Below are 144,179 nucleotides of genomic sequence, written 5' to 3' on the forward strand. Positions count from 1 at the left end.
AGATGGAAAAACATTTTTCAAAATCAAAAGAACTAAGCCAGTTACACTCTAATACACACTCTCGCTTATAGAGTTGTGAAAATATTGCCATTCTCATTTTTTATGAGGAAACGGAGGTCTAGAGGAGGTAAATAACCTTCCTAAGTTTTTACTGCTGGAGTAGTATATACAAACCTCATTTATAAACCCAAGTCTGTTAATTTTTCCCTATCTTATGCTGCTGAACCGGGGATTTCAGCCTGGCCTTGGTCGACAGGATTTTTATGGGCATACAGGAGGAGTATAAGATAACTGCCCACCTCTTAAGATAGAGAGATACAGGACCCATCATCCAGCTCTTAAAATGATTAGAGAAATGCGACTCTAAACCAGGCCAACCCTCCTTGGAGGGCTTTGTTCATAATAGGTATTTAATACCCGTTAGTTGAATGAGTACATAGCTTCATACCTTGACCCAAATTCTTTTTTTTAATTAAAGTTTATTGGGGTGACAATGGATAGTAAAGTTACATAGGTTTCAAGTGTACAGTTCTGTAATACATCATCTATATATCACATTGTGTGTTCTCCTTCCATCATCATGTATTTGATCCCCTTTACCCTCATCTCCCACCCACCTCCCCCCTTACCCTCTGGTAACCACTAAACTATTGTCTGTGTCTATGAGTTTTTGTTTGTCTTGTTTCTTTGTTGCTTTCAGTTTTATATCCTACATATTAGTAAAATCATATGATTCTTGAGTTTTTCTGTCTGAGTCATACTTAAATGAGCCTGTAAAAGGCTTTCATGAACCAAAAATATTTGTCTTCTAAGGGAACCCAGTGTATTAGCCCAGTGTTCTTTTGACAAATGCTTGATGATCACTAATTTTAAAACTGCTAGAGGGGAAGAAGACAATCTCAATTGGAGCCCACACTAGAGTGCTCAATGCATGTGGGAACAGGTGACCTTATCCCATCTGCTTCAGGAGGACATAGGAGCCATAGGCCAGCAGTAAGTATCTTCACATTACTAGCTCCTTCATCATTTATCAGGGCTCACTGGTGTTCACCAGATGGGCTTTTATGATACAGTAAAGTTATTTCCCTTTTTAGATAGCTTATCTACATCCTTTTTTATTGTAATTCAACTCTGAAGTACTAGGAAAATGAGCTGCTTGCCATAATCATTAGTTTGAAAAGTTTAAATATCACCCATTCTCTGCATGTTGTAGTTCAAAATTAAAACAAAGTTCATCTAAAAGATGAAAAAAGTAGCGACAGTAGTCTTTTCCAAGAAACATCAGGTTTTTCATTGTTAATTAGTTAATACAGTACTTGTAAAGTGCTTAGAAGATGAAAAGCACTGTGTAATTAAGTATAGTCTTTCTTATCAGCACCAATGGACTTTAATCACATTATAAGGTCATAGTCTATTTTGCTACACTGGAGAGTTTTATCCCTTATATTATAGTTATTTCTTTAGAAGAAAATATGGAAAGAAATTATTCTCATTTCTTTCAACGTTTCCTGCCCTTAAACCAATTGATATTTTTGTAGTTAATGTGGGTTTTGTAATCTAGTTATAGGTTCATAAAGCCACATGGCAGGCGTACATGGCAGGTGGACTGGCATGGCAATAAAATGTAAATGTACCTCTCTAATCCTGACCCCTCCATCTTATTCTCAGGAGTCTACTACTTACTGTCTATAGGGCAGCTGTCCTCAGATGTCTACTGACTCCCTAAACAAAACATAATTTGAACCAAACTTTCCACTTAGATTGTTGCCCCTAATTTTATTCTGATTTCAGTACTGCCATCATTTTTACTCTCAGGATTGTAATTTTATAGTAACCATTTACCACTCCTCTCCTTAATCTCAGTTGTCCAATCTGTTATTAAGTCCCAGACTTATTGGATTCATCTCTTTAACAAGGCCCCGGTGACAGCTTTGATTTAGATCTGGCCACTTGTTACTTTCTGTTTCTATTTATTTATATGAGCACATTCTTACAATTTGAAAGGGTACTTAAACATCCCAGATGAAAGTTTTTATTTTCTTTAAACAAGGAATTCCATTTTAAATTACAAACAACAGCCTCATTCACTGTGAATAACATTTGTTATCATTATCTTGTAGTAGTAATACCTTAAAAGTCTACCATAAGTGGAAGTCCTACCTAAGAAAATCCCAATGGTTTGTTGTGGGAGACAACTAAAGAGATTTCTTTTTTTTCATTAGTGAATTATTTATTTTGTAATTAATCAAGATTGACATACTCTTTAAACTTTTATATTGAAAACTCATAATTTAAAAATTCATAAAATTCTGAGCAATTATTTATTTATAATACCAACACGCAAGAACCCAGGGGGAAAAACAGCAATGAATTCATATTCACATAGAATTATTTATGTAGGGGAGGAAAAATTCTCCTCTATGCTCTTTGGGTCTCTGGCTGGGTTTAAGAATTAAACTGCCATAAGACAAATTAACTGAAGAAAAATATACACATTTTATTGAATTTTTATATATGCATGGGAGTCTTCACAAGAGAAGGAATACCTGAAGAAGTAACCATAGCAGGAAGCTTTTATACCTTTTAGACAAAGAAACAATAAATTTGTGAAAATTTGACAAGACAAAGGGGTTTGGGCTATGTGTGGTAAATTGTGAAGAAGGAACTAGAAAGATAAGGGTTAGTTTAACAAAGTTTGTTTATACAGCCTTCTTGGTCCTAAATTCACTCTCTGGTGATAAGGATGGTTTCTACCCTCCTTGTATAGGAGGGCAACTTTACACTTGTAGCCTAATTCCTATGGCTCTTTTAGAGTTTAGTCTGTATTTACTGAAATAATTTCATTTTCCCACTAATCATTATTTTGCCATAGATTCTTCCTTTTAGAGTTCTTCATTTTGATTCATCTTGTCTTTGATGGGAATTATCATTCAGTAGTTTTTTATTTTATTTTTATTAGTTTCAGGTGCACAAAACAATGTAATAGTTAGACATTTATCATTTATATCCCTCACACGGTGTCAACCCCCCTCCCCCATCCACTGTCCCTCTGACATCACACACAGCCGTTACATTTCCACTGCCTCTATTCCTAATGCTGTACTCTGCTTCTTGTAACTATATACATTACATATATATATATATATATACACAATGTAATGTATGTATATATATACAATGTAATATATATATATAAACTTGTAGTTGACATTCATTATTGTTCAGCTTCAGCTTCAGGTGTACAGTGCAGTGATCAGGCATCTACATCATCCCTGAGGTGGTCTCCCTAATGAGACAAGTGTCCATTGGATACCCTACAAAATCTTTACAACATTATTGATTACATTCCCCAAATTGACTTTCGTATCCCCGTGGCAATCTTGTGGTTACCGACTGTGCTTTCTAATCCCCTCACCTTCCCCCTTATTCCCATCGCCCCGCCCATCTAGCAACCCTCAGTTTTTCCTCTATGTCTCTGAGACTGTTTCTGATTAGTTCATTCATTTATTCTTTTCTTTAGAGTCCACATGTAAGTGAGATCATGTGGTATTTGTCTTTCTCTGTCTGACTTACTTCACTTGACATAATGTTCTCTAGGTCCATCCATGTAGTTGCAAATGGTAAGATTTCTTTCTTCTTTATGGCTGCATAATAACCCATTGTGTAAATGTACCGCAGTTTCTTAATCCAGTCATCTACCCGTGGTCATTTCGGTTGTTTCCATGTCTTGACTATTGTGTATAGTGCTACAATAAACATAGGGGTGCATAAATTTTTTTGAATTAGAGTTTTGGATTTCTCCGGATAGATACCTAGGAGTGGAATTGCTGGATCACTAATCTGCAATCCCACCAACAGTGCACAAGGGTTCCCTTTTCTCCACATCCTCGCCAGCACTTCTTGTTTGTTGATTTATTGATGTTAGCCATTTTGACTGGGATGAGGTGGTATCTCATTGTGGTTTTTATTTGCATTTCTCTAATGGTTAGTGAGATCGAGCATTTTTCCATATGTCTGTTTGCCATCTCTATGTCCTTTTTAGAAAAATGTCTCTTCATGTCCTCTGCCCATTTTTTAATTGGGTTGTTTCGTTTTTTGGAGTTGAGTTGAGTGAGTTTTTTATAAATTTGTGATATTAACCCCTTATTAGATATATCATGGCAAATATATTTTTCCATTCAGTAGGATTGCTTTTTGTTTTATTGATGGTTTCCTTTGCTGTGAAAAAACATTTTAGTTTGATGTAATCCCACATGTTTATTTTTTCTCTTACTTCCCTTGCCCGAGGGGATATATCAGTAAAAATCTTACTCCGGGAACTTACTCTGTAAAGAAACTTACCATGCTGTTTTGATTACTGTAGACTTGTAGTATAATTTGATGTCAGGTATCATTATACTTCCCATTTTGTTCTCAAGATTGCTGAGGCTATCAGGACCTTTTATGGTTCCATATAAATTTTAGATTTATATGTTCTATTTCTGTGAAAACGTCCTTAGTAGTTTAATAGGAATTGCATTGAATCTATATATTGCCTTAGGCAGTATGGACATTTTAACTATATTAATTCTTCCTATCCATGAGCGTGGTATGTCTTTCCATCTATTTGTATCTTCTTTAATTTCTCTCTTCAGTGTCTTATAATTTTCTGTGTACAGATCTTTTACTTCTTTGGTTAAATTTATTCCCAGGTATTTTATAGTCTTTGAAGCAATTATAAATGGGATTGTTTTCTTAATTTCTCCTTCTGATATTTTACTGTTGATATATACAAATGCAACTGATTCTGAATATTAATTTTGTATCCTGCTATTTTACTGAATTCATTTATCAGCTCTAATAGTTTCTTGGTGGAGTCTTTAGGGTTTTCTCTATATATGGTATCTATATATACTATGGTATCTATATATACTCTCTATATAGTATCATGATATCTGTATATAATGACAATTTTACTTCCTCCTTACCAATTTGGATGCCTTTTATTTCTTTTTCTTGTCTGACTGCTGTGGCTAGAACTTCCAGCACTATGTTGAATAGAAGTGGAGAAAGCGGGTAACCTTGCCTTGTTCCTGATCTTAAGGGGAATGGTTTTAGCTTTTCCCCATTTAGTATGATGTTAGCTGTGGGTTTATCACATATGGCCTTTATTATATTGAGATATGATCCCTCTATTCCCACTTTCTTAAGGGTTTTTATCATAAATGGCTCCTGGATTTTATCAAACGCTTTTTCTGCATCTATTGATATGAACATATGATTTTTATTTTTCGTTTTGTTAATGTGGTGTATTACATTAATTGATTTGTGGATATTGAACGACACTTGCATACCAGGAATGAATCCCACTGGATCATGGTGTATGATCTTTTTAATGTATTGCTGAATTCTTTTCGCCAATATTTTGTTGAGGATTTTTGCATCTATGTTCATTAGAGATATCGGCCTGTAGTTTTTCGTAGTGTCTTTTTTTGTAGTGTCTTTGTCTGATTTGGGGATCAGGATGATAGTGGCCTCATAAAAAGTGTTTGGGAGCCTTCCCTCCTTCTGGATTTTTTTGAAAGAGCTTGTGGATAATAGGTGATAATTCTTTTTTGAATGTTTTGTAAAATTCACCTGTAAAGCCATCTGGTCCAGGGCTTTTGTTTGTTGGGAGATTGTTGATTACTGATTCAATTTCCCTGGTGGTAATCAGTCTATTCAGGTTTTCCCTTTCTTGTTGAGTTAGCCTTGGAAGCTTGTATGTTTCTAGAAAATTGTCCATTTCTTCCAGATTGTCAAATTTGTTGACATATAGTTGCTCATAGTAATTTCTTAAAATTTTTTGTATTTCTGTGGTGTCTGTTGTCACTTCTCTTTTATTTCTGATTTTATTAATTTGGGTCCTCTCTTTTTTTTGATGAGTCTGGCTAAACATTTCTCAATTTTGTTTATCTTCTCTAAAAACCAACTCTTGGATTTGTTGATCTTTTGTATTGTTTTTCTGGTTTGTATTTCATTTATTTCCACTCTGATCTTTATTATCTCCTTCCTTGTACTCCCTTTGGGCTTATTTTGCTGTTCTTTTTCCAGATCCCTTAAGTGTGAAGATAAACTGTTGATTAGTGATTTTTCTTGTTTCTTTATGTAGGCCTGCATTGCTATGAATTTCCCTCTTAGGACTGCTTTCACTGCATCCCATAGATTTTGGGTTGTTGTGTTTTCATTTTCGTTAGTCTCGAGGTTTCTTTTGATTTCTTATATGATCTCATGGTTGACCCATTCATTATTTAGTAACATGTTATTCAGCCTCCATGAATTGATGTGTCTTCCAGCTTTTTTTCCTGTAGTTAATTTCTAATTTCATAAAACTGTGGTCAGAGAAGACAATTGGTATGATTTCAATTTTCTTAAATTTATCAAGAATTGTTTTGTGGCCTAACATGTGGTCTATCTTGGAAAATGTTCCATGGGCGCTTGAGAAGATCATGTATTCTGCAGCTTTGGGGTGAAATGCTCTGAAAATATCGATTAAATCCAAGTGGTCCAATGTGTCATTTAAGGCCTTTGTTTCCATATTGATTTTCTGTCTGGAAGACCTGTCCCTTGTTGTTAGAGGTTTGTTGAAGTCTCCTACTATGATAGTGTTACTGTTGATTTCTGTCTTTATGTCAATCAATATCTGTTTTATGTACTTAGGTGCTCCTATGTTGGGTGCATAGATATTTACTAGGGTTATGTCCTCTTGTTGGATCGATCCCTTTATTATTATATGGTGCCCATCTTTGTCTTTTAATATATTCTTCATTTTAAAATCTATTTTGTCAGATATAAGTATTGCAGCTCCAGCTTTTTTCTCATTTCCATTTGCATGAAATATCTTACTCCAATCCTTCACTTTCAGCCTGTGTGTGTCTTTTGATCTGAGGCAAGTCTCTTGTATACAGCATATACAAGGGTCTTGCTTTCTTATCCACTCAGCCACCCTATGTCTTTTGATTGGAGCATTTAATCCATTTACATTTAAAGTGATTATTGATAGGTACATAGTTATTGCCATTTTTTAAATTTGTAGTTAGGTTGTTTTCATCTTTCTTCTATTTACAGAATTTGTAGTTAGGTTGTTTTCATCTTTCTTCTATTTACAGAAGCCCTTTTAATATTTCCTGCAATGCTGGCTTGGTGGTAACAAATTCCTTTAGCTTATTCTTTTCTGGGAAGCTCTTTATCTCTTCTTCAATTTTAAATGATAGCCTTGCTGGATAAAGCAATCTAGGTCGTAGGCCTTTGTTTTCCATCACTTTGAGTGTCTCCTGCCACTCGCATCCTGGCCTGCAATGTTTCTGTAGAAAAGTCATTTGATAGTCTTATAGGAGTTCCCTTGTATGTAACACACTGTCTTTCTCTTGCTGCTTTTAGGATTCTCTCTTTGTTTCTAACCTTTGCCATTTTAATTATAATGTGCCTTGGTGTGGACCTGTTTGGGTTTATCCTGCTTGGAATTCTCTGCACTTCCTGGGCTTATATGTTGGTTTCCTTCACCAAGTTAGGAAAGTTTTCAGACATTATTACTTCAAATATGTTCTCGATCCCTTGCTTTCTCTCTTCACCTTCTGTTATTCCTATCATGCTCATGTTGTTGCGCTTGATGTTATCCCAGAGGTCTCTTAAACCATCTTCATTCTTTTTTATTCTTTTTTCTTTTTGTTGTTCTGTTTGGGTGATCTCTGCTAACTTGTCTTCTAAGTCCCTGGGAGTGTCTCTGCAGTTATAATTGCCCTGTCCTAGGCAGGCCAGAAAGGGTGGGGTTTGGGGATGGAGGGGTCTTCTCTCTCCCAGCCCAGCAGTGTTGCACTCTTCCCGCAGGCCAGAAAAGGTGGGGGTTGGGGGTGGAGGAGTCTTTTCTCTCCCAGCCCAGTAGCATCATACTCTTCCCAGCCTCTTCCCTGGGTCAGAGCTGCACGCAGGGTCTTCCCAGATCCTGAGCACTACGGCTCCTCTGTAATCTGACACTACTCCTTATTTCAGGGGCTAGTTTAAGTCTCTGGAAGGGCGGGGGTATGATTGGGAGAGTTGGGGAAGGGGCCCAGGTATGGAGTTTACGTGCTTTGTCTGACCTAGGGCCCAGCTGGTGGTCTCAGCTGAGGTTACTGCCTCAAATGCTGCATATGCTGCCCTCTTGGCAGGAGACATCAGCTGTGGGATGCAGGGAAAGACCCCACCTCTAGCTTTTGTGGTCTCTTTTCCATCCTGGGATCCCTTGTGTCTTCGCAGCTGTGGATGTGGGCCATGTCTCTACTTTGCTCCCTTCCCTCTTCCCCTGCTCTCCCAATTTTCCCACCTTCAAGTAATCCTCATGCGAGTCTCTTAGCTGTTCTGTGTGAATAGCAGAGAGTCCTTGGATGGGTTATAGGTGTTCAATTTGTGGTAAGCTCCGGAGGAGAATTCAAGAAGTCCGCCTTGCTGCCGCCATTCCTATGATGTCACTGCAAACTCTGCTTTATCTGCCTTTTGAAGAAAACCCAGAATGTTTCATAAATTTATCATCCTTTCTCAAGGCCCATGTTCATACCACCTCAATCTTATAATCAAAATTATAGACAATGTACTGCAGCATACTCACTATATAACATTACTATCATTGAACTCATCAGTGATAGTCATTTTGGGTAAAGCAGTTGTAAACCTATGGAGCAAAATCTCAATATTTTCCCTTTGACAATTTTCCCATTTAAAAATGTTTTGTTGTGCTTCATCATCAGCGTAAATCACAGACCTTTAAATGTTGGAAATTCCTTAGAGATCCTCTAGTCAACCTTGAACCCTGTGAATTTTATTTCTTCTTACAATATCATTGAAAGATGACCCAACTCCTGCTTGAACTCTTCCACTGACTTGGAACTTGCTATTTTGGCTCCAGTTCTCTCATTGTTAAAAATTCTTCTTAATTGAATAGAAAACACTATCATTGTCATTCCTGCTCATTAGTTCATATAATGAAAGTATGCCTATTACTTCTTCCTGAGCATCTTAACAATTTGAAGAGGTATTTCTAACCTAATGCTCCACTCACATTTTACTGCTTTGTAATCTCTATTTTGAAGAAAGGTTTTGAGGGAAATTTTAACGTATAATCTCCACTTCTTTTTAATAAATTCAATTCATTTTTAAATTATTTTCTTCCTCTTTGAGAATGCTATCCAAGTACAGTTTATGAGAAAACGTATGTGGGAGTAAAATTATGTAGTAGAAAGTAAAAGTATGAAGAATGTATATTAAGAATATACATGATATCTATGTAGTGGAAGTGCAAGTTCATATCTACTGTGGATAGAAAAGGGGCCACATATTAAACCTGACAAGCTCAGGAAACTGAAAAAAGCCACATAGGATGGTGTGAACATAAAAATTCCTAACTAAGGTGGGCCATAGAGGGAAGTCACATCTTTGGCCTGTAGTTTCCTTGACAAAGGTCAATCTTTACTTTAAATGAGCCTGTCTGTCATCTTTTTGCATCTAAGATAACATACCCTTGGAATGTCAGAGTAATCCCTTTTTCTGGACCCCTCAGGGAGCACAACCTACCACATCAGAGCAGAAAACTACAAAATCCCCAAACACCATCTCTATGTGCTTTAAAATGCTATTAACTATCCTGTACTTACCAATGTAAAAGAAACATGTGTCTCTCCATTTTGCTTTTTATCCAATCCCAGAGATTTTCCTGCTTTGTTTTCTCCCACCCCCTTAATGTATAACCAATGGATTTCATGTAACCTTCCCTTTTGATTCTAATGTATAAAATAAGTTGTAAAATGGCCATTTTTCGGAGCATTTTCTAATCCATTGAGACTTTCCTTCTCGGCAATTGTCGTCAGTCTCAAATAAAGTCTTATAAGCTTTCTCTTAGGCTGGATGTTTTTTCATTGACACTACTAAGAGGATGACATCAATGATTGTTAAAGAAATATATATGTTAAGGATAGATATTGTGTGCCCAAAACAAAAGAAAACCTGTGATACTACATAAAAACCATCCATTTCGGCAGGGGGACCAGAGTACCAAGACAAATGGGTAATATATATTCCCTCCACATTGGGTGGGGGGAAAACATTACAGGTGCTCACTCCAACCAATGTAAGAGATACAATCCTCTAAAAAGCTATTCCAAAATGGAACAGCTTTGAAGATGGTTTTCATCTCCAATTTTTGTGGACGTCTCTGACCTTTAATTTTGCTAAGTAAGTTAAGTACAAGAGGAAACATCGGTACCCCTCTTTTCTCCTCTACCCATTTCTTTCTTTCTTTCTTTTTTTTCAGAATAAATAGAAGATGGAGGAGAAATTGTTGGTTTCTAAGCAGCACTGGGGAAAAACTGTCTATGGCAGAGTAAATGATAAAGAACCTTAGTTTTGTTTTTGAAATGTATATCCAAATACTCTTGGTGGTTGGTATTTCTCTTAGTGATCTATGTTAATTATCCAAATGGAACCCAAACTACAACACCATGAGCACACGATGTTCTCAAATTCTTGATCTGGACCAGTTTTTTTGACTAATGAAGCTCAAGTTTTCATTATCCTCTTTAGGCAGGTTTGTACTGTTGCCTCATACTGGTTTGATCCTTAAACAAACTAGCAGATAATTTTCATAAGAAATGTAGTTAAAGTAGGTCTCCTATATTTGTATAATTTTTTTAAAAATCCCAAAATTTAAATTCAGGATTTTACATTTATTCTTGTTTAATTTTTTCAATGTTGCTTCAAACTATCAAGCTAATTTTGAGTATTGGGCCTATCAATCACTACACCAACACTTTATTTGGCTTTCTATTTTGGAAGTGTTGGGCCCATCAATCATTACACCAACATTTTATTTGGCTTTCTATGAGAATCTGATAAAGATATCTTCATGTGTCTTTATTTGAATAAAAAAATTACAAATTGTTGAATGAGACAGGAACAAGGTCAAAGCCCTCTGACATGGCACAAATCCTTTTCTTTAGGTGGATATTTAGCCATTAGTTAATATTATGGGTACTTCATGCTGATCAGCTAGTCATAAATCCATGCAACTCTACTCTCATCTAGCCCAAATCACAGTGTATTAGCTACATGAACCAATAAGCTTACAGTTTAATGGAGAAGATGTCAAAAAATCAAGATGCATGATACAGACAGCATTTTCCCAGTATAATATTCCATTCTTAAGTATTAGAGTATTTTTTCCAATTTTGTCTTTATTATTTTCATTTATGTTTTTTAAGAGAAGATAGAGTATGTTTATTTATGTACTTTTACATAAAGTAAATTCTGTCATCTCTCCAGTTAATTTTCTAATATTACAGTACTCTTCTTGGCCTTTTTCCATGCCACGAATTAAATATGATAGTATGAATTCAAGTGTCAGAGACTTGCACTGCAGCCATTGACTTCCTTGCAGTAGACTTTTCATGATATAGAACTAGATATGTGTTTTTAAAGTGCTTAGTAATATTTTTTATTAAATTTATTGGGGTGACATTGGTTAGTAAAATTATATAGTGTACAATTTTTAGTGTACAATTCTATAATACATCATTTATTTACTGCATTGTGTATTCATCACCCAAAGTTAATTCTCCTTCCATCACCTATATTTGAACTCTTTTACCCTCTTCTCCCCACTTCCCCTTACCCTCTGGTAACTACTAACCTGTTGTCTGTGTCTATGAGTTTTTGCTTGTTTGCTTGTCTTGTTCATTTGTTGCTTTCAGTTTTATATCCCACATTTGAGTGAAATGATATGGGTCTCAACTTTTTCTGTCCGATTAAACTATTTTGTCATTTCTCCCCTAAACTATTTCTTTATCTATTCTCATTACTCTCTGTTCTATAATTGCTTTAAGGCATTCTGAATGGAATACATAATTGCAGATGTGCTGATACATAGACATAGACATACACCAAAGGAAACTATTAATTATTATTTGTATGAGAATTAAAAATCATGTCTCTTCAGCATTAAGATTGAATGGTTCTTAACATTTGAATGTTAGCTTTCTAAATAAACCAAAACAAAACATTTTTATCTTCAAAATATTGATCTATAGAAATGGAGAAATTGTTTGATTTAATTTTCTCCCATCCAGATGTGATTTGTGGCATGTAGTCTATGGGTGAAATAATAAGAAAAGATCAGAGGCAAAGAGATGGCAAGACACTAGAAATTCTAAATGGTTTTAATAAAATCTTAGGAGCTGTCACATCAAGTGCTGTGAACCAGTTCCAGACAGAAAAAAAAAAAATGAGTAAAAGGCAAACACAGAGAGGTATTGCTTAATAATAGAGGATGAGTTTGGCAGATGGTAGACTGCATTCTCTGTTCCCAAGCAGGGCGAGGATAAAGTGGACTGTCTTTTGTAGAAAAGAGTAAAAAGCTCTATATCACATTAATAGATGACTGCAGATCTGGGTATATCCTTAATCTTTGTCCTGTATCTCAGCTCTATGTTTCTGAAATAGAGCCTGTCTGGGACGTATTGGCAGAGATTCCTTCTTCTTATACATTAAATAACAATACTGAAAAATCAGTTTTGAATCATTACATTAGAATTCTTACATAATCACTTGCAATGAGTTATCAGCATCAGAGAAATTAAGGGAATGTATAAGGTTGTCACACCAATTAGGTTACACAGAATTCTTTTATGTGGCAAGAGGCCAGTTATATAATTATAACATTTCTGAGTTGGAGGAGACCTTTAGACCCCCTTATTTTTGGAGCACAATGACATGTTTACTTTTGGGGAAGGATTTTCAATTTAAAGATAATTTGGATAACATTAAAGCCTTTTGTGCCAAGACAAAACAATAAGTAGTATTTACTAGTTCCATTATAATGATTAAAGTGAACATTTATTGAGTCCCAGGTACTCTTCTAAACACTTTGCATATATTAACACATTTAATCCTTTCAGTCACCATAGATGGGTGTAATTTTTATATCCCTTTTTTCTGATGGAGAAGCAGAAGTAATTTGCTTAAGAACTGAGATGTGGTGGAGCCCTTGAACCGAAGAAATCTAGTTCTAGAGCTTATAGCGTTTAACCACAATGCTATCCTGCCTGTCAGGATTGTAGAGAGATAAAACAACTACAAATCTGAAGTATAAACTATTTGCTGGAAGTCAGTTAATCAGTGGAATAGATCATCTAAGGATGCTTAGACTGTTCTAAAGCATGACTGTTCTAAAGTGCTAACATAAAAATGCTGGATTTGTCACATTTAAGTACTGTTCCTAATAGGTTTAGAGTTGTAGTGTAATAGTTTGTCTGGTCTTTGTCTCAGGTTCCCACATAGAGCTTATAAAACCCTTGGAGCTTCCTAAGTGATAGAAGTGTCTTCGTTATTCATGAGCCCCTTGGATCCTATGTGAGTTTAGGTTAACAAGGGGACACATGGCGGGTCCCTAGATAGCTTCAGTGCGGTTACCAAAAAGACCAACCATGTGATTAGAGGATTGAGGCTTTGAGTTAAATCACATGACAATGGTTTAATCAATCATGCTTAAATAATGAAATGCCAATAAAAACTCTGGACACCAAAGCTTAGTGATGTTTCCTGGTTAATGAACATAACGATGTACCAGGAGGGTGCCTCGTTTCCACAAACACGGCACAGAAGCTCTGCCTTTGGGACCCTCCAGACCTCACCCTGTGTGTCTCTTTATTTGGTTGATCTTGAGTTGTATTGTTTATAGTAAAACTGTAATGATAAGTATAGTGCTTTTCTGAGTTCTGTGAGTCATCCTAGTGAATTATTAAACATTAAGGGGCTTGTGGGAACCCCCCAAGTTTGTAGTCAGTTGGTGTGAGTGAGGGAAGTCTTGGCCCTTTAACTTTCGGGGTCTGTGTTAACTCCAGGTGGTTCACAGCAGAAATGAATTGAAATACATCAGTTAAGGTTGAAACAGAATAGGGGTGAATAGATAAACATTAATCATTACTTTGTCACATTTGGTAACAAAGCTAAGACTTCATTTCTTTAAATACTGCAGTCAAGAATGTAGAGGGGTGCAGAAGGTGACCTTGGTCTTGATGTGAGTCTATAGGTTTATCCTCTAAGGAAGAGGTTGTGCATATGTTAAACACATATATTTGTACTCTATGTAAATTGGCAAGTAATATATAATTGCATTCTTCTTCTTATTATTATTATTTGGGGAAGGGGAACAGGACTTTATTGGGGAACAGTGTGTACTTCCAGGACTTTTTCCAAGACAAGTTGTTGTCCTTTCAATCTTAGTTGTGGAGGGCGCAGCTCAGCTCCAAGTCCAGTTGCCATTGTTAGTTGCAGGGGACTCAGCCCATCACCCCTTGCGGGACTCGAATTGACAACCTTGTGGTTGAGAGGATGCGCTCCAACCAACTGCGCCATGTGGGAGCTCAGCAGCAGCTCAGCTCAAGGTGCTGTGTTCAATTTTAGTTGCAGGGGGCGCAGCCCACCATCCCTTGTGGGAGTCGAGGAGTCGAACCAGCAACCTTGTGGTTGAGAGCACAGGCTCCAACCAACTGAGTCATCTGGCACTGGTCCATGTGGGAATCGAACCCACAGCCTTCGGAGTTAGGAGCACGGAGTTCCAACTGCCTGAGCTGCCGGGCCGGCCACTATAATTGCATTGTTTTTGAAAATTTCAAAACAGATATACCTAGAATAAATACCAAAGTTCCTTTTTTTCCCCCCCATATCAATCACAGTTCTCTCCCTGAGGAAGCCATTTTTATAGTTTGGTGTACTTTCTTCCAAACATTCCCCCATGTGTTTACATACACATAGTGATACATTGGTTTGGTTAAAAGTGCTTTTCCATAAAAGTGTTCATGGATACATATTGCTCTTCAGTTTCCTTTTCACACTTAATGATAGATATTAGGTATATTTCTATGCCAGCATTATAGCTCTAATCCATTCTTTTAACTCCTGTATTGATTGTACATATTCAATTGTGTATAAAAAAATAAAAAGGAAGATAACATTCACATCATCTGGCTGACAGAAAACTAAAGGAGTTTCACTTTTACTTTGTGTATTTCCAGTACTTTCTTTTTATTGTTGTTTGCTTTCTGTCTTGTACCTGTTCCCTGAAATTAAACTGTTTTCTCTAAATGTCTTTCATCTCTTTCTCTTTCCTTAAAGAAATGTACTTAGTACAATAGTTGTCTTTTGCAGCGTTTTCTAACTTTAGTTTATTTCAATATTTTATCATGTGATAAACTGTAAATCTAATTTTTTAGGTACTCTGATGAGAAGGGGATATGTCATCATCAGGATAAAAATTATTCATAAGTTGCAAATAAAAGAAACCGAGGAAAATGGTGTATGCTTCACTTACGCATAATCACTTAAAATGTTTTTTATGAGCTGGCATAGCATCAGATCTTTACTGCATTATTTTCAAATGCTATCAGTACAAATTTACAATATTAAGTGATTGTTCTCCCTAGAAAATATTAGAAATTAAGCGTAGGCTCAATGACTGAAACATTCACAGTTTCTTCTTGTTTTAATCCACTTAATTTTATTTGATTGGTGTGTCCCCTAATTCTCATTTCCCATGCATGTTCAGTTCTGATGAAGACTGCCTAGAACTCAGGTTAAAAATGGAAACTTGTTTCTGTATCGATTGTGATATGTACCTTATTGCATAAATTATGTCTTCCAAAGTTCTTCTAGTAGATTGCATTAGTTCTTTGTTTAGAGTTGAAAGACAAGCAAGTTTCAGATGGTTTGTCAACAGGTCCAAAATGGAAACGTATTTCCAGTATATAAGTTTGATATATAAGTTATATAAGCAGAGCATAATAGCCGACATATGCAAATACATATGTTTTCTAATTAGAATAATTTTAATGTATATGTTCCCATTATATGGGCCCTTGCTGTTAGTCAGTTTGCCAGTGATTAAATAAATGAGACTCATGTTATTGAAGAAAAGTTTTTGATGTATATAATCATCACCACTTTTCTTTCATTCTTCATCATAGCCTATTTAAATAAACATAATGCTAAGTTCACCACAGCCCTTGTGTGAAATGGTTTGTCATGCCTGACAAGAACATAAAACAAAGGATAACAACAAAATTAATCAAATTAACTAATAAGGTAATACAAATTTCTCCTTCTAAAAATCTCAAGTTAATATTTTTGGAATTAATAATTTATGGCAGCAAATAATGAAAAAAGATGTAGCTTATTTGGGATATTACTTGATTTGGGACACAGATGAGCATATACAAAAAAGAGGAGGTGATTTTTTGAAGAGTGACAATATCAAAGAGTCTTCCAGGTTTTGCTCATTTATCATTTTACATAAGATTATTTTGTTTTATACCCAACACAGTGTGATATAATCGATCGACATTCAAATTCTTGATTTTGCTGTAGTCAAATATATTGAGTGAGTAATGCCCTAAAAGATTTTTTTAAAAGGGAGGCAGCTTGTCATTGTAGTGAAGAACTGGGACTTTGTACTCACATATAATAGATCCGAATTTAAAATCTAACTCTATCTATACTAGCTCTGTGACTTTAGTCTATATACCGCGTTTCCTTGAAAATAGGAACTATCCGGAAAATAAGCCCCAGTTAAAATCGTCAGCCAGATGGATGCATTTAGTATGTTATGACGATGTTCCAGAAGAATATGAAATGACTGTATTTGAATAAATGTAGATTATTGTACATGAAAAAATAAGACATCTCCTGAAAATACACCCTAATGTGTATTTTGGAGCAAAAATTGATATAAGACCTGGTCTTATTTTCGGGGAAACACAGTAGTTAAGCTCTCTAAGCTCTCTAAGCTTTAGTTTTCTCATATATAAAATTTGATAATGATACTTACCTATAGATTGTTGTAAGGATTATATTGGCGTGAAAGAAGTGCTTAGCACCAGAATATCATCTCTATACAGTCATACATGTATGGGAGTTATTATGATTTGGGAGTTTATGTGGGGGCATTTGTTACCTAGCAAATGTCATGGCTCTCTGCAAGCAGAGAATATTTCTTCAGATATGAAAGTGATTCTTCTCTGCATGCATTCAGCAAATATTTATTGTGTACTTTGAGCCACATACTGTTTCAATTCGAATGGTGAACAATTTAAAATTAGTGTCTTCATGGAGCTTATGTAGATAAAGAACAAACAAACTTTGAAATGAGACACATGAATAAAATAAAAATTATGTTAGTTGGTGACAAATGCTAAAGAGGAAATAAGAGAAGAAGGATAGGTAATATTGGGGGGACTTGCAATTTTAGATAGCATGGCCAGAGAAATCTTCACTAAAGAAGTAACACTTGAGCAAAGATCTAAAAGAAATGGTGGAGAGAGTCATAAGGATATTTGGGGACTAATTCCTGCAAGGCTCTGAGGTGATAGTAAAGTTGGTGTGTTCAGGGAACAAGAAGTAGATCACTGTGGCTGGAGTAAGTTGAGGCTGAGTCCAGAGATATGGGGGCAGATTGTACAGAAACTTGCAGGCCATTATAAGGACTTTGACTTTATTTGAAATGATATAGGAAGCTGTGGAATGATTTTTGAGCAGAGGAGTGACATGATATGACTTAAATTTTAAAAGGATCACTGTTGAGTATACTGCAGAGAAACAAGAGAGGAAGCAGGAAGAACACTTAGGAAACTTTTGTAATAATCTAGGAATGAAAGTTGGTAGTCAAAACCAAAGTGATAGGAGCAGAGAAGATAAGAAGTGGTTGGATTTTGGACAGAGTTCGAAGGTAGAATAAACTGGGTTTGCCAGTGGATTAGATGTAGGGTGTGAGATAAAGAGATAAAGAGTCAAGGATGACCCCAAGGAATTTGACCTACGTAATTGGAAGGATAGAATTGCTATTTCATGAGATGGGGAAACCTATGGGGAACATGTTTGGAAGGAAAAATCAGGAGATGCAGGAATGAAGTAAAGAAACTATTTCAAGGATCAGTTGTGTCAAATCCTGATAGTACATGTAAGATGAGGCTTGAGAAGTAACCACTGGATTCAACAACTGATCATTGGATTTCTTCCCTCATTTAGTCATAGCAATCAGTAGAAATGATGATTCAGTACCGGGAACACAGACATTCTGGTTAGAAAGACAACACAAAACTGCAGCAATATAGATTCCTTGCAGAATTTGTAGAGAAATTGGAATGAGGCAAAACTTTCTGAGCAACTAGCCAGTAGAGACTCAGTAATTAAAGATCAGACTTTGAATAAACGCATTGATAAGGGTCAGTACTTAGTTATGAGCAAGGAGCTGACCCTCCAGCGCAGACCAGGTGAACATGACAATGCCAGCATGGTACATCTCATTTGGACCTGAACTATTCACTCACTCACATGGATTAAGGAAATCTTGATCAGCAAGGACATGGGAACTTGAAGATCGGCACTGGAATCCTAGCTCTCCTACATTTTTAGCCGTGTGACCTTGGGAAAGCTGATTACTTTCCATGATCTCCAGTGTGCTTGTCTGTAAAATTGGTCTACTAGTGTTGTAAAATTAAATGGAAAAAATGCCCATCTTAAAGTAAATGTTCAATAAATAATACTATTATTATTAGAAGTATTTAAAATATAAAGGAAAGTTTATTACTTATGCTACAGTTTATTGTTTTGGACTATTTAACATCTGGTTAATTTGATAACTGAGAAAGATTGTTTCACATTCCTTTTTATACATCAAACCAATGTCTCAAAAATACAAAAAATAAAATATAGCTCATGGATGTTTATTAGTAGCTCTCCAAACACTGAGAAGTCACGTAACTGAGTGTATCAAATTGTGCTCTATAATTAATGGAGGAGCAAAACAATAGGTGACCTACTAACTTCCTTTAAAGTGCTCATGGCTGGAGTAAAACCATGATCTGAAAATAATTATTGAAGTGTAACACTATAGGACTGGACTATATCTATATCTTTCAAAATATGTGGGCTGATAATTAGATATTATTTCTAAAAGGATTTGGTAGTCAAGCAAATTGAGAGCTTATTTATTTGGTCATTCTCCATGTACATATAATGTAATTATTGATATGGTCAGGTTTATATCTACCATCTAGCTATTTTTTCCCCATTTGTTCTTTTTTCCTGCCTTTTAATCAATTATTTAAATCAATTATTTAAAAATTTTAAACCATTTTGCAAACAATACAAGAAACTTACAAAGGTATATTCCATTCAATGTACTCTCATCTTTTGTTGTATTATTGTCATATATTTTTCTTCTATGTATGTTATAAATCACACAATACACTGTTGACTTTTTTCTTTAAAAACTGAATTTTCTATAAAGATGTTAAATATAGTCTTCTATAATTATGCACATAGTTACCACTTCTGCAAACTTGGAATTTTATTTGAGATAATTTATTCAGCTTGGAGAACTTCCCTTAGTAATTTTTGAGGTGTAGCTACATTGGTGATGAATTCTCTCAGATTTGGTTTCTCTGAAAAATCTTTATTTCATCTTAATTTTTGTACAGTATAGGATTCTAGATTGACTTTTTTTTTCCTTTTCAGCATTTAGAAAATATCATCTGCCTTCCATTGTTTATGAATAGTTTTTTTTACTCTCAAATTACTGTTGAGTGTCTCAATATGTGTGTTTTTTCTCTGGCTACTTTTAAGATTCTCACTTTATATTTTGTTTTCAGCAGCTTATTTGTGATTTCCGTGGTATAGTATTCTTTAGATTTCTTTTGATTAATATTTGCTAAGGATGGTGTTGATGATTTTCATAAATCTTGAAATAATTTAGGCCATTATCTTTTATATTTCTTCTCTCAGTCTATCTTTTTATAGGATTCCAATTCCATGTATGTTATTGTCTTAGAAGTATTGTTTGGTTTTAATTATTTGGTGCTTCAGTGTTATTTGGTTTCAATTACTTTATCTCTATATTCTTCAGATTGGTTAATTCTCTTCATTTGTCTTCAAGTTCACTGATCCTCTATTCTACTATTGTCTATTTTTAAGTCTATCATGTGAATTATTTGTTTCAATTTAAAATTTTTAATTTCTAAGATTTTCAGTTTTTTTACAGCTTCCTTTCTTTCTGACATCTCTATCTAATTACCTATCTGATTACCTATTTTGTCCATACTTTTCTCTAGTCTCCAACTAATTACAATAGTTATTTAAAAATACAAATATATTAATGACAACATCCTGATAAACTGTGAACCTGCTTCTTTTGATTTTTTTCCTTCCTTGATTATATGTCACATTCTCAAACTTCAGCCAATGTTTCAAAATTTTTGAGTGTATACCAGATATTGTATGTAAGAAACAGTAAAGCTTGAACTAGATTTTTTTTCATAGAGAACATGCATTTTCTTTTGTGAGAAAGGTAGGGTGAAGAATTGAAAATTTTAATTCTGTGATAGGTTGAAGCTTTAATTAATTTCAGATTGTTTCTGTTTTTAAATATCTCATGGGTGAGTTTAGTCCCACTCCTTGAGCAGAACTTTGCTCAGGAAATAGAAGTCTATGATATTTCTCTCTGCTTCTGAGCCCTGCCCTTAGCTGCTTCTTACTCAGTAATATTAGGGAAGAATTGTTGGATCAGGAAGATTAGTATTACATTTGCAGCATTTCTAGATTTTACACATCTCTCAAGTTCACACAGTCATACAATTTTGTTTGATTTTGTCCTTGTCCAAACAAATAAATGTTATGGCAGACCAGCTCTTTCTTTCTTTTTTTTTTTAATTAAAGTTTATTGGGGTGACAATTGTTAGTAAAGTTACATAGGTTTCAGATACACATTGTGTGTTCACCACCCAGAGTCAGTTCTCCTTCCAATCACCATATATTTGATCCCTTTTACTCTCATCTACGCCCCTCCTTTACCGTCCAGTAACCACTAAAATATTGTCTGCGTCTATGAGTTTTTGTTTCTTCAATTGTTTGTCTTGTTCATTTGTTGTTTTCAGTTTTATATACCACATATCAGTGAAACCATATGGTTCTCTGCTTTTTCTGTCTGACTTATTTTGCTTAGCATAAAATCTCAAGATCCACTCATGTTGTTGCAAATGGCATGATTTCATCTTTTCTTATGGTAGAATAGTATTCCATTGTGTATATATACCACATCTTCTTTATAAAATCATCCATTGAAGGACCTTTGGTTGTTTCCATGTCTTGACCACCATAAATAAAGCTGCAGTGAACATCGGAGCACATATATCTTTATGGATAAATGTTTTCAGATTTTTTGGGTAGATACCAAGAGAAGGATAATAGCCAAAGCAATCCTCAGAAAAAAGAAGAATGTTGGAGTTATCACACTCCCTGACTTCAGCTTGTGCTACAGGGCAATAATAATCAAAACAGTATGGTAATGGCAGAAAACAGACACATAGACCAATGGAATAGAATTGAGAACCCAGAAATAAACCCATGTAAATATGGACATATAAGTTTTGACAAAGAAACCAAAAACATACAATGGAGAAAAGACAGCTTCTTCAATAAATGATGCTCGGAGAATTGGAAAGCCACGTGCAAAAAAATGAAACTAGGCTGCTATCTGTTGCTATGTACCAAAATTAACTCAAAATGGATCAAAGACCTGAATGTAAGATCTGAAACAGTAAACTGCATAGACGAAAACATAGGACGATTTTATGAAATTGACTTCAAAGGCAAAGGAAGTAAAAGCTAAAATAAATGAATGGGACCATATCAAACTAAAAAGCTTCTGCAGCCAACCAAATGAGAGAAGATTTTTGCAAACAATGCCTCTGTTAAGGGGCTAATATCCAAAATATACAAGGAACTCATACAACTCAACAACAACAAAATAAACAATCCAGTTAAAAATGGTCAGAGAACCTGAATAGACATTTCTCCAAAGAAGACATACAGGTGGCCAATAGACATAAGAAAAAATCCTCAACATCATTAATCATCAGAGAAATGCAAAGAAAAACCACAATGAGATATCACCTACACCAGTTAGAATGGCTATCATCAATAAGACAAATAATAACAAGGGTTGGAAAGGCTGTGGAGAAAAAGGTACCTTCAAGTGGGAATGCAAATTCGTGCAGCCGCTATGGAGGGCAGTGTGGAGGTTCCTCAAAAAATGAAGACTAGAATTACCATATGACCCAGCAATCCCATACCAGCTCTTCTACGTGTGATATCTCCAGATAAGATAAACTGTCCAGACAGAAAATCAATAAGAAAACAGTTGCTTTAAGTGTCACATTAGATCAGATGGAATTAACAGATATTTAAAGACCATCCCACCCCCAAAATCAGCAGAACCCACATTCTTTTCAAGTGCTTATGTAATATTTTTGAGGATAGTCCACACATTAAGCCACAAAACAAGTCTCAGTAAATTTAAGATTGAAATTATATCAAGCATCTTCTCCATTCACAATGGTGTGAATGTAGAAATCAATTATAAGAAGAACACTGGAAAAAACACAAATATGTGGCAGGTAAATTATGTGTTACTAAACAATCAATGGGTTTATGAAGAAATCAAGAAGGACATTAAAAAATACCTGGAGACAAATGAAAATGGAAACACAACAATCCAAAAATCTTTGGGACACAGCAAAAGCAGTTCTAAGAGGGGAATATGTAGCAATATAGGCTGACCTCAAGAAACATGAAATATTTCAAATAAAAAATCTAAACTTACACCTCAAGGAACTAGAAAAAGAATAGCAAACAAAAAAGAACAAAAGAAGAAAAAAAAGCCTAAAGTAAGTAGAGGGAAAGAAATAATAAAAATCAGAGCCGGAATAATTAAAATAGAGACAAAAAGAAAAAAAAATGAAAAAGAAGAAGTATAATGAAACTAATTGTTGGTTCTCTGGAAGATAAACAAAATAGATAAGGCCTTTAGTCAGATTCATCAAGAAAAAAGGAGAGGTAGCCCAAATAAATAACATCAGAAATGAAAGAGAAGTGACAACCAACAGAAATACAAAGGGATGTGAGACAATACTAAGAAAAATCATATGTCAAAAATTGGACAACCTGGAAGAAATGAACAAATTCCTAGAGACATATAATCTTACAAGACTGCATCAGGAGGAAACAGAAAATCTGAAGAGACTGATTGATTACTAGAAATGAAATTGAATGAGTAATCAAAAACTCCCAACAAACAAAAGTCCAGGACCAGGTGGCTTCATACATGAATTCTACCAAGCATTCAAAGAAGAATTAATACCTATGCTTCTCATACTATTTCAAAAAATTGAAGAGCAGGGCAAGCTTTCAAACTATTCTACCCCGATATCAAAACCAGACAAAGACATCATAGAAAAATAAAATTACAGGCCAATATCTCTGATTAATATACATGCAAAAATCTTCACCAAAATATTAACAAACAAAATTCGATAATACATTAAAAAGGTCATATGCCATGATCAAGTGGGATTTGTTGAAGGAATGCAAGGTTGGTTCAATATTCACAAATCAATCAATGAGATACACCACATAAACAAAATGAAGGAGAAAAATCATATGATCATCTTAATACATGTAGAAAAAGCTTTTGACAAAATTCAACATTTATTTATGATAAAAACTCTCAACAAAGTAGGTGTATATGGAACATGCCTCAACATAATAGAGTCCATATGTGACAAACCCACAGCTAACATCGTATTTAATAATGAAAAGCTGAATCAGGTCAGGAACAAGATAATGATGCCCACTCTTACCACTTTTATTCAACATAGTATTGGAAGTCCTGGCCACAACAATCAGATAAGAAAAAGAAATAAAAAGTATCCACATTGGGATGGTGGAAGTAAAATCTATTTGCAGATGATATAATATATATGTAGAAAACCTGGAAGATTCTACCAAAAAACTATTAGAACTAATAAACAAATTCAGTAAAGTTGCAAGATGTGAAATTAATACTCAGAAATCTTTTGCATTTCTATATATAAATAACAAACTATCAGAAAGAGAAATTAAGAAACAATCCCATTTACAATTACATCAAAAAGATTAAATACCTTGGAATAAATTTGACCAAGGAGGAAAAAGACCTATATTTGGTAAACTCTAAAACACTGATAAAAGAAATTGAAGAAGATAGAAATTAATGGAAGAATATACCATGCTCATGACTGGAAGAAATAATACCATTAAAATGTCCACATACACAAAACAGTCTATAGACTCAATGCAATGTCTATCAAAATACCAATGGCATTTTTCACAGAATTAGAACAAATAATCCTAAAATTTGTATGGAACCATAAAAGACCCTGAAAAGCTAAAGCAACCTTGAGAAAAAAACAAGTTGGAGGCATTATGCTTTCTGATTTCAAACTATACTACAAAGCTATCGTAATAAAAATATATGGTACTGGCACAAAAACAGACACATAGATCAATGGAACAGAATAGAGAGCCTATAAATAAACCCACATTTATGTGGTCAATTAATCTGTAAAAAAGGAGGAAAGAATATACAAGGAAGAATATACAATGGGGGAAAAGACAGTCTCTCCAGTAAATGGTTCTGGGAGAACTGGGCAGATACAAGCAAAAAATGAAACTAAAACATATTCTTACACCATATACAAAAATAAACTCAGAATGGATTGAAGAGTCAAATATAAGTCCCCAAACGATAAAACTCCTAGAAGAAAACACAGACAGTAAACTCTTTATCATTGGTCTTAACAATATCATTTTGGGTATGTCTCCTCAAGTAAAGGCTGCAAAGGCAAAAATAAACAAATGCATCAAACTAAAAAGCTTTTGCACATCAACAAAATGAAAAGGCAACCTATTGAATGGGAGAATATATATTTGCAAATGATATAATTGATAAAGGAATGATATCCAAAGTTTATAAAGAACTCATACAACTCAACATGAAAAAAAGCAAATAATCCAATTAAAAAATGGACAGAAGACCTGAATAGATATTTCTCCAAAGAAGACATACAGATGGCCAACAGACACATTAAAAGAGCTCATCATCACTAATTATCAGTGAAATGCAAATCAAAACCACAATTAGATATCACCTCACACCTGTCAGAATGGCTATTATGAAAAAGACAGTAAATAACATACTTCTTTGATGGCTTTAAAGAAAAGCATAGTTTTGGACAGCATAAATAAAGCTGCAATGAACACAGAGTACATATATCTTTACGGATAAATGTTTTCAGATTTTTTTGGTATATACCCAGGAGAGGGATTCCTGGGTCATATGGTAATTCTATTCGTAATTTTTTAAAGAACCTCCACACTGCCTTCCATAGCAGCTGCACCAATCTGCATTCTCACCAACAATATATGAGGGTACATGGAAACAACCAAAGTGTCCTTCAATAGGTGATTGGATAAAGAAGACGTGGTATATATACACAATGGAATACTGCTCTGCCATAAGAAAAGATGAAATACTGCCATTTTCAACAACATGGATGGATCTTGAGATTAGTATGCTAAGTGAACTAAGTTGGACAGAAAAAGTCGAGACCCATATGACTTCACTGATATGTGGGATATAAAACTGAAAGCAGCAAAGGCATAAGACGAATAAAGAAACAAAAACTCATAGACACAGACAATAATTTAGTGGTTACCAGAGGGTAAGGGGGGAGGAAGGATAGTAGAAGAGGGTAAAGAGGTCAAATATATAGTGATGAAAGGAGAACTGACTCTGGGTGGTGAACACACAATGTGACATATAGATGAATTACAGAATTGTACACTTAAACATATGGAAATTTACTAACCATTGTGCCCCCAATAAATTTAACTTATAAAAAAGAAAAGCATACTTTTTAGTTTATATAGTGTTTTCTTGTTATGGCAGGAGCAATATTTTTTTATGATATTCTATACTCTAAGTGAAGTTGTAGAATTTTATTTGATACCTTTAATAATAAAAGAAGTTGATAAAAGTCCTTCATTAAAGGTGTTTGGTAATACTTATATTCTCGATGCTATTCAAATCAGCTTTGTAGAGGACTAATTAAGGCAGACATTGGCTAACACAGCCACTGGTGAGAAAACTGTCATATTTTAAAATGTCACCCCAATAAATTTAATAAAAATTTTAAAAATTGAGACTGTTCTGATGAAGACCATGAGTATAAAGATAGTCTGAATATGAAAGTCTCATGAAATAGTGAATGAGGTAAGCATTTTAAACTTTGTATTTCAAATGAAAGTTTAATGAATACAGCTCTTATTCTGAATGATATTAACAATATCAGATTCAAAGTAACACTTGTTTCTCCCTGCACCTACTACCTGTCTAGTATTTGAGAGAAGTCATGCCATGAACATGTATTTCCTGTCTTTTGTCCAGTTATTCTCTTAACCAGATAGAGGGACCTTTCTGTTCTACAGGCTGAAGTTGTGCTCTTGAAAATTCTGTCAGTTGGCACTGTGTAAAATGAGTGCCCTGGTGGAAAAATGGAGTCTCAGCTTGCTTTATAGATCTTATTCACAATGGGAGGCAGGGGCTGTGATCGCTATCCTGCTGGCAGCCCAGCCATATTAATCAGGCTCTTTCACTTCAGTCAACTTCACCTATGGTGAATTAAATCCAGGTCTTTAAATAACATATGGCTGGGCTGTGGTTTCATTCCTCTGACAGAACGTGATCTAAACTGTCAGTTTCTAATTTAAGGAAAGATAGGGAAAATGAGAAAATGACAATGAAGCATTTCATTTCTTTTGGGAAGAAGGCAGATGTAATGCTCCAGTAAATAAGTGAATAAATAAAATAACTATATTTGGGGGTTGATTTTAACAACCTGGCTGTACCTACAATCTCTGTGGCCCTTTGGATTTTAGTGTCTTTACCCTAAGCTTCACAATATTCATCAGGAGAATATAGTGTCTTTTATTTTTTTAAAAAGCATTTTACCTTCTTGACAGTGCATATTGTAAGACAGAGTGTTGATCCTAACTTCATACTTATGAGCGCATTTCTGAGTCCATGCTTTCAAAAAAATATACTATATGTTCAAAAGAGGAACAACTACTACCATTAAACTAACTTTAACTGTGCACTTAATAAGTGCCATGCTCTATACTAAACATATCAAGTACTTAAAGAAAACTCTGGATGAAAATCTAACATCGTTGGGCATATTTTGATTAATAGATACATAAGACAAGAAAAAAAATTTGTACTATTGGTAAGCAGTAGAAATCGGTAATGAAAATGATCTTTTTCAGGTTGAAATAGTAATGTTTGAGGAAATATCTAAGCACTAAGATGAAGGAGACTGTCGTAATACAATTCCACAGATAGACAGATTTTAAATCTTCCTAAAGAGATAACGATGCTTTTAGTATCTAAGGTACTGATGTGTACATTTGTATACATGTGACACAAATCATGAAGCCATCCCTAAATTCTAAAGACTTTCTAAAGAATTCCAAAATGTTCATTTACAGTTTTATTGAGTGTTTCACTTTCTCTATCCTTGTTTTGCCAGTGTTCTAGAATTGCACTTACCTTTCAGACTTTCTGCGGCTATGCTTGAGGAACATGGGCTTTGTTGATAGCTGTATACTTAGAAATTTAAATGTAAATCCAGAAAAAGTTTCTCCTCTGAAAGAGCGAAGTGATGGAAAGTATTTTGGATACTGGAAAATGGACAGAGGAAGTGTTTTCTAGGCAGAAAAGCTCACATGAGTAACTCTGAACTAATATTTTCTATTTGTCCCTGTAGATCCACTTTCCACATTTCTCCACCCTGGAGGCTGACCTGTATGGCTACCATTTCTTTTGTCTTCAGATGGGTTTGGCCAGTGGGGAGCTCTGGTAAAAGATCAGAGGGAGAGAAGAAAGTGCTGATGGGTATTTATTTCCCTGGGTTCCTTCCAGTGAGTTTGACTCAATGCCTTTCAACAGATGTATCTGGTCCTGTCAAGGGTTTCTTCTCTACTTGACTGTTTTCCTCTAGATTCCAGTAACCACTGCCTCCCTCATTCATTCTGGCATAGGGATAGTCACAGTCAGGCTACTACCAGCTCTGGGTGACTGTCCCCAATATCATTGTCTTTATAATTAATCCCTTTGTAAATAAACTCTCCTAAACTTAGCCTATTTCAGGTGTGCCACCTGTTTCTTGTTGCAACTCTGACTTGTAAAAAATTTTATTAATCTGTTAGAAAGCAGAGTTATTAAGGATCTGTATATTATGCACACAATGTTGGCAGATGTACATTGGATCAGTGTTTAATGCTTAGTCTCACAAAAAAGAAAAGACCAATGTTATTTTCTATTACTACCTAGAAAAATATTAAATGAAGACTGTTAGGATTTCCAAGGCCATGCGACTATCCTGCTTTTATGAATTCATTCTTAAGGAAAATAAAGTTTTGTGTGTGTAACCAACAGCTTGGTACTTGAGTACCAGTTTATATTTTTCCTTCATGGAAGTATGTCTGTTTTCAAATCTTTCTTGATTCTATGAAGAGACAGCTTTAAAAAAAGCTAACCTATTTATTTCATGAAATACAATTATGATTTAAATGGAAAAAATTATTTTGCACTATGTCTTAGGAAGACTGTTTAGATCGTGAGGTCTACTTAACCATGGAAATGTTAAATTAGACAGACTGGAATTTCATTTTTGAAGGGGATAATAGTGAAAACAATGCATTTTTTATTTCTGAAGTTGCCTTGGGTAGGCTCAGAGGTAGAAAAAGATAAATAGATATTTTTCTTTTCTCCAAATGATCTTCTTCCTGGATTTATAGGGATCACATCAAATCAATATGCCAATTTTAATTCAAGGTATACTTATGAAGCATTTAGCATGTGCTGGAGCCTGTACCAGATGATAGAAACAGTGGTAAATACCCAGCATGGTCCAGGACATTTTGTAGCTTATAGGCTAGCAGAAAAGACAAATATGGCATTTTCAGTGTGATGAATATTATGAAAGAAGTATTAGAAAGTTCCAGGGTTCTTATTAGAAGGGAAGCCAATCATATTTTCCTAAACCATTACCACTTAGTTATCCAAGTTAGAAACCTGACAGTATTCTTGATTTTGACGCCCAAAAGTCAGTCACCAAATTGTACCTGTTTTGTATCTTATGCCTGCTCCCATTTTCACATCCTTAAGACTATGGCCCTGATTGAAGTCCCCATCATTTCTCGCCTGGCGCCTTACACCTAACTCTGCTTCCAGTCCTGTCATTTACGTCCATCTTTCACATTGTCATTACAGCGTTCTAGCTATAAAGCAAAACTGACCATTTTAAATCATGAAAAAAAGTCCTGAATGACTTTTTGACCTCTAAAAGATAAGATCCTGCTTTTCAGTATGGTGTACGAGGTTCTCCATGACCTGGACTCTGTCTGCCTGTACCTTCCACTGCATCCCTTCCCAGGAAGGGCAGGCACCACATACTGAATGAATGAATTAAAACATTTTAAATGGTTTTATTTACCAGAGACAAATATATAATGTTTAATTAAACTTTAGGGATGTAGGGAATGGCTTTCTGCTATTTAAACACCTCCCCCTTAACTTCATGCATTTATTCGATATTGATTTAATACATGCATATGTTGGGCTCCAAAGGAATTTATAAGAAACATTCTGTTACATGAAAGGAGTTTATAATTTTTCTGACAAAATTGCTCATGAAGGCATTAGTGCAAGGCAGAGCCAACATTTGCAATTTGAAAGCCCTTGCCATAGGAATACATAGGAGAAAATCCCCTGTGCGGCAGCGGTTGAGCCAGACTGTATGTGTGAGTTCTGCCCGGAGAGTAGTTCTGGGAACTGGCCACATTATTCTTGGAAACCAGGGAGTTTTCAAGCAGAACTTTACCACCTTGTCTCTGTGGAGCTCAGATCTCTCTGAGGTCTGTATCACAGAAAAGCGGTTCATGAAACAATCCTGCCACTGCTGGGATACTTTTGAGATGGAACTGGGCTAGTATCCTACTTCTCCTTGAGTTCTTCAAAGTGGCATTTATGCCTGAGAAGTGTCCAGGACGTCAGTGGAGGCTGGGAGAAATGATGACGCTCTGCTGTTCAGTAGACTCCCAGGCACTGGAGTGAAAAGTTAAGACAAATTATTGAACATGTAGGGAACAGAACTACGTCTGTTTTGTTTTGTGTGGTCTGGCAGTTGAAAATGTGAATTCAAATCTTCCCTTTGCACTGACTGGAGAATTATGCTACAAGATGTTCTTGTGTAAGAAAAAGGTTACATGATGACATTTCTTTGTCTCCTACTTCAGTGGAAGGAATCTGGGACATACTTGATAATGTCATTTCCCTTTGTTCCTTCTTTCCAGTTAAAGAGCCGGGGAAAGTATCAATTTACATAAAGTTTTGTTTTGTCATATATGAACTCAAACACTAAGTTTTTGTGTTTATACACTAATGTGTTTAGTGTATAAAGAGCCTATTTCTGGAATCCTTTGTGTAATAATCATTCCAGGGTTTTGACCAAAATGCTTTAACAAAAAAACCCCAAAATCCTGCATGTTACATTGATGCCCATTTACTGAAATATGCTTTTGACAGTGAGATTTACAAAAAAATAAAAGGTATTCCTTTAGGTCTGGAGAGAGTCTATTTTGAAAATAATGACAACTTGTTTTTTTCTCAGTCTTAATTTCTGGTACGAAAAGGAAGGAACCTTAGTACTGCAATTTCTTGATGAGTTCAATGAAAATTAAAGTCCCTGGGGTGGCCCAAAGATTGCCGTCAATAAAATAAAATTAAGATTTCCTAAGAAGCATACAATTTACAATTCAGCTATTCTAAAAGATCTCATTTAGGTCTATTTCATAGCCACTTAAATGTGTCACAAATATTCCACAAGAAGTAATGAATGGAACCTGACTGCTTTTAGCACCTTCCTTTCATTCTACACCCTATGAATTTTTACTAATTTGTAATTTTTTTTCTAGTGGTTTTATACGTGTTATAAATAACTGCTAAGCCTCAGATTCTTTTATTGAAAAAAAGGCTATTAATTTCATAAAATAATGTTATATCCCTATACATATATTTATAAGCATTTTAAGGGTAAACTTTGCTGCAATAATAACAACTAATACTTGAGAAATGCGTGCTATGTATCAAGTACTATTCCAAGTGTTTTATATGTAACAATTCATTCACTTCTCAGAACAATCTTATGAAGTAGTTACTATTTATTCATTTTATAGTTTAGGAAGCTAAGGCCCATAGAGTTTAATTAACTTGCCTACATTCTTATAGGTAGTAAACGGTGTTTATGATATTTGAATCCAAATAATCTGACTTTAAAATCAGTGCTTCATGGTTGCACTGTATCACTCCTTCATGGAAACTTTAAACTGTAGAATGATCAGGTGACTTGGAAGGTCGTGAAAAATTTTAAATCTATAGAAAATGCTTAAGGTTTTTATTTTTTACTCCTCATGTCATCATTTTGGATCTTTCTTTTAACATTTGAAATGAATTTGTCAAACACAGGGAACCTATTGTGTGTGTATGTGTGTGTGTGTGTGTAATTTAAGAACATTTTAATTTAAAATGTTCTTGCTTTTTCAGAGTGCTGGGGATAGTGGTGTGCGGTTAGGTCTCAGTAGTAAGATGTCATAAGAAATTGCAAAAGACGGCAGGCAGTGGAGAGAAGGAATGGGGAAGATGTCACATTGGAAGGAAAACTTACATGGTTAGGACTCCTTAACAATGAGTTTGGCTAATCATGTGTTCCATGGCCACAACATGCCGTGTGAAGATTCCAGTCAAACTTGCAGTGCCAGGGTAAGGTAGTGTTTATAAGGAATGAATGATCTGTAGAAGTTGGTATATGAGAGAGATTGTGCCAGAAGCTGTTCATAGAGTGTATTGAAACTGGACATAGAAGGTAGTGATCCAGTTAAGAGGCTGTCATTTTTTCCAGGTGGAAAGCAAGGCTGGGATTGGATATAAAACAAAACAAAAATTCAAGAGATGCTGCAGAAAAGACATGTAAGATTGATAAAGTGATAAAAATTAGAGATGCTAATTTGTTGTAGGAGAATGAGAGGGATTCTAATATTTAATTTGAGGATTAAAATATTTTACATCTCACCAGCATATTCAAATGGAGATGTCCAGTAGCATCTGGACACAGAGAAGACTGACCAGAGATTTGGTTTTCAGTAGCATAAATGTAGCATCTTATGCTCTGATCATTGCAGGTCCTCCAGGCTGGTCTTATTGTTTCCGCCCTTCTCTCTCTGGTTCATTCTCCACACAAGCACCAATGTGATCTTTTAAAGAAGTAATTGGAACATACGAGGTTGGACAATTAAGTTCGAGAACTCATCCTAGAAAAAGTGTTACAAACTTCATTGCTGAGTATCACTATGTCATCTTCAAAGGACTCCCCTTGGGAAGTTATGCACTGACACCAATGCCTAGTCCACCCTTCAAAACAATTTTGGAACTTTTTCTGGAATGGCCATCAGAGCTGTTGTTGTATTACCCTTGATGTCCTGAATGTCAGCAAAATGTCATCCTTTCAATATTTCCTTTATCTTTGCATAAAGAAAGAAGTCATTGGGGGCCAGATCAGGTGAGTAGGGAGGGTGTTCCAATATAGTTATTGTTTACACAGACAGTGCTGTGTGAGCTGATGCAAGGGCCATGAATTGTAGGCAAAACATACAGGTTGTTTAACTTTTCATGCAGTCTTTTCAACACTTCCAAATAGTAAACTTAGTTAACTGTTTGTCCAGTTGGTACAAATTCATAATGAATAATCCCTCTGATATCAAAAAAAGGTTAGTGACATTGTTGCAACAAGTTCGCAAACTTAATTGTCAGACCTTGTATTTACTTCCCACTTCAATTTCTTGAATACACTTTAACTTTAAATAGGAAGAGAAATGAATGATTAGAAGGCATTTTCTAAAGGAGAAGATGTGTTTTGAGTTGTCATAATGAAGGTGGAACTACTATTATTTAGTGGGCGTAAGTCAGGAATTCCCCATATGCTGAAATACTGCAATGCTTGAGCATTTATATATAGAAATTCATATCATTTAATTATAAATTATTATGTCTTTTATAGTACCATTTGGTTATTATATTGTTTTTCTTAAAATATTATGTATATATAAGTAAATTATAGTTCATCTATGGAATTCATTTCAAGACAAGAAGGGAATTTTATATTTCTTATAAAGTATTACTTTCTAATTTTTGTTCATCACTCCAGGAAAATAAGGAAGTAATAAATATTGGTTTAAAAGACTATATTGAGATTTGGAGAGACATTCTAAATGTAGATAACTCTAAATTTAAGCACAATTAATTTTAAGCCTGGAGTTCATCTCATTATTGCTAACAAGAATGAATACAGTGCTGGGTGCCACCTTGAAGTAAATTTGAGTTAAGAACACAAGACCTGTCATTCTGGGTCCGGCCTGGAGCACACAACCTGGAGCACTATTTCGGAGAGTAGCATAGAGGAACAGGTTGGAAACAGGCTCGTGACATCTATGACATCTGCCTGGGATGTTAGGCTGTACCATTCCTGGTATCCCTTGGTAAGCTGTGATAAGTATGCCCTTCATAAATTTGTTCTGAGCTGTTTCTAAATCTATTTGTATTTTTGTTCTATACTGAATTTTGGGAGTGAACTCTATACATTTACTCTCACTGTCTTAAATAATGTGTTCTCAAGCTGTGAGAGATGGTCCCAAGACAAATTTTCCAGAATTTAGAAAGTTGCAGAGATTCATAAGAACACTGGCTTCCCAAGAGCCTCCAGGGTACATGAATCCAGTAACTCTATAATGTGGGTCATGTGGTGATATACTTGGACAACACTTTACTTTATATCCTTTTCTAGGAGAATCATGGTCATTAGCACACTGAAGATCCTGAAAGGAAAGGAAATGTGATGTCAAAAACTTCTCTATGTGCAACACCCCTGCAGAGCTATTGTTCCGTGGGAAAACTGGCCTAGCAGTTTAGGAACAAACTGTTGGAGCTTTTTATATTGCTATACTGACTAAGGGAAAGTTGTCAAATGACAGCAAGTAGAGTATTTTCCATTCTCCTAACTCTTTTCATTTTTTTAGGTCAATTATATTTGACATAGACCTTAACAACATTTTAATAACATTTTAATAACATGAATGTTATTGTAGATAGAAACTAGTTATACTGATTACAACATCAGTGGAGCTTCAGCTTTTCTATATTCTGGTCAGAAAGTGTTCTTAAAAATGCTGGAAATTCAGGATCTCTTCAAAGAAGAAAAAGATGTTAAACTGCAATGTAATTATCAGTTTCTATGTTTTTTTTTAAATAACATTTTATTATTTTACAACAAGTCATTTTTATGAAACCATATAAAAATTGTAGAATATATTCATAAAAACTACTTTTATACTGCATTCTTTCTTAGAGATGCTAAACAATAGTTATGGTTTGTGGTCTAAATTTATTGCCAAACATTTTGAAGTGATAGTTTGAATATACATATTTAAAACGGTGTTATTGGTAGCTTGACCCAGTAGATGCTTTTGTTATTAAATTTATTGGGGTGACATTGGTTAATAAAATTATATGGGGTTCAAATGTACAATTCTATAATACATCATCTATGTGTTGCGTTGTGTGTTCACCCAAAAGCAATTCTCCTTCTGTCCCCATGTATTTGATCCTCACCCATCCCCCTTTCCCTCTGGTAATCACTAAGTACTATTGTCTGTGTCTATGAGTTCTGCTTGTTTTTTGCCTTGTTCATTTGCTGCTTTCAGTTTTATACCCCACATACGAGTGAAGTCAAATGGTTCTAGATTTTTTCTGTCTGACTTACTTCGCTTAGCATGATAATCTCAAGATCATCCATGTTGTCACAAATGGCAGTATTTCATCTTTTCTGATGGCCGAGAAACATTCCATTGTGCATATGTACCACATCTGCTTTATCCAATCATCTATTGAAGGACATTTCAGTTGTTTCCATGTCTTGGCCACTGTGAATAATGCTGCAATGAACATAGGAGTACATTATGGATAAGTGATTTTAGATTTTTTTTGGTAGATACCCAGAAGACGGATTGCTGGTCACATGGTAATACTATTCTTAATTTTTTGAGAAACCTCCATATTCCCGTAGTGTGTGAGATTTTTTTCTCCACAACTTCTCCAACACTTGTTATTATTTGTCTTGTTGATCAAAGTCATTCTAACAGGTGTGAGGTGGTATCTCATTGTGTTTTTGAGTTGCATTTCCTTAATAGCTAGTGAAGTTGAGCATTTTTTTTCATATATCTGCTAGTCATTTGTATGTTCTTGGGAGAAGTGTCTTTTCAGGTCCTCTGCCCATTTTAAAAATTGGATTGTTTGTTTTTTTTGTTGTTGAGTTGTATGAGTTCTTTATATGTTTTGGATATCAACCACTATTTGGAGGTGTTGTTTGCAAATATCTTCCTCATTCGGTTGGTTCCCTCTTTGTTTTGTTGATGGTTTCTTTTGCTATGCAGTTTGATATAGTCCCATTCATTTGTTTTTGCTTTTACTTCCCTTGCCCTTTGAGGTCAAATTCAGAAAATCCTCTCTAAGACCAAGGTCCATAAGTTTAGTACCTATGTTTTCTTCTATGCAATTTATTGTTATATTTTGGTTTTTGATCCATTTTGAATTAATTTTGATATATGGTGATATATAGCAGTCAAGTTTAATTCTTTGCATGTGGCTTTCCAATTTTCCCAGCACCATTTATTGAAGAGGAATTTTTTTCTCCATTGTTAAGTTTTTGGCTCCTTTGTGAAAAATTATTTGCCCATATATATGTGTTGTATTTCTGGGTTCTCAATTCTGTTCCATTGGTGTGTGTGTGTGTGTCTGTTTTTCTGCTGTTTGATTACTGTCACTTTGTCATATAATTTGAAGTCAGGGAGCGTGATACCTCTTTACTTGTTCTTTTTTCTTAGGACTGCTTTGGCTATTCGGGGTCTTTTGTGATTCCATACAAATCTGATGATTTTTTTTGTTCTATTTCTTTAAAAAATTCCAGTGGGATTTTGATGGGGTTTGCACTCAATCTGTATATTGCTTTGGGTAATATGACAATTTTAGCTATGTTGATTCTTCCAATTCATGAACATGGAATACCTTTTCATTTCTTTGTGTTTTCTTCAATTTCTGTTAATAATGTCTTGTAGTTTTCAGTGCAGACGTCCTTCACATCCTTTGTTAAGTTTATTCCTAGTTATTTTATTCTTTTGTTTTTTTGCAATTGCAAAAGGCATTGCTTTTTTCATTTCTTTTTCTGAAATTTCATTGTTAGTATATAGGAATGCAATGGATTTTTGCACATTGATTTTATGCCCTGCAACTTTACTGTATTTGTTTATTGTTTCTAATAGTTTTTGGTGGACTCTTTAGGGTTTTCTATATAAAGAATCATGTTATCTGCGCAAAGTAACAATTTGACTTTTTCACTCCCAATTTGGATGCCTTTTATTTCTATCTCTTGTCTGATTGCTCTGGCTAGGACTTCCAATACTGTGTTGAATAACAGCGGTGAGTGGGGGCATCCTTGTCTTGTTCCTAATCTTAGAGGAAAAACTTTCAGTTTTTCACCATTAAGTATGATATTAGCTGAGGGTTTGTATTATATGGCCTTTATTATATCGAGGTACTTTCTATACCCATTTTATTAAGTATTAATCATAAATTGATGTTTTGTCAAATGATTTTTCTGCATCTATTGATATGATGATATGATTTTTATCCTTTATTTTCTTTATGTTACATATCACATTGATTTATATGCATATGTTGAACCATCCTTGTTCCCTGGAATGACCTCCCTTGATCATAACGTGTAATCTTTTTAATGTATTGTTGTATTTGATTTGCTAGTATTTTGTTTATCATTTTTGTATCTGTATTCACCAGACATATTGGTCTGTAATTTTCTTTTTTCCTGTTATCCGTAGGAAGTTTTGGTATTGGATAATGTTGGCTTCATAAAATGAGTTAGGAAGTATTGTCTCTTCTTCAATTTTTTGGAAGAGTTTGGGAAGGACAGGTATTAAATCATCTCTGAGTGTTTGGTAGAATTCACTAATGAAGCCATCTGGTCCTGGATTTTTGCTTTTTGGAGGTTTTTGATGATTGTTTCAATTTCCTAGCTGTTGATTGGCCTGTTTCGGATTCCAGTTCTTTGTGATTCAATCTAGTAATGTTATATACTTCTAAGAACATGTTTTTTTCTTTTAGGTTATTGAATTTGGTGATATAGTCTTTCACAGTATTCTTGTCTGATTCTTTGTATTTCTGTGGTATCCATTGTAACTTCTCTTCTTACTACCTCTTTTGCTGTATCTCAAAAGTTTTGGTATATTGTATTTTCAGTCTCATTTGTTTTTATGTATCTTTTGATCACTCCTTTTATTTCTTCTTTTACCCAGTCATCTTTAGTAGCATGTTTAATCTCCACATATTTGTGTTTTTTCCTATGTTCTCTTTGCACTTAATCTCCAATTTTAAAGCATTGTGGTTGGAGAATATTCTTGGTATGATTTCAATCTTCTTTAATTTGTTGAGGCTAGTTTTGTGTCCCAATATGTGGTCTATTTTTAAGAGTGTTCCATTTTCACTAGAGATAAATGTATAATGTGTTGTTCTGGGATGAATGGTTGGTTCTCTAAATGTCACTTATGTCTATTTATAATATCAGTCATTAAAGGCTGATATTTCCTTATTGATTTTCTGTTTGGATGATCTATCCATAGCTGTGAATGGGGTATTTAGGGCCCCCACTATAATTGTATTTTTGTCAATTTCTCTTTTTAGTTCTGTTAGTATAGTAGTTGCTTTATATATTTTGGTACTCCCTAATTGGAAGCATATATATTGATGTGTTATATCTTCTTGATGTATTGTCCCCTTTATCATTATGAAATGTCCATCCTTGTCTCTTGTTACCTTTCTTATCTTGAAGTCTATTTTGTTAGATATAAGTATGACTACACCCACTTTTCTCTGCATGCCATTTGCTTGGAGTATTGTTTACCACTCTTTCTCTTTGAGTCTATACTTGTCCTTGCAGCTGAGATGTGTCTCTTGGAAAAAAGCACATGAATGGGTTTTGTTTTTTTATCCAATCTTCTATTTTGTGTCTTTTTATTGGTGAATTCAAGCCATTCACATTTAGGGTGATTATTATTGATACTTGATAATTTCCTATAGCTCTTTTCTGTCTTGTTTTCTGGTAGTTTGTTTCATTGCCCTTGTACTTCTGTGTTATTTTAGTTCGGTAGTATTCTATCATTTTTCTCTCTGTTTCCTCTTTTTTGAAATTATGTGTCTCAGTTATGGAGTTTTCTTTTTTTGTGTGTGTAGTTGCTATTAAGTTTATTTAAAATGAAGTCTTATAGATGGAAGGAGAACTGACTCTGGGTGGTGAACACACAATGTAATTTATAGATGATGTGATACAGAATTGTACACCTGAAATCTATGTAATTTTACTAACAATTGTCACCCCAATAAATAAAAAAAAATAAAATAAAATGAAGTCTTATATATACAGTAGTCTTTTTTCTTCTGCATTCATGTTATCTCCATTCCCCTTTGCAAATTCTGAACTTTACCCTCTCCCCACCTTTTTTTGTCGTCACAAATTATCCCTATTTATGCGGTGAGTTCATTTCCAAATTGCAGTAGCTATTGTCTTTTTCTTTTTTATGTTTTTACCTCCTTTAACCTGTATGTTATATTTAAGTATATAGTGCCTTATTTTGAATAAGGGTTGCAATTTTCTGCTTCTGTCTGTCTATTAGTCCTCTTACTCATAGTTTTGTATCCTTTTGCTTTTTTCTTTGGGGTAGAATAACCCCCTTCAGTATTTCCTGTAATGTAGGCCTTGTGGTGAAAAATTCCTTTACTTCTCTATGTCTGGAAAGGTCTTTATTATTCCTCCATATCTAAGGAATAACTTTGCTGGATATATTACTCTTGGATGGTAATTTCTCTCTTTCAGTAGTTTGAATATTTGATTCTACTCTCTACTGCTGAAAAATCTGATGATAATCTAATGGACTTTCCATTACTGGTAACTGGCTGCCCCAAGAATTCTTTCTTTGTCATTAATTTTTGACAGTTTTAATATAATGTGCCTTAGAGAAGGCTTTTTTGGATTGAGATAATTGGGTATTCTATTTGCTTTTTTGGATTCAAGGATCTAGTTCTGTCCATAGATTTGGGAAGTTCTCATCAACTATTTGTTTGAATAAGCTCTCTGTTCTCTCTCTTCTTCTTCTGGTATACCTTTTATCCTTATATTATTCTTTCTGATGGAGTCAGCTAGTTCTTGTAGAGTTCTTTTATTTCTCTTAATTTTCAAGTCTATCTCTTCTTCCATCTGTGTCATTTTCAGGTTTCTGTCTTTGATATCACTAACTCTCCTCCATCTGGTCAGCTCTATTTCCTAAGCTTGTCATTTCATCCTCTGTGTCTTTTATTGAGTTCTGCATCTCCACAATCTCTATTTGGTTCTTTTTTAAAGATTCCAGTCTCTTTGGTAAAGTAGTCAGTGTTCATTTTGTTCATTGATTTTACGTCCGAGTTCATTAAACTGCCTCTTTGAGTTTTCTTGCATCTGGTGGAATTTGTCAGAACTGCAATCTTGAATTCTCTGTCGTTTAAGTCACATGTTTCCATGTCTTTTAGTTTATTTTCTGGAGATTTTTCATTTTCTTTTGGAGCTGCCTATTACCTTGGTAGTTCATGGAATGTGATGGATTCTTTCTCTAGGCATATGGGAGTGAACGCTGCAGCAGGTTGATAGGAAGGTCTTTCTTTGATTTTCCAGTAGGTGGCACTGGAGCATTTTAGTTTCTCTTGCCTCTGGCTTTTATTTTCTCTGGCTTCTTGGATCTCCGCTGGGTGCTGAAAAATGCCTTGTATTCCTTGGGGATGTAGGTCTCTCTTCTGTCACTAGGTCACCTCTGTCTCAGGGTACCACCCACATGGGAGAATGTGGTGGGCAATGGGGTTCTGAGCCCCTGAAATCCCAGTGCTGCCGCTGCAGCCTGATACAGTGCTGTGCTACCTGAGGTATCCCAGGAACCCCTACTGGGATCAGCCAAGAAGGATGGGGGCCAGGGAGACTGGGAGGGGTCACTGTTGCCTTATAGCTGCCAAACCGTCTGTTCCCCGCGCCTTCCCCATGACATCACAAAGAAGTGTCTCGGAAAGCTGAGACGCGATGGAATAATATCGGTAAAGCTTCCTTGTGGGAGTGTCCTGGAAAGCTGGGAACCGATGGAATAATACCGGTCAGGCTCTCTTATCTGATGGTTTCAGTACTGTGATTCCATCCCCCGGGTTTATGCGTGTGTGAAAAGGCACAGTACGTGTTGGAGCACAATGGCGACTTTCGGGAAGAACAGCCAGTTCTTCCCCTTGTATGATTACTAATAAAAGCCATGCATTGGCCCGATTTGGGGCTCAGTCCTTGAGACTTGAGTCCCTTGGCCCCGCTTGCACTCTACTCTTGTCTACTGTCTACCTTAACCTTGCGCCACCTTTCTTGCTTCCCACTGCTCTTGTTGTGCTGGACGTGACAGGTCACTAATGTGTTTGTGGCTATGTTCTCCTCTCAGTAACGGTGATTGCCAGACCTCAGCTGCCTCGCCTCTGTATCTCCACCCTTGTCACTGGGATTGGCCACAGTGTGCATGTGCCGCTCAGGAACTGTCTCTCCAGTTCTCAGGGCTGTAGATATTTTGCTTTGTAACCTGACACTGACTGCTACAGTTTCTTCTGGGGCCTGCTGCTAGCTTCTGGAGGGTGTGAGGAGGCAAGTTCTGGGAGGGCCCGGGGAGGTGAACTCTGAAAGTGTGCAGGGAGGTGTCCATGTTCGGCAATGACAGCTACTAGAACACTGCTGTCGCACTTCTCTATTCAGTCTATGCCCCGAGGTCTCTGCCTTGATTGCTGGGTTCTGCCCTATTACATGCTGATCACTTAGGCAGGAGTACTCAGGGCCACAGAGAGTGAACTGCAGCCTGAATCCTTCCCTCTCCCAAGACACACAATGAGCTGTGGGCTGCATCCACAGTTCTTCGTCTCTGCTCTTCTCTCTCTCCTTTTCCCATTTGCTCTGATTCATCCACCTTCAGATGTTTCAATGCACGGATCTCTCAGACATGTTTGTGTGTTGTGCAGGGAATCCTTTATTGAATTTGTTGAAACTTCAAGGGGAAAGATCAAGGGGACTCATCAGGCTGCTGTGCTCCTGACATCACTCTTAACCCATTTCTAATGCAGTTTGGTGACTGTGAGTGGTGAGACAGTGGGCCACCTGTCTAATGAGTCTATCACCAATGCCAGGGTAGCCAAAAAACAGGTACAGCCAGCCCACTCATTGAAAGAACATGGCCTGTGGAATGATAAGATGTAATTTGGAATCCCTTCTCCATTATCACTTGCAGCTGTGTGACCTTGGGGCAGTCATTTGGTTCTCTGAGTTTCCTCATGTATGAAATGGTCTGACAATTATGTTTGTGAAGTTGTTGCAATGATTTTGCTACCTTTTTTTTTGATATCAGAGGGATTATTCATTATGAATTTGTACCAACCGAACAGTTAACCAAATTGTCTATTTGGAAGTGCTGAAAAGGCTGTGTGCAAAAGTTAGATGATTTGAATTCTTCACCAACAATTCATGGTTCTGTCATCACGACAATGCACCAGCTCACACGGCACTGTCTGTGAGGGAGTTTTTAACTGGTAAACAAATAATTGTATTGGAACACCCTCCCTACTCACCTGATCTGTCTCCCAATGACTTCTTCATTTACCCAAAGATAAAGGAAATATTGAAAGGAAGACATTTTGATGACATTCAGGACATCAAGGGTAATATGATGACAGCTTTGATGGCCATTCCAGAAAAAGAGTTCCAAATTGCTTTGAAGGGTGGACTAGGCACTGACATTGGTGCATAGCTTCCCAAGGGGAGTACTTCAAAGGTGACTGTAGTGATATTCAGCAATGAAGTATCGCGTCTCCCCGAAAATAAGACTGGGTCTTATATTAATTTTTGCTCCAAAAGACACATTAGGGCTTATGTTCAGGGGATGTCATCCTGAAAAATCTTGCTAGGGTTTATTTTCTGGTTAGGTCTTATTTTCGGGGAAACACAGTATTTCGCAATTTTTCTAGGATGAGTTTGCAAACTTAATTGTCCGACCTCGTAGTAATAGCTTGTCGTGCAGGGGATCCTGCTGACTTCGCCATGTGTCATGCAGGGTATCCGGCGGGGTCTCTGCTCCCGCTCCCCACATGAAAACGCAGGATATGGCTAGGCCAAAAAGGAACACCCACGGAGCCATAAGTAGGGGAGTCACACCACTATACTCTCGCTGGCGGCTGGGTTGGAGAAACAGGAAACAGGAGCAACACAATTCTCAACCCTCACTGCTCCACTTGCAGCTCAGCCACCATCCTCTTACTAGCCCCATTTGCTGCTAGCGTAGCCACGGCAGTTATATTAGTGCCCAATGGCTCACTGGTTACAGCTGACGGCCAACTAGCCACAGCTGCTGGCCATCCAATCACAGTCGATGGCCATTTACTACCTGAGCCAGCACCTTTCCATGTGAGGCCGAGAGCCTGGAAACTGCTTTTTGGGGCTCTGTCCCCACATAGCTATTTATTATTCAAATTACTTTGTGAATTATATTTGTTAATGTGTGTAAACTTGGCAGAGCATATTAGTTATTTTTGTATGTTTAAAGTATTTAATACATTCTAAATGAGCATGAGTCCTGGTGTTCTAATTAGTGAATTGTATTATTAAATATGTAGTAGGTGACTCTGTAGGTTTAAGGTTAAAATAATCTCTTGTGTATAGCTCTGTAAAGGGAAGAGAAATCCAACCCTTCTTTTGCCAAAAAGGAAAAAAAAAAGCCAAAGCGGTTAATAACTATGTGCTCTTTCACTACCCCAGGTGCAAACACCAACCCATTTGATATGTAACGCAGCTGGCCTAATTTAACACTCAGCACCTGTCTTTATCTCTGCTCTGTTGGAACTCACAACACAGAGTAGCTTCTGAAAAACTGGTTTTAATACCTTGCTAAGACAATATTCCCAAGAGTTTAGGTTCACAAATAAATAACATTTTCATCATTTTTTTTAAAAAAACAGCAAACAGGATTTCAATCTAGCTTTCATTAAAGTGTCTTCCTACTTTCTTTAAAGAAATAAAAAAATGGTAACGAACAGAACTCAGATTTGCCCCCCAAATCCAAAAAGGAGGCACAACCATTTAGCCCTTCCTAGTACTCAAGATCCAGAAACGGTCAAAGAAATATGTTAGCTTCCTAATACAGGTAATTTAAGAAAATATTCTTATGTGGTGAATGTATAATGGATGTGCAGAGGCATTGCCAAATCAAAAGCAAAATAATTTATTTCATTTGCACTGAGAATACATGTATATGTCATAGGCTACTGTTCAGAGATAAGGGATGTGACAAAATTAAAGGATGAGATGATGCATCTCTTGGAGGATGGGTCCGTCCATAACAGCACCTGTACAGGGCACAACCCTACATTTTTGAAACTGGACTTGAATGAGGCTTGGAGAGGTAAATCTAGGCAAGAACCCTAGGCATGAATGACCACCACAAGGAAAAGTATTAAGCATAGAAAGGACATCCTTTTGTTACATTTTTTATTTTGTTACATTTTTCCCGATGGCAGTGTTGGTTGTGGTGGTGGTGGTGGTGGGGGGTGGTGTATGTGTGAAGAAATAAAATACGTGTTTTGGATTCTAAAGTCACAACAAGCCTCTTAAAGATTGAAGGAAGAAGTACAGTAGAGCAAGTTTCAACAACTCAAGTGAACGTAGTGTAGCAGGTAAATTCCATGATGCAGGGAGAAGGATGAAGACTGTAAGGATCGTGATGTAATGAGCATGCGTAACTCCTAAAGGCATTCAGAGTACATTTCTTGTTTTGGAAACATCATGCCGCCCAAACAAAACAGCTCTATTGCTGAAATCCATCTCCTGGATTGATGGCCAGTTTGCAAATTCTAGGTAAAAATTTAAAGAATAGATGCTCTGGAGTCAAACTGCCTAGGTTTAGTTCCTGTTAACGAGTCTAGATGACAAGTTTGGGAAGTTGTCTAACATCCAAAAGCCACATTTTCCTTATCCTCAAAATGTGAATAATAATAGTACTTAACCCATGAGATTATTGGGAGGATATTGTGATAATGTATAAATAAAACATGCTTAACAGAATGATTAGCACCTAGTACGCACTGAATAAATATTAACTGTGTATAAGAGTATACACACACACACACACACACACAAACACACACACGGAAGCTATGTATACAAATGATCATTTCCTTCTCCAAATAACCACTCAGGGAAGCTATACACTTTAAAAATGATGTCTTGTGGCATATTCTTTTGAGTATAATTGATGGTAGCAAATCTTTTTATTCAGAGAGTGGGGAGAGAAGTTTGGTTTTAGAAAATATCATGAATCCTTTGAAGTAAAGACTATTGAATAAAATAAATAATCAAATTGGATAATATAATTTTTGAGCAAAATTAAGCTAATCAAAGGGAAGACAAAATTAGATATAAAAGGATATGCAGAGTGGAGATAGAGATTCAGAGAGATTAGCTAAATTATTTTGTTGGGTTTCTAGCTCACTGTTATTTTTTTCTAGCACACCATCTTGATATTTAATTGTTGAAGAACACTGGGACTCAATAATTGAGCCTCTGCTCTATCTCCCTTCACCTTTCCTAGCTGATCTGACCTAGTCTTGTGGCTTTACATACCTTCTGTTTGCTTAACTCCTAAATTTATATTTTCAGTTAGACTCTGTCGTCTGGATTTTAAACTTATATATCCAACCATCTAGTTGACCCCTCCACACAGATGTTGATTGAGCTCCTCAAACTTATGTCAAGAATGGAGTTCCTAATATTTACTCTCTGCTTTCCTGCTTCATCAAATGGTAACTCTGTTCCTCCAGTCTTTCAAGGCAAAAACCTCATTTTTCTATTTCTCAATGTGGTTAATTACTCATACCTGGTTCATTAGGAAATTCTATTCACTCTACCACTCCTGAGTCTAACCCCTCTTTGGCCCAAACCACAATCATCTTGCCTCCAGATTATTACAAAAATCTTTTCTGTTCTTATTCTTGTTCTCTTCCTAAGCACATTACCACAGTGATTCTGTTAAAATGAAAACCTGGTAATGTTACTTCTCTATGGCTTCCCATCTGACTCGGTGTCCTTACCATAATCTACTACAAAGCTCTCAATAAAATTGTCTCCTGTTGAACCTCTTGGACTTCATTGTCTCCCTCATCATTCACTTAACACCTGCCACACTGGCCTTCTTGCTGTTTCTTATGTATACCAGGAGCTCCTACCTCTGGAACTCCTACCGCTGGAACAACTGGAATTGTTCTTGCTCTTCCCTCTGTGTGAAATGCTCATTCCCTGTATACTTGCATGGCTAATTTTCTCATTTCCTTTAGGTCTTTACTTAAAAGTCACCTTTCCTGGTTATCTCATTTAGAAGTTTTATTTTCTCCCCCCATACTTTTCTTCCATGCTTTATTTTTCCTTAGCAATTGTTTTACTGTCTCTTGCTATCAAAGGTAAACTCCATGAGGGCAGCAAATTTTGTCTGTTTTATTTACTGATATGTTCCTACTGCCTTGAATATGCTTGGCCCATAATAAGCACTCAGTAAATATTTGTTAAATGAATGAATAAATGAATTCATTTCCTTTTCTGTTACCTATTTTAAACTGATGCAGGAACTATGGAAGAGATAGGCAATGAGGTACAGTGGAGAAAGAGGGGAATAACTGGACCAGGAATCCAGGCACTTGGATTCTACTTCTAGCTATGCCACTAAGTAGCCATATAGTTTTGGGCCTGTTGCTTTACTTACGTAAGACTTGATATCCTCATCTGCAAAATGAGGTGCTTAGTTGAGATAGATGGTTGCTAGAATTTCTTCCATCTCTGGGGTTATGTGACTCTGATCTAACAAGAAGATGCTAATAAAAACAAAGACCAATAGATCATCTCTATTTCAGACCAACTTGGAATTTTCTGTGATAGCCAGTAAAGGTGCACTTATGTGTCTATCCTTTCAAAGGTTAGCTCCAGTAGTCTCTGTCTTTGGGGCAAGACCAAAGCCAGACAGTGGATAGAACGGAGGTAATTCCCCAGTATTGGCCCAGCACTCGTCTATCATACTGACTTAACCCATTTCCTCAACAAGCTAGCAGCTTATTTTGTATTACTTACAATAAGGCTGATGCTATAATATCAATTTGTAGTTTTTCCTAAGCATTTCTACATGTGTTGGTTGCCATTACATCACTATGCTGATGATAGGTCCGGATTTATTAACATCTCTAACTATAGATATTGGAAGTAGAGAGCCAGAGGGTGATCAATTGGCATTATCACAGAGAAAGTTTGTGCAAGTAAAGGCCAAAATTCCACAAAAGAAGTGCTCTATTTTTTTTGTTTGTTTGTTTACTAGTAGGGTGCTGCCATAGATGCTAAAGTCAGATCTGGTAGCATTCTTGCCAAAATCTCTCAGTCTCAGGTGGTAGATTGTTTAGAAACACTTATATAGATGTTTCTGCAACTCATGGAGTACGAGGAATGTCACACGATTTTGTTGGAGGCTTGAAGATTTCAATGCCATATGGAGATGAGAAAATAGAGCCTCTTGACTCTGGGCTTCATAAGATAAATACTCTTTTCCTTCTCGTCACTTAAGTCATGTGAAGATAATGGTCCTATCTAGGCATTTTACCAGAGCAGCAATAAAGTTCTGTCCTCTGAATTTCTGATTAAAAAAAGGCAAATACGTGGAGCAAAATGTGCTTCATCATTAAGCCAGCAAATATGTTCCTCTGTTGAGAGCAGAAGTGAGCAATGGCAGATATAACTGTACAGATAATTACTAACCAACCATGAATTTTTCAAGACAAGAATCCAAAATCAGCTTTGGAGAATCATGAAGTCTATCACAGCACAGAAAGCATAAATAAACTGCAAAGACTTAGCTTTCCAGCCTCAGTATTTAGAATCAAATTGAATTCAAGCTCACATATTTTATGAGATCAATTTGAATTAAGCTCATCCTGGGTAGATTTGGTTTCTGGTAAGATGCGGTTTAGAGACTGGGGCATACTGTACAAGGTTCCAAGAGTGAGTATATAGACTAATTATAGGGTTGAACCATATCTCTTTTCCTGGGAAAGCTAGAGAGTGGTTTTTAAAAGCTGAATTCCTTACTAATACTTTTAAAACACCATAATTTTTTATAACTAGTTTAAATATGCCACACTGAAGAGAAAGTTGACAAAACTGAGTGTAGTAAGTATAATGTATGCACTATTGTCTTTGAATTTTTATTCCTGGAGAGTAAAAACTCCTACCTTAAGGTAGGAAGTGCCTAGGGCATATGCATTGTAGGAGTGTTTATAGCTGAATCCCTGTTTCCAATGTAGAACTTTGCTGGCAAGGGAACAGATTAAGCCTTCCTCTTTGCCCCAGCATCTGAGAGAGAACGCAGCCATCAGAGCAGAGACTTTCTCACATGAAGTTCATGTTAGAGCTGTCTAGACCAGCAGGCAGATAAAAGCTATTCCAAAAGTTAATGAGCAAAGCAGGCTGCAAGCATTTTGCAAAGCATATTAGAATGAAACAAAGCTTCTGTACAAATCAACAGGTAAGGAAGAACTTTGAATAATTTCACATACTAAGACTGATCATATACCAAGACTGCTACTGAAAGAAAGTAGCATCAATCCTAGAGTAGCATAGCACAGAAATATTCAGTAGATTGGGGGCACCCAGGAAGATGGTCCCAGCTGAACCAAATGAGTTTGGGCTCTTAGTCATACTAGCTATGTGTGCTTTCCAGTGTATTCAGAAGGCCTGAAAGTCAATTTCAAAACCTCATTACTTATTATTTATATTTGTATGCTTTTTTTCCCCTTCTCTATGCGTATGGGTTGAGTCATTCCCAATGAGTACTTCTGGCCTACTCATGGTCCTCAGCTAAAAGAATTTCTCCAGGGATTGTTATATTTAGATACCTGGACTAGTGGATCCTGAATGTTCTTGATAATTGTGGACAGTCTAACATTTAACGATGCTATATTAGCAGGGCTGGATTGTGTTTCAGTAGCAGAATTTCAGTTTACTATTCCCTGAGAGATATTGGTTAGAGTCCTTCTTTCCATACATTGCATCTGGAATTATACGCTCTCAGAATAATATTATCTTAGCTTCCCTTATAATCTTTGCTATGTAACTCACAAAAGTATTTGTGAACATTCTTATAAACATTTTTATATTCTTGTAAAGGTGGTTTCTCAGAAGCTAAAAGATACAGATTAATATGTCTCTTCATCACACACACACACACACACACACACACACACGAAGGAAAACAAACTCTTTTGGATGGGAGACCATGGTAACACACAAGCTCATGTGACTGAGAACTTATCCGCATATCTTCTTTTCTCTTTATCAAGACCTAACTAAAACTGTCACTGACTTAATTCTCCTAGGTGACTCATTGCTCAGTGGGTAACACAAATCTGACTATGTTATTTATTCATCAACATAAAACCTTCAATGATTCCTCACCTACGGGATAAAGCTCAAAGTCTATTATGGCCCATAGAAAACTTCATCTTCTGCCATCCCTGCCTCACATTTTATGCTTTAGTGGCAGCACCTTGCTTCTGGGTCCTTGCATACATCACACTTTATTTCTTCCTTTCCTTGGTTTATGCTTTTCCCTCTGGGATATCTTCATCTAATTTTTTTTTCTGACTATTCATACTAAAGCTTAGCTCAAGTGTCGCTTCTTTTAACAAGCCCTTTAAGATGATGCTTCTATGGTTTTCTTTTCCACCTCCTTCAGGCCTCTGTTCTTAACTTGTTGGGTGAGGTGCCCCTCTGAGTTCCCATCAGACTCAACATAGACCACTATAAAACACATTTGATTTGTTTATTTGTCTGTCTCCTCCAGTAGACTCCAAGTTCCTTGAAGGCAGAGGCTCTTTATTATTAAATAGCTCAGTTTGTCTAGCTCAATGCTTGGTATATAGCAGCTGAAATAAATATTAACTATTTAATTAAAATGATATTGTCATTCAAAAAATGGCAAACAATGTTAAGAAACCGAACAGATTTTGTTATGATAGAGCACATATTCTAGTGCAGTTTTGAAGTATAGCGAGAATAACTTTGATCTTATTTAATTTCCATTCACATGGATTTACTGCCAAATGGGCAAACAAGCAGTGCAAAAGAAGTAAGAATAAAGAGTCTGGTGAATGAATGTTTTTCATATACCTCTTGAGGTTCTCAATGCCTCAATCTCTTCTCAGTTCCTCAAGGAATTGTGCTCAAAGTTCATGGTGAGGCTGGAGAGCTGGGAGATAATGCACACCTTGCCTTTGATGGCAGGAGGCTGAGAAAGTGGCCATAAGCACACAGGAGTCTATCTATCACCACAAATGGCAATCCTTGCTTTGCTACAGACACACATTTGGTGTTCTATTTGTCGTTGTGTCATCAGGACAATAGCTGGCCTGGCCAAAGCTCAACCAGTAACATATCTTTTCAAATGTGGGCAGAATGTGTCCTCAGTGTGTCACCAAATTCCAGACAAATAATATCTGAAAAGCGGTAATTATGTCTAAAGTTCTCTGTGGCTGTGGGTCTGCCACAAACCACAGATGCTGTACTAAAGATTTTCCACAGCATTATCCATGAGATTTACAACGTATATAGAATTTGCCAGGATCATGTTCCAGCTACAAAACTCTAGAATTAAAATCACCTCCTTGATTCCAGCAACTAAGAGAACATTAATAAGAAAATAGAAATTCCAAGAAAATAATAAGAGTTTGGGTTGCAGTTACAGAAAATTTATTTGGATACTTTGCTAATGAAAGCTGTAGAGATATGAAGAAAGGCTTACAGATGGAATTTTCCACATGCCAGAAGAGAGGGAACATTTTGTATGTTAGAAAATGGTATTGTGCATTTTTTCAGTTTGAAAGACGTGTATGTGTGGTGAGGGGGAGAAAAGTGGTAACCTCTCGTTAAAAATCTACGTTTTTGAATACATCTTTTTTGGGATACTTAAAATATACTGGAGTGCATATTCTAGATGATGCAGTGTGACTCATTCTGTCTCATTGGAATTATATCGGCTATTCCCGTTTTAGGCACTTAATTCCGGTTTAGCCATACACTAGACCATTAGTAATTCTATTTTTAACTTCTGGAAGGTTAGCAAGGTTGAACAAAGTTAGCTAGAGAATTGGGCTATAGGATTTAATGTGTATTTAAAAATCTATGGCATGGTATATTGGGATTTCAAATCTTTCCTTCTGCCATCCTACCAGTTTTATTTCCTGTTGCTCCCCAACCAGTATCTTCCGTTCTCCTGGGCTCCATATTTTCATTCCCCACTGTCCTGAGAACTTGCTGTGCTTATTTCTACCTGTTCCTTTGCTTACACTCTTTCCCTATCACTGGGCTGTTCCTTCCTTTTCTGCTTTACATACGTACGGTCTAAGAATTCTTCAGGTTACAGCTCATTTACCACCTCCTCTATCCATCTTCTTCAAGTTCTCAAACATACTAATATCTCTCTTCTTGAACTATTATAACCGTTGTCTGTTTTGTTTATTTTACCTTACATAGTTATAATTATTAACTGTTTGGGGTGTACGTGTTGACTTTAAAAAATCTCCGTAGTAACTTCCATTCTTGAGATTCTGATTCTAGATTGTGTCCTTAACCAAATAGAAAGCTCTATAAAGGGAGGGATTCATTTTTGGGGGGAACCACATATAATGTCTAGAACAATACAAAGCACATAGATGCCTAATAAATATCGTATGAATTGCTGAAAATAATGGAAATTGAGATCTTAAAAATCTATTGAGACATCTATTTTCATGAAGAAGACATAGATAGATGTTCAGAATGAAACCATTTGTATTCAGTGAATAAAATTGACATTGATATCTAAATTTTTTGCTAATCTACTTATACTTCGATACCCATAGAATGAGAGAATTGCTGATTAAATGGATTCATAAATTAAAGTCTCATCAGCAATCTATATGGAAACTGAATTCTAAAAGCTACAGCATACATTAAATCATAGAACCATAAAACCAAAAATCTTAGTTAGACTAGTTATCACCCTTATATTTGATTTTACTTATCTTCTCTTCTGAGGGAATGTATTTGCGAAAGGATAAAAATTTCATAAGAGTGAAACACAATAGAGAGCATCACCTGCCATAGAAGATGAAACAGAGCGACATAATTTCTGCCACTGGAAACTGATTCTAGAGTTTCTGACATGTTTGAGGGTAGCAGTAAATGGTTTTATTGGTTCTACCTCTGAACCGTATCCTTTGTTAAGCCCACTGTTCCCAGGGCAGCTGAGATTGCTTGTTAGAGAAAGACAGCTAGCACATTAGTATAGGTTTAAGGCTTAGATGTTATCTTTCATTGTGTCCTCTCTTTTCTTCCCATAGATTTCTTTCTCTAAACAGTGTGTCTCCATGCAGACATCTGTGTAGCTGAACAAATGGGCTACCGGTGGGCGGCTGTGTCTTTTCAGGGTTTATTGTAAAGGAGTTGTCAGCACAGTAATACATTACTTTGCATTGTTTCCCATCTTTCCAGCTTTACTTACAGTTTCCCTTACTCTTCTTCCCTGCGGATGGTATGCCCCAAATAAATCTTCAGAGTTTCATCCTGACTCAGGCTGTTTTTCCAGGGAATTTTGGCAAGACAATATAACAACTTGTTTACATGTTGGTCCCTTCTGGGAGACTGTAAACCCCTTGAAAGCAGGAACAGTTTCTGTTATATCTACCTCAGTATCTGACATAAAATAGGCCAAAGGTCCATTTTCATATAATAAACTTCTACATGAAAATATAGGAAATCAGAGAATAAAAATGTTCATTGTAAAGTGGATACTTTCAAATATTATTATTAACTCAGTCTTTAATCGTATTGGTAAATATTTAAAAATCATCCCATTCATTTAAAATATAATGTGCAATTTGAATCACGGAGAACGAAAGAAAAAAAGTTTTACTAAGCAGATAATTCAAAACCCCAGTGGCTTTTTTTTTTTTTGCCATTTTGTTGTTGCCAACACTAAGATGAAAATGAAGCCTAAAAATTTCAAAATTTGTGCAATATATTTAAACATCTTAGGATCTAGCTGTCTCTAAAAGGTAAAGGATAAATAAATATCGAGTAATAAGCATCTAAAAGCTTTGACAGGAAATAAAGGCAGAAAGCCTATTACGTTCATAAAAAAAAAAGCTTAAATAAGCCCAAATAAAGCCAGATCAGGAATAAAGTAAATCTCAGCACGTTCTGTTGAGTTTGCAATAATCCAGAGATGCCAAACATTCATCTCATTTTACTGACTCCAGCTCTAAACTAGAGCAGAGTACTTTAAGTATTTTCCAAATTAGTGAAAGAAACCCTACAATTACAGATAAGAGGATGGTAAACCCAGGGTCATTTATGATTGAGAATATATCTTGATCATGAACACTTGATGTCTGGGGCAGGAAGAACTGATGTGAGTTCTGTGTGACTATATTCAAGTTTGAGCACAGTTTAGACAATGTGCATGTTAGAGGAATTTACACTTCTAATCTGACATTTAAGTCTATCTTTTTAACTTTTAGTATTTCCAGCTTTGCTTCAAAGTATTTGATTACATATATTAAAGGAGGGTACCAGACCAAGAGAGCTAACAGTAACATTAAACTTAAAGAAAAAATAGCACTTGAAGAAGGTGTATGGAAATGTTCTAAATTTTAGAATATCAAGTTAAGCATTTAAGGAAATCTACTTTTGTAAATAGAAAAACGGAAGTAAGAGAAGTCCAGATGGGAAATAAGAGGAAAGAAAGATACCAATTTTTATCGAATAAGAAGTTTCACATGCATTATCTCACCGAATTTCGATAACAATCAGTCTTCTGGAGTACAGATGATTATTCCCATTGTATACCTGAGGAACCAAGGTTCAGTCTGCTTCACTTTCAAGGCCACCCAGTCAGTAAATGGTAGAGCTAAGAAAAACACCCAGCCCGACTGCTGCCACAGCCCCTGTACTATTGGTTACATCATGCTGCCTGTGTATCACTAACTGTTGGCAGAATTTAAGGGTCTCATTTTTTTTCTTTTTAAATTAAATTTATTGGGGCGACATTGCTTAATAAAATTGTATAGGTTTCAAGTGTATGATTCAATAATATGTCATCTATATATTGCATTGTGTGTTCGCCACTCAAAGTCAATTCTCCTTCTGTCACCATATATTTGATACCCTTTACCTTCTCTTAACCTCTCCCCTCCCCTCTTCCCTACTGGTAACCACTAAATTGTTGTCTGTGTCTATGAGTTCTTACTTGGTTTTTTTTTGCCTTGTTCATTTGTTGCTTTCAGTTTTATATCCCACATATGAATGAAGTCAAATTGTTCTAGACTTTTCTGTCTGACTTATTTTGCTTAGCAAGATAATCTCAAGATCCATCCATGTTGTTGCAAATGGCAGTATTTCATCTCTTCTGATAGCCAAGTAATATTCCATTGTGTAGATGTGCCACATCTTCTTTATCCAATCATCTATTGAAGGACACTTCAGTTGTTTCCATGTCTTGGCCACTGTGAATAATGCTGCAATGAACATAGGGGTACAAATATCTTTACAGATAAATGTTTTCAGATTTTTTGGGTAGATATCCAGAAGACGGGTTTCTGGATCATATGATAATACTATTAATTTTTTGAGAAACCTACCTACTGTTGTCCACAGTGGCTAAACCAATTTACATTCCCACCAGCAGTGGATGAGGGTTCCTTTTTTTCCAAAACCTCTGCAACGTTTGTTATTATTTGTTTTGCTGATCATAGCTATTTTAACAGGTGTGAGGTGGTATCTCATTGTGGTTACGATTTGCATTTCACTAATAGCTAGTGAAGTTGAGCAACTTTTCATATATCTGTTAGCTATTTATATTTCTTCTTGGGAGAAGTTTCTGTTCAGGTCCTCTGCTCATTTTTAAATTGGATTATTTGCTTTTTTGTTGTTGAGTTATATGAGTTCTTTATATGTTTTGGATATTAGCCTGTATTTGGAGGTGCTGTTTGGAAATATCTTCTCCCATTCGGTTGGTTGTCTCTTTGTTTTGTTGATGGTTTCTTTTGCTGTGCAGAAGATTTTTAGTTAGATATAGTCCCATTCATTTGTTTTTGCTTTTACTTCCCTTGCACTTTGTGGTCAAATTCAGAAAAACCTCTCTAAGACCAGGTCCACAAGTTTAGTACCTATCTTTCGTCTATGCAATTTATTGTTTCAGGTCTTATATTTGGATCTTTGATCCATTTTGAGTTAATTTTGGTATATGGTGACAGATAGCCGTCTAGTTTCATTCTTTTGCATGTGGCTTTCCAATTTTCTCAGCACCATTTATTGAAGAGGATTTCTTTTCTCCATTTTATGTTTTTTGGCTCCTTTATCAAAAATAATTTGCCCATACACATGTGGGTTTATTTCTGGGTTCTCAATTCTGTTCCACTGGTGTGTGTGTGTGTGTGTGTGTGTGTGTGTGTGTGTGTGTGTGTGTGTTTGTGTGTGTCTGTTTTTCTGCCAATTTCATGATGTTTGATTACTGTCAATTTGTCATATAATTTGAAGTCAGGGAGCGTGATGCCTCTGGCCCTTTTTTCTCAGGACTACGTTGGATATTCAGGTTCTTTTGTTATTCCATACAAATCTGATGATTTTTTTTTGTTCTATTTCTTTAAAAAATGTCAGTGGGATTTTGATGGGGATTGCATTCAATCTGTATATTGCTTTGGGTAATATGACCGTTTTAGCTATGTTGATTCTTCCAATTCATGAACATGGAATATCTTTCCATTTCTTTGTGTCTTGTTTTAATAATGTCTTACAGTTTTCAGAGCAGAGGTCCTTCACATCCTTTGTTAAGTTTATTCCAAGGTATTTTATCCTTTTTTTGCAATTACGAAAGGAATTGCTTTTTTCATTTCTTTTTCTGAAATTTTATTGGTAGTATATAAAAATGCAATGGATTTTTGTACATTGATTTTGTATCCTGCAACTTTACTGTGTTTGTTTATTGTTTCTAATAGTTTTTTGTTGGAGTCTTTAGGGTTTTCTATATAAAGAATCATGTCATCTGCAAAAAGTGGCAATTTGATTTTTTCATTCCCAATTTGGATGCCTTTTATTTTTGTCTCTGGCCTAATTGCTCTGGCTAGGACATCCAATACTGTGTTGAATAACAGTGGTGAGAGGGGGCATCCTTATCTTGTTCCCGATCTTAGAGGAAAATCTTTCAGTTTTTCACCGCTAAGTATTGCTGATTGTTTTTTGTGTATGGCCTTTATTATGTTGAGGTGCTTTCCTTCTATACCCATTTTATTAAACGTGTTAATCATAAATGGACATTGTGTCTTAATGAATTATTTTTTGCATATATTGATATGATCGTATGATTTTTTCCTTTACCACCCTGAATGTGCCTGATATTGTCTTATTGTTTTTTATTAGATGCTTTATTCTTATCATGGGAAGCTGTGAATTTGCAGACCTTTAACTCTCTATCATTGAGTCTTGGTTTTAACATAAACTGGATTGTATTGGAAGATTGTTCCAAAAGAGTGAAAAGTATGGCTTGGATAGTGTGGTATTCATGGTTCTCCAGAGAAACAGAACAAATTGAACCATTGTAGATACTTTATTCTCTGCCACCACTGGATGTTATTTAGTACGCCACCAATGTCTTCAGTGTGATCCTGAGTTTAGTATAAAGATAAGGGTGATAACTGAAATCATGTCTTCAAATTCTGCCTTTTGTTTTTGCCTTTGGTTCTAGGTTTGGTACCAATATTTTTGTGATTTTTATTTTGATAGAGTATAATGTAAAGAACCATAGACCAATAACTCAATGAAAAAGCCACAGAAATAACTTGCTTGGAAAAACAATTATTCTCTTTCCTGAATGCTGGTTTTGTATATATGTTGTTATCAAAATATTCTCTACCAATGGAATGGCCAGTCACCACTGATAAAAAAAAGAGCTTTGTTTTCTAGGATGGAAGATGTCTCATATATTGGAAATGGTCTATATTTTGTAAAATCTCAAACACTGAGGTGCTATTATTAAGATTGTGTGTGTGTGTGTGTGTGTGTGTGTGTGTGTGTGTAAACGTCTTGACACTGAGTAAAAAATCAAGGTATTTTACCTTTCATTTTAACATACTTTTTTTTTTTTTAACTGTTCTCATTTCTTCCTTTAGAAACTGCAAATATCATCATGCAGAAATTTCCCTTCTTCAGTTTCCTTAGCTCATAGGTCACATTGCTTTTTTACTGGAATTTCTACCTGGCTCAGTAACCAAGGCAACAAATCCCTGGTTAATGATTCACTAGAAATTCACTGTGGAGGTGGCTTATTAGTTTTTTCCACAAGAGCTGGGATTAAAAAGCTAGCTCGTGATTTTTTTCATCTATTTCTCCTTTCTCTCTTACTTGAAATCCAGACAACCTAGAGTAAATTTAATTAAAATCAATAGATAAAAATGCCCAGTACTTTAAACTACTATTTTGGAACTCACAGTATTTATATATGTAAATATGAAATATTAATAAATTTAAGAATATTTTATGACTCTTCTTTTAGTTTGCATTTTTGATATGTGAACAAAAAACCAAAAATAATCTAAAAATGGTGGTTTTAGCTTTAAGCAGTATCCTACTACTTCAAAGAGTTGCTTGGAGAACACATCTTTAAGAAAATACTAACATGCCTTAAGGGAAAGAAGGCAAAATTAGTATAAATCTGACAGAAGTTTGGATGAGTAAAGGTCAATTTTATGCAAATGAGTAAATGTGGGAAGAAACTGACAAGAGGCCAAAAACACAAACAAAAACTAAATTAAAAAACTGTGGTGGCTTAAAAATATTCCACAGTATGCAAAGATATATTTTTAATGAATGAATAAAGCCAAATATATTTTTGGAAAAAAAAATTTTCTATCAAAATATTTAACAGGAAGGAAGAGGAGAGGAAATGATAGAATGACATTTCACATGTTTCTCAAGTGTTTACGAAAGAGAAAAATACAGTGACACTGGTGAATACAGTTACCTGGCTTGAAAGTGCTAAAAGGAATGGACCTCTTAAAAAAGGCACCTACGCACAGGGAAGACATTAACTACAGACTTTTAACATATTTCCCTTTGCCCTGGGGATCTTTTAGTGGCATGCTTAAAAGGATAAAAAAATAACTAAAATCGTGAGTCAAGAACTGTTAATTCAAGGAAATATTTTAGAACCCCCATTAAGAATTGGAGAAAACTAATACAAAAAAGTTAGGCTTCATAAATTAATGGAAGGTATTTTTCTATGGTGTTGCTGTTGTTCATACATCAAAAAACAGATTATGAAAAAAAATTGCGTGAGTTTGTTATATTGAGAGTTTTAGAAGAGCACACTAAAGGACAGTGGAAGTCTATTATATTTTTATTTTTATGTTATACAAATTTGGAAATTGTTTCTGGAAGAACAAACAAGAATTTAGTTTGATAGCTCTCCAGAAGGTATTTGCCATTAGGAAACATCATGGTAGTATAACACAGATCCCACAGAGGATTCCTATTTTGACCAAATTTATCACTGGGAAAGATAATAACGAATCACCTGAAAGTAAAAAGTGGATGCAGTACTACAAGAGGCTATGGATTGGTTTTGTCCTACTTTGTCTGTATCCCTCCTACCGCAACAATTTTGTCTGGAGGCCACTCTGCCTTCCCTCTTGGCCTACAAGCTTTGGGATGGAGTTGCCTCTACCCCTGGGCTCCAGAGCTAGAGCCCTTACCCAAGCTTAGCCAGTCAACACCACCAACCTGATCAATTTCACCAAGAAGACTCAATTTATTAGCGCTTTGTCAAGTACTTCCTCTGGCTCTGGATTGTATGATGGTTATGGGAAACTGAAGTTGTAGAAACTACTGCAGGAAGCCCAAGAATAGTTTCAATTCAGAGGATACAAAGAAAATAAGTGATATCTGACTTGTGAATAAAGCCATACCTGAAGTCACTACTGAGTGACTTTATTATTCATTTAAATGAATAATAAACACACTTTTGTTTACTCCAGTTTGAGATTTCTCTTGCTTACTTACAACTAAAAGATATCTAACACAAGTAGCGCTCTTTAACCTATCTATAGGTGTAGAACTTTTGGAGCAGAATTAGTAGGGGCTGATTAATTCTGTAATGAAAGCAAGTGTAGCTTGTGCAAAAAGTCTTGTTTTGGTTAATGACTGGAATATTAGAAAAGAATTTAAAGGCAAGTACTATGCTTTCAAAAAGTTCATATCTTAGATGAGGAAAAAAGGACAATAGCAAAAAAACCAAAGAACTATTAGGAGCTATGCTCTACTGTTTTGATTTAGTAATCACACAAAGTATACACAGGAGGGAAGAGATAATGATTAGTCATGAGAAGGCATTTATAAAGAAATGGAAAACATAGAAAATAAGGAGAGCAACTAGGTTAAATGTCTACATTATGTGTGGACCAAAACTTAAGTGCTTATTAGGGCAGATAATTTGGGAATTATGAAAATTTCTTGTAGCTTATTCCACTGAGATTGTCTATACTGGTCACCAGTTCATTTTATGTCATGTGAATAGATACCGAGAAGAATTGCTTCAGTTTTTGGAAGATAATTTGAGAACCAGGGTACCAAACTGAGATAATAATTTAAATGCCTTTGTAGCAGATATGAACAATGTTTTTCACTACTAATGTGATTCTCCTTGAAAGAATGAATGTTCTGGTTTTAGCTACTTGAAAGTGGTTCTATGCTTTGTAGACATTTTATTTCTTTGCCTTATGAGAACATACAGCAGACCTGATATTCAGTTATAAAGAACTAAGGAACTCTTACAACTCAAAAAGAAAACAAAGCAAACAAATACACAAAAAATCCAATTACAAAATGGGCAGAGGACCTGAACAGACACTTCTCCCAAGAAGACATACAAATGACCAACAGATATATGAAAAAATGCTCAACCTCATTAGCTATAAGGGAAATGAAAATCAAAACCACAATGAGTTATCACCTCAGACCGGTTAGGATGACTATTATCAACAAGACAAACAACAAGTGTTGGAGAGGCTGTAGAGAAAAAGGAACCCACTCTTGGTGGGAATGAAAATTGGTACAGCCACTGTGGAAAACAGTATAGATGTTCCTCAAAAAATTAAGAATAAGATTACCAAATGATGCAGCAATCTCTCTCCTGGGTATCTACCTAAAAAATTCTGAAAATATTTAATATATATATATACTCTGATGTTCATTGCAACATTATTTACAGTGGCCAAGACATGGAAATAACCAAAGTGTCCTTCAGTAGTTGACTGGATACAAAAGAAGGAATACTACTCGGCCATCAGAAAAGATGAAATACTGCCATTTGCGACGACATGGATGGATCTTGAGATTATCTTGCTAAGCAAAATAAGTCAGACAGAAAAAAGTCAAGAACGATATGACTTCACTTATATATGGGATATAAAACTGAAAGCAACAAAGGAACAAGACAAACAAAGAAACAAAATCTCATAGACACAGACAACAGTTTAGTGGTTACCAGAAGGTAAGGGGGAGAGAGGGGGTAGAAGAGGGAAAAGGGGATCAAATACATGATGATGGACGCAGAACTGACTCTGGGTGGTGAGCACACAATGCAATATGTAGATGATGTATTATAGAAATGTATACTTGAAACCGATATAATTTTACTAACCAATGTCACCCCAATAAATTTAATAAATAAAAAATATTTACTTTCTAATTACTTTGTTTCTATTGCTGAATGATAATTTTGGAATAAAGTTGAAGGTCAGTCAGAAGTGATAAGTTCTGATATTTTCATGCATGAGTAGAGGTCAAATACTTCTTTGTTTTAAATTTCATAGGTGAGGCATAAGACACTTGGGTGACAAAAGGCAGTCTGCAAGTTAATTAGGTAGGAATAGAGAGTCTTCTTACTGAAATATTGAGAGTATAAGGGATTCTACCATCATCACTGATCTTTAGTGAAGAAATAGTGGATTATTTTTCAGGGATGTTAACAAAAACATACATTGAGAAACTATTGGGGACAATAGGCTAAGTATAACTACAGAATTTAAGTCTGAAAAGCTGAATTTGGTGTGAGAAAGGATGCAATGAATTTTTAAATTAAAAGAACATAGAAAAGGTCATGAAAAATATAGTGAGCACAGTAGCATTTTTGTCAGAAATGTTAATTTATTATGTGACAGTTTTATTCATTTCTCTTGTAAAAAAAGAACACATATCATCTTGGATATTTAGAGTTCTTTAGAATAGAGCAGATAGCTATATAAATCAAGTCTGTGTTTGAACTTGCAACTTAAGGTAAATGGAAAAAAGACATTGTACGAAAGTTTATGGGGCAGGAGACTGAAGTCTGTGTTTTACAGCTGTCAAAAAAACCCCATTTCTAAATAGTGAAATATCTTCCCTTTTCCAGAAAAGTAACTGATTCTGAAAAAATAAAAAAAGAGATGGATATCATCTAGCTGGTTTGTATTACAAAACATAAAGCAGTGGTTCTTATAGATATGACATGTCACAGATGATGAAAAAAATTAACAGGCTGTAAAAGTAGCTCAATCTCATGGCATCATATATCTTTGAGAACTTTACCAGAAAATTCTTCCTTAAGCCCTGAAATAAAAACAAATAAGCAAACACACCCCTATAAAGCAGCACAACTATTCCCATTCTAAAAAACCAAAAACCGAAAAACAAAAAAAGACTGGAATAAAATAAAAGCCAATCTGGACTTTCTGAGGTAGATTAGATGTTTCTTTTGAATACTGATTGTTATTACCCATTTGTGATCCTTGAACCTGTATGGTTAAACACCCACTAGATGATAAATATTGTTATAAAGCTAACAAGAGAATCTCTTAATGAGTTTAGGAGTTAAATGCCTTTTAAAGATATTGTATTTTCCGGTAAACTGAAAATCCTGACTGTGAAAGAGTTTCAATCAGGGATAATAAAAAACACTACGTAGCATTTAAAGTACTCATTTCATTATTTAAAGCACTTATTTCTTTGCATACACTCCATCTGTATTCTGTTTTTATCTTCGGTCTACTACATGGTTTACTTGCATTTACCGTTGTCCTGCTCCAGTTCAATTTTTCATTTTTCAGCCTAGGTAGTCTTTACAAAATGAAGACCTGCTCTGTCCCCTCCTCCTTCCCCAATACCTCCTCCAACATTGTGGTGACCATGTGAATGCACCTCTCACAGATCTCCAACTACAGGATGCGCATTGACCTAGGGCCTCAGCTTCTACACTTTTAACTGCATTACTGCTTTTTCACCAAGGCCAAGCTTCCCAGAGCTGCTCCTTGCTGGTGACTGAGAGAAGCATGATGATATTAAGGCAGGCCCCTGCTGGGGGACAAAGGACCCTTCTAAATGGTTTGGCTCAAAGTCTCCCTGATGGCCTTGCCAAACCTTCCTTAGACAGCTTGGCAGTCTAGGACACCTCTGTCAGGTACGACCAACCTTCCTGGTGTGCCCAGGACTGTCTCTGTTTTAGTCTCATGTCCCAGGCAAATTCCTCTTCCACCCAACTTTCCTTTCCTCTCTCCTTCACTAGGGATCAGATTTTTTTTTTTCTGATCCGGAAGTGAAATTTTATTGAAACACAACCACACACGTTCATTTATATATTGTCTGTTGTCTGTGGCTGCTTTCACATTACAACAGCAGAGCAGAGCTGAGTTGTCCTTTCTTTTTAATTAAAATTTATTGGGGTGAAAATGGTTAGGAAAATTACATGGGTTTCAAATGTACAATTCTGTAATGCATCATCTATTATTACATTGTGTGTTCATCACCCAGAGTCAGTTAAAAAATAAATAAAAGAAAAAGACAACTTGCTGCTGCAATGCAGAAATCAACTCACAGCATAATTAGGTATGACTTTTGACAACAAGAACATAAAATGGGAGGGAGTAAAGGTCTGAACCAGCAAAAGGGAATGGAGAAAGAAAGGATGCTGAAGAAAAAGGAATACTGTAACTATGAAACTTTCTTTTACATAAACTTAATGGCAACTACTCAAAAAAAAAAAAATCCAGAACTGAAATATATAACATAAAAAAAGAAAAAACAGAGGGAAAAATCATAGACTACCACCACACTAAAATAACACACATCAACAAAAAGGCAAAGAAACAATGGAAATACTGACCTACCATAAAACAAGAGAATGATACGAAATCCTCTAATACTTGTATCAATAATCACCCTAAATGTACATAGACTGAACTCACCATTAAAAAGGAACAGAGTAGCAGATTGGATCAAAAAACTAAACCCAACCACATGTTGCCTACAAGAGACACATCTCAGCTACGAGGACAAATATAGGGATCAGATTTAACTGTAGTCTGACTGCTCTCCTAGCCTCCCTCCCACCCCACTTCCTCTCATAGGAGTTTCCCTTAATAAAATCCTTGTATGTTTAATCCCAATGTAGTGTCTGTCCTTGGAGCACCTGAACTACCCCAAAGACTCTGAAAAGCCTTCCTGTTTGTCTTAGAGAGAAAAAAACAACAACACAGAAATTTTGGTTACTATATAAAAGACCTCATCAACCTATACAGTCAGAATCTCACTTTGCAACCCGCCCATAATAGCTCCCTTCAGTTTTCTTTAATATACCCGTTTCTTTCCATGGTTTAGAAATGTAACAAGCCAGGAAGGTTCACAGTAAAGTATGGAAGTTTGTCAATAAAATGCAAGACAAAGCCCCTAAACAAACAAATCCAAACCGGAAACAACAAAGACGCTATTGGAAATGCTGTTTCCTCCTCCCAGAATACTCTTCCCTTCTCTTTCTTCAACCCCCACAGGATTTGACTAGTGAACACCCTGACTCATCACTGAGATCTTTGCTTAGTGTTATTTCTGGGGAATACTTTGCCACTCTCCTCACTGAATCAAGTTTACCTGTTCTACACACCCTTAGCACAAAGAACTTTTCTTCACAGGCATGTACCACAGTTGATATTTTATATTCATTGAATGAATATTTGATTCAATAATGTTACCTGGACTGGACATTGACTCCTCTGTCAGCAGGAGTAAACTCAGGAAGGCCTTGCCAGCCTTCCTGGTTGAACAATAGCTGACCCGCCAGTGGAACACACAAATAGGATCACATAGGTTGCCCTGTGGCCATAGTAACCTCGTGTATATTGTGAAACTGCCGAAATTATGTCCCCTGCCTTCTACCCTAGATAATTACCCTGAAACTTGTGATTCATTGTCCCCATGCTTGCTGATTGTAATTGCTATGGCCTAACATTCTTTCCAGACTGGTAATCTATTGGAAAAAACCCTATATAATTAGTTTCCTTGGGGAGCCCTACTCGGAACTCTCCGATGGGGACGCTCGCCATTCACACTTGAAGCCAAGACGCTGTCTCGGTTCCCCAGCGCCTTGGAAACACTCTTTGGGTGGTGAGAACTTGCTATTACTCTTTGTTTTACTTTGCTTTATTCTGTCTATCTTACTTATTGCCTCACTTAATAAATAGTGTTTTGCTGCCTCAACTCCGTCTCAGTGTGCATGGTGAATGCGTATTCAACACACCAATTCTGTGGCCACTTAAACGTAGCCCCTTGCTGCTACAGACATTAAGCACTATAAGGACAGAAAATATCTTTTTAACATTTTTGTCACATTTCTGTATCCCCAGCTTTTAGCACAATGACTTCTCATAGATGTTTAATAAATGCTAGTTGAATAAATTAATTCAAACTTGTAGTGCCCTCAAAAACCTAAAAGGATGTTAGTTAATCTAAAAATTTTTCTATCACCAATGTTCCTCTTGCATGTTAAGCATTAACATTCTCCCCTAACCTTCTGCCTCTTACAGTGTCGCTATTCTGAAAGAACCAGGTTAATGAAAAGCTCCCGAGAACTCAGATTGAGGTGGAATTGGTTTAATACATTTGAAAAATTATTCTTTTTTACTATACATTTTTTAAATTTTTTTAGTATTAAAGTTAATATGTGCCTAGTTGTCAAACAGTTTCATAATGCTTACAACAAAGAATAACACTCCCTACAATTCTGCTTGCCTTCATTTTACATTTCCTAGAGCTCAATGGTTTTTAGCTATTTCTTTTTTGATTTTCTTTCATATCTCTAAGTAAAATGACAGTACTGCAACTTCTAGGTTTTTCCCTTGTAGACATTGTTTATTAACTTCCCACTATAAAATATTAGGCTTCATCTTTCTTTCATCCTTTCCTACTTATTTTTATACTAAGTACTGCATTGCATGTTTTATATTCTCGTCATCCTACTGAAAATTTTGTATGTTAACATTTTTATGTTAATATTTATTATTTGTGTCACCATGATTATATAAATGCTGTTTTTTAGCTGAGCCCCATAGTTCTACTCTTAGAAACTTGCAAAGGGGTCCTTGTCTTCCAAGACTCACTTTAGAAGGTTTTGTTCTGACTCTTCTTCATGGAAGGGGAATTCAAAGGGTCAGGGAGGCTCCATTTTCAGACCTCACTCTGTATCCAGAGAACTCCGAATTCCCTGCCCAAATCACCGTAAAGCTGCTGCCAAGTTCCATGCAGACCCCATCCTTGTGTGTCCTACTGAAGGTGGATGATACCACCTGAGTGCGTACTCATGGGGCAAGTGTTTGTGAAAGAGTGGTCAGAGCATGTGGGTGGGTGTCCTGCCACATGGCCACAAAGCTCCTCAGGATGTGGGACAGACCTTGAGGCTGAAAGGGGAGGGGGTGGGCTTTCAGTCTGAGCCAGTGGCTGGCTTTCCTTCCATGCCAAGTTCTGTGTGGAACTCAGGTGTATGAGGATTTTAAATTCAATCCTGGTCTTCCAGGTAATCTACCTAGGTGGAGGATAGATGTATTTTATTTAATACTTTTTTAGTTTAATTTATATTTTTAAAATGTATAGTCTTATGATATATGGGCCTTCATTTATCTCACCCTGCCTCCCCCACCTTTCCCCTTAATGTTAGAGGTGGGCCTAGTTTAGTCATGTGATTATTTTCCTTATTTGCACAGATTTTAAAATTTATTTTGCTGGAATCAATAATTGCCTTGTTTTGTACTTGCTTTGTTTTCTCTGTACTTATCTATTATCCTCAATTTATCCCTCAAAAATTTAAATCTCTTAATTCATCAAAAAAGTCAGGTAATGTATCTATTTCATCTGTTGGAGACATACTTACTAGAGCTTTTACTTCAATTTTAAAAACTGCGGTAAAAGTCACATAAAATTTACCATATTAACTATTTTCATGTATACAGTTCAGTAGTGTTAAGCACATTCACATTTTTGTGCCACCATCACTGCCATCCATCTCAGGAACTCTTTTCGTTTTGCAAAACTGAAACTCTATGCCCATTAAACAACAAGTCTCCATTTCTCCCTCCCTCCAGCCCCTGGCAGCCATCATTATATGCTCTGCCTCTGTGATTGTGACTGCTCTAAATACCAGATAAGTGGACTCATACAGTATTTTGTGTGTGTGTGTGTGTGTGTGCGAGTGTGTGTGTGTATGACTGGCTTATTTCACTTAGCATAAAGTACTCAAGGTTCATACATAATGTACTATATGTCAGAATTTCTTCCTTTTTTAAGGCTGAATAATATTCCATTATACATTATAGATAAACAAAATGGAATATATATGCATATATATTCCATTTTGTTTATCTATTCATTCATCGATAGAAACATGGGTTGCGTCCACATTTTAAATATTGCGAATAATGCTGCTATGAACATGTGTGTACAAATATCTCATTAGGGATCTACCGTCAATTCTTTTGGTTATATACTCACAAGTAGAATTGCTGGATCATATGGTAATTCTATTTAAAAATTTTTGAGGAACTGCCATATTGTCTTCCATAATGACTGTATTATTTTCCCTATGTAGAACTGTCCTCCCACGTACCCTACAGGTGGACACCATCTTTCCTATGTTGAGCCCTTCTCTTACATGGCCAAATCTGAATCTGCATTGGCCTGGTGAACTTGGCTTTCTCAATCCTGATGACTCCCTGAGAACTTGCCTTATCCAACTCCCATACCGCTGGAGCGTCTTTCAGCAGCTGAACTTTATGGACAGTTGACAGGCAGCGGCAGGCCTAGGGTGCCCTGGGCTTTTTGAGGAGCTACCCCAAGCATGGTACTGGTGGTAGCCATCCTCACTTCACACTGTTGCCTCTCCCATGCACCTCCAGGCGCAGCACAGGCAGTGACCAACTGAGGATTGCTTTATAGTACCAGGCCAGTCACAAACAGTGGTTGACGTGGGCCTGTACCAGAGCTCCTTCCAAGAGGCCCCAGGACCAACATATCAGGAGGCTGGCTTCAGACCACAGCAGAGCATCACCCAATTAGCTCACAAGTGGCACACCCAAAGGGTGGTCTTAGCAGGTGCCAGAGCCTGCTGGGGAGAATCCTGCTCTGTGGGGTAAGCCCCTCGTACAACAGCCTATAAAGTGTGAATGTGGTCAAACCCCACAACTAGTGAGCCTGAGGGTCAATACCACCCACTGATATGAGAACAGCAATTAAGGCTCAATTACAGCAGGAGGGCACACGCAAATCACACAAGGGACAATCCTGGAGCACCTGGCACAGGTGATCAGGCAGACTGCGCCACTGGGTCCCACAGGGCACCTATTACATAAGGCCACTTGCCCAAGACTGGGAGACATAGCAGATCTACCTAATACATAGAAAAAACACAGAGAAGTAGCCTAAAGTGAATAAACAAAGAAATATGTCCCAAATGAAAGAACAGGAGAAAACTCCAGAAAAAGAACTAAATGAAATAGAGGCAAGCAACATACCAGATACAGTATTCAAAATAATAAGTATAAGGATGCTCAAGCAACTTAGTGAGAACATTAACAAAAAGATAGGAAGCATAAAAATAAACATAGAAACCAAAAAAAGAAACAAGTCAGAAATAAAGAATAAAATAACCAAAATGAAGAATGCACTAGAAGCAATCTCCAGAAGATTAAATGAAGCAGAGGATTGAATGAGCTATTTGGAACACAAGGTAGCAGAAAACAGGGAATCAAAAGAGCAAAAAGAAAAAAGGAATCCAAAATACTGAGAACAGTTTACCCTTAAATACTGAGAACAGTTACCCTTTTAGGATAACGTCAAGCATAACAACATTCGTATCATAGGGTACCAAAAGAGCAAGGAATTGAAAACCTATTTGAAGAAACAGTGACAGAAAACTTCCCTAACCTGGTGAAGGAAACTGACATTAAAGCCTAGGAAATGCAGAGAGTCCCAAATAAGATGAACCCAAAGAGGCTGACACCAAGACACATCATAATTAAAATGGCAAAGTTTAACAAAAAAGAGAGAGAATCCTAAAAGCTGCAAGAGAAAGACAACTAGGTACTTAGAAGGGAGCTTCAATAAGACTGTCGGCTGATTCCTCAACAGAAAATTTGTAGGCCAAAAGGGACTGACACAAAATATACAAAATGATGAAAACTAAGACTCTACAACTAAGATTACTCTACCCACCAAAGCTATCATTTAAAATCAAAGGATAGATAAACAGCTTCCCAGACAAGAAAAAGCTAAAGAAGTGTATCTCCACCAAATCAGTATCACAAGAAATGTTAAAGGGATTTCTTTAAGAAGAAGAAAGAGGGAAGAAAAAACCTAAATTTGAATAATAAAATGGCATTAACTATACTTATAGTCAATAATACTGCAATAACTATGTATAGTGCCAGGTGGGTACTAGACTCATCGGGTGATCACTGCATAAATTATTTAAATGGCTAACCACTATGCTATACACCTGAAACTTAAATAATGTTGAATGTCAACTGAAAAAGTAATAATTTAAAAAAATCACAGACACACACATGCACACACACAGAAAAAGTTTATCCAAAACAACAAAACAAAACAAAGAAGTAGTGAATAAAGTTTCCCTATATTTGGAGGATCATGTCCTCACTGGCCACCTTGTCTTCCACAGCTGCATGTGCACTGCTCCAGGAGAGTGTTCACAGCTGCCTGCCATGGGCCTGGAGGATGGGGGAGAGGTAGCTGCTGCAGAGCTAAGAGCTGAAGTTGAAAGTAAAATTAACTGCAATTCACTGTCCATGTCTTCCTCTGACAAGCCTTCAATAGACTCTAGAGTTCCAAAATAGTTATTTAGAAAGATTATGCCAGTGTAATTTTTATCTGAGTGGGGAGGTGGATGCCTGGTGTTTCCTACTCCAGCATCTTTCCCGAAATCCTCCCCAAATGAAGCTTTTGACTTGCTCTTATCCAGACGGTTTGCTCTTTAGGCCTTCTGCAAAGCTGATACCTTAGTCTCATTATGGGACTTCTTCCTAATTCCTTCTTGACTGGATCACTTTCCTCAGGGCCCCATGTCTTCATCTTTTTTGGTTTATTCATCCACTGGCTTCTTGAGTAGAGGTAACTGGGAGACAAATTTTTGAGATATATTTGAAAATGCCTTTATTCCCAACTCACCATTTATTGATATTTTAGTTGGACATAGAATTCTAGATTGCAAATAATTTGAATTCATAATTTTGAAGGCATTACCTTCTAAGCTTCCAGTTTTGTTATTGAGAGGTGTGATCCAATTTGATTCTTGATCCTTTATGTATAAACTGATTTTTATTACTCTCTGGACATTTTAAGAGCAGTCTGTTTGTCTCAGAATTCTGATATTTCCTGATGACATATCTTAGAATAGGTCTATTTTTATCTACTGTTTTGGATTCTCATAGATTCTTTCAATGTGAAAACATATATCTCAGTTTTGGAAATTTTTCTGTTTTCTCTATTATGTCTTTCTGGAAAGATGTCTGTTGGACCTCTTGGACTTAGCCTCTAATTTTCTTATCTTTTTCTGTTTTGTTTTTCATGTCTTTGTCTTTTATATTCTACTTTCTGAGAGATATCTTTATCTTTATCATTGAGTCATTCTATTGAGTTTTTCATTCCTACTACCATTTAAAAAAATTCTCAAAGCTCTTTTTTTGTTTTCTGAAAGTTTCTTCTATGCAGTATTATATTCATGCTTCATTGATGTAAAATCTTATTTCTCTTTAAATCAATGATACAATTTTAAAAATGTTCTTTTTCTTGAATGGTTTCTATTTCAGTTTCCTTTATCTGTCTTTGTTTTATCTCTCTCCTAACACTAAGAGTCTTTCTTCCAATGTCTGTTGGTCCTTGACTATGAATTAATATTGAAATGTATTCCACTAAGAAGCTTATTGCATGTTGATTGTGGAATTCACAACAGGCTGAGCTGATTTTGTTTCATTGAGGATACATTCAAATATCAATATCTTTAGTTTTTCTTTTGTGGGTTCATCAAACTCTGCAGATAAGGATGTTAGTCCAATGCTCTGTTATCCAAGTCAGGTAAGAAGGTTAGAGTTTCAACATTCAGTCTCCTTCAGTATGGTACTCCTTTAATCTTCCTTCAGTAAGAATACCCTTAACTTCAACTGTGCTTGGTGTACCAGTCAAAAGGATCTCTATTTTCTAGAGTAAATAGGTGGCAGTCACTCAGCTGAGCAAAATAGGGGAACTCATTTGGGCCTTCTTAATCAAACTTTGAACCTTCTTCCCAGTTTTAGCCATACCTTTACTTTCAATACCACAATTTTCTAGAGCTGCTGATTTCTGAGACCTTTGAAGATTTTGGCTTCCAGTTTTGTAATTTAGATTTTTGCTTCATTTTTCCCATTGACAACTTAGGATTCAATTTTACCAGTCTGCAAAGTAAATATCCATTCATCCTTTGTTTTGCATCTGCTAAAATGTTACTGCCATTTTTAAAAATAGACTTTAATTTTAGAGCAGTTTTATGTTCCCAGAACAATTAGGTGGAAAGTACAGAGTTGTCCCATACACCCCCTTGCCCCACATACGTATAGCCTCTCCCATTGTGAACATCCCTCATTGGAGTGTTACACTGGTTATAACTGATGAACTTACATCGACCCATTATTATCACCCAACATCCGTAGTTTATATTACGGTTCACTTTACGTGTTGTACATTCTATGGTTTGGACAAATGTATGATGACATGTATCCTCCATTATACTATTATACAGGGTAATTTTAGTGCCCTAAAAATCTGCTGTGCTTCGCTTATTTATTTCTCTGTTTCCCAACCCATGCCATTGTTTTTATACAGGTCTCCTTATGCTTATAAGTTTACACTTTCTTTAAAAAAAAAAATCCCCTTTACAGTTTTCTTAATGAGGATTTACAAGGGCAAAGAGATAAATGTATGTGTTCAATATGCCACATGATAACTAGCCTGAAAAAATATTTTTTGAAACACAGCGATGTACATTTTACTTAGTTTCTCAAGTCTGATGGTCTTAAAATAACAAATCAATATATCATAGTTAAAAGTCAGGTTTCAGAATGTTTCCTTTTTGCTTTGGATTAGATAGTGAAACATCTTTTATTTTTTTGGTTCTAAACAGAAAATATTAAGTTTTCATTATGCCTTTCAGTAAAATCAATACAGTTCGTAGAACATTTCACCTTTACTCCTCAAAAGCACAATTAAAACCTCAACACTTACAAATCATAAAACTTCTAAGTGATCATTTTGTTCAAATACTTAATTTATAGTAAATTGAGGCCTGGGTATTAGGTGGCATCTTGAAGCTATACTTCCTGTTCCTGGAAGAAATGAAAGTAGAACTCAGGTGTAATGAATGTGAAGAATGATTGTGATGGAAAAGGAGAGGAGAGGGAAGTTATGACTTAGGGAAAAAAATCAGTAAAATGCCAGCTTAAGGAATAATTGTCTCAACTGAAGTATGACTGGTTTTGGTTTCACTTACGCTCCCTTAAACTCCCTTTTCTTCATGGACCTAATGCTTCTCATATGTTCAGTTTTTCTCATGAGAACGAAGGCAGTTCTTATAAATCACCAGAGACTTTAATTATATGTGTTATTTCTCCTAGGAATATTTACGTTTCAAAGAAGGTATGAGAAAATGTATCCTTAGGTTACCCTAATGAGAAAATTTTTGATGTCTTGATTATTTTACATTGGGTGATTATTTTGTAACAGTAGTTCTTTGCAGGTGTTCCTGAATTAATCTCTATTATGGCTACTTTGTCAAACCATCCTGGACATCCCTCCCTTTTCCCTCAAAAGGGAGATTTCTGAAAATCATTTTCCTGATTAAATAGTTAGTTCTAGTTTGAACCTATGAATAGTTAGTTCTAGTTTGAAACTATGTTATAACTGTCAAGTTTTTAATCAAATTCTTTTTTTTTTTTTTAACTAGCTGTATTACAAAATCCCTTATACAACTGATGTAAGCTGTTTTCCCTCTCAATGCAATGGCAAAAAACAGGATTAAAAAAATGAATCAGAAATAATGCTACTGGAAATCTGGAAATGATAAAACTATTATCACTTTTTTACATGCAAGCTGCTTATATCGTTATAAAGCCCAAGAGTTCAAGTTAAACAATGATTATAATTAATTAAAATTTAGGAAAGACTGGATATCAATGAATACAGAAAAAGAAAGACTTTTCCTTTATACTAACAAGAATTAGTTGTAAAAATATAGTGATAAAATGATTTTTATATAATGAAAAATGAATAACCCTAACAAAAAACATTTGAGAGACATAGAAGAGAGTGCATAGAAGAGAGTGTATATAATCTTAGTTGGCTTTTGGTTGAAATTGAATTAAATCTCTACATAAATTTGGGAAGAATTGATATCTGTAGAAAGAATAAACATTATAATGATATTAATTTTTCCTAATTCCATATATAAATTTCATAGTGTTCCAATTAAATACACTAAGATTTAATTTTTGAGCAAGGCATAATTTTTCTGAAGTTTATATGGGAGAATAAACTGGCAAGATATGCAAAGGAGTTTTAAAAAGAAGAGTTATATGTAATTACCATAATCATCATATAATAGGATATATTATTAAATAATGTTAACTAAAAGTCTATTTGGATACAAAAATGGATAAGAGCCAATGGGAAATGTTATTCTAGAAACAGACTCTAATATATATCCAAATTTAATACGATTAAGTAGGCCTCATGAATATGTGTAGAATTTATGTTTTCAATAACTAATTAAAGAAAATTTGCTAGGAAAGTTTATAAATTTAGTTTAGATTCTTAAAATTTTCAAAAGAAATTAAATATACTGAAGAGTTAAATTAAAACTATCAAGCTATAAAAAATGAGAAGAATACATACAGAAATAACTATATGTATATGTAAGTAATTTCTAGGTGTAAATTGATAGAAAAAAATTACACATAAAATTTAATGGGTTTTATCTGAAAAATGAAGCCTTTTATGTAAGAAAAATTAAAACCCTAAAATCAAAAGCAAATAGAAAACTAGATAAAAACAATGGGCATATACATGTATATATGACAAAGAGCTAATATCTTTATTATATTAAAAAATCAGTTAAAAGCCAACAAACCTGTTAAAATAAATTGGCAAAGAAAAGACCATTTACAAAGTACTGGAAAAGACTGAATAAGAAAATACAACTGGAGAGAAGATATTTATGCTCTCTATAGTCAGAAATGAAAAGTGAAATAAGAATGAAAAGCTATTATATTCTTATTACATTAAAATAACAATTGGTGCTAGTGGGAGGACTTGTCATTGCCTCTGGTAGTATAAATTAGAAATTTATGCAGCTTAGCAACACACAGCAAGAGCTTTAACGAAGAAGGCCTTTGAAGCAGTAATGTGGCTTAAGGAAATCCAGCCTAAAGCAAGAACCCTATGACACCAAAAGCACAAGCAACAAGCAAAAGTAGACAAATGGAATGACATCAGACTAAAAAGCTTCTGCACAGCAAAGGAAACAATCACAGAGTGAAAAGGCAGCCTGCACAATGGGAGAAACTATTTGCAAACCATATATATGATAGGGGATTAATATCCCAAAATATATGAAACTCCTGAAATTAAATTAAAAAACCCCCAACCAATAACCCAATTTAAAAAAAATGGGCAAGGGACTTGAATAGACATTTCTTCAAAGAAGATATACAAATGGCCAACAGGTATTTGAAAAGATGCTCAACATCACACATTGTCAAGGAAATGCAAATCAAACCACAATGAAATATCACCTCACACTGCTCAGCATGGCTATTAAAACAAACGAACAAAAAGATAATAAACGTTGGCAAGGATGTGAAGGAATTGGAATCTTTGTATAATGTTGGTTGGAATGTAAATTGGTGTGGCACTATAGAAAACATTATGAAGGTTTCTGAAAAAATGAAAAATAGAACTATTATATGATTTATTAATGCCACTTATGGGGGAAATATCCCAAAGAATTGAAACCAATATCTTGAAGAGATACCTGCAATCCCATGTTCATTGCAGCACTATTCAAAATAGCCAAGATATGGAAAAAACTTACATGTCCATCAACAGATGAATGAATAAAGAAAATGTGGTATATATGAGGTGTGACAATTAAATTCGCGGACTTGTTGCAACAATGTTGCTAACCTTTTTTTTTTTAATTTATTGGGGTGACAATTGTTAGTAAAATTACATAAATTTCAGGTGTACAATTCTGTATCACATCATCTATAAATTACATTGTGTGTTCACCACCCAGAGTCAGTTCTCCTTCCATCACCATATATTTGATCCCCCTTACCCTCATCTCCCACCCGCCCACCCCCCTTATCCTCTGATAACCACTAAATTACGTTTCCCAGATTAATTTTCAAAACCCCGTGGCCATCTTGTGGTTACTGATTGTTTTATAATCCCCTCACCTACCCCCTTACCCCCACCCCCCCGCCCATCTAGCAACCCTCAGTTTTTCCTCTGTCTCCAAAACTGTTTCTGATTAGTTCATTCACTTATTCTTTTCTTTAGATTCTGCATATAAGTGAGATCATATGGTACTTATCTTTCTCTGTCTGACTTATTTCACTTAACGTCATGTTCTCTAGGTCCATCCATGTTGTTGCAAATGGTAAGATTTCTTTCTTCTTTATGGCTGCGTAGTACTCCATTGTATAAATGTACCACAGTTTCTTAATCCAGTTATCTATCGATGGGCATTTCGGTTGTTTCCATGTCTTGGCTATTGTGTATAGTGCTGCAATAAACATAGGAATGCATAAAGATTTTTGAATTGGAGTTTTGGAGGGAGTGGAATTACTGGATCATAGGGTAGTTCCATTTTCAGATTTTTGAGATACCTCCATACTGTTTTCCATAGTGGCTGCACCAATCTGCAATCCCACCAACAGTGCACAAGCGTTCCCTTTTCTTCACATCTGCGCCAGCACTTGTTGTTTGTTGATTTATTGAGGATAGCCATTTTGACTGGGGTGAGGTGGTATCTCATTGTGGTTTTTATTTGCATTTCTCTCATGGTTAGTGAGGTTGAGCATTTCTTCATATGTCTGTTTGCCATCTGTATGTCCTTTTTAGAAAAATGTCTCTTCAAGTCCTCTGCCCATTTTTTAATTGGGTCGTTTGTTTTTTTGGGGTTGAGTTGAGTGAGTTTTTTATAGATTTGTGATTTTAATCCCTTATCAGACATATCATTGGCAAATATCTTTTCCCATTCAGTAGGATCCCTTTTTTGTTTTATTGATGGTTTCCTTTGCTGTGAAAAAATTTTTAGTTTGATATAATCCTACATGTTTATTTTTTCTCTTACTTCCCTCGAGCGAGGGGATATATCAGTAAAAATCTTACTCCTTACCAACTTGGATGCCTTTTATTTCTTTTTCTTGTCTGATTGCTGTGACTAGAACTTCCAGCACTATGTTGAATAGAAGCGGAGATAGTGGGCAACCTTGCCTTGTTCCTGATCTTAGGGGGAATGGTTTTAGCTTTTCCCCATTGAGTATGATGTTAGCTGTGAGTTTGTCATATATGGCCTTTATTATGTTGAGATATGATCCCTCTATTCCCACTTTCTTAAGGGTTTTTATCATAAATTGCTGTTAGATTTTATCAAATGCTTTTTCTGCATCTATTGATATGATCATGTGATTTTTATTTTTCATTTTGTTAATGTGGTGTATCACATTAATTGATTTGCGGATGTTGAACCACCCTTGCATACCAGGGATGAATCCCACTTGATCATGGTGTATGATCTTTTTAATGTATTGCTGAATTCTGTTCGCTAATATTTTGTTGAGGATTTTTGCATCTATGTTCATTAGAGATATCGGCCTGTAGTTTTCTTTTTTGTGGTGTCTTTGTCTGATTTTGGGATCAGGGTGATAGTGGCTTCGTAAAAAGTGTTTGGGAGTCTTCCCTCCTTCTGGAATTTTTGGAAGAGCTTGAGGAGAATAGGTGATAATTCTTTTTTGAACGTTTTGTAAAATTCACCTGTAAAGCCATCTGGTCCAGGGCATTTGTTTGTTGGGAGATTGTTGATTACTGATTCAATTTTCCCTCGTGGTAAGCAGTCTATTGAGGTTTTCTCTTTCTTCTTGAGTTAGCCTTGGAAGGTTGTACGCCTCTAGAAAATTGTCCATTTCTTCCAGATTGTCAAATTTGTTGCCATATAGTTGCTCATAGTAATTTCTTAAAACTTTTTGTATTTCTGCGGTGTCCGTTGTCACTTCTCCTCTTTCATTTCTGATTTTATTAATTTGGGTCCTCTCTCTCTCTTTTTTTAATGAGTCTGGCTAAAGGTTTGTCAATTTTGTTTATCTTCTCTAAGAACCAACTCTTGACTTGGATTCATTGATCTTTTGTATTGTTTTTCTGGTTTTTATTTCATTTATCTTTATTATCTCTGATCTTTATTATCTCCTTCCTTGTGCTCCCTTTGGGCTTATTTTGCTGTTCTTTTTCCAGATCCCTTAAGTGTGAAGATGAACTGTTGATTAGTGATGTTTCTTGTTTCTTTAGGTAGGCCTGCAAAGCTATGAATTTCCCTCTTAGGACTGCTTTCGCGGCATCCCATAGATTTTTGGGTCGTCGTGTTTTCATTTTCGTTTGTCTCGAGATATCTTTTGATTTCTTCCTTGATCTCCTGCTTGACCCATTCATTATTTAGTAATAAGTTATTCAGCCTCCATGAATTGGTGTGCCTTCCAGTTTTTTTCCTGTAGTTCATTTCTAATTTCATAGCATTGTGATCAGGGAAGACAATTTGTATGATTTCAATTTTCTTAAATTTATCAAGACTTGTTTTGTGGCCTAACATATGGTCTATCTTGGAAAATGTTCCATGTGCGCTTGAGAAAAACGTGTATTTTGCAGCATTGGGGTGAAATGTTCTGAAAATATCGATTAAATCCAAGTGGTCCAATGTATCATTTAAGGCTGTTGTTTCCATATTGATTTTCTGTCTGGAGGACCTGTCCCTTGTTGTCAGAGGTGTGTTGAAGTCCCCTACTATGATAGTGTTACTGTTGATCTCTGTCTTTATGTCAGTCAGTACCTGTTTTATATATTTAGGTTCTCCTATGTTGGGTGCATAGATGTTTACTAGGGTTATGTCCTCTTGTCGGATCGATCCCTTTATTATTATATAGTGCCCATCTTTATCTTTTAATATGTTCTTCATTTTAAAGTCTATTTTGTCAGATATAAGTATTGCAACTCCAGCTTTTTTCTCGTTTCCATTTGCATGAAATATCTTACTCCAACCCTTCACTTTCAGCCTGTGTGTGTCTTTTGTTCTGAGTTGAGTCTCTCGTATACAGCATATACAAGGGTCTTGCTTTCTTATCCAGTCAGCCACCCTATGTCTCTTGATTGGAGCATTTAATCCGTTTACATTTAAAGTGATTATTGATAGGTACATAGTTATTGCCATTTTAAAATTTGTAGTTAGGTTGTTTTGATCTTTCTTCTATTTACAGAAGTCCTTTTAGTGTTTCTTGCAATGCTGTCTTGGTGGTAATAAATTCCTTTTGCTTATTTTTTTCTGGGAAGCTCTTTATCTCTCCATCAACTTTAAATGATAGCCTTGCTGGATAAAACAATCTAGGTTGTAGGCCTTTGTTTTCCATCACTTTGAGTATCTCCTGCCACTCCCTCCTGGCCTTCAGTGTTTCTGTAGAAAAGTCATTTGATAGTCTTATTGAGTTCCCTTGTATGTAACCATCCGTCTTTCTCTTGCTGCTTTTAGGATTGTCTCTTTGTCTTTAAGCTTTGCCATTTTGACTATAATGTGTCTTGGTGTGGACCTGTTTGGGTTTATCCTGGTTGGAACTCTCTACACTTCCTGGGCTTATATGTTGGTTTCCTTCATCAGGTTGGGGAAGTTTTCGGACATTATTACTTCAAATATGTTCTCAATCCCTTGCTTACTCTCTTCACCTTCTGGTATTCCTGTAATGCGCATGTTGTTGCACTTGATGTTATCCCAGAGGTCTCTTAAGCCATCCTCATTGTTTTTTATTCTTTTTTCTTTCTGTTGTTCCATTTGGGTGATCTCTGCTACCTTGTCTTCTAAGTCACTGATTTGATCCTCTGCGTCATCTAACCTGCTGGTAATTCCTTCAAGTGAGTTCTTAATTTCGGTAATTGTGTTCTTTAGTTCTAACTGGTTGTTCATTATGATTTCTACATTCTTATTTATGTCTTCTCTAAGCTCCTTAAACATTCTTATCACCAGTGTTCTGAACTCTGTCTCTGAAAGGTTGGTTACCTCTGCTTCATTTGGTTCCAGTTGTGGAAGTTTCTTCTGTTCTTTTATTTGGGACGTGTATCTTTGTTTCCCCATTCTGGCTGACTCTCTGTGTTTGCTTTGATGTATTAGGTAGATCCCCTAGAGTTCTTAGTTCTTGCTAGGTTATCTTATGTAGTATGTGTTCTTTATATTTGACTTGCACTACTTCGTTCTTCTCCTCTGCGTGTGCTCCAAAGGTGACTCTTGTGTTGTGTATATTGTCCTGTTCAAGAAGATCTTTAATTGCTTTTTGCTTGTGAGTAGGTGGGGTTAACTCCCAGGCTGACTCATTGTGAGACTTGGCTCTGCCCACCGCAGGGCGTTCTGCTGCGTGAGGGTTGACCACTTAAATGTGGTTTGGCCTCTATGGGCTCTAGTGCCTGCAGAGAATTCCCTCTGGATGTGTGACATGTAGGTCAAACCCAGTAGTACTCTGGTTTGGTCTGGAGTTGGCCTCTGGATATGTTGAATCTTGTGCCTCTTAAGCTGGGCCCTGGTAGGGCAGTTTCAGAACAAAGCAAATCACCAAGCACAACAGCAACAACAACAACAAAGAAAAAAATCAAATACATTCACATGTAAAAACACCCGATAACCCCCACTCGACACAGGCAAAGATATCAAAGATATAAAGACAAAGCAAAGCAAAACAAAACAAAGCAAAAAAAAAAGCAGCGCCAGTCTTGGCTTAAGCCCACCAAGTAATGTCCAGGTTGTCCTCTGCTGTACCAAAGAGCCCCCTGCTTATTGCATAGGCAGAGCCGGTCACCTGGTGCCCAGAGTGACTTTGGGACTGTAGATTTAAATGCGTAGGCCTGAGGGGTCTGGATGATAGTTTTTACAAAGTCAGTGCAGTTTCTGCCCTTGCCTGCACATATGCACACTGAGAGTAGCACCACCAGCCCCGTGTCCAGTACTCCTGAGTCTTAGGGCACTTCTTCAGCGTGTGTGTGTGTATGGAGGGGGGGGGTGCGTGCGGGAGATTTCTGAGCTGCTGAAAGCCCAGAGCTGCGTCTGCCACTTACTGCTGATCCCTGGGAGTGTCTCTGCAGTTGCACTTGCCCCGCCCTAGGCAGGCCAGAAAGGGTGGGGGCTGGGGATGGATGCGAACCTTTTTTGATATCAGAGGGATCATACATTATGAATTTGTACCAACTAGACAAACAGTTAACCAAGTTTACTATTTGGAAGTGTTGAAAAGGCTGTCTGGAAAACTTAGATGACCTGAGCTTCTCACCAACAATTCATGGCTCTTGTATCATGACAATGCACCAGCTCACACAGCCCTGTCTGTGAAGGAATTTTTAGCCAGTCAACAAAAAAACTATATTGGAACACCCTCCCTGCTCACCTGATCTGGCTCCCAATGACTTCTTTCTTTACTCAAAGATAAAGGAAATATTGAAAGGAAGACATTTGGATGACATTTAGGACATCAAGGGTAATACGATGACAACTCTGATGGCCATTCCAGAAAAAGAGTTCCAAAATTGCTTTGAAGGGTGGACTAGGTGCTGGCATTGGTGCATAGCTTCCCAAGGGGAGTACTTTGAAGGTGACTGTAGTGATATTCAGCAATGAGGTGCGTAGCACTTTTTCTAGGATGAGATCGTGAACTTAATTGTCTCCCCTCATACATACAATGAAGTATTCAGCTTTCAAAAGAAGGAAATCTTGCCATATGTGATAACATGGATGAGCCTGGAGGACATTATGCTAAATGAAATAAGCCAGTCACAGAAGGACAAATACTGACTGATTCCACTTATATAAGGTATCTAAAATAGACTCATTGAAACAGAGTATAATGGTGGTTGACGGGGTTGAGGGGAGGAGGAAATGGGGAATTGCTGTTCAACAAGTATGAAGTTTCAGTCATGCAAGATGAATAAGCTGTAGAGGACAACCAACAATAAAATGTTTGTTGTTATTATTTCCTCCAATCATTCATGGTGGTTATACTTTGAAGGTTAAGGAAACAATATGTGTTTTTGAATTCTGCACCTTTTCCCCGTTGTGTTTCCTCTTTATAGTTTGTCTCCATAAGAAAATATCAAGTGGACCTAAATAATCTTTGGTCAGGCAGTGAGGGCTTTTGGGAAAGAAGCTTCAGGACTGTAGGTTTGAAAAGAGTAACAAAGCCCACCCTGCAGCCTGGCGCATGATGTGAATGCCGTTTAAACAGACTGTGGAGTGCAGGAGTGTGATCCTTAGGATGGGACGTTCCAAAGATACTTGATCTGCCATTGCACACTTCAGCCCAAAGACAGAGAACTAATTTTTACGGTCCCCTCTGAAGGTCCTTCAGGGTAGGTCTCTGGGACAGGGTAGGGCTAAGTGTTTGTGAAATTATTTTTCTCTATTTGCATTTGTTAGCTGGTGAAACAATTGGACATTTTCCAGCTTGGATATATTGACACACAGACTCTTTTTCCTAGAGTGATATATAGGTTGGGGGAGAAGGGGATCTGAATTGAGTTTATTTTGCTCCACATCTGCCAGTTTATAGCTACTGCTCTAAGAGAAAGCTTTGATAGATAATGGACAGGGACAATTCTTGTACCTTCAGCTTGTACTTCCAGCTGGTATTTTGAGGGAGAGCTGTTAATAAATCTTTAGATGGGGGTGGGGAGGAGAGGACATGTTCCTGTCAAATAAAATATTAATTTAAAAGTTGATCAAGGCAGTTCAGTAGCAAACCTGCTTCTTTTAAAAAAATTTTTAGTGCAAACACACACACACACACACTACACACACATACATCATTCACACACACACATATATGTGAGTAAACCTTAGATTTAGATTGTTGCTATATAAATGGCTTTTATGGATAATTTGTATGTTGCTATGGCATTAGTGCAGTAACATCACTTGGCAATATTTGATATCCTCTAAAAGCCCGTATAAATATGGATCACACTGTTTTCTCCAGACCTTTCAGACCTTTCTCCAGACCTGAACTAATGCAAATTGCCATTCTTACTGGACTGTTGTAGTTAATCAAAAAGCAGGACTATAAACAGACACATGTGGAAATATGGAAAGACTGAGTAAGGAAGGCCTGACTATATGGAGATTCTATTTTGTTATGGTTAATGTCCAATAATCAGGATTCTAGTGAATTTGTGAATTCTTTCTAGTTTAATTTAGTACAAAAAAGCATACGCAGATCTTGAGTATTTACTGCAAAATGCAAGATATGGGGAATATACGAGCTAGAACATTTGTGAAATTCAAACTGACTGTTAACAAATAACATTAATTAAAAGATCATTTCATTTCAAATATGATTATTGTTCTTGGTTAAGGAAGGCTAGAAAGGAACCTGAGAAATGAATGTGTTGATTGCAGGCTATAACAGGAAGTGGTTTTAAAAAAAAACAAAAACCAACCCTCTTTGTTTTTTAAATTAAAGTTTATTGGGGTAACAATTTACTAACAATTGTTAGTAAAGTTACATAGATTTCAGGTGTACAATTCTGTATTACATCATCTATACATCACATTGTGTGTTCACCACCCAGAGTCAGTTCTCCTGCTATCACCATGTATTTGACCCCCTTTACCCTCATCTACCATCCCCCTTCCCCTTGCCTTCTGGTAGCCACTAAACTATAATCTATGTCTATCAGTTTTTGTTTCTTTGTTTGTTTGTCTTGTTCCTTTGTTGCTTTCAGTTTTAGTTGTTGTTGTTGTTGTTTTTAAATATGTAAGCAGGGTTTATTAGTGATGGGGAAGAGAATGGGCCTAGCTAAGGTGGGAGAGAGAGGGAGAGAAGAAGAGAGAGAGAGAGAGAGAAAGTGAGAGACAGTAAAGGCCAGAGAGCTTGAGGGCCAGAGAGAGAGAGAGAGAGAGAGAGAGAGAGAGAGAGAGAGAGAGAGAGAGAGAGAGATAGCCCTTGTCCTGAGCACTTATAGTTTGCTGGGTGGGGTGAGGGAATTACATATTGATTTGGCAGGAAAAGTGGTACATGCTCCCCACAGGAGGGCATGACCTCCTAAGATGGGTGGAGGTCTGTTGACTCAGATACTCAGATCCTTATATTGCTCCGGACCACCTCTTGTTATCTGTTGTTGTAAAAACAGATATGTGGCTGGGCAGTTAATCAAAGCTAGTTATGAGCTTTTTCTGTAGGAACTATGGATACCTCCCACTCCTCCTCTTCCTACATTTTCTAACTTCTACCTAGCATTTCCTCCCCTCAAGCATTAGGAACCCAAATCTTTGGGGACTTTGGGGCGATGACCGCTCTGGCTGCTTCCTGCTGTAAAGGGACATTGAGACTTCTTTGGGTTCCATTTGCTTGGTAACTATTGATCAAAGGAGGCTGAGGGAAGTGTCCATCCATCAGCCAACGATGTATATTTGGAGCTTGGAATCCCAGGGGTTGCTAGTTGTTCATGATGATGATTTGTAGCTTTATAGCCTCTATTCTAGAAGAGATAAATTTAGTTAGTAAGTTGATTATCACAATAACACTAGTATGCAAAGGGAAGGTTGCAAAGGGAAGAAGAAATGACATGAGCCATGAATTTGAACTCCCAAACAAGGTTGAGATCTTGATTCTAGATACAGATTCAAGAATGCTCTGAATGTTCTGTTGGACTTGTCCTGATTTGTTAACATAGAAGCAACACTCTTCCTTAAGATATAGGCATGTTCCCCCAGCTGAGGCTGTAAGGAGATCTAATGCCCTTTGATTTTGGAGGGCAATTCCAGCTAATGAGTCCAGTTATTCATGGAGTACTGCAAGTGTTTCCACTGTTTTAGTTAATGACTCACCCATTTTCTGTGATAGGCGATGGTGGATTACTAGTCTATAAGAGTTGTCCTTTTTCCTGTCCGCTAATACAGGATTGTTACAAGGGGAACTAATGGGTTTAAGGAGCCCACGAGAAAGAAACTTAGAAATTATAGGCTGAAGCCCAGCCTTTGCCTCAGGCCTTAAAGCATACAGCTTCTGGTGGGGAAAGTGTGAGGGATCCTTAAGACTAATGAGGACTGGGGTTTTAGACTGGCCAGGAATCCCACTGTCCCAGACCACTGAATCATTTTGACTCTCCCATGTAAGGGTGAGAGTATTCAGATGGTCTTCAGTTTGTGTAACTAACATTTGGAGTAATGGTCTTAGGACAGGATTTTCTCCTAAAACTATTTTGGTTTCTAACAACTGAAGGAGGTCCCTCCTGAGGAGAGAGTTGGGCATTCAGGGACTACAAGAAAGGAATGAATGAAATAACATCTGTCCCAAAGACAGCCCAAAAGAGGAGTGAAGTTCTTAGTGGAGGGCTTTCCCGCCACACCCAGGACAGTGCAAGTTTGGGAAGAAAGGGGTCCAGACAAGGCAATAAGGACAGAGTAAATGGCCCCAGTATCCAATAAAAAGTTATTGCCCTACCTGGCAGTCCATGTGTACCCTAGGCTCCAGTCCAGTAATGGTGACCTCTTGAGGTGGGGTCAACTGGGGCAGACAGCTTCAGTCCTGAGATACCATCTGCAAGGCAGTTGCAGCCTTAGGCCTGTAGGCCATTTGGCCCAAGAGACAGAGGGCTGCCCAATGGCCTGCAGTTCTGCATTTGTACCAGGGCATTTGAGGAGGCTTATTACGATTAGGACACTCCTTTGCCCAATGCTCTGCATCTTGGCACACGTGACACTTAGTGTCTTTTTGAGGAAATCATGCAGGGTCTTCAGGATGTGACTGAATGTCCCGCAAGTGTGGCTAAAACTTGGGCATGCCTAGCCTCCTCCCATTCCTCCTTCTCCTGAGCCCTGGCCTCGCTCTCCTGGTCAAGGTTGTAAAAGACCATATTGGCTCTGGTCAGCATATTGTCTAAGGAAACCCTAGGTCTCTGGAGAATATTTTGTAACTTTATCCTAATGTCAGAAGCAGATTGGGTTAGAAATTTGTCTTTTAATATTACTTGTCCCTCATAAGATTCTAGATCTAGGTTGGTATATTTAATGAGAACTTCCCTCAGCCTTTCCAAGAAGATAATAGGATTTTCATCTGGGCCTTGGCAAATGGCAGACACCTTAGAATAATTAATGGCCTTTTGATGGCCTGCCTTGAGTCCTGCCTTAATACAGAGTAAGGAACTGTTTCTCTCCCACTTTTGGGAATTGCTATTTCTCTTATGGGGTATTTGTTTCTCCTATTGGGTATTTGTTGTCAGACAGATGTAAATTGTTAGCAAATTTTCTGGCCTCCTTAATTACCTTTTAATAGTTCCCAAGGTGAGCTTTAATTTGCCTGAGCTCAATGAGGGAGACAGGTTTGTGTATTAGTTGGGGACTGAATTCCCCTGCCATTTCTACTGGGGCAAGAGCTTAGTTGTGGTAGCAGCTTTAGGGGCAGGAGAAGCAGGGGCCAAACCTCCTCTTCTCCTGGTTGGTATTGGGGCCAAGCTTGTCACACAAAAAAAGATTAGTTGGCTTTTAAAAATTTTGAGGATCAAATTGTGACCAATTATAAAGGATACATCTCAAGGGGGTACTGGTAGGAATGGACTCTTGATTCCCCATCTAGAAAAGGGAAAAACTGGCTGGGGTGAGGCAAGTTGCCCTGGGGGATGGGCAGTGGCAAGACTGTCCTGCCCCTTTTCTGGGGATTGAGAAAGAGTCCTGGTAGTTTCCCCATTCTTCTGGGAGTTGAAAAAGGCTGTCAGGAGTAGAAAATTATAGAGGACTAATAAGGGAAAGTCCAGGGTATGATTTTGATTGTTCCACCCAGAAGGAAGTACACAAACCCTTATGTAAGCAGTTGTCCCTTTGTTCCTGCACCTACTGTTCTGCTGGTATTAGCGTTACCCCTTGTTGGGCAATAGTGTTCAAAAAGATCATGGCCTTAAAGGCATGGGGAGGCAAATTTAAAGGTAAAAGAAAGAGGCCTGAAAAGGCTGAGAATCTCCTTTGAGGGTGGGAAAGGCAAGAAAAGCTTGCCGATCCATACTCACTGTGTTCCAAATGGCTGGAGACAAACGGTGCAATCTGAGTCACAGCACCAAAATATATGGGAGTGTCAGTTCTTCTTGCCGACGCAGTGAAGAATCAAGATCAGCAAGCTGATTAATACGCAAGTAAGGTTTATTAGTGATACATAATCAGGGAAGAGAATGGGCCTAGCTGTGGTGGGAGAGAGGAGGAGAGAGAGAGAAGGGAAGATAGATAGATAGATAGATAGATAGATAGATAGATAGATAGATAGATAGAGAGCTGTTGCTTTGAGTTTTATATTCCACATATCAGTGAAATCATACGGTTCTCGAATTTTTCTGTCTGATTTATTTCGCATAGCGTAATAATCTCAAAATCCATCCATGTTGTCACAAATGGCACTATTTCATGTTTTCTTATGGCAGAATAATATTACATTGTGTATATATACCACATCTTCTTTATCCAATCATCTATCAAAAGACACTTCGGTTGTTTCCATGTCTTGGCCACTGTAAATAAAGCTGCAGTGAACATTGGAGCACATATATCTTTACGGACAACAAACAATGCCTCAAATAAGGGGCTAATATTCAAAATATATAAGGAACTCATATAACTCAACAACAAAAAAACAAACAATCCAATTAAAATATGGGAGATTATGTCATAGAAATGACAGGGTGAAGTGAGCCTCTTGGAATCTCCTCTGGAATTTACAACAAATTGAACAGCTATCATTCCACAAAGGACTTCTTGCATAGCAGACAGGCAAGACTAAGAGATGTGCAATTGAAATCATCTAAGGTGGAAAAATTGGGTGAGCGGGGGAGGAGTGAAGGGGGAAGTGTGGAGATGCCGGTCGCGTGGGCCACAAGAAGCAGACCAGAACTCCCAGCATTCCAGAGATAATGTAGTCATGGGAGAGGAAAGAATTCAGACTGCTAGTGCTCTGCTTGTGGCCCTCTGTCCTGCCCGAGGGATCAGCATATAACATGGCTGAACCCAACGCTCACGACAGAGACCTCAGAGCAAAGACTGAGAGATGAAGGCTGAGAGGACAGAAGGCATAGACACTGGAGCCTAGCTGCCCCCTCCCCACCCTCCCAGAGCTCACCATACCCCCACCTGCCCGGTGCTAGAAGCAGAACGGTAGTAGTGTCACATCAAAAGAACAGAATATTTGCAGTTCTGAGAAGTTTGGCCCGCAGCCATGGACTCAAAACCCAACTAGTTCCGCTGAAGGTGAGGGAGTCTTGGGTGCAGGATTGGCTGTGCTGGTGGTCACCGCCATCGCTCAGAGCCACCTCTCACAACCCACTCTTCCCCTGTCCCCACTTATCTGGATGGATTCCTGCAGGGGTAAACAGAGCCACTGAAACACAAAGGCCCTGAATCTGTTGCAGGAAGAACTTCGAAACTTCAGAAGCTCTCTACATCCCACTACGGAGGCAGTGCCCTGAACCCAGGTGACCTGCTCACAGAGAAGAAGCCCACCTTCCAGGGAATCGCCCATTGTGTGAGAATCCGAAACAGTGCAGAGAAAATATAGCACTACAGCATGAAAGAGAATAAAAGGCTGCAGTCAGAGAGAAAATAAAACATTCCACCAACACCTACTGGAAAGCAAAAGAAAGATCTCTGCCTAGTAACCTGTTGCAGAACCCACTCCTGTAGATGCCTAGGAAGAGAAATGATAATTCATTAATTGCCATAAATAACCAAGGTAACAAGACAGCTCAAAAAGAAAATGAAAAGTCTCCAGAAAATGAACTTAAAGACATAGGAATATGTGACTTAAATGACAGAGAATTCAAGACAGCAGTTCTTAAAAAACTCAACGAGATGCAAGAAAACACAGGCAGTTTAATGAACTAAGAAACACAATCAAAGAACAAAGTGAACATTTTACAAAGAGATTGAAATTTTAAAGAAGAACCAAGTAGAATTTCTGGAGATTAAGAACTCAATAAAGAAATGAAGAATGAATTAGCCAGCTTAGGTAATAGAGCTGGGCAGATGGAGGAAAGAATCAGTGACATCAAAAATAGAAATCTGAAAAGACACAGATGAAAGAAGAGAGAGACTTGAGATTTGAAGGAAATGAAAGAACTCTACAAGAACTTTCTGACTCCATCAGAAAGAACAATAAAAGAATAATGGACATAACAGAAGGAGAAGAAAGGGAGAAGAGAGCAGAGAGTATATTCAAACAAATAGTCGATGAAAACTTCCCAAACTTGTGGAAAGATCTGGATCCTGGAATCCAAGAAGCAAATAAAACACCTAATTACCTCAATCCTAGCAGTCCTTCTCCAATACAACTTTTGTATTGAAGTTGTCAAAAATTCATGGTAAAGAAAGAATCCTCAAGGCAGCCAGGGAAAAGAAGATGGTAACCTACAAAGAAAAGCCCATTAGATTATCATCAGATTTTTCAGCAGAAACTCTACAAGCCAGGAGGGAGTAGACTCAAATATTCAAACTATTGAAAGACAGAAATTATGAACCAAGAATAATATATCCAGCAAACATATTCTTTAGATATGAAGGAGGAATAAAGACAGTTCCAGACAAAGAGAAACTGAGGAAATTTTCTAACACGTGACCTATACTACAAGAAATACTGAAGGTGGATATTCAACCTGAAACAAAAAAGCAAAAGAATGCAAAACCATGAGTAGTATTACGAACAGACAGACAGGAGCAGGAAATGGCAACCCCTACACCAAATAGAACACTATACACTTAAAAATAACATACAGGGTAAAGAAGAAAAACAAAAAATTTTTTAAAAAAAGAGGAAAAAAATTGCTACTGCAACACAGAAACTAACTCACAGCATAAATAGGGGTAATTTGTGACAACAAAAACATAAAAGGGGAGAGAAAAAGGGCTAAACTGGCACAAGGGAATGGAGAAAGTAAGCATTATGAAGAAAATGGAATACTCTAAATATGAGACCTTGTTTTACATAAAATCAATGGTAACCACTCAAAAAAAAAATCCAGAACTGAAATATATAACATAAAAAAAGAAGAAACAGAGGGAAAAATCATAAAATACCACCACATTAAAATAATAGACAGCAACAAAAAGGCTAAGAAGCAATGGAGATGCATTTCTATGAGAAAACCAGAGATAGAATGATAGGAAATCCTCATATATCATTAATCACCCTAAATGTAAATCGACTGAACTCACTAATAAAAATGCACAGAGTAGCAGGTTGGATCAAAAAACTAAACCCAACCATCTTCTGCCTCCAAGAGATACTACTCAACTACAAGGACAAATATAGACTCAAAGTGAAAGGGTGGAAATCGACATTCCAAGCAAATGGTATGCAGAGAAAATCAGGTGTAGCTATACTGACATCAGATGAAACAGACTTCAGGATAAAAAAGGTAACAAGAGACAAAGATGGACATTTCATAATGATGAAGGGGACTACACAACAAGAAGACATAACAGTCATCAAAATTTATGCCCCCAATCAGGGAGCACTGAAATATACAAACAACTACTAACAGAACTAAAGGGAGAAATTGATTAAAACACAATTATAGTAGGGGACCTAAATATGTCATTCACAGCTATGGATACATCATCCAAACAGAAAATAAAGAAATATCAGCCCTAAATGACACATTAGATGAAATGGACATAATTGACATTTATAGAGCACTTCATCCGAAAACATCAGACTATGCATTCTTTTCTAGTGTTCATGGAAAATTCTCAAGGATAGACCATATATTGGAACACAAAACTATCCTCAGCAAATTTAAGAAGATTGAAATTATCCCAAGCCTATTCTCTGATCACAAAGCTTTGAAAGTGGGTATCAACTGCAAAAAGAAAGCAGGAAAAACCACAAATATGTAGAGATTATACAGCATACTTTCAAAGAATGACAGGGTCAAAGAAGAAATAAGAGAGATCAAAAGATACATAGAAACAAATGAGAATGAAAATATATCCTACCAAATTTTTTTGGATGCAGTGAAAGCAGTTTTAAGAGGGAAATTTATGTCACTACAGGCCTATCTCAGGAAAAAAAAAATCACAGATAAATAATGTTACATTACACCTTAAAAACTAGAAAGAAAAGAACAAATGAAACCCAAAGTCAGCAGAAACAAGGAAATAATACAAATCAGAGCAGAAATAAATGAAATAGAAAACAAAAGACAATAGAAAAAAATAATGCAACAAAGAGTGGGTTCTTTGTAAAGATTAATAAAATTGACAAACCCTTGGCTAGACTTACTAAGATAAAAAGAAAAAAGACACAAATAAACAAAATCAGAAATGAAAGAGGGGAAGTTATCACGGATGCCACAGAAACACAAAGGATCATCCAAGAATACTATGAAAGACTATTTGCCATCAAATTCAATAACCTAGAAGAAATGGACAAGTTCTTAGAAACATATAGCCTTCCTTGGCTGAATCACGGAGAAGTAGAAAATCTAAATATACCGATCACCAGTAAGGAAATTGAATCAGTCATCTGAAACCTTCCCCAAAGCAAAAGTCTAGTACGAGATTATTTCACTAGTGAATTCTACCAAACTTTCAAAGAAGATCTAATATCTGTCCTGCTCAAACTCTTCCAAGAAATTGAAGAAGAGACAATATTCCCTAACTCATTTTATGAGGCGAACATTACCCTGATACTAAAACCTGGTAAGGATAACACAAAAAAAGAAAATTACAGACCAATATCTCTGATGAATACAGAAGCAGAAATCCTAAACAAAATTCTGCAAATCAAATGCAACAATGCATTAAAAGGATTATTCATTACGAACAACCGGGGTTCATCGCCGGGGCACAAGGATGGTTCAACATACGCAAATCCATCGATGTGATACATCACATAAACAAAATAAAGGACAAAAATCAGATGCAGAAAGAGCAGTCTACAAGAACGACATCTAATTACGATTAAAACACTTAATAAAATGGCTATAGGAGAAAAATGCCTTAACATAAAGAGGCCATATATGACAAAGCCTCAGCTAATATCATAATTAATGGTGAGAAACTGAAGCCCTTCGCTCTAAGTTCAGGAACATGACAGGGCTGTCCCCAATCACCTCTGCTTTTCAACATAGTATTGAAATTCTTAGCTAGAACAATCAGACAAGAGAAAGGGATAAAATGTATCCAAATTGGGAACATAGAAGTTAAGCTGTCACTTTCTGCAGATGACAAGATGCTATATGTAGAAAACTCTAAAGACTCCACCAAAAAGTTATTAGAAACAAAAAACGAATACAGTAAAGTTGCCGGCTACAAAGCCAACGTACAAAGGTCCATTGCATTCCTATATACTAACAATGAAATATCAGAAAAAGAAACAAAGACAATTCCTTTGGCAATTGCAGCAAAAAGAATAAAATACCTAGGAATAAAGTTAACCAAGGATGTGAAAGACCTATACACTGAAAACTATGAGACATTTTTAAAAGAAATTGAAGAAGACATAAAGAAATGGAAAGACATTCTGTGTTCATTGGATTGAAGAATTAACATAGTTGTAAGATGGCCACATTACCCAAAGCGATATACAGATTTGGTAAAATTCCTATCAAACTCCTGATGGCATTTTTTTTAAAGAAATAGAACATAAACCACCAGAACCACAAAAGACCCTGAATAGCCAAAGCAATCTTAAGAAAAAAGAACAATTCTGGAGGTATCACACTCCCTGACTTCAGCTTGTACCACAGGGCATCAATAATTAAGACAGTATGGTTTTGGCAGAAAAACAGAAGCAGAGACCAATGAAATAGAACTGAGAACACAGAAATAAACCCACATAAATATGGACAGATAATTTTTGACAAAGAAGACAAAAACATACAATGGAGAAAGGACAGCCTCTTCAATAAATGATGCTGGGAGAATTGGAAAGCCACATGACAAAGGATGAAACTAGACTGCTATCTATCACCATGTACCAAAATTAACTCAAAATGAATCAAAGACCTAAACGTAAGACCTGATACAATAAACTGCATAGAAGAAAGCATAGGTACTACACTAATGGACCTTGGGTTCAAAGAGGATTTTATGAATTTGACTTCAAAGGCAAGGGAAGTAAAAGCTAAAATAAATGAATGGGACTATATCAAACTAAAAATCTTCTACACAGCAAAAGAAACCATTGACAAAATGAAGAGGCAACTAACCGAATGGGAGAAGATTTTTGCAAACAACTCCTTCGTTAAGGGGCTAATACCCAAAAAATATAAAGAGCTCATAGAACTCAATAACAACAACAAAAAAACCAAACAGTCCAATTAAAACATGGGCAGAGGACCTGAATAGACATATCTCCAAAGAGGACATACAGATGGCCAATAAACATATGAAAAAATGCTCAACATCACTAATCATCAGAGAAATGCAAATAAGAACCACAATGAGATATCACCTCACATTAGTTAGAATGGCAATCATTGACAAGATAAATAATAAGAAGTGTTGGAGAGGCTGTGGAGAAAAAGGAACCCTCATACACTCTCAGTGGGAATGCAGACTGGTGCAGCCGCTATGGATGGCAGTGTGGAGATTCCTTAAAAAATTAAGAATGGAATTGCTATATGACCCAGCAATTCCTCTCCTGGGTATCTACCCAAAAAATCAGAAAACATTTATTGGTGAAGATATATGTCCTCTGATGTTCACTGCAGCTTTACTTACGGTGGCCAATACATTGAAACAACCAAAGTGTTCTTCGATAGATGAATGGATAAAGAAGATGTGGTATATATACACAACGGAATACTATTCTGCCATAATAAAAGATGAAATAGTGCCTTTGCAACAACATGGATGGATCTTGAGATTATAATGCTAAGTGAAATAAGTCAGACAGAAAAAGTCAAGAACCATATGATTTCATTGATATGTGGTATATAAAATTGAAAAGAACAAAAGAACAAGGCAAACAAATGAAGAAATGAAAACTCATAGACGCAGACAATAGTTTAGTGGTTACCAGAGGGTACGGGAGTAGGGAGGTGGTAGATGAGTGTAAAAGGGATCAAGTATATGGTGATGGAAGGAGAACTGACTCCGGGTGGTGAACACACAATGTGATATATAGATGATGTATTACAGTATTGTGTACCTCAAACCTAGGTGACTTTATTAATAATTGTCACCCCAATAAACTTTAAGTAAAAAAAAAAAATGGTCAGAGGATCTGAATAAACATTTCCCCAAAGAGGATATACAGATGGCCAATAGACATGAAAAGATGCTGAGCATCACTAATCATCAGGGAAACATAAATAACACCACGATGAGATATCACCTCACACCTGTTAGAATGGCTATCATCAACAAGACAAATAATGACAAGTGTTGGAGAGGCTGTGGAGGAAAAGGAACCCTCATACACTGTTGGTGGGAATGCAGATTGGTGCAGTCGCTATGAAAGGCAGTGTGGAGGTTCCTCAAAAAATTAAAAATAGAATTAGGATATGACCCGGCAATCCCTCTCCTGGGTATATACCCAAAATATTTGAAAACATTTATCCCTAAGTATTTCTTTTGATGTAATTGTAAATAGGGTTGTTTTCATAATTTCTCTTTCTGACAGTTTGTTTTTGGTATATAAAAATGTAACCAATTTCTGAATATTAATTTTGTATCCTGCTATTTTACTGAATTCGTTTATTAGTTTTAATGTTTTTTTGGTGGTATCTTTGGGGTTCTCTCAATATAATATTATGTCATCTTCAAATAGTGACAGCTTTACTTCTTACTTTCCCATTTGAATGTCTTTATTTCTTTTTCTTGACTGATTGCTGTGTCTAGAAATCCCAGTACTATGTTGAATAAAAGTGGTGAAAATAAGAAACCTTGTCTTGTTCCTGATCTTAAGGGGAACGCTTTTAGCTTTCCCCAATGAGTATGATATTAGTTGTGCATTTGTCTTATATGACCATTATTATTTTGAGATATCTTCCCTCTATTCCCACTATGCTGAGAGTTTTTATCATAGCTGGGTGCTGGATTTTATCAAATGATTTTTCTGCATCTATTGATATGACCATATGATTTTTATTTTTCACTTGGTTTATGTGGTGTACCACAGTAATTGATTTGTTGATATTGCACCAATGTTGCATACCAGGAATGAATCCCACTTATCATAGTGTATGATCTTTTTAATGTATTGCTGAATTCAGTTTACTAATATTTTGTTGAGGAGTTTTGCAACTATGTTCATTAGGGATATTGGTCTATAGTTTCCTTTTTTTTAATGTCTTTGTCTGGTTTTGGAATCAGGGTAATGGTGGCCTCATAAAACGAGCTCGGGAGCCTTCTCTCCTCCTGGATTTTTTTGAATAGTTTGAGGAGAATAGGATTTAATTCTTTTTTGAATGTTTGGTAAAATTAACCTGTGAAGCCATCTGGTCTAAGACTTTTGTTTATTGGGAGCTTGTAGATACTGATTTGATTACGTGGTAGTAATGGGGCTGTTGAGATTTTATGTTTCTTCTTGAGTCAGTGTAGGAAGATTGTATGCTTGTAGGAATTTATCTATTTTTTTCCAGATTGTCCAATTTCTTGGCCCATAGTTGCTCATAGTATTTTCTTAAAAATTTTTTTGTATTTCTATGGTGTCAGTTGTCACTTCCCCTCCTTCATTTCTGATTTTATTTTTTTGGGTCCTCTCTCTTTTTTTCTTAATGAATATGGTTTAAACGTTTGTTAATTTTTTTTATCTTTTCAAAAAACCAGCTCTTTGTTTCATTGTATTTTTGTATTTTTTAAAGACTATTTTGTTTATTTCTGCTCTGATCTTAATTATTTCCTTTCTTATACTTCTTTTGGGCTTTGTTTGCTGTTCTTTTTTTTTGTTCCCTTAGGTGTATAGTTAGACTGTTTATTTGAGATTTTTTCTTGTTTCTTTAGGTAGGTTTGCATTGCTACGAATTTTTCTCTTAGATCTGCATTCACTATGTCCCATAGATTTTGTGTTGTTGTGTTTTCATTTTCGTTTGTCTCGAGGTAACTTTTGATTTCTTCCTTGATCTCATTGTTGACCCATTCATTGTTTAGTAGCAAGTTATTTATTCTCTATGTTTTTTTTTCTTGTAATTGATTTTTAGTTTCATAACACTGTGGTCAGAGAAGATGTTTAAGATGATTTCAATCTTAAATTTTTGAGACTTGTTTTGTGGCCTACCATGTGGTCTATCTTGGAAAATGTTCCATGTGAACATGAGAGGAATGCATATTCTGCTGCTTTGGGGTGAAATGCTCTAAAAATATCAATTAAATCCATCTGGTCTAGTGTATCATTGAAGGCTGCTGTTTCCATGTTGATTTTTATTTGAAGATCTGTCCATTGGTGTCAGTGGGGTGTTAAAGTCCTCTATGATTGTGTTACTGTTGATCTCTGCCTTTATGTCATTCAATCGATATTTTACTTAACTATTTAGGTGCTTCTATGTTGGGTGCAGAAATGTTTACTATGGTGATATTCTCTTGTTTGATTGATCTCTTTATTATTATGTAATATCCTCCTTTGTCTCTTATTACAGTCTTTGTTTTAAAGACTATTTTGTGCAATATAAGTATTGCTACCCCAGATTTTTTCTCATTTCCATTTGTGTGAAATATCTTTTTCCATTTCTTTACTTTCAGTCTTTGTCTTTTTATCCGAAGTGAGTTTTTTGTTGACAGCATATGTATGGGTCTTGTTTTCTTATCCATTCAGCTACACTGTCTTTTTTTTTCTTTTAGTTTCAAGTGTACAAAACAATGTAATAGAGATTTATCATTTATATCCCTCACACAGTGATAACCCCCCGACCCCCATCTACCACCCCTCTGACATCGCATATAGCCATTACATTTCCACTGTCTCTATTCCTAATACTGTATTCCAGTTCTTGTAACCATATATATATATATATATATATATATATGAACACACACACATACATATATATACATATATATATATAAAATTGTCATTGACATTCATTATTGTTCAGTTTCAGCTTCAGGTGCACAGTGCGGTGTTTGATTGGAGCATTTAATCCATTTTCATTTAAAGTGATTATTGGTAGGTACTTAGTTATTGCCATTTTATTATTTATATTTTTTATCTGTTTATTTTCTCTTTTCTTCTGCTTAAAGAAGTCCTTTCAACATTTCTTGTAATACTGACTTGGTAGTAATTAATTCCTTTAGCTTTTTCTTGTCTGGGAAGCTTTTATCTCTCCTTCAATTTTAAATGATAGCCTTGCTGAGTAGAGTAATGTTGGTTGTGAGCCCTTGTTTTCAATCACTTTTAATATTTTCTGCCACTCTCTTCTGAATTGCAAAGTTTCTATTGAGAAATCAGCTTACAGTCTTCTGGGAGCTCCCTTGTAAGTAACTACGTAGTTGTGTTTCTCTCCCTGCTTTTAGGATTCTCTTTTAGTCTTTGAATTTGCCATTCTAACTGTAATGTGCCTGGGATATTTAGCTTCATCTTGTTTGGGAGTCTCTCTACTTCCTGGGCTAGTATGCCTATTTCCTTCACCAGGTTAGGGAAGATTTCAGTCATTATTTCTTCAAACAGTTTCTTGATCCTGTGTTTCCTCTCTTCTCCTTCTGGTACTCCTATGATGTGAATGTTTTTATGCTTAATGTTTTCTCAAATGTCCCTTAAACTAGCTCTGTTTTTTTTTTTTTAATTCTTTTTTTCTTTTTGTTGTTCTGATTGGCTGTTTCCTGCTATCTAGTTTTCTAAATCACTGACTCAGTCCTCTGCTTCATCTAATCTGCTGTTGATTATTTCTAGTGTAAACTTTATTACAGTTATTATGTTCTTTATTTCCAACTGTTTCTTTTTTATGGTTTCTGTGTCCTTCTTCATGCTTCTTATCTCTTTGTTGAAATTCTCACTAAGTTCCTTAAGCATTTTTGTAATCAGTATTTTATACTCTCTCTCTGGTAGATTGGTTGCCTCCATTTCATTTATTAATAGTTTTATTTCTTGTTTCTCTTGTTCTTTTATTTGTAACATGTTTCGTTATTTCCTCATTCTGGCTGCCTCTCTGTGGTTGCTTCTATGTATTAGGTAGATCTATGTCTCTCAGTCTTTACAGGGTGATCTTTGTATGTGACTTGTGTGGTCCAATGGCACCGTTTCCCTGATCTCCTGTGCATGTGTTTGAGGAGTGTCCCTTGAGTGTGTTGTGTGTGATCTCCTGTTGTAGTTGAGCCTTGATAGGTTTTGGCATGTCAGTGGATGTGACTGACTACTAGGCTGACCTACTGTGAAGATTGGCTAGTTTCATGGTTTATGAGCTATTGTGTGAGGGCTGACTTCTCCAAGGAAGATTTGTCCCTGTGGCCTCTTGTGCCTATTGAGACCTCCCCTTTGGGTGTGCCATTTGTGGCACTAACCAGGTGTTGCTCTGGTGTGGTCTGGAGCTGGCTTCTGGTATGTTTTTCCTGATGTTTCTTGGGAGGGGCTTCTGTGCAGGCCAATTTCAGCCTTGCTAGTGACGGGCATGGGGTTAGCTAGTAGGAGTGACCAAACTATGTGTGGTTGGTTGCTGCCTGTACTGGACCTAGAAGCAAGTGGGTGCAGCCTCTCTGTGAACCAAGGCCTGTTGCCACCAGTATTGGCCCTGGGGCAGCTTAGCAAAAGACCCAGGTCACCATAAACCTGTTGCTACCTGCCATCTGCTTGTATGGCTCATCCACTGAAAGAGCCTCCTGTTATATGGGCCAGGCTGGTTGTCTAGTGCTGACTGTGCCCCCAGAAATGTTGCCTGAGTTGGGCAGGGTGGGGTCCCAGTGAGTCCCTGGGGTAGGGCTGTTGTTTTCACAAAGTTAATGCAGATTCAGTTCTTGTGCCTGTGTTGAGCCTGTGGCCAATCTGCAAAATGTTCAGAGAACATTGGGTCCAGCCACCGGTCATTTTGGGCCTGCAGATCCCCAAGAGCTGCCTAAGAAAGGCTACAGCACAAGCTGTTGGCTGATCACCTGCCACCAAAAGTTTCCCAGGCTGCCATGGGTTGTCCATTGCTGTAAAAGCATTTCACTACTTGCAGGGTGGGTCTGGCCACCCAGGAGCTGAGAGTGCCCCCAACAATTCTGAACTAGCAGGGTGGGGCAAAGTCTCAGGGAGTTCACCAGGTCAATGCAGCCTCAGATTTGGCACTGTGAGGGAGTGCTCAACACAGGAAAGTTGCTGCCACCCTCTAGGCTACATGAAGGTGTACTCCACACAGGGATGATGGCAGCTGTCCCTCTCTCCTTTGTCCTGAAGCCACACAACTTAGTCTTTCCCTGTGTGTCTCTGGTGCCTCTCAAGTTTCCCCCTCTGCCAGGGTTCAGGGTAGTTGCACATGTTCAGAGTTCCTGCACATGAGTAAGTCTGTGTCTGGGCTCTTTAAAAGAAAGTCTGGGTTTTCAGCCACCTTCCATCTCACTGGTACTTCTGGAATCCTCGCTGATTTTCACACAGGGTGCTGTGGGGACTCCTTTAGTTACAGAACCCTTGGGCTGGGAAGCCCAATGAGGCTGGGACCTCTGATTATTCAGGGGGTGCCTCTGCTGGCAGGGGAAGTGCTCAACCACTTCCTATGCGGTTTAGGGTCAGCCTGTTTTGCATCACTGCCCCTCCCACTAGTATCAACATGGCCTCTTCTTTACATCCTTAATTATAGGAGTTCTGTTCAGCTAGCCTTCAGATGATTTTTGAGATTGATTATTCTATAATTTAGTTGTAATTTTAATATAAACATGGGGGGAAGCAGGCACAGGATTTACCTACTACACCATCTTGACTCTTTCCTCTCTCATATACTTCAAATAATCTCTGGATTACTTATAATACCAAATATAATGTAAATGTAATGCAAATAGTTTTATACTGTATTGTTTATGGAATAATGACAAGAAAAAATGTCTATATATGTTCAGTACAGAAGCAACCATCGTACACCTAACAAAGTAACTCTTAAAAAAAATATTTTTGATCCATGATTGGTTGAATCCACGGATGTGGAACTCACAGATATGAAGGGCCCTTAGAAGGGCAAGGACTTACTTGGGATTACTATTAATTCATATAAATAAAAGCAGTTTTGTAAGTCATCATTTCTTTTTAATTGAATGGTAGTATAATGAACAATAATTTCCAATTGGAATTAGGAAGAATTTTTAAGATTTTATTCAAAAAACATGAAGTAATGCTTTAATATAATATAAAATTCTCAAACAAATATGATAAATTTTCTTTAAGAAAGACCTGGATATTTCAAAATCACTTAGTTTTTACAGTTTATAAGTGTACAGTTTTTTAAACTGAAAAACATCTACAGGAACTGTTTTGAATATTCTTTCTCTCTAATACACTGAAATGTTGGGGTTTAATTTTTATTTTTGGTTTGTACAAAAAAGCTGTTGACCTTGGTTGCCAATCCACAGAAATTTATGTAATTTTCCAAGTAGAATAATAATTGTCATTCACATGATAATGTCAAGATTCTTCTACTGATCACAGTATTTTCAGAGTGAAAGAAATATTTAACAATTGGAGGTTCAGTGTTCTAAATATGACCTTCAATGAGATAGGTTTTATTCGGTAGTGTATGAAGTCTTTCACTTGCTAGGTTTAGGTAGGTTTGAAAAAAAGTATAAAAACAGTTTTAATTATAAAGGAAATTGAAAACAGAAATATTTTATTATTAATGCACAGCACTCTTAAAATCACACAATGGCAAAAACCATAAAGAAATACCTATTCCATGTTGAGACAGATTTATCTATCTAAGTACAAATGAGGAAGTCATTTTTTGTTGTATTCTTTTATTTTTTCAGTCTTTGACTCCATGTGAAGGACTTTGAATTACAATCAATTCTATACTAAAGTGAGGGAAGCATGTGTAAGAAAAATGAATAATTTTTGTTGTATGATATCCAAAGCAGCCCCTTACAAAACCCAGAAAATACACTCCCACTCCTTAGGGAGTTTCCTTTCAAAGAAGATTGAAAAACATAAAAGATGAAAACTTTCTGAAAAGGCTTTCATGGATTCAAGAGAAGTTTGAGGCTTGAGGAGGACAGTAGAACAGTATGAATCATATTTTGAAGTGTGCATTATTACAAAAGCATACAAAGAAGCTAGCATATATGTAGGCTACTCTTTGAGAAATTAGGAAAGCTGTATCTAAATCTTAAATCCTTCATTGAGCTTTTGGGAATATTTCAGAAGTAATCTAACTTTCACAGTTTGAATTGGGGTAATAACGCTGGTGTTGGAGTGAGGGTAATTCAACTGTAATATTTACTGCTCCATCAATGACCAGGGTTTATTTGGAAGATGTGACAGACTTAGCAGCTATTCACTTTACTTTGTGTATGTCCCTCAGCATAGGTTTGCTAGCAAAAAGAATATATGCACAATCTCTTTATAGAGACAGAGTATTAGTTCAGGTTGGCTAGTTTATACTCTAGTAGCTAACAACCCCAAATCATAGCATCCTAACACTGCTACCTGGGTTGAGAGTGATGAAATGTTAAATTCAGATAGAAGGGGCAGTAGAATCAATCAGTGGCAACAGAACTTAAAGCAGCAAGATAGTAGTGGATAGTAGGTGCACTTTTTTCCTGGTGTCATTGGGATGACATTCTGCTTCACTCTGGTACTCAGAGGTAGGGTAAAAGAAAATAACGCCAAATTTCCTTGTTATTTGCCCAAAATATTTTAGGGGGACAATGGAAATATAAAGGTGATGGCCAGGGAAACTTGTTTGTGATTGTCGTATTCCTTTCATTTTTTAATCTTTAAATTCCAAGACAAGATGCATTACATCAGCTATCTTCTAGGAGTTGGGTATTCTCTACCATTAAGTGAAAGAGCTTTCGCAATCATTTTGAAGTTCTAGTCAGTGATAAATAATTTCATCCAAAGGATTCAGTGAAGTCCATATTTTAGTTCTACCTCTATTTTTCTTTTATATTTCTATTCTATGAAAAAAACTTCCTTTGTGGTCATGTGAACTAAGCACAGAATAGATATCTCAGACTGTCAAGGGGGTAAAGTGCTAACCTTTTTTTGATATCAGAGGGATTATTCATTATGAATTTGTACCAACTGGTCAAACAGTTAACCAAGTTTACTAACCAAGCTGAAAAGGCTGCGTGAAAAAGTTAGATGACCTGAACTTTTTGCCAATAATTCATGGCTCTTGCATCACAACAATGCACCAGCTCACATGGCACTGAGGGAGTTTTTAGCCAGTAAACAAATAATTGTATTGGAACACCCTCCTTATGCATCTGATCTGGCCTCCAATGACTTATTTCTTCACCCAAAGATAAAGGAAATATTGAAAGGAAGACATTTTGATGACATTCAGGACATAAAGGGTAATACGACGACAGCTCTGATGGCCATTCCAGAAAAAGAGTTCTAAAATTGTTTTGAAGGATGGACTAGGCGTTGGCATCAGTGCATAGCTTCCCAATGGGTGTACTCTGAAGATGTATATATTCAGCAATGAGGTATGTAGCACTTTTTCTAGGATGAGTTCTCAAACTTACTTGTCTGACCTCGTATGCATATAGCCCCAAATTAGTTTATAACACATACTAAAGATTATTGATCTATGTGGATTTTCTTGCATTAAAAAAACTAAAAACAAAAACACACTACTAACATCCCAGCAAGTTCCTCATTTCTTGAGCACTTATCATAGAAGCTGTTCATCTGGTTCTAAGTTTTGTGTCAGAGAATTTGAATATGCTTGCAAAACTGCATCCCATGTTTTCTACTTGTGACATCTCTGTGCAGTTGTCTATCTGAACTACAGCAATTTCTTCTTTGCATTCTAGAGGAGAAATGAATTTGAAGTATGAAAAAAGTTTTTGGATGCCTAGTACATGCTAGGCAATTTAATGAGTCAGGAATTTGCCAGGAAATGACATTTCTATACATTTGGCAAGGAGAAGGATAAGTTGTATCTGTTACAAAAATATCCAAATGAGGTTAATTTGTATTTTGTTACATACATGATTTGCAATTATTTTCTAGTCTGAAGTTTGTTTTTATAATGATGTCCTTAGAAGATCAAAAGTTTTAGATTTTGATCAGGTAAAATTTATTTAAACTTTCAGTTCTTTCTGTCAGAGATCATGTTTTTAGTGTTTTATCTAAGAAATATTTGCTTAACCCAACTTGTGTTCTTCTAGTAATTTTATAGTTTAGATCTTACATTTAGGTCTGTGATTTATTTTAAGTTATTTTGGTCTCTGGTGTGTGGAGAGTGTGAGAATAGGATATACTGTAAGGTAACAATCTGAGTTCATTTATATTGCACATTAAAATCATTTGTTCTTCTGAGAATTGCCATCCTAGCACTAAGTTTTCCAATCAATAAATATGGAGCGTATTTCCATTTATTTAGATCTTTTAAAATTTCTCTTAGCAGTGTGTTATAGTTTTCAGAGCTCAGCTTTATAGTTCTTCTGTTAAGTTTATTCCTAAATATTTCATTTTTTGATACTATGATGAATGTAATTGCCTTTTGCTGATGTAGAACAAAAAAATGCTTTGATAAATGTAAATACACATATTGTGACGTTTACCACAATAATTTTAGTTAGCATCTATTACCATACATAGTTATACATTTTTTTTTGTGGTGAGAGCTTTTAAAATCTACTGTCTTCGCAACTTTCAAATAGAAAATAGAGTATTGTTAATTATAGTCACCATGCTGTACATTATATTTCCAGGACTTATTTATCTTAAAACAGAAAGTTTGTACCTTATGATGACCTTCACCCATTTAAACAAACCCCCATCCCTCACCTCTGGCAAACATGAATCTGTGCTCTGTATGTATGGATTCTTTTTTAGATTCTACGTATAAGTGAGATCATACAGTATTTGTCTTCCTCTGTCTGACTTATTTCACTTAAAATAATGCCCTCAAGTTCCATTCACATTGTCGCAAATAGCAGGTTTCCTTCTTTCTCGTGGATAATCCATTGTGTTCTGTATATGTATATCTATGTATATATCTCTGTCCTGTCTCTGTCTCTCTCTATCACTATCTCTATTTCTATCTATCTAACTGTATAATCTTTATCTATATGTATCTAACCATCGATCTATATATATCTGTATCTGCCACATTTTCTTTATCTATTCATTAGTCAATGGATACTTAGATTGTTTTTATGTCTTGCTATTGTAAATAATGCTGCAAGGAACATGGGGGTCCAGCAGTAGGATTGCTGGGTCATATAGTAATTTTATTTTAATTTTATTGAGAAACCTTCGTAGAGTTTTCCATGACTGCACCAATATACATTCATACCAACAATGTACAAGGGATCCTTTTTCTCCTCATTTTCACCAACATTGTTCTTTGTTTTCTTTTTGATAATAGCCATTCTAACAGGTATGAGTTGATATCTTATAGTGGTTTTGATAAGTCAATTTGTTTTTCGGTAGTTTTTTTTAACAATAATTTTTAATTTTTCAATTACAGTTGACATACAATATTATATTAGTTTCAAGTGCACAACATAGTAATTAAACAATTGTATAAATTATGAAATGATCACCCTGATAAATCCATGCCCCCAAAACCTCTCCCATTTGTTAACCATCGAAATATTCTCTGTATCTATGAGTTTGTTTCTGGTTTGTTGGTTCATTTATTTTTGTCTTTTAGATTCCACATATAAGTGAAATCACATGTTATTTGTATTTCTCTGACTTAGCATAATATCCCTTAGATCCATCCATGTTGTTGCAGATGGCAAGATTTCATTCTTTTTTATGGCTGAATACTATTCTATTATGTATATATACCACTTCTTTATCCATTTATCTACTGGTGGACACCTAGGTTGCTTCCATTATCTTGGCTATTGTAAGTAATGCTACAATGGACATATGGATGCATATGTCTTTTTGAATTAATGTTTTGAGTTTCTTTGAATAAATACCCGGAAGTGGAATTACTGGGTCCTTCTTTGTCTCTTGTAATAGCTTTTGTTTTAAAGTCTATTTTGCCTGATGTAAGTATTGCTACTCCAGATTTTTTGTTCGTTTTCATTTTCATTAAATATTTTTTTTCCATCCCTTTACTTTCAGTCTGTCTTTCAATCTGAAGTGAGTCTCTTGTAGGCAGCATGTGTAAGGGTCTTGTTTTCTAACCCATTCAGCCACCCTATGTCCTTTGATGAGACCATTTAATCCATTTACATTTAAAAAATTGTTTATAGATATGTAGTCATTGCCATTCTATTATACCTATTTTTGATATTTTTCTTCTTCTTCTTAAAGAAGTCCCTTTGACATTTCTTGTAATGTGGCTTTCGTGGAGATGAACTCCTTTAGCTTTTACTTGTCTGGGAAACATTTTATCTGTCCTTCAATTCTAAATGATAGCTTTTCTGGGTAGAGTAATCTTTGTTGTAGGTCCTTGCTTTTCATCACTTTGATTACTTCCTGCCACTCCCTTTTGGCCTGCAAAGTTTCTGTTGAGGAATCAGCTGACAGTCTTATGGGACCACCCTTGTAGTCAACTAAATGCTTTTCTCTTATTTCTTTTAAAATACTCTTTGTCTTTAACTTGTGTCTTGGTATGGGCTTCTTTGGGTTCATCTTGTTTGGGACTCTGCACTTCCCAGGCTTGTATGTCTATTTCCTTCACTAAAAGAGGGAAGTTTTCCATCATTTTTTCTTCAAAAAGATTTTCAATGCCTTCCTCTTTCTCTTCTCCTCCTGGTATCCCTATGATGCAAATGTTGGTAAACTAGTGTTGTCCCAGAAGCCACCTAAACTATCCTCACGTTTTTGGCTTTTGTTTTGTTTTTGCTGTTCTGATTGGGTGTGTTGTTACCTTATCATCCAAATTGCTGATTTGATATTCTGCTTCATCTAATCTACTCTTGATTCCCTTTAATGTATTCTTCATTTCATTTATTGTATTCTTCATTTCTGACTGGTTCTTTTTATGTTTTCTATCTCCATTTTTATGTTTACTGTCTCTTTGTTGAAGTTTATCCTGAGATCATTGAGCACCCTTATAAACAGTATTTGGAACCCTGCATCTGGTAGATTGCTTGTCTCCATTTTGTTTAGTCCTTTTTCTGGAAAATTGTTCTTTTTGTTTGTTTGTTTGTTTGTGATATGTTTCTTTGTCTCCACATTTTGGCTGCCTCCTTTTGTTTGTTTCTATGTATTAGGTAGAATTGCTATGTCTCCTGGTCTTAGTAGAGTGCTGTCTTGTGGGGCCCAGTGGTGCAGTCTCCCTGGTCACTAAGGCAGGTAGTCCAGGTGTACCTCTGTGTGCAATGTGTGTGCTTTACTATTACAGTTGAGTCTTGATTGCTGTTGGCACATCAGTGAGAGGGACTGACTCTTAGGCTGATTGGTTGTGAGCATTGGCTGTGACTACAGTGAAGGAGCTGTTGTGTAGGAACTGACCCTATGGAGCAAGATTCACTTTAGAAGGGCTCTGGTGGCTGCGTAGTCTGTCTTTTGAGTGTGTCTTTCTGTGGAGGTGGTTGGGTGAAGCTGGCCACCAGGTTTGTAGGTTTTGGGATGGGCTCTTTAGCAGGCCAAGGTTAGCTACTGTCTGTGCCCTGCTCAGGACCACCTGGTATGAGTTGCCAAGTGATTTGCAGATGGTTGCCACTTGTGCTGAGCTTGAAATTTCCTGGAAGAAGTTAAGCTGTGAATTTAGGGTGGCTGCCACCTGTGCTAGTCTTGGGACTTTTTATCAAGTGGTACACAGCATGCCAATACCAGATGGTGCTTGTTTGCAGTTTGTGAAACTTTGAGAGATTTTAGAAATGTCCACTGCATGAGCCAGAACAGTCCTATTGAATGGAAAAGCCACTGAAAATGGCTTGGGTAGGCCTGCATGTTGGGTAGGGCAGAGTCTCAGGAAATCAGCACAGCAGGGTGAACAGTATTATTATACCTAAGTTTATGGAGACTCAGATATAGTGCCCACCTGCATCTGCACACTGGGTGTGGGAGCGGGCTCAACAAAGGAACAGTGGCTTCTGCCAGCACTTCTGTATGGGAGAAACCTGCCCTTCCATCCCTTGCCCTGAAGCCAGACAACTCAGTTCCTCCCCGTATGTCCCTAGTACCTTTCAAGAGTAGCCCAGCACCAGAGCTCAGAGCAAGTGAGTCCATTAGTGAGTAAGTTTGTGTGCAGACCCTTTAAGAAAAATTCTTTGGACTCCACTCACCCTCTATCTCATTCAGCTACAATCTCTGCTGGTTTTTACAGCCAGAAGCTTATGGGGATTTCTCTCCTTGCTATTGTAACCCTGGGCTTGAGTGCCTGGTGTGAGGCTCTTTATGTCATGAAGGGGCTCATTTATGAAATCAAATGTCTTTGTGTGTGTGTGTGTGTGTGTGTGTGCGTGTGTGTATGTATGTTGGACCAGATAAGATAAAGCCAGATAAGGAGGCAATCATTTTCATACCCCATCCTCAATAAACACCCCTGTGGGAAAAGGTAGAAATTTAAAAATAAAAAGAATGATTTTATCTGTTGTCCTCATTAAATTAATAAAAAGTAATGTTTTGAGTGATCCTTAATGATATTTAATTTAGAACTTGATGTTTTCCAAAGGATAGCCTAATAATTGCTTTTTTTTCCTGAACAAAAGCATACTTTCTACCCAATATTATTATGATGTCTGTTTTTTTCTGTAAGAAATGTATCAAGTCTTATGATTTGGAGAGTGATTTTTTACATTTAGAGAAGCATATAATTTATAAATGGATTGATGAGAGGAGATAGCGTATCACTTTACAATATTTACTTTAAAAATATTGTCTTTATAAGAACTTATTGCTCAACTCTCTTTAATGTTGGGATAACCTTTTTATATGGCCTTATCAATTCAACTGTTGAAAACCTCCATCTATCTCCTTTGTGCATTTGTAGATACTCAGTCATGCTTGTTGAATTATTGATGACTATACTTGAATATATTTATGAGGAAGAACTACTTGAAATTACCAGTATTTGACCATTTTTGACCAACAAAAAATGTCAATTTTGTAAAGTTCAACCTAGAGTATGTTAATTATGAAGAAGCTTCAATCCTAGTTGGGTCTCTAAACTTTTCCCTAGGACTCATTTAAAGGCTGGCCTGTACTTCATTATTGCTTACTTTTCATTTTTCCTTTCCCTCAAACTCCTATCTTTAATTTGTAGCATATCTTAGACCTGTACACTCTTTGTTTCCCTAAGTATATATAGCTATAAATTAATTTACTTACAGTCTCACACTAAAATTCAAACCTTTACTTGAACATAACAATAATGTTTTTAAATGAATTTTCTATGTGCATTTGTAAAACATCTCTGGTGAATTTATTTTATAATTTTTTAAACTAGTGCTATCTATCTTAGATGTTACATTCCTTGAGTGTACGTCCACTTCTATTAACTTAGTCTGCAATGTGACAATTGCAATTAGCCAAGATCCTTAAATGCCTACCGAATATCCAGGACTATGCCGGGGGAGTTTGTGTAGAGGCTGAAGCAGCTTAGTGGGGGTAGAGTAGGAGGAAACTGGCCCTGTCTTAGTCCCTGGAGTTAAAAATTTGTATAATCTAGTTGAGAGAAAGTATATACACATATAATGACATAAGAATTTACACCCATATAAAAGTCCTTTTGGATGAAGAATGTTTTTAGAAACTTCATAAGAATTGAATGTATTAAGAATATGAGTGTATAGGAAGGTACAGAAAAGAAGAGGTAATATTTCTTTTATGAAAAGCTCAGTTAGATTTCATGGAAAAGCAAGCTCCTGTTGTCTGATAAACTCACTGGCCACCATCTGGTTCTCCTCATTAAAGGAGTGATCCAAGCAGAGAAACCTGCTGGTTGCAGCAAAGGTTGGAGCCCAGTGGGTTTCAGGTGGCTTAGCAGGAGGTAAGCTGTCATATTCTGTGTTCCCAGACACTTGAGGTCAAAGAGGGACATGTTCTGTCGATATGCTCTTGAAGATGCCCGCAGCCATGGGGTCAGACTAATGCCCTTGGAAGTGTGTGTGTGTGTGTGTGTGTGTGTGTGTGTGTGTGTGTGTATGTGTGTGTTTATATAAGAATGAAGATTTAAAAAAAGCTTTGTGAAAGCACAGGTTTGGCTGTGAGAGGCAGAAGATCAATATGAAGCTTGATCTGCTCTCAGAAATTTATGTTCTCATTTTTATTATTTCAAAATTTGTATGAGGGAATTAGGGTATTTTATTTGGTTTCTTGCTAGAAGAGATTTATATATATATATATATTATATATATTATATGGATTCTATCTATGTATCTCACTATGTATATCATCTATCTGTCTATCTATCTATCTATCTATCTATCTATCTATCTATCTATCTATCTATCTATCTATCTATCATCTATATGTAGTATACTGGAAACAATGAAATTTTGAGTTGAATGATGAGTTTGAATTCTGGTTTTATTTTTTAGTAATTCTGCATGTTATATGTCCATAAATGTCTCTGAACTTTAGCTTTCTACAACTTTGAAAGGTTTTATTTACTTCACAGTGTTGAGTGAGATCAAATGAGGTATTTATGTTAAAGTATTGTGTAAGCAACGAAAGATACAAATGTTAGTTACCTTTAATACAATTTAGAGAATTTTATTAGAGGTTTGTAGAAAGAATAAATGATCTGTTACTATGTTCAAAAGTGAATGGCAATATTTTTTAGTTATGTTGCTATAATCTTAGTGGTATGAAAATGAAAATTTAGTTATCAGAGATCTGCTTAATTGGTTCATATTTTGACACTCCCCACTTCCCCCAAAATACTCACTGGAAAAGTATTGATAGGATAAGATGTTTTCTTATTGGTAACTGTAGAAGAACATAACATCAGTTTGGTTCAAATCAACATTTTTTTTTTGAGTTTCTAATATAGTGTATTGAGTCTAATATTGTATTGAGTTTCTAATACAAGTTATGTCATTAGTGAGTTAGCATTTGAAATTTTATATACTGAAGTCTGTTATTAAAATTCAAATAATGCCTGTTTAGGAGGAATAACAAAATAACCTGTGATTTGTTGATAATTAACATTGTATAATAAAGAAGTAAGATTCCATCATATTTACCATCATATCTCTAGTGTTTATTAATCTAAACTCTAATTTTGAATTTTGGATTCATTAAAATAGAATAACTTGATATGACTCTAATATGATCATTTTGGGTACCAAGGAATAATATGTAACATATTAATATAATTGTATTTCAACAGGTATCAGAGGAAAATGGACCAATAGCAACAACATCTACAAAATACTTCACTAATTTTAAAGAAAGTTTCATTAAAGTCTTCAATTCAAAGGTCTAATTCATAAATGTTTTGCTGTACTTTTCTCATATATTCTCTTAAAGTAATAACATTTGACAAGATCAACAAGCCTCAGAGCAATAATAATTAAGAATCTGAAGGTATTAGAAAAACAATCAAAATTAAATTTAGTATGATATTGACTGAAGATGATAAACCAAATTTTTGTCAACAAACTCAATGGAATATCACAAGAAGAGAAGTTCCACTTAAAACTTCCTTATTCAGAATCTCCTTCTGTCAGCCATATCTCCCTTCTTTATCTCTCTTGATAGCAAATACTTGAAAACTTGTCTACACCCATTTCTATCCTCATGTCCTATTTTCTCTTCAACTGACTGCAATCTGGTTACTTGCCCCATTACACTTATATTTATTTAGTGATAGATATTTGTTGGTAATGGTGCTAAGCAACTGACATATATTATCATTCTTTCCTTAATAGCAATCCTATGGATAGGTATTAGGAATTTCATTTTGTTTATACTGAAGTTGCTCCAGAAAAGGTCACTTTACTCCTCAGAACTGTTTGGTTACTAATAAGGGAAACAAACTCAAATTTCCATAAATAAAGAGAATGCAACTGAAAAAAGTGTAGGACTTAATCTTGGTTTCAGACAGCTCAGGAATTTCCCTCTCTCCCTCTTTTGGGTCTGCTTTTTTAATGTATTGTTTTCATTCTCAAGCAGGAATTCTCTATGCAATAGTAAAGATTGCCAATATTAGATGTAAGCTTTTATTTTTTTACCAATTTATTAATCTCAGTGAAGAGAGGGCTTCGATCCCAGAAGAAGGTCCAGATCTGACTTTTATTCATCAAGCTTGCATTATGTGCTTATCTGTGAAAATATAGGAGAAAACTTTTGTGACATTAGGTTAAACAAAGTTTCTTAAATAAGAATCCAAAAACGTGATCCAGAAAAGAAAAATGGACAAATTGGAGCTTTTGTTTTTCTCTTTATTCTACCTTACATTCATGCAGCATTTGACATTTATGACAATTCCTACTTTGTTGTGACTTTTCTTCTTATCTTAGCAGGTTAGTTTAAGAGGAGTTGTTATTTATATATGTGTGCATGTATGTATGTATGTATGTATGTATTTACGCATGCATTTAGGTGCCAGACACTGTAAGATACTAGGTAGACACTAATAGGACAGAGTTATGTTCCATTCCCAACAGTTAGTATGGTATAGTCAGTTTTTAAATTTCAGCCATTCTAATAGGTGCACAGTTTTCATTCTGTGGTCTTAATTTGCCTTTCACTAATGACTAATGATATCGACCATCTTCTCATTTGTTTATTTGACAACCACATATTTTCTTAGATGAAGTGTCTGTTAAAATCTCTTACCTATTAAAAAAATTGGGTTGTTAGTTTTCTTATTCAATTTTGAGAGTTCTTTATATATTCTACATATGTCTTTTATCAGATATATGATTTGCAAAATTTTTTCTAGGCTATTCCTTGTCTTTTTATTTTATAAACAGTATCTTTGGAAGTTCTGTAGTTTTAAGTCTTCTATTTAGGTTTGTAATTCATTTTTAAATTAATTTTTGTATGTGGTGCAATGTATGATTTGAGTTCATTTTTCCTCCCTCTGGCTGTAGATATCCAATTGTTACAGAACCATTTGTTGAAAAGACTATCTTTTCTCCACTGACTTTACAACTTTGTAAGAAATGAATTGACTACTATTATAGAATGAATTCTATTCCCCCAAATTCATATGTTGAAGCCCTAACCTCCAGAGTGGTTGTTTTTAGAGACAGGGCCTTTAAGGAGGTAAAGATGTTGAAAAGGTGGGGCCTTAATCTGATTGGACCTTATAAGAAGAGGAAGAGACACCACAGTGTTTTCTCTCTCTCTCTCTGTCTCTCTCTCTGTCTCTCTCTCTCTCTCTCTCTCTTTCTCTCTCTCTTCTCTCTCTCTTTCTGTACTCAACAGAGGAAAAGGCCACGTGAGGACATATCAGGAAAGCAGACACCTGCTAGCCAGGAAGAGAGGCCTCACAGAAACCAGCTCTGTTGGCACCTTGATCTTGGATTTCCAGCCTCCAAAACTGTGTGAAAATAAATGTTTGTTGTTTAAGCCACTTAGTCTGGGTATCTTTTTACAGCAGGCTGAGCTAATTAATACAATCTCCTATGTGTGGGTCTGTGGGTCTAGTTCTGTTTCAGAAAGAGTTTATTCAGTTTCATTGATGTGTTTGTGTATTTGGATGCCAATAACATACTGTCGTGATGAGTGGAGCTTTACAGCAAGTCTTTAATTTGGGAATTGTAGGTCCACCAACTTTGTTATTTTTTTTTCAAAATAGTTCCACTATTCTAGTTTCTTTGCATTTTTATAAAAATTGTATACCATCTGCTTATTTTAATAGTGTTTCAATGAAGAAAATTGTTAGGGGATAAAATCTAAACAGTAGAAAACAAAACCAATTTTTAAGGGTGATTAATAAAACAAGTTCAAGGTGAATACTTGAAAAATATCTAAATTTGATTCTCTATTTTGTGCTCTTAAGATATTGTCAAAGCGGGAAGGTTCAAGATGGAAGAATAGGTAAATGCTATGTCTGCTGCCTCCCATGATCACATTAAAATTACAAGTAAATTATTTGTAGAACATGCAACCTTGAGAATCATCTGAAGACTAGCTGGACAGAATCCATATAAATAAGGATGTAAAGAAGAGCCCACGTTGAGACTGGTAGGAGGACAGAGATGTGAAATGGGCTTAATCCAAACCCACAGGTAGTGGTTGAGCACTGGCAGGGACCCCTCAGAGGTGAGGTCCCACCTGAAGAGTGAGGGGTCCTAGCCTCACACTGGGCTCCCCAGCTCAGTGGTCCTGTGCTGGGAAGAAGAGTCCCCAAAACATCTGGCAGAGAAAATCAGCAAAGATTTTGTCCATCCATTCCAGTGAGATGGAAGTATGCTGGTAACACAGATGTCTTCTTAAAGGGTCCATGCACAGACTCAGTTATTTGCAAGCACTCACCCTAGCCTCCAGCGGAAGGGCAACAACTGAAGAGGTGCCAGAGATATACAGAGAAAGACTGACTTGTGTGGTTTCAGGGTGATGATAGAGGGACAGCTGCCATAATCCCTGGGTGGAGCCTGACTCATGTATGACCTATATAGGAGGGCACCATCTTTCCTGTGTTGAACCATACCCATAGGGCCAAATCTGAGACCACATTAGTCTGATAAAATCCTTGCATGTGCACACCACCTTAGTGACACCCTTGGACCCTGCACTGCCCAGCTAGTGAAACATTGCCTGGGGCACTTTCAGCTTCTAGGCGGCCAGGATGACCTGACAAACTGCTGGAGGCTTGTATAGCAGTGGATGGCCTGTGGCATTCTGGGAAACATTCAGTGAAAAACAATCAGCCATAGCTTGTGCTGCAGCCTCTCTTGGGCAGCTCTGGGGGATTTGCAGGCCTGAGTTGACCAGTGGCTTGCTGCAGTGTTATCTGGACTGGGCATTTTGCAGAGTAGCCACAAGCTCAGCACTAGTGCAAGAACTGAACCTGTATTAACTTTGTGAAAACTACTGGCCCTACCCGGGGACTCCCTGGCATCCCACCCTGGCCAACTTGAGTGATATCTCTAGAGGCACAGTCAGCAATGGGTCAATCAGCCTGGCCCACACAGCTGAGGAGACTCTTTTGGTAGTTGAGCCTTATGGCAGCCAACAGGTGGCAAGAGGTCTAGGGAAACCTGGGCCTTTTGCTAAGCTGCCCAAGTACAATGGGGCAAGTAACCAGATTTCAGTCAGTTTAACAGAAAATAGGACATGAGGATAGAAATGGGTATAGGCGAGTTTTCAAGTATTTTCTGTTGAGAGAGATATGCTATCAAGAGAGAAGGGAGATATGGCTGACAGAAGGAGATTCTCAATAAGGAAGTTTTAAGTGGAACTTCTCTTCTTGTGATAGTCCATTGAGTTTGTTGACAAAAATTTGGTTCATCAATATCATACTAAATTTAATTTTGATTATTTTTCACAGGGAGTCCACCCCCACATATTTGCACATCCAACACAGGCAGCAACCAATTGCATATAACTTTGTAGCTCCTACCAGGTAGCCCAGAGCTAGTCATAGGCAAGGCTGAAATTGGCCTACATGAGAATCTCTCCAAATAGGCACCAGAAACAACACACCCAGAGGCCCACCTTAGACCATGCCAGAGCACTACCTGATTAGCTCTAAAAGCAGCACACACAACAGGCATAAGAGCTTACTGGGGCGAATGAACATTTGAGGGGTTAGCCCTCACACAACAGCTCATATGCTGTGGGCATGCCAATCTTCACAGCTAGTCAGCCTCAGAGTCAATTCCACCACTGACAGGCCAAAAGCTATCAAGGCTCAACTGCAACAGGAGAATACATACAACACACAAAAGACATTCCTGGAACACATGCACAGGTGATCAGGGAGATGGCACTACTGGACTACACAGCACACCTACTACATAAGACCGTCTGGCAAAGACTGAGAGACATAAGAGCTCTCCCTACTACACAGACGCAAACACAGAGAGTGAGCCAGAATGAGGAAACAAAGAAACATGTCCCAAATAAAAGAACAGAAGAAACATCCAGAAAAAGAACTAAATGCAGTGGAGGCAACCAACCTACCACAGACCGAGTACAGAACACTGCTTGTGAGAATGCTTAAATAATTTAGTACAAACATCAACAAATAGATAGTAAGCATAAAGGACATAGAAACCATAAAAAAGAACACAGTGAAAAATAAAGAATACAATAACTGAAATGAAGATTACACTAGAAGGAATAAACAGCAGATTAGATGAAGCAGAGGATCAAATCAGTGATTGAGAAGATAAGGTAGCAGAAAACACCCAATAGGAACAACAAAAGGAAAAGAGTTAAAAAAAACCACAGACACACAAAGATAACTTAAGGGACCTCTGGGACAACATCAAGCATAACAATATTTGTATCATAGAAGTACCAGAAGGAGAAGAGAGGGAGCAAGGGATTGAGAACTTATTTGAAGAAATAATGACTGAAAACTTCCCTATTCTGGTGAAGAAAATAGACAAGCCCAGAAAATGCAAAGTCCCAAAGAAGATGAATCAAAGATGCCCACACCAAGACACATCATAAATAAAATGCAAAAGGGTAAAAACAAAGAGAATCCTAAAAGCAGGAAGAGAGAAAACAACTAGTTACTTTCAAGTGCGCTCCTATAAGATTATCAGCTGATTTATCAACAGAAATTTTGCAGGCCAGAGGTAATGGCAAGGAATATTCAAAGTGATGAAAAGCAAGGGCCTACAACCAAGAATATTCTATCCAGTAAGGCTGTCATTTAAAATTGAAGGAGAGATAAAGGGCTTCCCAAAGAAGAAAAAACAAAAGGAATTCATTACTCCCAAGCCAGTATTAAAGGAAATGGTAAAGGGACTTTCTTACGAAGATGAAGGGAGAAAACAAACAAAAGATCAAAAATATGTAATACACAGTTATTACTGTGTAACTATCAATAATCACTTTAAATGTAAATGGATTAAATGCTCCAATCAATAGACATAGGGTAGCTGGAAGGGTAAGAAACAAGACCCATACATATGCTATCTATAAGAGACCCACCTCAGACTGAAAGTAAAGGAATGGAAAAGATATTTCATGCAAATTGAAATGAAAAAATCTGGAGTAGCAATACTTATATCAGACAAAATAGACGTTAAAATGAAGACTATAGGGGTGGCCAGTTAGCTCAGTTGGTTAGTGTGGTGCTAATAACACGAAGGTTGCCGGTTAGATCCCCGCATAGGCCACTGTGAGTTGTCCCCTCTTTAAAAAAAGAAGACTATGGAAAGCAAAAAAGAAGGATATTACACAATGATAAAAGGATCAATCTAACAAGAGAACATAACCTAGTAAACAATTATGTACCCAACATAGAATCACCTAAATACATAAAATAAAATATTGACGGACATAAAGGATGTGATTGACAGTAACACAATCCTACTATGAGAGACTGTAACACCCCATTGACACCAATGGACAGATCTTCTAGAGAGAAAATAAACAAAGAAACAGAAGCCTCAAATGACCCACTAGACCAGATGGATTTAATTGGTATTTTTAGAACATTCAACCCCAAACTACAAGGTGTGATCACAAAATACTGTGAATGTTTAAATAAAAAGAAATTATTACAGTAAAAGACACAGTGCCATTAATCCCCCTCAAAATACTCCCCCTTGCTTCGAACACACTTATCCCATTGTTCTTGCCACTTTCTGAAACAGTTCTGGAAGTCCTCTTTCATGACGTCTGTACTTTATTCTCCATCATGACAACATTCTTTGCCACACATCACATCTAGTATGGAAATTTCTGTCAAATAAAAACATTATGGTGTGTCCTCATCCACCTTATTCACCAGATCTGGCACCATACGACTTTTGGCTCTTTCCCAAAGTCAAAATGACCATGAAAGGTAAATGTTTTGAATTGATTCAGAACATTGAGGCAGCCACAACAGCAAGACTAAAGATACTCATAAAAGAGGTCTTCCAGAAGTGCTTCAGAAAATAGCAAGAATGATGGGATAAAAGTGTTCAAAGTGATGGGGAGTATTTCGAGGAGGATTAATGACAATGTGTCTTTTACTATAATAATTTTTTTTAATTTAAACATTCACCATATTTTGTGATCATACTTTGTAGCAGAATATACATTCTTTTCAAGTGTACATAGAAAAATTTCAAGATAGACCGTATATTATGCCACAAAACAAATATCAGTAAATTTAAGAAGGTTGAAATTATATCAGGCTCCTTCTCTGACCACAATGATATGAAACTAGAAATCAGTTACAAGTGAAAAATTAAACACACACAAACACACACAAACACGTGAAGGCTAAATAACATGCTACTAGATAGTGAATGGATTAACAATGAGATCAAGGGAAAAATAAAAAGATCTTGAGAGAAATGAAAATAAAAACAGAATGACCAAAATCTATGGGACTCAGCAAAAGCAGTCCTAAGAGAAAAAAAATCAGCAATGCAGACCTACCTCAAATAAAAAGTAAAATCACAAATAAATTATCTAACTTTACACTGAAGGGAACTGGAAAAAGAATAGCAAACAAAGCTCAAAGTGACTAGAAGGAAGGAAATAATAAAGATTAGAGCACAAATAAATGAAATCAAGTCTAAAAAAATACAAAAGATCAATGAAACCAAGAGCTTATTCTTTGAAAAGATAAACAAAATTAAAATTTTAACAAGATTCCTCAAAAAAAGAAAAGAATGTGTGAGTGTGTGTGTGTGTGAGAGAGAGAGAGAGAGAGGAGAGAGAGAAAGAGAGAGAGAGAGAGAGAGAGAGAGAGAGAGAGAGAGAGAGAGAGAGAACACAAATAAATAAAATCAGAAATGGAAGAGAAGTGACAATGGCACCACAGAAATACAAAAAAATTTAACAAAATACTGTAGGGACAGAACCAGGAGTGCAGTTTCCAGGCTCTTGGCCTCACATGGAAAGGTGCTGGCTCAGTTAGTAAATGGCCATCAGATTGGATGGCCTGTGATTGGATGGCCATCAGTTGTGGCTAGTTGGCCGTCAGCTGTAACCAGTGAGCCATTGGCCACTAACATAACTGCTATGGCTACGCTAACAGAAAATGGGGGGCTAGCAAGAAGAGGGTGGCTGAGCTAGCAAGAGCGGATTGCAGAGAGGCAAATGCCGCCAGTGAGAACATAGTGGTATGACTCCCCCATCTATGGCTCCGTGGGTGTTCCTTTTTGCCCTCACCATGTCCTGTGTTCTTGTGTGGGGAGCGGGAGCAGAGACCCCGCAGGCTGCCCTGCATGACAAATGGCGCAGCGAGCAGGGTACGGTGCCAGCCAAAGCTCTCCAAAGGGTAGTGGAGCAGTTTGTGCGTATGAACACTCAGTTGGAGGAAGACCAGGAGGAGCAGCTGCCTGAGAGCTTGATCCCCGTGGAGGGGAGGGAAGACATGGACGGTTCCCCAACCAGCAGAGGCCGGAGAAAGCGAAGGTCCTTGCGGCCCTGTGAGCTGGGAAGTGCTTGCTGAGACAGCCCGGATGCAGGACTTGTAGTCCCAGGAGGAAACACTTGCTGAGTCCTCCGTGGGAGATGAGGGTGAGGTCAAGGTCATCCCTCACCCCCAGGACAGGCCTGGCAAATGACTATGGACTATGGGAAATTGCCTTCTATCCCTAATTTAATGGACCGCTTGACTGTTTGTTTGGGAACATACCACCATGTAGTGGAACTGGCGGATGTTTGCTTTTGTGTCTTGACCGGCCGCCATCGAGAATATGTAAGCACCTTGACTGTGAGCTGCTATTGTTCCAGCACGGTACCCTGAGAGGCCCAGAGAGAGTGGCAGTTCCCTGAGAGCCCTGGCTGTGTCCAGGAAGTCTGGCTGTGCCCAGAGAGAGTGGCAAGTGCCCTGAGAGCCCTGGCTGTGTCCAGGAAGTCTGGCTGTGTCCAGAGAGAATGGCAGTGCCCTGAGAGCCCTGGCTGTGTCCAGGAAGTCTGGCTGTGTCCAGAGAGAGTGGCAGTGCCCTGAGAGGCCCTCGATGTGCCCGGGAAGACTAGTGGTACCCTAAGAAGTCCAGGAAGTCTGGCTGTGCCCAGAAGTACTGGTGGTGCCCTGAGAAACCCTGGCTGTGCCCGGGGAGACTAGTGGTACCCTAAGAAGTCCAGGAAGTCTGGCTGTGCCCAGAAGTACTGGTGGTGCCCTGAGAAACCCTGGCTGTGACCAGAGAGCTTGGCTGTGTCCAGGAAATAGCATTCACCTCCAGGCTCCTCGCACAGGGCCCCTCGCGGAAGATGCTTGTCGCATAGATTGTGAGGCGAGAACCTGTAGGGGTGGAGTGTGGGGACAGAGCCCCAAAAAGCAGTTTCTAGGCTCTCGGCCTCACATAGAAAGGTGCTGGCTCAGGTAGTAAATAGCCGTCGACTGTGATCAAATGGCCATCAGCTGTGGCTAGTTGGCTGTCAGCTGTAACCAGTGAGCCATTGGGCACTAATATAACTGCCGTGGTTAGGCTAGGAAAAAGGGGGCTAGCAAGAAGATGGTGGCTGAGCCTGCAAGCGGCGCAGTGAGTGTTGAGAATTGTCTGGCTCCTGTTTCCTGTTTCTCCAACCCAGCCGCCAGTGAGAATATAGTAGTATGACTCCCCCATCTATGGCTCCGTGGATGTTCCTTTTTGGCCTCAGCATATCCTGCGTTCTTATGTGGGGAGCAGGAGCAGAGACCCCGCTGGCCGCCCTGCATGACAATTGTCCTACTTAGACACAAAGGTATGTGTTGCAACCAATTACCAGAGATTCTTACCCTGTCTCCATTAATAATTAAGGGGTTTCTTGGTTTCTTTACTCTAGTTTGTTGTCTATGTCTTTCTTGAAAATTCTGTAGGGAGGAATGGTGAATTACAGAGCAGGGTTTGGACATTTCTAGCAGGCACCTTGCCAAAGTACCAACAAATAGCCCATCAAGTTTTCACCTGTTACACCTCACAATGTTGCCCTGCAAAGGCAAATGTGGAGAAAACACTGCCCTTCTTTCTTCGGAGGAGGTATCTAGGATGGGCACGTTCAGCGGTGTTTCACAGAGGAGCCATGGATATGTGGCCTAATGAGTCAGTTTTGTCACACAATTCAGAGAAAGCCTACCTACAAACTTACCTAAAAAAATGTCATTCAGAATACACTTGGCTTAAAGCAACATATGTTATTAAATCCCAGTTTTCCTCTGAGAAATAGTAGCTATGACTATTAGGAAAGGAATTGTGTCCCTTTTTAGAAAGGAAAAAGAACTAATCTTATGTTCTTACATATTATAAGAGGGATTTAAAACAACAGAAGAGCACATACCTGCAGATATGATCTTTTGAAGATAAGGCATACAAAAAGAAAACAAAAAACAAAGAAAGAAAAAATATAGACTGGGGGAAAAGAATGAAAGTCTGAGTTGTAAATGGAAGAAAGGGCCATAGATGGATTTTTTATTTTTATTTTTAGGGAAATTTCAGTAAATACTTTGTTAGAAAAGTAGAAGCATAGTAAAGAGAAATGTACACATATTTAAATAAGTATCCCTATTAGTAATAATAAAAGGTATAGTTTCTTTGTTTCTAAATCTTCTTTAAAGGTAAATATTGAACTAGTGGTTTTTGATGATAGATATTCACTTTTCTGAAGGCAAGGCATGGATTTACAAAATACCTTGAGTTTTCTTTTGGCTCTGATTTCTATGTTTTGACTTTAGCAAAAAGGGTTGAAAAGTCTGTATAAATAAAATAAAAGCAGAGATGGGTGCTTAAGGGTTGGCTCTAGGAAAGAAAAAAATTGGAAACTCAAGGTTTATAGAACTGTCTATACTTTCAAGTTTGTATTTCAGCATTTATTTTGTAATATTACAAAGTTCCAGTGGAGCTTGATATAAGTTTACCCCAGGGTTCCTGCATGTATACTTTATTTGCATAGTAAGAAGATTGAAAAAAAGTAATAATGATGACAAGTAGCAAGGTCCAGTAAATGAGTCAGTGATATATAGGAAAGGAGTGAATGAAATAGAAATGAGGGAAAATGATTTTCAAATGTGAAGCAACTTTGTTTTGTTGTATCCCAAACACTCAGTGTTCAAAATAGGAGAGATCATCTGTGAGCCTAAATAAGTCTCTGAGTTTTAGCCTTCATACAGATCTGATCTTGGAGGATAATATTAGAGGACACCCTCTAATGAAACTAATATCAAGTCTGTTCATTGCAATATCTCCCACAAAAGCTATTCTTCTTTATTCAGTTGTTGTACTTGTTGTCCTTACTTTCTCATTAAAGTGGATGTTGAGAAGCTCTCTTTGCAATTTATAATAGTGATAAATTAATTTATAATTTCCATCAGGTACATAGTAGTTGGGATGCAGGATTTGAGGACACCTTTCTGACTCTTAATTCTTTATGAAACAGAGAGAGCTTATCTCAGCCTAAAATTCAAGTGAATCTCAGAAAATTTGTCTCTAGAAGGAAATAGATGGAGAGAATAATAGTGTTTCCACCACTACCACCCAAGGTTACCACGTAGAACCTTCAGTAGCCTCCGTAGACCATTAGGAGTAAATAGCACCTTCCCCCAGTGCCCTTATTCATCTCTCTCAAATCAGTGGCAAGGAAGATGTTGTTACTTTAGAAGTTATGCACCATTGCTTATACTCTTTCACCGATTATATTAAAAGTTTTTTAAAAAAATGTTTAACCACTAAACTGTTGTCTGTTTCTATGGGTTTTGTTTCTTTATTTGTTTGTCTTGTTCCTTTGTTGTTTTCAGCTTTATATCCCACATATCAGTGAAATCATATGGTTCTTGACTTTTTCTGTCTGACTTATTTTGCTTAGCATAATAATCTCAATATCCATCCATCCATATTGTTGCAAATGGCACTATTCCATCTTTTCTTATGGCCAAATAGTATTCCATTGTGTATATATATGTATACCACATCTTCTTTAGTGGTTACCACAGGGTAAGGGGGGAGAGGGATAGTGGATGAGGGTAAAAGGGATCAAATATATGGTGATGGAAGGAGAACTGACTCTGGGTGGTGAGCGCACAATGTGATATATTGATGATGTATTACAGAATTGTACACCTGAAACCTCTAACTTTACTAACCATTGTCACACCAGTAAACTTTAATTAAAAAAACCACAACATTTACATTATGTTCTTTGTAATGTTTTTTAAAGGAAGCAAAAATTTAGGTCCATGTATTTCACAATTGTCTTTATTATACTATTTTTTTTGACTTCTGTATTACAAACTCTATGTGATTAAAGTTGTTCATTTAAGTTGTTACCATTGATGTAATAGGATCTGTTCCATAAGACACTTCTGGCATATTGATGTTGTGTAGCTTCTAATTTGGGGTAGAGACTACCCTGTTTTAAATAAGATCTGTTTCAGTTTTAGAGAAGGCTATATAAGAAATGTCCATCCTTAAACATGTATATATAAAAAGGAAGTATAAAAAGGAAGTATATATAAAAGGAAGTAGACAATAACAGCAAGGAAATGAACTGGAAGGCTCAGTGATTGAAGAAGATATGTAGTTGGTGAGGCTGGAAGATTCCTCCTCAACAGTCATTTTGTGAGGTAGCAGCAATTGAGTTAGCTCCTCCAGGGGTTACAATTTTGTACTAAAGGATTATGAATCTATATGGAAAATGTAGATCAGAGCTACTCAGTGTCCATGAACAGTTTGTTACTGGCCTGTGGCTAGATAAATACACAAATAAAGAATTAAGCACTTAGAAAAACTTGCAGCAACTTGACATTGCCATAACACTCAAACATGCCATTCAAGCTTGAATTGGTGGCTTTGTCTTATCAAATGGGTATAGACCAGTTTAGCAAACCTGCATGTGTGAACTGTGTATCAGCCATGTGTAGTGACATTAGAAATAATAATGAAAAACACCGGTACTTCCCCACAAATAGTTGTAGAGCATCAATGCAATAACACTGTCACTGCTTTGCAGGTTATTTTTTAAATGTGGATAAACCAAAGACTCACAAATATACCCGAGTCCACACTCAAATAAGTGGCTTGAAGAACACTTCCAACGGAAAATAGTCTTTGTTGATGCTTTGATGATAAACCAGTATGCAAAGAGTATTTAAGTGCTCATTGAATTACCAGAGTAGAAGAAATGAGATGGTAAACACACAATGTGATATATATATGATGTATTATAGAGTTGCCCACCTAAAACCTATGTAACTTTACTAACAATCATCACCCCAATAAACTTTAATTAAAAAAACTGTAAAATTAAAAAAATTTTTTCGATTACAGTTAACATATGATAGTATATTAATTTCAAGTATACAACACAGTAATTAGACATTTATATAACTTATGAAGTGATCACCCTGATTAATTCAATACCCATCTGACACCATACATAATTACTACAATATGAGGTGTGATTGAAAAATGCGGTGAATGTTTAAATGAAAAAAAAACAACTTACTACAGTGAAAGACACATTGCTATTAATCCCCCTCAAAATATTTCCCCTTGCTTGAACACACTTATCCCATCATTCTTGCCATTTTCTGAAGCAGTTCTGGAAGTCCTCTTTCGTGAGTGGTTTTAGTTGCGGTGTCATGGTTGTCTCTATCCCCTGAATCGATTCAAACATTTGCCTTTCATTGTCATTTTGACTTTAGGGAAGAGCCAGAAGTCGCACTGTGCTAGATCCTGTGAATAAGGTGGATGAGGTCACACCCTAATGTTTTTATTTGACAGAAATTGCCATATACCAGAAAGGATATGTGACATGGAGCGTTGTCATGATGCAGGATGAAGTAAAGACACTCACCAAAGAGGACTTCCAGAACTGCTTCAGAAAGTGGCAAGAAAGATGGGATAAATGTGTTTGAAGCGAGGGGGGAAATTTTGAGAGAGATTAATGGCCATCTGTCTTTTACTGTAACAATTTTTTTTAAATTTAACCATTCACCATATTTTGTGATCACACCTTGTACTACTGACTATATTTCCCATGCTATACTTTGCATTCCCATGTAACTACCATTTTTTCACTCTTAATGAGCTCCCGCCTTCATCCTTCCACCCCCAACACCCTCCCATTCTGCAACCATGAAAATGCTCTCTGTATCTATGAGCTTGTTTCTGTTTTGATTGCTCATTTATCCTGTTCTCTAGATTCTACATATAAGTAAAATCATATGATATTTGTCTTTCTCTGTCTAACTTATTCCACTCAGCATAATACCCTCTAGATTCTATCCTATTGTTGCAAATGGCAAGACATCATTCTTTTTTTATGACTGAGTAATATTCCATTGTGTATATGTACCTCCTCTTTTTTACCCATTCATTGATTGATGGACATGCAGGTTGCCTCTAGATCTTGATTATTGTAAAACACGCTTCAATTAACATATGGATGCACATGTCTGTTCAAACCAGTGTTTTGAGTTTCTTAGGATAAATACTCAGAAATGGGATTACTGGGTCCTTCTTTCTTGTTATAGTCTTTGTTTTAAAGTCTATTTTGTATGGTATAAGTCTTTCTACCCCAGGTCTTTTTTTCTTTCATTTGCACACTCATGAAATATCTTTTTTCATCCCTTTACTTTCAGTTTGTATGTGTCTTTCAATCTGAAGTAAATCTCTTTTAGGCAGCATATGTAAAGATTTTCTTTTTTTATCCATTCTGCCACCCTATGTCTTTTGACTAGAGCATTTATTCCATTTACATTTAAAATAATTGTTGATAGACATGTAGTTATTGCCATTTTATTATTCATATTTTTTATCTCTTTTTTCTTTTTCTTAAAGAAATCCCTTTAGCATTTCTTGTAATACTGGTTTGATGGTGATGAACTCCTTTAGCTTTTTCTTCTCTGGGAAGCTCTTTATTTGTCCTTCAATTCTAAATGATAACTTTGCTGAGTAGAGTAATTTTTTTTAAATTAAAGTTTATTGGGGTGACAGTTGTTAGTAAAGTTACATAGATTTCAGGTGTACAATTCTGTATCACATCATCTATAAATCCCATTGTGTATTTACCACCCAGAGTCAGTTCTCCTTCCATCACCATATATTTGATCCCCCTTACCCTCATCTATCACCACCTACCCCCGTACCCTCTGGTAACCACTAAACTATTGTCTGTGTGTATGAGTTTTTGTTTCTCATTTGTTTGTTTTGTTCTTTTGTTGTTTTATGTTTATATACCACATATCAGTGAAATCATATGGTTCTCTGCTTTTTCTGTCTGACTTATTTCACTTAGCATTATAATCTCAAGATTCATCCACGTTGTTACAAATGGTCCTATTCCATCTTTTCTTACGGCCGAATAGTATTCCATTATGTATATATACCACAACTTCTTTATTCATTCATCTATCAAAGGACATTTTGGTTGTTTCCATTTCTTGGCCACCATAAATAAAGCTGCAATGAACATTGGAGCACATGTGTCTTTATGTATAAATGTTTTCAGATGTTTTGGGTAAATACTCAGGAGAGGGATTGCTGGGCCATACGGTAATTCTATTCATAATTTTTTGAGGAACCTCCACACTGCCTTCCATAGCGGCTGCATCAATCTGCATTCCCACCAACAGTGTATGAGGGTTCCTTTTTCTCCACAGCCTGTGGGGAGCCATAATTTCTTGTTATTTTAATGCCTTGCAGACTGGCTCAATTTACAATTAACTTGTTTCAGCTTCTAAGGCATTATCTCTGCCTGCACCTGGAGGGTGCTTGCAAGCTGCTGAGGAATGAGGTGGGAGTGACCGGTTCCCGGACACTGAGGACTGAAGTCTAGCAGGATAATTGGTGGGCTTTGTCATGAGATAATGACTTTGGGAAAGTTTCAAGGATTTTGTAGTTTGTATGTAACAGTCATAAATTTACTCTTAATGAGATAATGCATACTCATGATTGTTAAGCTGCATGTACACAGATGGTATAAATTGGTAAAAGAAAATAAACTCGGGGCTTCAGTATCACTGGAGACCGGCCGCATCATCATCATTGTGAGTGTCTTTTCATTCCCACTCCCCCTTTCAGGATCCGCGTTGATTCGTGGCTGCTGGTCAGCCGCAATTGGCGCCCAACGTGGGGCCTGAACACGGGGGATTCAGTGAGGAACACCGTACGGATTGGTACCGGCTCGGTTCACGAGCTAAACGGAGCTACGGTGAGTAGGACACTGTCCCCTCGGTCGAATGAGTGTGTGAGTGAGTGGTAGCTCCACGACTTCGTGTTACGGAGCTTGCTTGGGCCCTAATCTGAGGTTCCGGTTCTGTCATATGGCATAACGGCGATCAGAACTTCGGTTCTGCCTGGTCGGGGAATTGTACCGTCACGCCTTAGCCACAACAGATTTGGTCCCATAAGGGGCACGGCCAGACGGGCATCTGATTGAATTATTTGTGTGAAAGAAGGGCCGAGTCAGGAAAAAGAGAAATAGGTCACGCTATCAGCAAGGACCGTTTGGAAAGAAGTAGGTCTCGCTATCAGCTAGGACCGTTAGAGAAAATGGGTCTTGCCAGCAGCAAGGACCTGTATGTTAGAGGCCTCAAAAAAGTTCTTGCCGCCCGTGGCAGCAGGGTGAGCAAAGAGCAATTAGATAAATTTTTAGAATTTGTAAAGAAAGTTTGCCCGTGGTTTCCAGATGAAGGTACCGTCAGCCTGGAAACTTGGGAAAAGGTTGGAGAACAATTACAAGGCTATTATAGTGTCCAAGGACCTCAGCGGGTCCCTGTAGAAACATTTGGATTGTGGACTTTAACTAGAGATTGCTTAGATCTTAAAAGGGAAGGCTGTAAGTTAGAAAGAGTAAAACAGGCAGGGAATGAAGAAACCCTTCCGTTTGCCGCTTCACTGGAAGAGCTGGGAGAAAGGGAGGAGGCTGATTATGCTGAAAAAACTTTTTCATCTGCCGCCTCTCCGGAGGAGAAAGAGGAGGGAAAAGGAGTCAGATATGCAGAGGGACTTGCTAAACATAATAAAGAACCTGTTAGCCAAAAACCTCCAGATAAACACTGGGAAGATTTAGACCCTCAAGATCAAAAAGATTTAGTGGTGGCTGCAGCTCAAGAGAACAGACGGCTTGCAGATCCTATGTTTACACTCGCAGAACAGATAAAGATGATTCAGAGACAATTAGTAGAGCTTAAAGTTGCTGTGGGTAAAGAAAATTGTCCTCTGGGTCCCCAGATTTCTTTAAGAAATCAGTGGGATCCTCGGGGTAAAGACCCCCCCGCCAAGTTATGTTAAACCAGGATCAGATTCTGTTGTGCACTCCCCTCTTCAATTGGCTTGCAAAGAGACTCATAAGCAGACAGAGTCTTTAAAACAATTTAGAGTATATCCTGTCTTTAACAGGCTTGACCAGACAAAAAATGTGTTTAGAAAAAGGAGACCTTTTCAATAAAAACAAATAAAAAAATCAAAAAAGCTTGCGCACAGTACGGTCCCATTGCCTCTTTTACAATGACAATTTTAGATGTTTTGTCTAGTAAAACATTGGTTGCTCAGTGATAAAATTCTCGCCTGCCACGCAGGAGCCCTGGGTTTAATTCCCAGCCTCCCCATTAACCTTATAGTACAGAAACAGCTTGATAAAGGCCATATAATTAAATCTACTTCACCTTAAAATTCGCCCATTTTTGTAATTAAAAAAAAAAATCGGAGAAAAGAAAGAAAAAGAGGAGACAAGAAAGAGAAAGGAGAAAAAGGAAAAGGAAAGAGAGAAAGAAGAAAGAAAAGAAAGAGAAATAGAGATGTTACAAGATTTTAAAAAAGTAAATAAAACTAGCCTATAAAAAGATATCAGTGGCGAGTCTTTCCCCAAGACATGACAAATAGCCCCAACTTGTGTCAAAAGTTTGTTAGTAAAGCAATTGATAACACCAAAAAACGGTTTCCTTCTGTTTACATCATTCATTATATGGATGACATTTTGTTGGCCTGTAAAGAAGGAAGGGGTGTTGTTAGCTTGCTTTGTGAATATAAAAAAAAACCTTCTGGCCTCGGGTCTTATTATTGCACCCGAAAAAGTACAGAGAAGTGAGCCTTATTCTTACTTGGGATTTCAGTTGTTTGCTCAGTATTTCACTCCACAAAAAATAGAGCTTAAAAAAGATCATCTTAAATCTCTTAATGATTTTCAAAAGTTGTTGGGAGATATTAATTGGCTGCGCCCTTCTTTGGGATTAACTACTGGAGATCTTAAACCACTGTTTAAAATTTTAAAAGGAGATTCTGATCCGACCTCCCCCAGGTCTCTTACTGAGCCTACACGGAAGGCTCTCTCTAAGGTTAAAAAAGCCATTCAGCAAAAAATTCTCTCTATTTTGCCAGCAATTCTCTATCAATCATGTTACTGGCATTCCTTACAATCCCCAGGGGCAAGGGATTGTTAAACGTACTCTTGGCACATTAAAAGTCATTTTACAAAAAATAAAAAAGGGGGAGTTATATCCCCTAACGCCCCATAATTACTTGTCTTTTTATTCAAAATTTTTGACTTTGGATGCCTATGTTAAGAGTGCAGCTGAACGTTTCTGGCATCCTTCTGCCGTCCCTGAGGCTTTGGTCAGAAAGAAGGATCCACTTACTGGATCATGGCAAGGCCCAGACCCAGTCCTCATATGGGGCCGAGGGCATGTTTGTGTTTTTCCACAGGATACAGATAGTCCTCGGTGGCTGCCAGAACGATTGGTGTGACATGTGGACCCTCTACTTGCTGATGACATTGATGACCCTCAGCAATGCAGAGAAGACCAGACGTATTGGGCCTACGTACCTGATCCCCTATTCTCCACCTGCTGTACGGGAAAAGTCCTGAGATTCCAGACTATGTCAATGACACTCACGCCCTAGGATTGCCTTCTGATGGGACACATAAAACAACATTTGGAAAGTTTGTAAATCAGGCACTCCCTGCAGTCAGGTGACTGATTTACACAGACGGGACTAGAGACTGGTCTAGAAATCTGTTAATCTATCTGCTTGTGTTCCTTCCCCTTATAACTTTTGATTAAAAATATTAATGTACACTTTGTAGAAAATCAATATTAATGTTTCCTGTAATAATTGTTCTTTAACAAATTGTATTTCTTGGGTGCCGTTACAAACTAATGTTATGATACTTAAACAACCATCTTTTGTTATGCTTCCTGTTAATATCTCTGGACTGGTATACTAAAAGAAATTTGGCATGATGTTAATGTGTCTTTAGATATGTTTCAGCTTCATAAAAAATTCAAAATATAGAGAAGCTGAACCCTTGAAATTTGATGCAGCCCAGGCTGCTTCTGAGTTTATTGATGCTCTTAGAAATGCTATGCCATCTATGCCTCATATTACCCATTCTGTTATGATTTTTCTTACACTGGACATCTGTGTCTGTGTGATTCTGTGCCTACTCCCCATCCTCATTAAATGTTTCATCAGCAGGATGTTAGACTTGCGAGCTGACATCCATCAGCTTGAGCTTAAGACAAGGCCTTAAGTCTCTCTCTCCCCCTTGTATGTATTGGGACGGGTTAGCCAATGACGGGTAAAATCCTGGGAGGTCCTTCAACACCTAAGACAGGGCTTGTATTAAAAAATACAAGTTCCGAAGACGGGTTAATTGATGAGACGGTCCCGGGGTGCCTAAGACAGACACCGTCACCTTATATCTCCTGTAATATGGATTTTGCTTCAATAAAATAAAAAAGGGGGAGATGTGGGGAGCCATAATTTCTTGTTATTTTAATGCCTTGCAGACTGGCTCAATTTACAATTAACTTGTTTCAGCTTCTAAGGCATTATCTCTGCCTGCACCTGGAGGGTGCTTGCAAGCTGCTGAGGAATGAGGGGTGAGTGACCGGTTCCCGGACACTGAGGACTGAAGTCTAGCAGGATAATTGGTGGGCTTTGTCATGAGATAATGACTTTGGGAAAGTTTCAAGGATTTTGTAGTTTGTATGTAACAGTCATAAATTTACTCTTAATGAGATAATGCATACTCATGATTGTTAAGCTGCATGTACACAGATGGTATAAATTGGCTAAAGAACATAACTCGGGGCTTCAGTATCACTGGAGACCGGCCGCATCATCATCATTGTGAGTGTCTCTTTCATTCCCACTCCCCCTTCAGGATCCGCGTTTGATTCGTGGCTGCTGGTCAGCCGCAACAGCCTCTTCAACACTTGTTACTATTTGACCTGATGATAGCCATTCTAACTGGGGTGAGGTGATATCTCATTGTGGTTTTTATTTGCCTTTCTCTGATGATTAGTGATGTTAAGCATTTTTTCATATGTCTATTTGCCATTTGTATGTCCGCTTTGGACATACAAATGTCTCTTATGTCTCTTCAGGTCCTCTGCCCATTTTTCAATTGGGTTGTTTGTTTTTTGTTGTTGAGTTGCATGAGTTCCTTGTATATATAGCCCCTTATCGGAGGCACTGTTTGCAAAAATCTTCTCCCATTCAGTTGGTTGTCTCTTTATTTTGTAGATGGTTTCTTTTGCTGTGCAGAAGCTTTAAGTTTCATATAGTCCCATTCATTTATTTTAGCTTTTACTTCCCTTGCCTTTGGAGTCAACTTCATAAAACGCTCTTTGAACCCAAGGTCCATAAGTTTAGTACCTATGTTTTCTTCTACGCTGTTCATTGTGTCAGGTCTTATATTTAAGTCTTTGATCCATTTTGTATTAATTTTGGTACATGGTGACAGATAGCAGTCCAGTTTCATTCTTTTGCAAGTGGCTTTCAAATTCTCCCAGCACCATTTGTTGAAGAGGCTGTCTTTTCTCCATTGTATGTTTTTGCTTCTTCGTCAAAAATTATCTGTCCATATTTATGTGTTTTTTTCCTGAGTTCTCAATTCTATTCCATTGGTCTACGTGTCTGTTTTTCTGCCAATATCATGCTGTTTTGATTACTGTTGCCCTATAGTACAATCTAAGTCAGGGAGTGTGATATCTCCAGCGTTGTTCTTTTTTCTTAAGATTGCTTTGGCTATTCGGGGTCTTTTGTGGTTCCAAACAAATCTGATGATTTTTTGTTCTATTTCTTTAAAAAATGCCATTGGGATTTTGATGGGGATTGCATTAAATCTGTATATTGCTTTGGGTAATATGGCCATTTTAGCTATGTTGATTCTTCCAATCCATGAGCATAGAATGTCTTTCCATTTCTTTGTGTCTTCTTCAATTTCTTTTAAAAATGTCTTATAGTTTTCAGCATATAGGTCTTTCACATCCTTGGTTAAGTTTATTCCTAGGTATTTTATTCTTTTTGCTTCAATTGCAAAAGGAATTTTTTTTTTAAATTCTTTTCTGAGATTTCATTGTTAGTTATAGTAATGCAATGGACTTTTGCACATTGATTTTGTAGCCGGCAACTTTAGTGTATTCGTTGATTGTTTCTAATAGCTTTTTGGTGGAGTCTTTAGGTTTGCTATATATAGCATCATGTCATCTGCAAAGAGTGACAATTTAACTTCTTCATTCCCAATTTGGATGCCTTTTATTTCTTTCTCTTTGCCTGATTGCTCTGGCAAGGACTTCCAACAACTATGTGGAAAAGCAGAGGTGATAGGGGACAGCCCTTTTGTGTTCCTGAATGTAGAGCAAAGGGCTTCAGTTTTTCATGGTTAATTATGAGATTAACTGAGGGTTTGTCATATATGGCCTTTATTATGTTAAGGTATTTTCTTTCTATACCTATTTTATTAAGTGTGTTTTAATCATAAATGGATGTTGTATCTTCTCAAACGCCTTTTCTTGCATCAATTGATATAATCATACATTTTTTGTCCTTTATTTTGTTTATGTCCATACGCATTGATGGATTTGCATATGTTGAACCATCCTTGTGCCCCTGGGATGAATCCCACTTGTTTGTGATGAATAATCTTTTTAATGCATTGTTGCATTCGATTTGCTAGAATTTTGTTTAGGATTTTTGCATCTGTATTCATCAGAGATATTGATCTGTAGTTCTCCTTTTTGTGCTGTGCTTACCAAGTTTTGGTATCAGGGTAATGTTGGCCTCATAAAATGAGTTAGGGAGTCGTGTCTCTTCTTCAATTTTTGGAAGAATTTGAGCGGATTCTACCAAACCTCTTTGAAGGTGTTGGTAGAATTCACTAGGGACGCCATACTGGTTCCGGACATTTGCTTTGGGAAGGTTTGGATGACTGATTCAATTTCGTTACTGGTGATAGTCTGCTTAGATATTCCAGTTCTTCATGGTTCAGCCTAGGAAGGTGATATGTTTCTAAGAACTTGTCCATTTCTTTCTAGGTTATTGAATTTGGTGGGCATATAGTCCTTCATAGTATTCTTGGATGATCCTTTGTATTTCTGTGGCATCCGTGATAACTTCCCCTCTTTCATTTCTGATTTTGTTTATTAGTGTCTTCTCTCTTTTTATCTTAGTGAGCCTAGCCAAGGGTTTGTCAATTTTGTTAATCTTTTCAAAGAACCAGCTGTTTTTCACATTAATTTTTCTGTTGTCTCTTGTTTCTGTATTTCATTTAGTTCTGCTCTGATTTTTGTTATTTCCTTTTTCTGCGGACCTTGGGTTTCATTTGTTCTTCTTTTCTAGTTCTTTATACTATAAAGTGAGGTTATTTATTGGGATTTTTCTTGTTTCTTGAGATAGGCCTGCAATGATTTAATTTCCCTCTTAAACTGCTTTCAGTGCATCCCAAAAATTTTGGTAGGATGTATTTACATTGTCATTTATTCTATGTATCTTTTGATCTCTCCTCTATATTTCTTCTTTGACCCGGTTGTTCTTTAGGAGTATGTTGTTTAATCTCCAGATATTTGTGGTTTTTTCCTGCTTTCTTTTTGGAGTTGATATCCAATTTCAAAACCTTGTGATTAGAGAATATGCTTGGTATGATTTCAGTCTTCTTAAATTTGCTGAGGTAAGTTTTATGTCCCAATATATGGTCTATCCTTGAGAATGTTCCATGTACATTAGAAAAAAATGTATAGTCTGATATTTTAGAATGAAGTGCTCTATAAATGTCAGTTATGTCCATTTCATCTAATGTGTCTTTTAGCGCTGCTATTTCATTATTTATTTTCTGTTTGGATGATCTATCCATAGCTGTCAATGATGTATTTAGGTTCCCTTGTATAATTGTGTTTTGATCAATTTCTCCCTTTAGTTCTGTTAGCATTTGCTTGGTATAGTTCGGTGCTCCCTGACTGGGGGCATAAATATTGATGACTGTTATGTCTTCTTGTTGTATACGCCCCTTTACCATTATGAAATGTCCATCTTTGTCTCTTGTTACCTTTTTTATCCTGAAGTCTGTTTCAACTGATATCAGTATAGCTACACCTTATTTTCTCTGCATACCATTTGCTTGGAGTGTCAATTTCCACCCTTTCCCTGTGAGTCTATCCTTGTCCTTGTAGCTGAGATGTGTCTCTTGGAGACAGCACATGTTTGGGTTTAGTTTTTTTGGTCCAATCTGCTACTCTGTCCTTTTTATTGGTGAGTTCAGTCCATTTACATTTATGGTGATTATTGATGTGTGAGGATTTCCTGTCATTCTATCTTTAATTTTCTGGTAAGACTGTGTCTCCATTGTTTCTTTGCCTTTTTGTTGTCTATTATTTCTCTGTGGTGGTATTCTATGATGTTTCCCTTTGTTTCTTCTTTTATTACAGTATATATTTCCATTCTGGATTTTTGTTGAATGGTTACCCTTAAGTTTATGTTAAAGAAAGTTTGATATGTAGAGTATTCCATTTTCTTCAGCATGCCTACTTTCTCCATTCCCATATTCCGGTTCAGGCCTTTACTCTCCCCACTTTTTATGTTTTGGTTTTCACAAATTGTCCCTGTTGATGGTGGTCGAATAGCCTCCTTTAGTATTTCTTGTAGTGCAGGTCGTGTATTAGAAAATTCCCTCAGCTTATGTATGTCTGGAAAGGTCTTTATTCCTCCTTCATATCTAAAGGATATCTTTGCTGGGTATATTATTCTTGGCTCATAATTTCTCTCTTTCAATAGTTTGTATATTTGGTTCCACTCCCTCCTGGCTTGTAGAGTTTCTGCTGAAAAATCTGATGATAATCTAATGGGCTTTCCTTTGTAGGTTACTGTCTTCCTTTCCCTGGCTGCCCTGAGGATTCTTCCTTTGTTATTGATTTTAGACAGCTTCGATACAATGTGTCTGGAGAAGGCCTGTTGGGATTGAGGTAATTAGGTGTTCTATTTGCTTCTTGGATTCGAGGATCCAGTTCTGTCCACAAGTTTGGGAAGTTCTCATTGACAATTTGTTTGAATATGTTCTCTGTTCCCTTCTCTGTTTCTTCTCCTTGTGGTATGCCCATTATTCTTATATTCCTCTTTCTGATGGAGTCAGAAAGTTCTTGTGGAGTTCTTTCATTTCTTTTAAGTCTCAAGTCTCTTTCTTCTTCCATCCATGTAATTTCCAGGTTTCTATCTTCGATGTCACTGATTCTTTCTTCCATCTGGTCAACTCTATTACCTAAGCTGGTTATTTAATTCTTAATTTCTCCTATTGATTTCTTAATCTCCAGAAATTCTTTTTGGTTCTTTTTTAAAATTTCAATCTCTTGGGTAAAATGTTCATATTGTTCTTTGAATGTGTTTCTGAGTTCATTGAACTGCCTTTCTGTGTTTTCTTGCGTCTCATTGAGTTTTTTCAGAATGGCAATCTTGAATTCTCTGTCACTTAGGTCATATATTTCCATATCTTTAATTTCATTTTCTGGAGACTTTTCACTTTCTTTCTGAGCTGTCTTGTTGCCTTGGTTATTCATGGCAATTAATGATTTATTATTTCTCTTCCTAGACATCTACAGGAGTGGGTTCTGCAACAGGTTGATAGGAAGAGGTCTTTCTTTTGTTTTCCAGTACATGTTTGTAGAATGTTTTATTTTCTCTCCGACTGCTGCCTTTTTTTATCTCTCACACGTAGTGTTATGTTTTCTCTGCACTGTAGTGTTATGTTTTCTCTGCACTATTCCATCTTCTCACACAATGGGGGGATTCCCTGGGAGACAGGCTTCTCCTCTGTTAACAGTTTGCCTGGGTCATAGGGCACTTCATCCCTGTGGGTATACGGAGAGCTTTTGAAGTTCCAAAGCTCTTCCTGCACCAGATTCAGAGCCTGTGTGTTTCAGCAGTTCTGTTTACTCCTGCAGGGACCGCCCAGATAGGTGGGGATACGGGCGGGGTGAGGTTTGAGAATTAGCCCAGAGCAATGGAGGTGATCACCACCACAGCCGGTCCTGCTTCTGCAGCTCCCTTCCCTTTGCTGGAACTAGTTGGGCTGCAAATCTGTGTCTCCAGACCACAGTTCTCAGAACTGCAAACAATCTGTTCTTTTGATCTGACACTGCTACTGTTCCCCTTCTAGCTTTGGGTTAGGTGGGGGCAGGGCGAGCTCTGGGAGGATAGAGAGGGGGCCAGTAATCTCAGTGCCTAAGGCTTCCGTTCTCTGCTCGGCAGTGAGGGCTTAAACCACAGTTTTCAGCCTTCTTCCCTCAGTCTTTGCTCCGAGGTCTCTGTGATGAGCGTTGGGGTCAGCCGTGTCATATGCTGTCCCCTCAGCCCTGTGGGCCATAAGCGGAGCCCTAGCAGTCCGAGTTCTTCCCTCTCTTGCAGCTGCGGTATTTCCTATGGACCATAAACGGAGCCCTAGGTCCGAGTACTTCCCTCTCCCGCTGCTGCGGTAGTTCTGGGATGCAGTGAACTCGGAGCACCGAGCTAGGTCTGCATCCTGAGCCTGCGTGACCCCGTCTCCGCACTTCTCCCTTCCCTCCTCCCCTGCTCACACAATTTGCCCACCTTTAGGTGAATTCAGTAGTGAGACCCTTCGTCTTGCCTGTCTGCTGTGCAGGGAGTCCTTTGTGGAGTTATAGTTTTTCAATTTGTTGTAAATTCTATGGGAGATGTCCAGAGGCTCACCTCACGCCGCCTTTTTGATGACCAAGCCGGGTAGAGTAATCTTGTTTGTAGGTCCTTGCTTTTCATCCCTTTGAATATTTTGTGCCAATCCATTTTGGCCTGCAAAGTTTCTGTTGAGAAATCAGCTGGAAGTCTTCTGGGAGCTCCCTTGTGGTACCTAATTGCCTTTCTGTTGCAGTTTTTAAGATTCTCTTTTTGCCTTTAACCTTTGGTATTTTAATTATGATGTGTCTTAGTGTGGGCCTCTTTGGGTGCATCTTATTTGGGACTGCACTTCCTGGGCTTGTATGCCTGTTTCCTTTGCCAGGTTAGGGAAGTTTTCTGTCATTATTTCTTCTAATAGCTTTTCAATTCCTTGGTTTCTCTCTCTTCTTCTTCTAATATGCCTATTATGCATAATGTTGTGCTTACAGTTGTCACAGAGGTCCCTTAAACTATCCTCCTTTTTTCTTTTAATTCCTTTTTCCTTTTTGCAGTTCTGATTGAGTATGATTTGTTATCTTATTTTCCAAATCACTGATTTGATCCTCTGCTTCATCTAATCTACTCTTGATTCCTTCTAATGTATTCTTCATTTCAGTAATTGCATTCTTTATTTCTGACTGGTCCTTTTTATGTTTTCTATTTCCATTTTTATGTTGCATAGCTCTTTGCTGAATTTCTCACTGAGATCATTGAGCATTTTCATAACCAATGTTTTGAACTCTGCATTTGATAAATTGTTTGTCTCCATTTTGTTTAGTTGCTTTTCTGGAGCTTTGTTCTGTTCTTTTATTTGGGACATGTTTCTTTGTATACCCATTTGGTTGCCTCCCTGTGTTTGTTTTTATATATTAGGTAGAGCTGGTATGTCTCCTGGTCTTAGTAGAGTGGTGTCCTTTGGGACCCAGTGGTCCAGACTCCCTGGTCACCTGAGCGGGTTGGTTCAGGTGTGTCCGTTGTGAGTTTTGTGTGCCCTTATGTTATTGTTGAGTCTTGATTACTGTTGGCATGTCAATAGGAGGGGTTGACTTTCAGGCTGATTGATTGTGAGGATTGGCCGTGACTACAATGGAGGAGCTGTCGTTGAGGAGCTGACCCTATGGAGCAAGATTCACTTTATCAGAGCTCTGGTGCCTGCTTAGTCTGTCCTCTGGGTGTATCTTTCTGTGGAGGTGGTTGGGTGGTGCTCTGGTGTGGTCTAAAACTGGCCACTGGGTATGTTGGTTCTGGAGCCTTGTGGGAGGGGCTCTGTTGTTGGCTAAGATCAGCTGCTGACTGTGTCCTGCCCGGGACAACTTCGTATGAGTTACCAAGTGATCTGTCGATAGTTGTCATTTTTGTTGGGCTTGGAGGTGCCTGGGAGAGGCTAAGATGTGAACTGAGACTCGCTGCTACTAATGCCTGGTTTGGGGCTGCTTAGCAAGTGGCACACAGCATGCTGAGGCCAGATGCTGCTTGTTTGGGGTTTCTCAACCTTTGAGAGATTTTAGAACTATCTGCATCATAAGCCAAAATAGGCGTTTTGTGTGGAAAAAAACACTGGCAGCGGCTTGCCTGGGCTTGCTTGTTGGGTGGGCAGGGTCTCAGTAAACCATCAGGGCAGGGCAAACAGTGTTATATTAGCTATGTTGATGGTGACTCAGATATGGCACCCACCTGCATCTGCACACTAGGTGCAGGAGAGGGTTCAACAAAGGAACAATAGCTTCTACCAGCACTTCTGTCTGGGAGAAAGCTGCCCCTCCTGCTCGTGCCCTGAAGCCAGACAATTCAATTCCTTCCCATATATCCCTGGCACCTTTTTGAGCTGCTGCTCTAGTGGTAGAGCTCACAGCATGTAAGTTCATGCATAGGCTTTTAAAGAGGAATGCCTGGGACTCCAGCTGCTCTCCATCTCACTCAGCCACAATTTCCTCTCGTTTTCAGAGCCAGAAATTATGGGGACCTCTTTTCCTGGCACTGGAACCTTGGGCTGAGGAGCCTGGTATGGAGCTGTGATCCCTCACTTCTCAGGGGGAACCTCCACAGTGAAATATCCCTCCTGATTTTTAACAGCCATGTGTGGGTATGGACCAGCCCTTCCTACCAGTCTTGATGTGGCTCTTTTGTTTATCCTTAGTTGTAGGACTTCTGTTCAGCTAGATTTCAGGTGATTCTTAATGTTAGTTGTTCTGCAGTTTATTTGTAATTTTTAGGTGGTCAAGAGAGGAGGCAAGCAAAGTGTTTTCCTACTCCACCTTCTTCATCAGAACTCTCCCTGATCTAAATATTGAGTATAGCAATTATTTACATTCACCACCTGGTTTGGTGATCCTGAAACCAAATGTCTTTCTCTGACAAAAATGACAAGAGAAACAAATTATGTTGAAAAATGGTTGAAACAAAGTTTTAACCCTCTTGGTAACTAAGTGGAATAATGAAGGAATTGCTTCTCAGGTAAACTGAAGGACACCTTTGCACTGCTCCAGGGCTTTCTTAATACACCTTGTATCATATTAACACACACTGCTTCCATATCTTGAAATTCTCTACTTTTTCCTTCTAAAAGTTGTTTTACACTAGAATGCAAACTCCTCATGGACAAAGCTTTTGCATTTTACTTTATGTACTTCATAATTTGAAAAAAATCACAGTACCTATTATTTATTAGACACTTAAAAAGTGCTTCTTGAATTGATGGTGTTATCAATACATCATTAATATAACAGAAAGAATCCTGGGACATAGTTTAGTTTTCCAGGCTAAACACTCCCAATTGCTGGTAATGTGACCTTGGGTAGTACTTAACTTCCTCTAAACTCTGATTTTCTAATTTATAAAGATATAAGAATTCCTGCCTTGCTTAACAATGGATTGCTTGAAGAGTGAAGCTACTTGATATTAAAATAGTTTTTAAATTATAAAATATTAAGAAATAAGAGTATGGGCCAATGCTTTTTCATAATTTTATAATGCCCCTCTGAAATAATTAAACCATTCCATTCCAAATGAACTAGAGCTAAAATTGAATGTAACTGGTAAAAACAAATACAAACCAAAACAACAATGATAATTACATAACCTTTGCCAAACTTCTTTATTTCAGGGCTCAATTACTTCAGGAAGGTTTTTAGTTTGTTTGCTTTTCTTTTTTAGATAATTAGAGATTTTTTAGCAGGATGTTTCATCCTCTCATTTCATGAAATATATGTCATAAAACTTTTCAGCATGAAAGTAATTAGAAGAACTCTTATCTTGGGTGATGGTGGGATTAAATACAATGAACCTTCTTCAATAGGGAAGTACTGAAATAGAAAGAAAAATATATTTATTTTTGACAGCTGGGATAAAATTCTTCCTAATGTTAATATAGTCTCATAAGGGAGTTGGGAGATTAAAAGATAACCTAATATTTTTGAACTAGTTTGAATTCCTCTATGAAGAAACACTTTCTTTAGCAAGTTTACAATAATACATAATTTTTTTACAGAGCAATTTTGACTCACATTTGACCTTTGGTATAGCCGACCTCAGAAACTAGGAGAAATCATTTGGGTGACGGTTTTAAAATGCCTATTTCCATTTCTAATCTTAGAAAACTCTAGCACTTCATGGGAAGAGAAGTATTTCCACATGCTCAAAGTTACTATGATTCTATTAGTCAAATGTAAAAGCAGAACTTTACACTTCACTAAGAATAAACATCCAAAAATGCTACCTTCTAAATGTAACTATGTTTTGCTGTCAAAAGATAAAGAATTATGATTTCTGTAAAAATAAGGTGGTTGTATATTTTAAAAATCCATCCAAAAAAAGTATAAATATTGTATGGCAGGCAATGGAATTATTATAGGAAGTGGGAATACTTTTATTTCTCTCACGATCTGTAACACTAAAATGAACTCATTTTGAGCATGTTCTTAATTTAGTATCTGCAATAATGGAAAATGATAGAGTCTTTCCTACAACAAAAGTTCTAGCAGTTAAGAAACTTATGTGAAAAGAAAGCTCCCACTTCAAGCACTGCAAACAGGAACTATATTATTTCTTTCAGTTTGGAATGGGGTAAATTTATTAGCTGACGTTTTTGGTTAGCTAAATTTGAAATTTTGGGCAGGAAGATTATTTGTGCATTTTTGATATAAGAAAAGGAGGAGGAAGGGAAGAGCATGAGACTGAGAAAAACCTAATTTAGCTGAGTATCATGAAGTTAAATTTCCAGAGGCTTCTGTTTGGTACTCAGACTTATCCTCCAACAGACCCACATTCCTTGTTATATTACAAAGCCATTGCTTTTTGGTTTGTTCCAATCCTGTAGCTTCAGTAGGTTTGATTCCCCTTTATTCCCTGATTTTTAAAATATATGATATATGGGGAAAATATGGATCATATCAGAAATGTGGAACAAGGCTGTGAAAAAAATCTTGGTGCCATATAGAACCTAGAGGAATATTTACAGGCATACCACATTTTATTGTGCTTCACAGATACTGTGTTTTTACGAATGAAGTTTTGTGGCAACCCTGCATTGTGTAAGTCTATTCGTACCATTATTCCAACAGCATTTTCATACGTCGTGTCTCTGTCATATTTTGGGAATTCTTGCAATATTTCAAAAGTTTTCATCATTATTATATTTGTTGTGGTGATCTGTGATCAGTGATCTTTGATGTTACTATTGTAATTGTTTTGGTACCATGAACTGCTCCGATATAAGGCAGCAAACATAATCAATAAATGCTGTATGTGTTCTGAGTGCTCCACTGATTGGCCACCCTCCCTTAGGCCTCCTGTTCACTGAAACACAAAAATATTCAAGTAATGCCAGTTAATAACGCTACAATGGACTTTAAGTGTCCAAGTGAAAAGAAGAATCAATCGATATGGTGAACTTAATTGTTGTCTTATTTTAAGAAATTGCCACAGCCCTCCAGTCTTAAACAACCACCACCCTGATCAGTCAGCAGCCATCAACATCTAGGCAAGACCCTCCACCAGCAAAAAAGATTATGACTTACCGAAGGCTCAGATGATGATTAGCATTTTTTAGCAATAAAGTACTTTTTAATGAAGGTATGTACACTTGTTTTTTAGACATAACAGTATTGCACATTTAATAGACTAGAGTGTAAAAATAACTTTCCTATGCACTAGAAAACCAAAAAAATTCATGTGGCTTGCTTTATTATATTTGCTTTATTGCAGTGGTTGGTCTTGAACTGATCCTGCAATATCTCTGAGGTATGTCTAAAAATAAATTTATTTGAATGTTTCATAAAGTTTTAATTTTCAGTTTTACTTTTAGGTATAGCAAGACCCAATCATTAAACAAAATGGTATCTAACACAACTAATTTCTTCCTCCCAAGATGTAGCAAGCTGATAAAAAATTTGAACTTGAATGACATTGATCAGCCATTAAGTCATGAAAACTGAAAACATCTCAAAGGTCTAAAATAAATCCCTAAGATAGACAAACAAACAAAACCAAATTAAGCTGCTGTTTTATCTCCTCATACAAACCATTCAAGATCCATGGACAACTAAAATAATTATTAAAAAAAAACTTTGAAGCTTAATGAACATAAGAGAACTGTGTATGAACCAGTAATGAAATAGTAAGGAAGGATTAGAGGTATTTTAGGATAATCTCTTGAGGTCTCATTAGTGTTTAAAGAGGCTGAAATGCCTCTTGGTCTAGTAATCATGAAACAAGAGTTTGAAAGAGCTTAAGTGAGGCTAAAATATGTATTATTACAGCTTTGATAGATTTTTTTTTTCTGCTGAAAGGATGACCTTGAGAAAGAGCTTTACGTTTCATGATTTCAAAATACTCTCACATGTCACACCTATTTTCTACATGATGTATATCATTACTGGTTGGTGCCCAGCAGGATCACCATAGCTTATACAAGTGTTTCAAGAAAGACTGCTAAGAATTCATCTGTAGGATGAAGGTGGGTGTCACTCAGTGCCTGGGGTTAGAAACTTCAGGTTGCAGAGAAAAAAGAGGCTTCATTTGGTATATGTACCACTGCAAATGGGAGGGGTTGATATTTTGAAGTTCAGTAGATATGTCTGTAAACAGCACAAACACAGTTTTTTTTGGAGGGGAGTGTGTGGTTAATGTTTTCCTACCATTTCTCCTTCTTTTAGATTGTGTTGGAGCACGGATTCCTTTGTTGCTTTTTGGGGCGGGGGCCGTGGAGGGCGAGTGGGAGGAGAGAATTCTTTTCTCAAATCTATGAATTTTGGTGTGAGCTAAGAATATTTCCAGGTCTTCTGGCTGTCAGGATGCAAAGATGAAAACTGGGCTTCCTTGACAATTATGGAAAGGCTAGTTGAGCTATTAAATAACATAGCATCTCTGAGTGCTTGAAAAATAAAGTCTATCTAAAAGGTTGTGTAAGAGGAATGCATGTTTTTTTTTTTTCTTCTTTAGTGTTTCTGTATCATCGAAAGTTGCCATCAGAATCATGCCACACTAATTTATGAGGCTGGGTGGAAATAGCATGGTGACTTTATATAAACAAAACAAAACATAACAAAACAAAACAAAACAAAATACCCCTTTTAACTTTATAAAGTTATAGAATCAGAAGAAACAACAGTAATATTTTATTTTTTGAGCATGTCTATTTTATTTTTAGATTTCGTTATAATGCATGTGCTACAATTATTCAAGTTTTATTAGTCTCGGCCTCAAGGCTTATGCTGCATTTATCTTGGCTTAGATCTATACATAGAAACCAAGGAAAGTTTGCTTTGTCTTTTAGGAGGCAGTAAAATATTCACTATGTAATGTAAGTATAATGAAATATAAAAATCAGTTACTTGTTCAGTATGGTCATAAACCTGCCATGAAATGTTTGATGATTCAAATATCTCAATATTCTGTAGTCAAGAAAAAAATTATACAAGTGTCTTATTATTTATTTATTATTTGCTTTTCAATTTGATGTTGGTTTCCTCCATTTCTGATTTAATTTTCTCTAGTGCTTTCTAGGTTTTTGTAGGAAATTGCTTTAAATGTTACTTTAAATAAAATATCTTTTAAATTACATTTATGTTCCAGTTGAAAAAGTAATACATTCCAATGCCTTTTCAAAAACCAGAATTTAAGAGAAAAGTATAATTATACTCCATACACTAGCTTGAAATTATCTTTGTAGTATTTTACCATTTAGTCTTTTTTATTCATATGTAAAATATAAGTCTATGTATAATATGCTTTTTTATTAATTGAACATATATAACTATGTATGAATATTACATATCAGAGTTGAGTTTATAATTATATATATATATATATATTTTCAATCCTTCTTGTTCATTTAATGTCATATTACTGTGGAAAATTAAAATGATCACATATTCTTTCCTACTCCTCCCACTGAGAGATGCAATCTGTTTTCCCTTCCCTTGAATTGGGGATGGTCCCCAGGACTGGTTCTTAGCAATAAAATGCAACAGAAGTGCTGCTGTATAACTTCTGAAGTTAGGCCTTAAGAGATGTGCATTAGGAATAGAGACAGGGGAAATGTAATGGCTGTGTGCGATGTCAGAGGGGTAGTGCATGGGGGGAGGGGGGTTATCACTGTGTGAGGGATATAAATGTTAAATGTGTAACTATTACATTGTTTTGTGCACCTGAAACTAATAAAAAATCTTAAAAAAATAAAAAATAAATAAAAGACTCCCCTACCCCCCAAAAAAAGAGATGGCATATTTCTTCTTGGATGCCAGTCACAATTATGAGGAAGTCTAAGGAACTTACGGAGCAGCGCATGTGGAGAACAAAGAGCTAGAGGTATGAGGGTGGCCACTTTGGCCCTTCCAGCTGTACCAGGATACCAGCAAAATTCAAACCATAGAACTGTGAAAAATATAAACTGTTGTTTTAAGGAATTGATTTTTGGGATGGTTTGTTTTATAGCATCCTAACTGAAATGATCATAAATATTTCCAGGTCACTAAAAACTTTATAAACATAATTTTGATGGCTTCATAATACTACCTTATACATAGGCATTATGGTTTACCATTTCCCTATTTCTAGACATTTAAAGGATTCTTATTCTTTTTATTATAAATAATGCTATGAAATATTTTTATGCATAAATCTGAGGAAGCAGTTAGGATTACTTCCTTGAGCTGGAACTCTGGAAAGGGAATTATTTCTTCAAATAATGTCAACATTTATAAGACCATCAATGAAGAGTTCAGTTGTTTCCATACACATTGGACAAATTGACATTATTCCAAACAGAGTGCTTAGAATGAGTTTTTCACTATACCTTACCAGCTTTGAAAACAACTGTTTAAGAAACAAAATGACAAAATTAAAGCAATACAAATTGAAATATGTTGCTAATTTAATCAGGAAAACAATATTTTATTTTAACTTGCATTTCTTTTTTAATGGGATTAAAATATTTAAATACGTTTTTCATAATGTATTTTTTAATTAAAGTTTATTGGGGGGACAATTGTTAGTAAAGTTACATAGGTTTGAGGTGTACAATACTGTAACACATCATCTATATATCACATTGTGTGTTTACCACCCAGGGTCAGTTCTCCTTCCATCACCATATATTTGATCCCTTTTACCCTCATCTATCACCTCCCTACTCCCCTAACCTCTGGTAACCACTACACTATTGGCTGTGTCTATGAGTTTCTCTTTTTTCATTTGTTTGTCTTGTTCTTTTGTTGTTTTCAGTTTTATATACCACATATCAGTGAAATCATATGGTTCTCGACTTTTTCTGTCTGACATTTTGCTTAGCATTATAATCTCAAGATCCATCCATGTTGTCACAAAAGGCACTATTTCATCTTTTCTTATGGCAGAATAGTATTCCATTGTGTATATATACCACAACTTCTTAATCCACTCACCTACTGAAGGACTCTTTGGTTGTTTCCATGTCTTGGCCACAGTAAACAAAGCTGCAATGAACATTGGAGCACACGTGTCTTTACGGATAAATGTTTTCAGATATTTTTGGTAGATACCCAGGAGAGGGATTGCTGGGTCATATAGTAGTTCTATTCTTAATTTTTTGAGGAAAATCCATACTGCCTTCCTTAGCAGCTGCACCAATCAGCATTCCCACCAACAGTGTATGAGGGTTCCGTTTTCTCCACAGCCTCTCCAACACTTGTCGTTATTTGTCTAGTTGATGATAGCCACTCTGATGGGTGTGAGGTGATATCTCATTGTGGTTTTTATTAGTATTTCTCTGATGATTAGTGATGTTGAGCATTTTTCATATGTCTATTGGCCATTTGTATGTCTTCTTTGGAGAAATGTCTCTTCAGGTCCTCTGCCCATGTTTTAATTGGATTTTTTTTTTATTGTTGTTTTTGAGTTGTGTGAGTTCCTTATATATTCTGGATGTTAACCCTTATGGGAGGCATTGTTTGCAAAAATCTTCTCCCATTCGGTTGGTTGCCTCTTCATTTTGTCGATGGTTTCTTTTGCTTTGTAGATTTTTAGTTTGATACAGTCCCGTTCATTTATTTTAGCTTTTACTTCCCTTGACTTTGAAGTCAAATTCATAAAGTCCTCTTTGAACCCAAGGTCCATAAGTTTAGCACCTATGTTTTCTCTATGCAGTTTATTGTTTCAGGTCTTACGTTTAGGTCTTTGATCCATTTTGACTTAATTTTGGTACATGGTGACAGATAGCAGTCTAGTTTCATTCTTTTGCATGTGGCTTTCCAATTCTCCCAGCACCATTTATTGAAGAGGCTGTACTTTCTCCATTGTATATTTTTGGTTTCTTTGTTGAAAATTATCTATCCATATTTCGTGGGTTTATTTATGGGTTCTCAATTCTATTCCACTGGTCTGTGTGTCTGTTGTCCTGCCAATACCGTACTGTTTCGATTATTGTTGCCCTGTGGTACAAGCTGAAGTCAGAGAGTGTGATACCTCCAGCATTGTTCTTTATTCTTAGGATTGCTTTGTCTATTCAGGTCTTTTGTGGATCCACAGAAATCTGGTGACTTTTTTGTTCTATTTTTTAAAAAAATGCCATTGGGATTTTGATGGGAATTGCACAAAATCTGTATATTGCTTTGGGTAATATGGGCATTTTAACTATGTTTATTCTTCTAATTCATGAACATGGAATGTCTTTCCATTTCTTTGTGTGTTCTTTAATTTCTTTTAAAAATGTCTCATAGTTTTCAGTGTATAGGTCTTTCACATCCTTGGTTAAGTTTATTCCTAGATATTTTATTCTTTTTGTTGCAATTGCAAAAGGAGTTGTGTTTTGTTTT

Source organism: Rhinolophus ferrumequinum, chromosome 19 (assembly GCF_004115265.2).
Source record: "Rhinolophus ferrumequinum isolate MPI-CBG mRhiFer1 chromosome 19, mRhiFer1_v1.p, whole genome shotgun sequence".
NCBI classification, from domain to species: domain Eukaryota; kingdom Metazoa; phylum Chordata; class Mammalia; order Chiroptera; family Rhinolophidae; genus Rhinolophus; species Rhinolophus ferrumequinum.